Source organism: Urocitellus parryii, chromosome 5 (genome assembly GCF_045843805.1).
Source record: "Urocitellus parryii isolate mUroPar1 chromosome 5, mUroPar1.hap1, whole genome shotgun sequence".
NCBI lineage: Eukaryota > Metazoa > Chordata > Mammalia > Rodentia > Sciuridae > Urocitellus > Urocitellus parryii.
Genome location: NC_135535.1, coordinates 9,603,905 through 9,739,718, shown reverse-complemented (window position 1 = coordinate 9,739,718; position 135,814 = coordinate 9,603,905). Strand labels below are relative to the sequence as shown.

The following is a 135,814-nucleotide window of genomic DNA, read 5'->3' as shown; positions in this document are numbered from 1 at the left end:
TTGGATAATGATGTCCATCACATTCCACCATTCTTGCTAACCCCCGCCCTCTCCCTTCCCCTCCCACCCCTCTGCCCTATTTAGAGTTTGTCTATTCCTCCTGTGCTCCCTCTTCATACCCCACTATAAATCAGCCTCCTTATATCAGAGAAAACGTTTGGCATTTGCTTTTTAGAGATTGGCTGACTTCACTTAGCATTATCTTCTCTAGCGCCATCCATTTACCTGCAAATGCTATGATTTTATTCTCTTTTATTCCAGCCAAAGCACTTAAAGCTTTGAATGCTTATCTCTTGGGTAGTTTAAAGAACAAGCAGAGAAAATTTTTTTTTTTTTTTTTTTTTTTTTTTGTGGTGCTGGGGATGGAACCTCTAGTCCCCAGGGAGATTCTTAAGTGGGTGGCTGTGAGACGGAGCCAGATTGCTGCCGAGGGCCAGTAGAGGGGGCCTGACTGCAGGTCAGAGGACTAAACGGGAAACAGAGCCCTTCCATGGATGAGCTGCAGGACCCTGGACACATCACCTAACTGTAATCCTGAATCCCATTTCCAGGGGCATCAGCAATGATCTCCATAACTGGCCTCTCCTGAGAGTCGGAGCAGCCCCTCAGAAACCTGCTGTGTGGACAGTCCAGCAAGACCCCAAAGGCCTTGTTTCTAAGGAGAAATACATTCTCAGTTCTAAAAATAGCACACACTGCTCTGCAATGCCCCTCCTCGGGGGTTGGGGTCATCTCTGCCCTTTTGAGGGTGTCATGAGAAATTCCAAAGTTGTCAAAGTATTTTAAGATCTTCTTTGAAAAAGAGAACTCTGTGTTTTCCATTCAATCTCCACCCAGTCACCAAATTCCCCTCTCCAGGAGTAAAACCTATTTCTTGCCTAATAGAAACCAATCCAAAACAGACACAGCAATCAGTCCCTTACCTTTTTCACAAAGGAAGACTTGGCACTCTTGAATTCAGAGCCTTGGCATATATACGGTGTTCTTTGCTGTTTCTTGACTGCAGAACGGAGGAAAAGAGATCAGAAATGAGAAGCCACAGGTGGTGTGCACTGCTGAGTGCTCAACATAACTGGGACTCGTCACTCAACCTGCGCTGCCCAATGACGCTCAATCCTGCTGATCTCACTAGGTCCCTTGGGTCTGACGACCAAGATGCCCCTCCCTATCAGATTAGACCAAGAGGGGACAACTATGTGGCCTTAGGCAAGTTGCTCCTCTTTCCCTAGCCCTGTTTCCTCTTCCACAAAATGTTTTTAAAAGGACCCAGAGTGAAAGCACCTAGAGTCCTGTGTCACACAGTTAGCTGGTCCCTAAATGGTACCCTCTTCCCTCTGTCCTTGCCCAACATGAGGAAGTCAGATTTGAGTCTCCTCACCTGCAACTCTGATTTCCTACCCAATTATGTTTCCAAAACTGAAAACTCAGGGGTGAGGCTGGGGCAGGATGGTGCAGTGCTTGCTTCCAGCAAGGCCTTGGGTTCAGTCCCCAGCATGCAGAAAAGCAAACCAAAGCTTAAAATATCCAACTAAAACAATCAAATCCATCAAGGCTATGAGAAGGGATTTTTGCCTCTGTCTCCTGCGCTGACGTGACTGTGGCTTTTCTCTCTTAAAGCCTTCTTCTCCAATTCAAATTTCTCAATTGCCTTTAAAAAAAAAACAGGAAGAAAAAAACGGGGCATTAGGTATTAATGCAAATCCTGGGGACCAAGGCTTCTTCCTTGTTAGTACCCAAAAGGCCTGGAGAAGTCTGTGGCCAACACTTCCTGTCTTCCCCCAGGCGGCACCATCTGTGCCACTCAGTGTCACTGAATCCTCCCCAAGTGTCATCAATCTGTCTTCCACACCATAGTCCTCTCACACTGCCCCTCTGAGGACAGGTTTTGGAACAGGGTTCCAATCACAGCCTCACAGGTTATAAGCTCCAGTTGAATTTCTCTGTAAAAGGGGATAACAATACCCACCTTCAGGTCCTTACAAGGATCAGAGATAAAGTATCTTATGCAATTTAAAACACTCTCACAAAGGCTAGCAGATAGGGCTGCTCACTGAGGGGAAACTACTATTGTTATTAATCATGATACCCTTGACCTCACAAGAGTCGTCTCTTGATCACTCTGACTCTCCACTCCTGCCCCTTAGGAAAGGAAAGAAAGAAAAATGAACGTCAGTGACCCACAAGTTGCACTGATCATCAACCAAAAGCCCAGCACTGCGTTAGGACAGCAGTCATCCCGTGCCAGGTGCTTGCCGTCTACCAGATGGAACAGAGGCTGGGGAAGCCATCTGGCAGCAGGAGCTGAGTCAGCCACTGCCTAGTGCATAAAGGGCATGGCAAACCATGACCCAAAAAGGTGGCCAGGGTGGCCAGGGATGGTTCTGATTCAGCAGCAGTTGTGAGCTGCCTGGGCAGAGCGGCAAGGGGGAGAGGCAAGGGGTCCCTTCCTTCCTCCAGGTCACATGGGCACTCAAAGTTGCTCCTGCAGTCCCACTACCCCGCCTGTAGGTTTTGCCTGCAATCAAGAACACCCAGGAGGGCTGGGGATGTGGCTCAAGTGGTAGCGCGCTCGCCTGGCATGCGTGCGGCCCGGGTTCGATCCTCAGCACCACATACCAACAAAGATGTTGTGTCCGCCGAGAACTAAAAAATAAATATTAAAAATTCTCTCTCTCTCTCTCTCTCTCTCTCTCTCTCTCTCTCTCTCTTTCAAAAAAATAAAATAAAATAAAAGGACTAGAAGATGTAGCTCAGGGGAAAAGTGCCCCTGGGTTCAATCTCCAGGATGGAAAATAAAAGTTCCAAAAGGATACACGCCGCTGGGATTAGCAATCCTTAGGGTGAATGAGGGAAATGGGGGCTGTCTGTGACTTGCCCTGTGACTTTAATTCTTGTATACTTGTAGTTGGTTTGAAAATTTAGAAATAGTTTGCATCACATTGCTATTTAAATTGTTAAAAGTGTGACAAAAAGATTGACCCAAGAGTTTAACTGACCCCCCAAATCAGTACTGGACAAGTTGGGTGAGGAGGAAACTAAAATGGTGGAGGAATTGTGAGGCCAGGATACGGGGCAGAGAACTTGGTGGGAAGCAAGATGCAGGGTGGGAGGGGTGAGAAAGTTAAGGTGGAGAACTGGCAGGAAATGAAGGAGTAGGGTTAAGATGGGCCAGAGCAGCAGAGGGGGGTGATGGAGAGGAGGAGGAAGAAGGCCAGAGGGAGGAGGAGGAGGGGGAGGAGGAGGAGGAGGAAGAAGGCCAGGGGGAAGAGGAGGGGTTGGAGGAGGAGGAAGAAGGCCAGGGGGAGGAGGAGGGGGGAGGAGGAGGAAGAAGGCCAGGGGGAGGAGGAGGGGAGGAGGAGGAGGAAGAAGGCCAGGGGGAGGAGAAGGAAGAAGAAGGCCAGTCGGGGGAGGAGGGCGAGGAGGAGGAGGAAGAAGGCCAGGGGGAGGAGGAGGGGGAGGAGGAGGAGGAAGAAGGCCAGGGGGAGGAGGAAGAAGGCCAGGGGGAGGAGGAGGGGGAGGAGGTGGAAGAAGGCCAGGGGGAGGAGGGGGAGGAGGAGGTGGAAGGCCAGGGACAGCACCGGGTCCCCAGTGAGGACCAGGACACACAGAGCTTCTCCTCTTGAACTACAGAAGGGCACTACCAACAGATGGCCTGGGCTTTCACGTGGAGTCCCTCTCACTGAGCCCGGAGACACTGGAAAGCAGGCCAAATAGACCTGTGTGAAGAATAGGGAGCAGCGGGACACAGGCCACCTGAGAGGGCGCACTCTGCTCGGCCAGCGCAGGACTGACCTTGAGGCCGCTCGGCCCCTGGTGCAGAACAATGAAAACAGGGAAGCCCAGAGCGGGGGCCCAGACTGCAGGTGAGTGACCTCCGTGTGGACGGGAATCCTGCAGTTAGAGCCAGGACTTGCCCGCAGCATCCGCAGCAGCCGGCGCCCCCAGAGTAAGTCTTCATCGTTCCCATCCCCCTCCTCGTCGCCGCAGGTGCCCAGGGAGGCCCGTGAACAATCCGGGCAGCCCCGGAGCCCACTCTGAATAACACACCCGACTCCGCGGAGGGGCAGGTCCTTGGTACAACTCCGACAGGTGACACTGCTTTGTTACTCTCATTTTCAAATATTCTTCATAAGCTCCAGAGTTCTTAAGTTCAGTTGAAAACAAAAGTCAAACACATACTGGTACCAAACAGAAAGACAGCCAAAAGGCACGGGCAGGGGACTCAAGCCTGTGTTCTTCCTCTCACAGGGGCTCAGCCACACCCGGCTGCGCAGCGAACCTTCAGATGCCTGCCTCCCACAAGCTGTGTGAGAGAGAGAGAATGAGAGAGACAGACAGACAGACACACAGAGACAGGGATTATTGGAGGGCTTGTTTTACTTTTTTTTTTTTATAAAAATGCATCAAAATTAACCCTCAGACTTCCAGTTTATGGTCCAACACTTAAGGAGCTCAGAAACTACCACTATATCCTCATAAGTAAAAAGCTGAAAAGTCGACTTTTCTTAGACCTGTCAGAGAATCAAAGTCACAGGGCACCCTCCTCAGTTGGGAGGGTGACAAGCAGATGCAGATAATCATAACCAGGAGCAGAAACTTGCACATGAACCAGCTGAAAAACCTAGCCTACCATTGATGAATTGCTGAAGACTCAGTGTACACAACTCTTGAGTTAAGAACTCCAGATGTCACAAAAATTAACTCCAAGTGAATCACAATCCTAAATGTAAAATGCAAATCTGTAAAGCCCTTAAAGAATAACACAGGAGAAAACCTGACCTTGGTCCTGGTGATGACTTTTTAGATATGATACCAAAGGCACAATCCATGAAAGGAGGAAAGCTGGACTTCATTAAAATCAAAAATTTCTGCTCTGCCAAAGACACTGTTAAGACAATGAAGTGACAAGTCACAGACTGGAAGAAAATATTTGCAAAAGACATGTCTAATAAAGAACTGTTGATCAAAATACACAAAAAGCTCTTAAAACTCAGTGGTTAAGAAAACAAATAACTCCATTAAAAATTGGACCTAAGACCTTAACAGATGCCTCATCAAAGAAGATAAACAGAAGGTTAACAAGCATATGATCCACATCACATGTCATCAAAGAAATGCAAATTAAAACATACCAATTTGAATGGCCAAAATCCAGGACACTGACACCATCAAATGTTGGTGAGTAGATGGAGCAACAAGAACTCTCACTCATCAGTGGTGGGAGGACAAAATAGTACAATCACTTTGGAAGAGAGTTTGGTAGTTTCTAACAAAACTAAACATTCTCTTACCACAAGATCCAGCTATTCTGCTCCTTGGTATTTACCAAAGAAGCTGAAAACTGATATCCACTTCCATAAAACCCTACACAGGGCTGTTTTTAATAGCTTTATTCATAATTGCCAAAGCTTTGAAGCAATTAAGATGCCCCAAGTAAGTGAGTGGATAAATAAACTATGGTATACCCAACCAATTGAATATTACTGAACACTAAAGAAATAAGCTACCAAACCATGAAAAGACAAGAAGAGAAATTCAAATTCATGTTACTAAGTGAGGAAAGCCCATCTGAAAAAGCTATATATTGTATGATCCCAATTCTATGACATTCTGGAAAAAGTAAAACTACAAATCAATAAATGGGCTGAGGAACTGAACAGACATTTCACAGAAGAAGAAATGCAATCAACCAACATGAAAAGATGTTCATTATCTCTAGCAATTAGAGAAAAGCAAATCAAAACTACACTGAGATTTCACCTCACTCCAGTTAGAATGGCAATTATCAAAATTATAAGCAATAATAAGTGTTGGTGAGGATGTGGGGGGAAAGGGTACACTCATAGATTGCTAGTGGGATTAAAAAACTGGTGCAATCACTATGGAAAGCAATATGGAGATTACTCAGAAAACTTGGAATGGGACCACCATTTGACCCAGTCATCCCACTCACCGGTTTATAGCTAAAGGATTTAAAGACAACATACTACAGTGACACAGCCACATCAATGTTTTTGGCAGCTTAATTCACAATAGCTAAACTATGGAACCAACCTAGATGTCTGTCAACAGATGAATGGATAAAGAAAATGTGGTACATATACACAATGGAATATTACTCAGCCTTAAAGAAGAATCAAATTATGGCATTTGCAGGTAAATGGATGGAACTAGAGAATATCATGCTAAGTGAAATAAGCTAATCCCAAAAAAACAAAGCCCAAATGTTTTCTCTGATAAGCGGATGCTGATCCATGGAGGGGAGGGTGTAGGGAAGAAAGAAGGAACCAATGGATTGTGTAGAGGGAAGTGAGGGGAAAGGAAGGGCTAAGGATACATGAAGGATGGTAGAATGAGACAGGCATTATTACCCTATATACATGTATGATTACACTTCTGGAGTGACTCTGTACCATGTACAGCCAGAAGAATGAGAAGTTGTGCTCTGTTGTGTCAATGTGTCAAAAATGCATTCTTCTGTCATAATAACTAATTAGAACAAATTTAAAAAAATTTAAAACCCCAAAAAATTAAAATTAAAAAAAGAAAAAGTACAACTACAAAGACAGTAAAAAACATCAGTGGTAGCCAGAGGTTAAGGGTAGGGAGACATGAACACACAGAGCCCAGAGAAGTTTTAGGCCAGTGAAACTATTCTACAGGTACAATGGGAGATGCAGGTCATATGTGTCCAAACCCACAGAATGTGCAACCCCAGAATGAACCCCGTGTCAACCAGGGATGCTGAGTGGTAACAGTGTGTCAATGCAGGTTCATGGATTGTAACAACTGAGGTGTGGAATCCTCAGGGAGATTGTGTGCTGGGGATTGGGGATATATGGAGAAACTACTTTCCATTCAAATTTTCTGTGAATGTCAAACTTTGTTTAGAAAGTCTATTATCATTATTATTATACCAGGGATTGAACCCAGGGGCACTTAACAACTGAGCCACATCCTCAGACTTTTTTATTTTTTTTATTTCGAGACATGGTCTCATTAGGTTATGTACAACCTCACTAAATTGCTGAGGCTGGCTTTGAACTCTTGATCCTCCTCTGCCTCAGCCTCCTGAGCTGCTGGGATTACAGGAGTGTGCCACCCCATGTCTGGCTCTATTAAATTTAAAAATTTGTGCAAAACAAACTTTCAAATATTCACATATTTTCAAAAATGTGGAGGAGCATGCAGGGCACTGCAACATCTTGATGACCCCCCGCCCCCCCGAATCCTTGCCTCAGCTCTAGGACCTAAAACTCACCAGACTGTCAGTCATCGGGCTGTGCTCTAGGTCCATATTCCCAATCTTCTGATGCACCTGGAGCATGGAGCCAATTAGGCAGGCTGGGAGGTGAGGCAGCTAAGGAAAGTCTCCAAGCAGTAATCACCCACAAGAAGGTGGGGCTTGCCTGGCAAAGAGGGCAGCCCTGTCACTCCAGTTATTTTCTCTGCAAATATGCACACTTTTCCTGGGGGATGGAATCTAGATTTTGCACATACTAGGTAAGTATGAGCTACACCCCAAGCCCCATCACACCTTTTCATCTTAAGGGAATTGCTTTCTGAGTATAAATGAAAGCTGACCATATTGCAGACACCTTGGGAAATACAAAAAAAGAGCAAAGAACCATTTGTAATGCCACCAGGCTAACGATTCTGTTAGACTCAGGGGAGATTTCCTTCCATTATTTTTTACATACATAATTACAATCTCAGTGGATGCCTGTTTTACTGCTCTGACTTTTCCGGCTGTTATTAGGGGCATTTTCTGTACAGTAATCTTCATACTAATTGTGTTCAATAATATACTAATCCTCTTAAAGGTTGCACCTTAATACATTTAAGCTATTGAATATTTAAACTATTTACAACTTATTGCAGTTACAATGAAGCAGACCAGAGACCCCACTCACCCAGAAGAACCTTACCATAATTAAGCAGAAACCCCCATGATATTTGTAACATATAAATTCCTCTTCTTGTTGGAAAGCTTTATAATAGAACATTAGCAAAAATTTCTACCAAAAAAATTCAGTGTGGGACAGGACTTCCTATTTCTTGTGAGGACTAAGTTATTCTGCTTGCAAAAACTAAGTTTGGCCACAGACTCGATGATATCACTTCTGCTTTTGTTGTAAAACTCTCTGACTAATCTAAAAAGTGGGACAAAAGCACTTTCTGTGAACTCAAGAAAAAAATATAATACAGTCATGTAGACTCCTACAAAATTGTAAATCTTCGAGCCCCTCCTCCCACTGGGTATAAAGTTCAAAGACTTTCCAAATCCTTGGTCCAGAGAATGTTTTAGCCTCTCTGGACTCTACAGTCAATAAACCTGCTCCCTGAAAATTCCTCAGGGGTCCAGCCTCTTCTTTCCCACATCAGTAACTAATGCTGCGAGGCCACAGGGCCGTGCAGAGAGCGGTTTCTATATCTTGGAATATTTAAGAGGGATTTTTCAGGTGAGGGATGACTGGGTCAGAGTATCTTGACCTTGTTTATCACAGTTAAAATATGCTCAGTTCTACGGCCCCCTCCTTACGCTCTTAACTCTTGCATTTCTTCCTGTCTGAGCCTCTGCTGGTGTAGGAGATAGCCTTTGGAAAAGTGCCACACTCCTCTCTCTCCTCTCATATAAAGCTCTCTTACCTCCTTTACCCTGAAGTGCTCTTACCAATCGGAGAACAATTGAAAAATGCAGATGCCAAGAAGGGAGAGGACAAACCATAAGTGAAATGGATTGCTCAGGTTGAGATGAGTGTGGGATAAGAAGAAGGAAGGGGAATTTGAAAGAGGCCCAGCAGAGCAAGACCCCGGGGCAGATTCACATGGGCTCCCACCTTGCTGCTGCGTCTTGAGGAGCTTTGGAGAGGGCTGGAAGGGGAGGGGTGCGGGATGACACGCGCAGCACTGGAAGGTGTGAGTGGGAAAGTCTGGGGGTTATTTATAATCTCTGAAGGGTCTAGTTGCTGGATGGGCTCTGTGGTCCTCCAGAAGAGGGGGTTCTGCGATGCCTCAGTTCAGGAGTGAGATGAGGATCAAGGAAGACAGGACCAGGGAAGATGGGTGCTGGCAGACCCTGGAGGATGCCAGAGGGGCAGATGTGGAGCCAAGGCAGAAGGGCTGGTGGGTGAGGAGAGGTGAAGGCAACCTGAGGCAGAAAGCTGGGCCAAAGGTCACTTGTCTGAAGACGGAGGGTTGGCCTACTATTTCTTAGAAGACAGAGGGAAAGGAGACCCTGGGAAAAATTAGACTTTTCCCTCTTCTTCCTTATTCTTTCAACAAATACATCCAGGACCCTTCCTTCTGGGCTTTTTCTGATTAGTTTTTTAAACATTTCAAGTCAAGACAGGTGCAGTGGTGCACAGCTGTAATCCCAGCTATTTGAGAGGCTAAGGTAGGAAGATTGCAAGTTCAAGGCCAGCCTCAGAAATTTAGCAAAACTATGTCTCAAAATGAAAAATAAAAAAGGCTGGGGAGATATCTAGAGCACCCCTGGGTTCAATCCCCACTACCACAAAAGAACAAAAACAAAACAACAACAACAACCACCTCACAGGTCAAACAACCCTTCACAGTCTCACCTTCTTTTAGAGGCTAGGTAGGGCTTAAGAATTAATGAATTGCTGGGTGCGGTGCCCCACCCCTGTAATCCCAGCAGCTTGGGAGGCTGAGGCAGAGGATTGCAAATTTAAAGCCACCCTCAGCATCTTAGTGAGGCCCTAAACAATTTGGCGAAACCCTTTCTCTAAATAAAAACTAAAGGGGCTGGGGACGAGGCTCAGTGGTAAAGCACCCCTGGGTTCAATCCCCAGTACCCCGCCCCCCGAAAAAAGAAAAGAAAAAGAATTAATGACCTAACGGATGTGACTAGCGTGGACTAGCGAGTGATGAATGCCAAGACTGTAACACTGTTCCTCAGTGGTGGCACTCGGGTGCATCTGGTCTGATTGCTGGTGATCCACCAGAGGATACAGGGGCGGTGCTCCTGAATGTCCTTCCTCCCAGCCTTCGCCCTTGCACTCTGCGCACTGAGCGAAACCACCAGCTTCTCATCCACTGGTATCATGGGTAAGGCGATGACATTGATGACCTCCATCTTCTTGGAACAATCCATTGTCCAATTTCTTGTAAATTGGCTATCAAAGAGTTTTCACGTTTAAAAGCTGGTCATTTCCCACTCCAATCTTGCTGTTGGTTCAGTCATCCTCCTGGAAATCACAAATAGCAAATAGCATAGAACCATCTTAGAAACCACAGGAGGAGGAGATGGACCCACTCACCTGCTCAGCAGGGCGGCTGGCCAGGCTCGCCACACAAGTGAACGGGGTGGGGGCGGGGGAGGCCTGTCCAGGAAGCCCCTCTTCAGTGAGGACCTCCAGGTACACCCAATTGTTCTTTCAACCTGCTGAGGCCCGTGCTTCTCTCCACTTAAAATAAAAAGCCTAGAACACTAAAAAGTTTAGTGCTCCAGATCACCAGGCAAGTTGGTTTCCAAACTAGAAATGAAATTGAATCTCTTTGCCTCTCTGAGACTCAACTGAAAAAGGAGGAGATTTGGATTAAGTGGCTCTAACACCCTTTCCAGATCTCAGATGCTGTGATTCTAGGATACTGGGTCCATTTCCTCAGCACCAGACTCTCCATCTACCTGGGGCTTTCTGCTCCCTCTCAGAAAACTAGTCTCCTCACTACTCTTCCAGGCTGCCTGCTCTCCTGAGTCCTTGTTTCTTGGCCAAGGGGCCATCACCACCATTTGTGGGCCCTCCATATCCAGAGCCTAGTGTTACAGACCTGGTTATAATGAAGCCCAAGACTTAGACCCTGTCCTCAAGCAGAACATACAGATGGAACTAGGGAGAAAAGGTCAAGTATGTTGGGAAAATAAACCTGGATGCCCTTCCACACTCTCCTTCCCTCTCTCCTGGTTCAGGCCGTCTGCTTCTCCCCAGCTGTGATGTATCCCATACGCCCAGCCCACTGGCCACCTTTCTGGTCCCTGGCCATGCATGCTGCACCCTCTGTGCCTCTCTGCTTCTGCATATGCTGTTCCATACTGGACTCATCCCAGGTGACACCAGTACCATATCTCCTTTGAGACCCTCAGGTTTCTACTTTCATCCTTTATGACAGCACTTAGAATGTTGGATGGGAATGATTTGCTTCTACATCTTTCTCCGTCAGGCCAATGGTTCAGTTCATGCAGTGTTTGATTTTTTAGACTCATGCCCACACTTCTTTCTGGTGCAAAAAGGCTACCCGTCTTGGCTGCCCCAAGTCACTAGGACTGCTGGAAAGGCCAGCTCAGGCCCTGGACAATATAGTTGCTCCCTTCTGGTCCCAGCCTTTAGCCATACAGGCCAAGAGGAGAGGGGTGAGAGGAGATACCCACATTGTAGGGTTTCTCAGTTGCCTCCCACCCATTCCCCAGCAGGACTGGAAAATGGCAACATCTTCTCAGAGAAGCCAGACTTAGGTGACACTGTCAAAAAGCCTTCTGCTTTGGGGCTGGGGATGTGGCCCAGTGGTACAGTGCTTGCCTAGCCTTTTTAAGGTTCTGGGTTCTATCTCCAGACAATACACACACACACACACACACACACACACACACACACAATACATACATACACAATACACACATACACAGTACGTACATACACAGGCCTCTTGCTTTAGCTTAACCTTATCACTCATGCCTAATGGGAGGATTGAAGAGCATGCTGCTTAGAGAAATGTTTAAGATACACACTCTTTTCCCAGCTTTTCTTGCTTCCTGCTACTTGGGGAGGAGAAGGAGGAACAAATCTAGATTCATTAAGTAGCTGTCCTAGGGCCAGCACTGTCAGGGGCTCTATCCCCAGGCAGCAGTGCATCTTGGCCACTGAGATGTGAATATCCCACTTAAAGTTAACATGTTCTAGCATGTAAAAACAATGCTGACCTTGGACCTGTTCACTTTAACTTTTAGTCATTCAATTACTCAATTCTGCCAAAAGCCAGCAGAGTGCTCCTACTGGGAAGAGAATGGTGAAACTAAAGCAGACTTGAACCCTATCCTAATGGGGGTTATATCTACTGGGGAAGACTTGTAAAAATCAAATGATTACATAATTAATTATAATATATGAAAAATAATTATGAATTAAAATGAATTACTACTGTCACTATTGCTTAGAAAGGCACTGCACAGTGCTAGAGAACTTAAATAGAGTTTTGACCTAATCAAGGAAGTCAAGTTGTCAAAAGAAGAAACTGGAGTTAATTAAATAACAGGGAGAGGAAATTGTCATCCAAACATAGGGCAGCAAGGTTGGAAAGGCTACTCATACAGTAGCCTCTAGTCACATGTGACAATTGAGCCCTTAATTTGGTTGGTGTGACTAAAAAGTTAAATTTTAATTTAATTGGGCTGGAGATGTGGCTCAAGTGGTAGCGCGCTCGCCTGGCATGCGTGTGGCCCGGGTTCGATCCTCAGCACCACATACAAACAAAGGTGTTGTGTCCACCAAGAACTAAAAAAAAAAATAAATATTAAAAAAAAATTCAAAAAAAATTTTTAATTTAATTAATTTTTTTGGTACCACTGAGTTACATCTCCAGCCCTTTTATTTATTTATTTATTTATTTATTTATTTATTTATTTATTTTTGAGACAGAGTCTCACAAAATTTCCAAATCTGGCCTGCAACTTGCCATCCTCCTGCCTCAGCCTTCCAAACCATTAAAATTACAGGCATGCACCATCATGCCTAGTTAAATTTTTTTTGGGAGAGAGAGTGAGAGAGAGAGAGAGGAGAGAGAGAGAGAATTTTTTAATATTTATTTTTTAGTTCTCGGCGGACATAACATCTTTTGTTTTTGTATGTGGTGCTGAGGATTGAACCCCGGCCGCACGCATGCCAGGCGATCGCGCTACCACTTGAGCCACATCCCCAGCCCCTAAATTTTAATTTTACTTAATTTAAATTAAAAAACTAGCTGGGTACAGTGGCAAACACCTGTAACTCCAGTGGCTTGAAAGGCTGAGACAAGAGGATCGCGAGTTCATAGCCAGCCTCAGCAAAAGCGAGGCCCTAAGCAACTCAGTGAGACCATGTCTCTAAATAAAATACAAAAAAGGGCTGGGGGTGTGGCTCAGTGGTTGAGTGACCCAGGGTTCCATCCCTGGACCAAAATGAAAACAAAAATAAAGCAGTGTAAAGTTTAAAATATTGATTATATTTGCAATGAGAATATCATGGACATAAGGGGTTGAAATATTCACATTAATTTTACTTGTTTTTTTGGGGGGGGTCTTTTGACTTTATAAAATGTAATTACTAAAATTTTAAAATTACATATGTGGCCTGCTATGTTTTTAATGAACAGTTCTGGTCTGAACAGTGCAGATTTTGGTGCCAGGGCATAGAACTCTCCGCTCTGTAATGCAGCGTGGCATAATTGGAGAGAACTGCACCTCTGGATCCTGTCCCTAGTTGCATGGATGACCTGGTACATCCACTAAGCAGCCAATAAATATTCCTTGAATGACCAGAGTTTTTTCATTTACCAAATGGTGCCAATAAATAAATGCTGTTAGTTCTCCTGGAGATGAGGAGTTGTCGAATTCTCTGCCCCTTGCTCACTGGGAGACTCCGAGGCGGTCCCTGGGCCTCAGTGCCCTTTACCCGAGGCCGCCCAGGAGAGTCAGGGAGCAGGGAGAGGCTGCCGCAGTGGGGTCATCATGCACCTGTCCATTGTCTTACCTAAAAGCTTCCGCGGAATCCAAGGAACTTGGGGCGGGTTTCCCCGCGGGTCCCTCAAAGGACCCAGCAAAGTTGTGCCTGGCACCAGCACCGCGGCCCTACATCCACCAAGAAGGGGCGCTCTTTGCTTTGTGGCCGTGGGGAGCAGTGGGTGGAAGGGAGTCGGGGAGAGGCCCATTTTGCTACTGTGAGTCTCGGCGTTCTCCAGGCAACACCGGGCGCGGTCCTTACTTTCACCATTTCCACAACAATGGAACCGCCTGGAGCCTCCCGGGAGTCGGCGAGACGCCGTTACCAAGGCGACGCCCGCGGACGACCAGACCAATGTGTTTGTGGGGAGGGTGAGTGCTGTTCCTCTTTGTCGTATGACACAGGCGCCTTACAGCTCCGTAAGACATTTCCTTTCTATCACCCACTTGATAAACCAAAGGGAGACCACCAGAAGTTTCCGGTGCCTCGCGTAGGCACGCGTCGGGTCTCCCCGGCGCCGTTGTCCCCTCTTTCCGCTGTGGTAGAGTCCGGGACAGAGATGCGCATGCGCGCGGCTGAGAGTGGGGCGACCAGCCCCAGCCGCGGCCGCTTGTGACAGGGGCTGGAGAGGGGTCGCCGCGCGAGGCTTCTGGTTTGAACGCCGACTTTGGGGACTCCTCAGGTATGTCTCTGAGCCCCGCGGGCAGCGAGGTCTAGTTCGCCCGAGGCGGGCGGGATACGCGGGCCGCCCCTGAGAGGCCGTCGGGCCGGGAGGCGGTGCGCTGGGGCGTCTCCGCCGGGCCCCAGGGTTTCCCAAACCGGGAACCGACCGGGCGGGGGTTCCTCCCCGTAACTCGGCCTGGAGGTGGTCAGATAAATCGTGCGTCTGAAGGTTTGTTCACAACCGTTACTGGAGTCCAACAGTCCTGGAGGCCCGGGTGTCTGCGAGACCAGTACCTGGCTTTAAGTCTTTGGGGGACACGTTTCCCTTTGAGAAGCCGATGAAAGCCGAAAATTTCTCCATTGCCTTCTTATTAGAATTAAAATAAGATAATATATTTTATGAGCTGTTGGAAACTAAGCTTTGCATTTTGATTAACAGTATTATTATCTATAGATGGGAACACACTTCATCCTATTCCAAGGTCATTGTAGGACCAAATGCTACAATGTCTTACAAATAATACACTCTTAACAGTGTGTGATCTAGATTCTGTTATTATTCCTGATTACAAATAAAGAAGCCAGGCCCAAGGGGGATGAATGCGGGGGTCCCCGCTGAGGGTTAGCAGCAGGGGAATGTTAGAAGCTAAGCGCCCTCTCTTCACTTCCTTTGTGCTGTGCCCTCTCCCCCAAGGAGTTTCACTAGAAGGAAGGAAGGCTGCCCTGGGCCAAGGGACAGCTTATATCCCAGGGCTACTCCACTGGCCCAGAATCCCAGAAACTTTCCAGAGTTGTTTATAGATTATTAGAGCTGACTTAAAAGAAAGACCCTTCCTTTCCCTCATCTGCAATACAGTCATCAGGTTGCTTAATGACAGAGACACATTCTGAGAAATGTGTCATTGGTTGGGGGGGGGGTTCATTGTTGTGCAGACATGAGAAAGTGTTCTTTCATGAACCTGTGTGGTATAGCCTAGCATACACCTAGGCTATGTGCTAGGTATTGTATTATATACCTAGCATATAGATGGCATATTTACATTACAACCTATTACTCCTAGGGCCATAATGAACAAAACAGGGCATTAAATCAAGCAGAAGAGAAAATGATGCAGTCAAGAGACAGGGAAATGAAATGTCTGAGGCTACTATTGGCATAACATGGCATGCTGTTTTACACTATATTTTATAAATGGAAGCACTGTACTCTAATGATAAAATTATAGCAAATACACAAACCAGTAGTTGTTTATTATTATATGCCATACGTAAATGTATGTGCTGTACTGTTATATGACTGGCCACAATGTCATTAAGTCATAGGGATTTTTCATTTCCATTGTATTACGGGACCAATGTTGTATATGTGGTGCATTGTTGACTGAAACATTGTTATGTTGTGCATGACTGTATGGTTGACAGATAATAGGTTAAAGGCTTTGAGAATGAGTGAGGTGCCTTAGTTAAAACCTGAGAAATTAAGCAACATGTTGTGGTTTACCAATCAACTGAGGAGCACAGTTAGGCCTGTAGCTGGTTCTCTTGCACTCAGATGTAGTGCCCTTAGCTTAATTGAGGGGTTTGGCAAGAACAACCTGGCTTGCTTTTCCTTCTTTAAATGTCTCCAGTGGGCATAGACCATTAATTCCCATTTAATGAACTATAATTCCAAATATAAAAAGTAAAAGAATAAAATCTTTTTTTTTTTAAGAGAGAGAGAGAGAGAGAGAGAGAGAATTTTAATATTTATTTATTTTTTAGTTCTCGGTGGACACAACATCTTTGTTGGTATGTGGTGCTGAGGATCGAACCCGGGCCGCACGCATGCCAGGTGAGCGCGCTAACGCTTGAGCCACATCCCCAGCCCAAAAGAATAAAATCTTAGAAGTTTAAAAATTATCACAAAAGGGCTGGGGATGTGGCTCAAGCGGTAGCGCGTTCGCCTGGCATGTGTGCGGCCCGGGTTCGATCTTCAGCACCACATACAAACAAAGATGTTGTGTCCACCGAAAACTAAAAAAATAAATAAATATTAAAATTTAAAAAAATTTTAAAAATTATCATAAAAAATAACAAAAAAGAAAAAGCAAGACAAAGTTTTTAAAAAATTTTTTTAGTTATGGATGGACACAATATCTTTATTTTGTTTACTTATTTTTTTTTTTGTGGTGCTGAGGATCAAACCCAGTGCGTCACATGTGTGAGGCAAGTGTTCAGTCACTGAGCCACAATCCCAGCCCAAGACATAAAGTTTATCTTGACCTTAGGATAACAAAAATTTCTTAAACTGAATTAAAAATTTATTATCATTGAATAATAATTAAAATTAAGAACATTTTTAATCAAAAGAAATCAATAAGAAAGCAAAAAGGCAAGTCACAAATTGAGAAAAGAAATTTTCAGTACTATACAGATACATAACAAAGGACCAGTATCTAGCATATATAAAGCACCTTTGTAACTCAACAAGAAGATGACAACCCAATAGAAAGATTGCAGAAGATTCCAACAGGCATATCACAAGAGAGTGTATCCATATGTCCAAAAAAGATACTCAACTTAATTATTGTGGAAAAACAAATTAAACAATGCAGCATCCCTCCATACTTAGCAAAATGGTTAAAATGAAAGACAGAAAATGTTCATAAGGGTCCCTCATAACACTGCAGTTAGGAGTATAGATTGGTACAGTAACTTTGGAAAACTATTTGGCAGTACCTATTAAAACTAAAGATATATGACTAGGGTTGCTGCTCAGTCATGCATGCACTTGCCTAGCATGCATGAGACCCTGAGTTTGATCCCTAGCACTGAAAAACAACAAAACCCCCACAAACAAAACCCTACAGATATAGCAGGGTGTGATGGCATACATCTGTAATTCCATCTACTTAGGAGGCTGAGGCAGAAGATCACAAGTTCAAGACCAGCCTAGGAAACTTAGTGAGACCTTGTCTCAAAATAGAATTTAAAAAGGATTGGGGGTGGGGCTGGGGTTATAGCTCAGTGGTAGAGTGCTGGCCTAGGATTCATGAGGCCCTAGGTTCAATCCCCAGTACCACCAAAAAAAAAAAAAGACTGTGGATGTAGCTCAGTGCACAGGGCTCTGGGTTCAATCCCCAATACCTATATTCAACAATATTACCCTGAAGTAAAGAAACAGAAAAGTGTTCATAGGTGTATGGAGGTACATATCCAAGTGAGTTCTTTTTTTAAAAAGTATTTTTCTTAGTTGTAGATGGACACAATACCTTTATTTATTTTTATGTGGTACTGAGGATTGACCCCAGTGCCTCACACATGCCAAGCAAGCGCCCTACCACTGAGCCACAACCTCAGCTCCCCAAGTGTGTTCTTAGCAGCACTATTTTTGATAGCCAAATAATGGGAAATGTCCACCATCTATAAAATGGACAAATAACTTTTGATATGCTCTTGCAATAGAATATATACACCCATGCAAGTGAACAAACTAACACGTACAACAATGTAAATAAATCTCATAAACATGATGTTGAGTGTAAGAAGCCAGGTGCTGCTGGGCATGGTGGGACACCCCTGTCTCAGAAGCTCAGGAGGCTGAGGCAGGAGGATTGCAGGTTAGAAGCCAGTCGCAGCAACTTAGTAAGGGTGTAAGCAACCTAATGAGACCATGTCTCAAAATAAAATATAAAAAGGGCTGGGGATGTGTCCTGGTGGTTAAGCACCCTTGGGTTCAGCCCTTGGTACAAAAAAGAAAAAAGACCCCCCCCCCCGCAAAAAAAAAAAAAAAAAGCCAGGTGCAAAAGGAAACTTTCTATAGCAATTTGTGGATATGAAGTTGATGGATGTGTCCTGGGTGCCAAAAGCTGTGTACCCTGATCTGCAAGATGGTCATGTGTGTGTAGTAAAAACTCATGAAACTTTACACTATGATTTTAGACCTATCTATATGTTATACTTAAATAAAAAATTTACCTCTGCTCTCTTCCTCCCCCAAACTTGGGTGACAGTAAATCTACTTCACTGGGCCTGTGTGAATTGTTCTAGGTAGGTCAAAGGCTTCTGAAAGCTGATGTATGGTGGGTGGCAACGTCAGCTCTGCCTGTTGTGTTTTCCTCTTTCCTTCGTCCTCACCTTATATAAGGCACATAGACCTTTTGCCATGTGGACCAAGTGGCTCTCTTATCATCCTGGGGGTGAAATATAAGTATAACCTTGTTTCTTCAAAATGGAGCATATTTTTACTCCCAACACAGTTCTTAACAGTGACCTGAACAGCAGAGATAGCATTCTTTGCTCTTAACTGTGAAGTTGGTGTTTTAGTCAGCTTTTTCACTGTAGTGAGTAAAGGACCCGACCAGAACAATTGTAGAGGAATAACAATTTATTTGGGGGCCAACAGTCTTAGTGGTCTCCATCCATAGATAGTAGCTTCATTCCTTGGGGCTCAAGGTGAAGCAGAACATCATGGCAGAAGAGTGTGGCAGAGGAACACGGCTAACACAAATATCAGGAAGCATAGAGCATGCTCTCCACTTGCCAGATACAGATATATACCCCAAAGCCATGAGGCCAGTGCCCCACCTCCTCCAGCCATACCCCACCCGTTTTCAGTTACCACCAAGTTAATCCCATCAGGTGATTAATCCACTGACTGAGTCAAGGTTCTCACAACCCAATCATTTCTCTGAACCTTCTTGCGTTGTCTTACCCATCCACCTCCCGTCCAAGCCATAATAGTTGGTGATGTCAACTTGTGATGGACCTGCCTGTGGTTAATGTAACTGTAGAGCCACTTACACCACTCACTCCCACTCAAACCTTAGCTTTCTAAATGTCAGCTGTCAATTGGGGCAGATAAGCAGCTTGTCAAATGGAGGTTGTAAGTTAAATATTTCTTGCAGAGATCTTAGCATACTGCGTGGCACATAGAGAACATTCAACACATGGGAACTGTTACCAGGCTGTTAGTAGCTGTGGGAGAAAATATGTTTTTATGACATATGAGAGCAGTGGCGCAAAATCACTGATCCAACTATCTGACTTTTTCTGACCCTAGGAGAAGGGAGAGTAGGCCTTTCCTTTATCAGGCCAGAGATGCCTCTCTTTGGGAATATATTCAGTCCAAAGAAGACACCTCCTCGGAAATCTGCTTCCCTCTCCAACCTACGTTCCGTGAGTGTGGGGGCTGGGGTCAGCCTGGTGTGCAGTGTAACTGGAGTGCCCAGCGTGGTCTCCAAGTGGAGACTATGGACCTCCAGAGGAGGCATCATCATTGGAAGGCATCCTTTTGATTCATATTATTGCTATTGCCAAAATCATTTTTGAACTCCTATTTGGGAATTATTGTCATAGTTTATTCAAGAACCTAAAAAGAGCCAGGTATGGTGGTGCATGCCTGTAGACCCAGCAGCTTGGGAGACTGAGGCAGGAGGATTGCAAGTTCAAAGCCAGCCTCAGCAACTTAGCAAGGCCCTAAGCAACTCAGTGAGACCCTGTCTCTAAATAAAATACAAAAAAAAAAAAAAGGGCTGGGGACGTGACTCAGTGTTGTTAAGTGCCCTTAGTAAAAAAAAAAAAAAAAAAAAAATCAACTCTAGACAATCGCATTATGACATGCTTCAAACAATACTATTCAATTTGGCTTCTACTTTATTCCCAAGACTCAGCTAGAATCAGTCATGTTTAAGAATCAAATTTAATCTCAAGGAAATCATCATATTTAATCTCAAGGATGATGATTTCCTTAGTGATGGTCAAAATGAGATTTTCTAAAATATCTGTGAATATGTCAATAACAGTGTCATTGGAATAAATGATACCTTTCTGAAGTAACATACTACCCATTTGAATGTATAAGCTGAGTTTAAAAAGAATTATATAACAGGAAGTCAGAACATGTGGAAATCTACTTCCATTCCCTACTGTCTCTATTCTGCCCTCAGCACATAAATACACATAGATCCCATGCATACAGTCATTGTCATCTCTCCTGAAGTCTTCTGGTATCCACGACCAGGTACTGAGTTCATCCCCATCAAAATTCTGTCTGCCATAGCTGACATAACACACCAGGAATGATGTATTCTAGTTTCTCTGACTTTTTCCTACAGAACTGATCGTGCAGGGTAGCCAGTCCTTCCCAGGCCAGTAGGGTAGGGCAGCAAGGCTGTTAAGGCTGAGGCTTCGCCCAGCTTTTGGGTCTTTGAATCCATTGCCTCCTTGCCCCAATTAAAATCAGACTAGGGGAGCCCCTCTGTGACCAGGGCTAGGCATTCTGGGATCTGTTCCTGATGCCTACAAGCCATGAGCTTCCCAATCCTCTTTGTCAAAGATGCAGTGCACCTGGGACATCCCACATCCTGGCCACATGGTAAAAGCAGCAGCCTGCTTACATGGCTTCTGCTAATATTAATTGGGTTTTACAATTTTATGCTTTTTCTGTGATGTATGTAGCTCCATATTAGGCAAATGATAATTTATAATACATTTTGAAAAGAATATTTTATTAAAAATTTACAGTGGAATTCGTTTCTGTAGCTGCGGACATAGCTCAGTGGTAGAGTGCTTCCCTGATATATGCAAGACCCTGAGGTCAACCTGCAGCCCTGCAGGAGAAAAAAGAGTATATTCCTTAAGCTGTTAGGTGTAAAATAATTTAATTTACAAATTTCAGCATATGTAGCTTTTTGGGGAAATGTCCCATGTTTAAAGCAGGACATTTCTCTTTTATAGTTAATCTTTTTGTTATACATCATTTGATTTTTGGGCCTTTAAAAAATTATTAAAGGTGGCAGGTAATGATTAGAGGACAGAAACAGATTGTTAGTCTGGAATTAGTGGAAGAACTGGGATGAGGGTGCTGTTTTGCGGCTTCCTGAAGCCCATGTGTGGTCTCTCACCCACAGTTGGATCGTTCAACCAGGGAGGTGGAGCTGGGCCTCGACTATGGAACCCCCACTATGAACCTGACGGGGCAAAGCCTGAAGTTTGAAAATGGCCATTGGATAACAGGTGGGCTGTTTCCTGACATTTTTTTCAAACAAGATTGTAGAAGGAAACCTCCCTTTTAACTGCGGGTTCTGTCCTTCTGCCAGAGACAGGGATCAGTGCAGGTGTGGACCGGAGGGAGGCTCAGCGCCTCCGCAGGCGGAACCAGCAGTTGGAGGAAGAGAACAATCTCTTGCGGCTGAAAGTGGACATCCTCCTGGACATGGTGAGGAAGGTGACGGGGAAGGGATGCCTAGGTTTTCCCATCAGGGAGGCCCCGCCCTCATCGTTGCATCCAGTCTATATCTCACCGCGCCTGTGAGCCCAGGTACATTGCTTGCATCCAAACACACAAATGAGACACGGTCCTACCTTCAAGGTCTGTAATAGGGAGACAGTACACACAATTACACTGCTTTGTGGTATGGGTGACATAGTCTGTGTGTCTGATATTGTCAGCACATGAGAGGAAGTATTCTGTCAAGTCAGGAGAGCTCCATGGAGGAAGGGATATTTGAGCTTAATGCTGAAGGGAGATGGTAGGAATGCAGGCTGGGATGAGGGCATGCCAGGAAGAGAGACCAGTCTGCCCACGGCTTGGAGGGTGTCCTATACTAAGTAGGCATTAACCAGCACCCAAAACAGACCTGCAGAGGGACACACATTGCATTAGCATTGGTTTCCTGTGACTATTAAAACCCACTGACTACTGGATTTGGTGGCACATGCCCATAATCCTAGCAGCTGGGGAGACTGAGACAGGAGGATGGCATGTTCAAAGCCAGCCTCAGCAAAAATGAGGGGCTAAGCAACTCAATGCAACCCTGTTTCAAATACAAAGTAGGGGGCTGGGTTTGGCTCAGTGGTAGAGCACCTGCCTAGCATATGTGAGGCACTAGGTTCAATTCTCAGCACCACGTATGAATAAATGAATAAAGATCCATCAACACCTAAAAAAAAAAATTACAAACTAGGGCTGGGGATGTGGCTCAGTGGTTGAGTGCCCTGAGTTCAATCCCCTGTACCCACCACTACCCCAAAAAAGTGGATTGTGAATATTATTCTTGTGGGTCCTGGGTCATTGGGATTATATCTGCCCGGTTGCCAAGGGCTTCCCATCACAGAGGCCAGCAGTGTTAGAGGAATGCCAGGAAGCCCTTCCTCAGTGCAGAGTGGCCTTTCAGACCCCAAACATGGTCCAGAAACTTGTTTGTAACTGCTGCTGCTTGACTTCCAGCTCTCTGAGACCACTGCTGAATCCCACTTAATGGAGAAAGAATTGGATGAACTGAAGAGTATCAGCGGAAGGAGGAAATGAAGACCCAGAGACATGTGTCAGGAGACCGGGGAGAATCCCACTGACCAGGGGAGAGGATGTGGCTGAGTAGTTTGTTTTTTTAGCCAAACCAATGGGTTTGGTCCTGGATGAGAACATGAGAAGGCACTGGCACTCCTGGGCTGGCAGAAGGTGGTGCATGGAGGAAGCCAAGATGCCAGGCCAGGGCAGATGCTGGGAAGGCCCACCAGGCACATTGCCTAGGGATGCCACACCACAAGCAGACCCGGGGAGCTCTGAGGGCAGGACAAGCCTTTGGGTGCCCTCCACACGTGAGCATACAGCTACCTGCATCCCAGTCATTCTGTTGGACAGACACTTTGGGGAGCAGCAGCTGGATTTCAACATCTCATCCCCTTATACTCACCAGTTCCAACGAGCCCGATATCCAGGGGCCTGGGATGAGCAGCTCACTTGGTTCTCTGGCCTGCAGGCCACCTGCCTTCAAAGAATGCTCATCCCCCAACCCGTGGTCTCCTCTGGCTTCAGCTTCCCATCATCAAAAGCTAGTCCTCATGGCAACACTATTTTTTGTGCTATCTTCCTGTCTACACTACTTCTTTTTATTAAATAGTGTTAAATGTCTCTGTGGCCAAAATGACTGAAAAAAGCAGCCTCTGTTCCTCAAGAAGTACATGAGCCTGGAGTCTAATCTTGTTCCACTGAAAGATGAAATTTTCAGGGTGTGGGGAAACGGCAGCGTTCCAGCTTTCCTAGGCCCGAGTGGAGGCTAACCTGGAGAAATGGTCTCTCTCTGCTCAAACTGCCCTCTTGGCCATTTTGCCTTGGAGAAATGGGACTGGCTGGGACAAGGCAGGGACTGGTGGTTAACACAAGAATTAGTGTGTCGGCCTGAGCTGGACTTGTGGAGGGGAATCAGCTCCTGAAGTGAAGCAGTTGGCAACAGGGGGGGGTGCAGAGCAGGGGCTTACACCTGGGGCTGAGGTCGGCAGATCTGGACCGTCACACTCCTGGCCCTGGGTTCAGCACACTGTCTCATCTCCCCTCAGCCTGTGAAGCAAGAACTGCTGGCACACTCTAGCCAGCAGAGTGAGGTGGGTGGACAGAAGAGGATGGTTTCTAGCTCTAGCCTAATCTCACTTCCTGATACAGGAGAGAAAGTTTATTAGAGATGGATACACACACACACAGGGTGTATGTTTTCAAGGATAGATTATAGGAGGAACTAAGATTGTGTGGGTCCAGTCCTGGATCTTGGGCAGCCTTTCAATGAGCACCCTCCATCACAGACATCTTTTTCTCATTCTTGTGACCATTCATTATTCAAATTTATCAGGTTTTTTTTTTTTTTTTTGCATTTTTTAATGGTGCATTACGGGACTTGTTTTTACATATTTGGACCTGCACACGATAAAACAATATGGTTTTGCTAATATCGCTGCCCAGCACATCTCATTTTTTAGATAAAGAAACCAGCCTAGCAAAGTGACACAGCTAGAAGGGATGGAGCAGAACTGAAAGTTATGGAATCCTGGGGCCTACTTGGTCATCATGGTGCTGTGGGTCCTTCTAGCAGCATCACCTGCAGCACCTTAGGGGCTAATCCAGGGACTCCAGAACTCCCTGTGGTATGTGGGGCATTGAAGGCCTTAGGTTGAGTGAGGAATGCTGTGATCCAACTGGTATCTCTGGCTGTTGTGTGCTAAAAGCATGCTGAAGGGGGCCAGGTTGGGACCAGCAAGGTGGCCATAGAGGAGGCGACACAGTCAGATTCTAGATAGGACCTGCAGTGAAGCCAAGTGTTTGCTGATGGGAGTTAGAGTGTGATGTCAAGGATGATCCTGTTAAAATAAAAAAACCACCCACATCTCATCACCCACAACTGTTTCCTTCAGGAAATTTTTTTTTTCCCCTTTTGAGACAGTATGTTTTTCCAAGATCTTACCTTTTTAGTCAGGTCCTTCAGGTTCTGGCTAAAATTCTTCCCCTTTAGAGCCTTTCTTAACCAAATCTAGCAGTTATGGGGAACCCAAGTAAAACAGTGCTAGCTCCTTGACACTGCCACTTTAATTACTGTAACAATTTTGTGAATTTTTGTGTGAACTGAATTAGGGAAGGACTGTCATTGAAGAGCTAAAATAGAAAGTTCTGTGGTCATGAGCAGTGAGTGCAGTATTAGAGGCAATAATTAGAGGAAATCTTACAGTGTGAGTCCTAGAAGACAGTCCATATGCATCATTATGGAGACACAAGCTAATGTGCTTTTTCTTTTTTTTTTATACTGGGGATTGAACCCAGGGCCTCATGCATGCTAGACAAGCACACGACCATTGAGGTACATCCCAGGCCTAACATGCATATTTATGAGAGGGGCGTACAACTTTTATAAAAATTTCAAAAGGGCCCGGCACCATGGCACACATCTATAATTCCAGTGGCTGGGGAGACTCAGGCTAGAGGATCACAAGTTCAAAGCCAGCCTCAACAAAAACTGAGGCACTAAGCAACTCAGTGAGACCCTGTCTCTAAATAAAATACAAAATAGGGCTGGGGATGTGGCTCGTGGTCCAGTGCCCCTGAGTTCAATCCCCAGTACCCCCAAAAAAATAATAAGAAGAATTTTTCAAAAGGACTGTAAACCCACCCCTTACCCTTACTAAGAACTATCATATCATCAGTTTCAAATTTCAGCAGGACAGAAACAGGAAAGGTGTAAACCATGGGCTTGAGGGTTGGGGGATAGAAGAGCCAGGGAACCCAGGGTTCTAGGACACCCCACCACGGCTGCATTCCCTTGGCTCCAGCATGGGGCATCACCCATTGCTTGCAAGCACCCTTACTGTTCCTTTGTCCATTGACGTGACCTCTAACTGGCAATAGTCTCACCAAATGTGGCATCTGCTGCTGAGCATTTCTCCTGGAAATCTTCAGCAATGTCACATTCCCCGTGTCCTCCCCATGCCAGCCTTTCACTATTCCTTCCACAGCGCTCTGTCCTCTGTATTATGCTGCTTTCTCTCATTTCATGCATCATCTCATTTCCACCCAGAGGGCTAAGCACTGAGCTGCATGATTCCCAATGTCTTCTTATCCCTTGGCAATTTTATAACTGAAAGAGCTCTTTTGGACTTAAAACTACTTATTTGGAAAGACTCTTGTCTCAAAAAGAGATGGAGAATGTAATTCAGTGGTAGAGCACAGCTAGGTCCAATCTCTAGTACTACCTAAAAAAAATCATGTACTGTGGGCTGGGGTTGTGGCTCAGCAGTAGAGCGCTAGCCTAGCACACGTGAGGCACTGGTTGGATCCTCAGCACCACATAAAAATAAAATAAAGTTTATTGTGTCCACTTACAACTAAAAACCAAATATTTTAAAAAATCATGTACTGCTTTTTGTAAATATCAACAAAATTAATTGGTTTTCCTGAAACTTCTTCACATTAGCTTTGTGAATGACTTTGTAATTGAAATCATCCATGTTCTGCCTGCTTTACCTTCAACAGTATTTATCTAGCATTTTCTCTTTTTTTTTCCTTGAAATACTGGGGATCAAACCCACAGCCTCATGCATGCTGAGCTACTCCTAGCGCTAGCATTTCTTAAAAGAATCCATAAAAGAGTTAAAAAACCACGGGCACCGAGCTATTAAGCTGCCCTCAAAATTATATAGCTAGCCTACTTTAAAAAAAAAAAAATTTAACACACATACCAGAGCATAATTCTTAAGTGTACAGCTTAATGAATTACCCAAAATGAACATACCAATGTACCAATCACCCAGTTCAAGAAACGGAAACTTCCCAACTGCCAGAAGCTACACTCCTGCCTTTCCCAAATATTATCCTTTCAACAGGAATCAATATTCTGACTTCTCACCATTGTGACACGAATACCTTATAGTCAGCACATATCTGTAATCCTAGTGGCTTAGGTGTTTCCCGAGGCAGGAGGATCGCAAGTTCAAAGACAGACTCAGCATTTTAGCAAGGCCCTAAGCAACTTAGAGAGACCCTGTTGCTAAACAAAATATAAAGGGCTGGGAATGTGGCTCGATGGTTAAGCCCCTCTGGGTTCAATCCCGGTACCAAAAAAGAAAAGAAAAACCTTACTCAGAAATACCCTTCCAAGGATGAAAAGCCTGAAGATTGTATCAGGAGGTATTGCCAGCCTCCAAGCCCCACCAAAGTATGTAAGCATACAACAAAGACTCATTACTACATTTTCATGGATCAGATAAGGATCTGGGCTATCCAAACTTCAGAGTCTGTGATTTAGGTCAGTTGGCTAAATATATACAAATAATCCTTGTATTAATAATTTGTGGGGGCACATTATAAAAAGAAGCATTTACCTTCATGGTAGAGGCAAAAAATTAAAATATGGTATGCCTGTAATCCCTGCTGCTTAGGAAGCTGAGGCAGGACAATAAATTCAAGGCCAGTTTCAGCAACTAAGTCAGGCTCTAAGCAACTTAGTTAGACCCTGTAGTTCAGTGGTAAAGTGCCTCTGGGTTCCATCCCTAGTATCCACACCCCCCCACTCCCCCCCACAACACAAAAAGAAAACATGGATAATATTTAATGCTAGGGAGGGTGTGGGAAATAGGACACTTCCGTTTACTTTTTGGTTTTGTACCAGGGATTGAATCCAGGGGTGCTTAACCACTGATCCACATCCCCACCCCTTTTTAATTTTTTGTTTTGTTTTGTTTTTTTGAGACAGGTCTCGCTAAACTGCTTAGAGCCTAGCTAAATGCTAAGGCTGGCTTTGAACTTTCTTACCTCCTGCCTCAGCCTCTAAGCTGGAGCCTCCGGGATTACAGGCTTGAGCCCCACCAGCCTCTCCTGTTACTGTTTTGAATGTATAGGATATAGTTCTTTGGAGGGTACTTACTAATATTTAGCAAAACTTCAATATATATACGCTCTGGCCAGCAAGCCCAACTCTAGAAACCCATCCTCTAGAAATCTTTGCAGCACCCCACTACTGCAATCTGCACCTTCTCCCGCCTTCTTTTTTAAAAATTTTCTTTGCAGTGTTGGAGGTTGAGTCCAGGGCCTCATCTATGCTACGGATGCACTCTAATAAGTACTCTAACACTGCCCCAACCCCGAGTTCCTCGGTTTTAAAAACTGAGATTACATCGCCTACCTCAACGGTGGCGAAGATTGTAGAGTACGCATGCGCGCGCAGGACCTGGCGCCTCTACCTTCCCTCTTACCTTTGTTTAGTACCTTGAAACGGTTTAATTGATGGTTTCCCCAAAGACAACAAACCTCCAAGTCGCTTATTCCTATCAAAAAAAGCATACCCCCAAGGAAAATGAAACCGGGCTGGTGTTTCTCGAAGTGTGATCCTAGGGAGGCTTGCTAAACTGGGTCCACTCGCAGGTTTCTGGGTCCACTCCCAATCACTGCGCAAAATTACTGCAGAAGTACCCGGAGCTGCTTTTCTAAAGTTTCCGAGCGTTTTTTTCGGCCCTCTGAAGTCAGAACCCCCAGGATAAGGCAAGAGACAGTTTGGGAACGCCGCCGCTGCAGTACCCGGAGCCGAGTCAGAAAAACGACCGGCCAGGACGTGCCGCTCTCTCCCGACCCCACGCTGCTCGTTCCCGGAAGGGCCGCTCTGTCCATCCCGGGGCCCAGCTCGACTGCTCCCTTCCGCTTCCGGTGTCCCCTACACCATGGCTGCCGCCGCCGCTGCTGCTGCCGGCGCTGGGGAGCCGCTGTCCCCCGATGAATTGCTCCCGAAAGGCGACGCGGAGAAAACTGAGGAAGAGTTGGAAGAGGACGATGACGACGAGGTACTAGGGCCCTGCGGGGTGCGGGGCAAGGAGCGGGCCCGCCCCGGGGAGTGGGATCCGCGTGCTGCGGGATCCCCGCGAAGGCGGCTTCTCGGGAGGCGGGGTTAGGGGCCCTGCTGGGCCGGGAATGCTCCAGCTCTGCCGGCCTCCGCGTCTTCCCACGTCTCAGCGGGCCGCAGGTGCATGCCCTTACTTCGGCCAATACCCGCACCTCCTTCACCACAGCTAGATGAGACCCTGTCTGAGAGACTCTGGGGTCTGACGGAGATGTTCCCGGAGAGGGTCCGGTCCGCGGCCGGAGCCACTTTTGATCTCTCCCTCTTCGTGGCTCAAAAAATGTACAGGTAAGGGACGAGAGGGCAAAGACATTGCGGGGTGTGCATGGGATGTCTGAACCTATGAGAAAAGAGATACCGACTTCGGAAGCAGCAGATCTGGGTTCCAGTGACCTTGGACTGCTTGTACCCTAACCTTTCTGAGTTCTAATTTTCTCTTCTGTAATGGCGGGGTTCTTACTTGACAAGGTTGTTAGTTTATCTGAGATGATTGATGTATAAGTAGCTTTATAAGAACTCAGAAGATTGTTAAGCAGCTATAGCTAACTCCCAGAAAAATCTCCTCCTGCCCCTGGTAGGAGGAGTATGATGCAAGGAGTGGGTAGAATACACATTAAAAGCACTGGAGTATATAGTGAAAGAGGTTTGGTTACTGCTTTGTTCTTAATCTATTGCCTATTTGCATCTCTCTCTGCTTGCCCACCCTCTCTCTGCAGGTTTTCCAGGGCAGCCTTGTGGATTGGGACCACTTCCTTTATGATACTGGTTCTTCCTGTTGTCTTTGAGACTGAGAAATTACAAATGGAGCAACAGCAGCAACTGCAACAGCGGCAGGTGAACCCAAACTCTTGACTTTTTGCCAGGGGGGAGACACTAGTTATTTATTTCTCCAGCACCAACAGATTAGCAGTTACTGTGTGGGTGGGGATTGGGATTAGGCCCAGGCCCTTTTAGATGCCTGTGCTCAGCATTGTTTTTGTCTGCCTCATCAGGTACCATGAAAATGACATCTAGGCCTGTACAATGCCTTACATCTCTCCTTTTCTTTTCCAGATACTTCTAGGGCCTAACACAGGGCTGTCAGGAGGAATGCCAGGGGCTCTGCCTTCACTTCCTGGAAAGATCTAGATTGTTACTGCTATATTTGAGCTGTCTCAATGGGAGAAATTTGAAATTCAATTATGTTTGAACTGCTGATTATTTGGGGCGGGGGGTTAACTGTGGCACACTGATCCAAATCTGGTGGGAAGAATTCTCCCCTCATAGTCTCACAAAGACTCCCAACTTTCAACTGTACCCTCCACGCTGTCCTCAATGTTTCTTCTGCCTCGCTCTGATACCAGAATGCAGCTATGCAGACGGTTATTCCAGCTCTGGCCACCTTACCCCTTCTAGTACATTGCTCCTAACTGGAAGATCTCCTCACTGTCTATCTCATTATGGGGTAGAAATGATGCCCCACAATGGGAGGAAAGGATCCCTGACCATTAATGACTTTTGTTTCTTTCTTCTTTTTTTTTTTTTTTTTAAAGGAGATGTTGGGAAGGAACATGCACATTTTTATTATTAAAACTGACAAAGTGCACTGTGGCTGTCTTGTAAAGCACCAGGAAGCCCCATGTATACTGAAGGGAGGCTGTTTTATAGCTTCAGCCACAAAATAGGGACAGTGAGTATGGAGGACAGAGCAGAGGCTCGTTTCCTCTGCATATTTTGGCTATTAGACCTGTGTGTAAAAAAAAGTCAGTGCTCACTTTTTGTATTTAAATATTAAAAATGATTCCAACTCAAAGTGTCATCCATGTGTCTGTAATAAGTACTTAAAAGTTACTTGTACCATTTTTGAAGGTCAAAGATATACAATGCCTCACATTTCCTCTCATCTAAGCTGGCATCTCCATCTCCACTGATAATTTCAAGGCCTAAAGTTAGTTAAATTTTGAAAAAGAAAATGCACTGTTTGCCAAGAACCTCTTAATGACAACTTTGCACTGAATTAAAATAATCAATTCAGTTCCACCAACCTAAGCAAAGGGTCAGGCCAGTGTTTTCGTAGTCTATAGACATTTCACAGTTATAAACTTATAGGAAGTATTGATTTCTAGTGTTGGGAAAAAGAACATTTTTGTGCCTGCTTTAGTGATTGGAGAAACTGATGATGAAGTCAGTTGTAGCCCCATATTTGAACTTTGCAGTTTTTCCATTTAACAAAAAAATTTTTGAGCATAAAACAGAGTCTTTGATGTGAATCTTTTTCTCAGTACTAGGCAGTTTTGGAGGTAGCAGTATTCCTGTTTTGCAAAGGAGGAAACAGCCATGGAAAGATTAAGTAATATCCACAGGCCTCATAATAAGTGCTGGATCTGGATTCAAATCCAGCCTCCTGACTACTGAATCCTGCTACACACTCTAGACATGTCCTTGGCTTGGATGCATATTTTGCTTCACTAGTGCAAAAGCTGGTCAGTGAGGTACAAGTTGTGTTTTGTATATTGGTTCTTCAAATTGGCAATCCTAACATTAAACTGAAAAATGCTTCAATGGTAACTTTTGAAATAAATCCCACTTAAGAGAATATTTTGTATTTTTTGGTGAAGTTTGATCAAACTATTATATCTCCAAGTGGAGAGATGATGGTAAGGAATTCCTTTTAAAGCTGCATCATACTAAAGTTTTGTTTTTTTTTTCCCTCCCTTCTTATAATTATATTAGACAGACAAGGAGATTCGTGTATGGAGTTTACCATTTTTAATATTTGGTTAAACAAAATACATCTTTTGTAAACAAACCCAGCACAAGGCCAACAGAAAAAAAAAGGGGGGGGGAATAAAAGCAAGAAAAAGCCTAGGGTTGCCCCTTGTGGGGCATCAGGGTCAGGCCTGCTCCCTTCTTTAAAAGTGGGGCTTTTTGCCCTTGGGCATCAGCATGGGTCCCTGTTCCTAAGCACCAGAATTGGATATGAACAGAGAAACCAGCCCTGAAAAGTCGAAGCGTCTTTGCATATCCATTGGCTCATGGACTCCGTGTGCATGGGACTACTTTGAAGTGCCATTTGCACAGGCCCAAGCAGATTTGTGGGAAGTTTTCTCCTCTTCCCAGGAAATGGCTTGCAATCACCAACAGTGCCAATGGACCCAAGGTCCTGCTTGTGACAATTAATCAGCAAGATTGGCTGTAACTTCTGGCTGGTGTTAGCTGGAATGTCATTGTGCAGGGGTAGAGAGCTCCCTGTGGTGCCAAGCAGGTCTGGTGTAGAAAATGGTGCAGAAGAGACCATGGCCAGTTGTTGAGGGCATAATGTGCAGTAGCCGCTTGGGGCCTCTTACTTGGCTTAAAAAACGGCCTTGTTGGATTGAAGATACGTGTGCAGAAAAGTGCTGGTGTAAACATGCACTCCAGTCACAGTGGGGAGAGCGCCTCAGCCTCCCCATTACACTTGCTTAGGATCCACATGCAAGCCCCAGGCTGGCTCTTCTGGTGGAGAGAAGTATGGCCAATGGGGCAGCTCTCAGACCTGCCAAGACCAGTGATCAGTAAGAACTGGCCAGGTTACCCCTGCCTGCCCTCCTGTCTTGAGGCAACCACAGCCACTTTGGTGACACGTGTGGTATTATTTATTTCCCCTCTTGTTTTCCAAAGTTACAAGAGAAAAGTAGCCTACAACTATTTCAAGAGGTAGGAGGCAGGTCAATCCTCTGATTTTTAAGGAAACTACAAGAAGATGACAAACCTAGGTCCTATAACAAAATGCACATGACCACCTAATTTGAGGGCTGTTGCTTGTCACTACAGTGACAGGCTTCAAGCCCAGGCCAGCTACCAATTCCAGCTGCTCTTAAACTCTTCACGTGATTTTGGCTGACCCAACCTGTCAAGGGTAGATGTTTCTTCTGATTTTGCCAGAGTGGGCCAACTGGGGAAACTGCCCCTTTTCCTTATGTTTTGCCCCAGAGCTTCCTAAATCAATGTAGTGAAATGGTGGGGACAAAACTGGAGTGAAGAAAGCCACCCCATGCTTTTCCCAGTTTGGCTTAGCCACATCCTCTTAGATGTCTATCCTACCACTGTCTTGCTAGACTTGGGGGACTCAACCACCTGGCTTGGGATATTCAAGAAGTTTTCATTATAAAACTCCAAGGCTGTCCATAAACCACCCTCAAAAGTGGGGGGAGGGGTGGCATTAGGACTGCAGACAGCACGCAGCACTGCTGCTGGGATTCTGGAGATGGTTTCCTGAGAGACGCTTATGCTCTGGGTTCTTCAGTCAGTCACTGGGCTTTGCGTGTACTACTATGTCTTCAGACACGGGTGCCACAGGAGACGAAAGTGGAGGCAGCATCTCTGGTGAGCCTGGAGCAGCAGTGAAGACTCCAAGAAAACCTGTGTCAGGTCCTCATAGAAAGGGGAAAATAAGCTCGGACCCACCTTTCCTTCTCTTCTCCAAAATAAAACGAAGGCCTTCAGTGGCTTGCCCTAAGCCCTCAGAGCTCCTGCCTGCCTTCCCCAGGCACAGACAATGCCGGGGGTTCATGTAACAGTCCACACATCCGTCCTATTGCACTGGCAAGTCTGAAGGGGAAACCCGATGAGATGTTTGGGGAGGTGGCAGGGCGGACCTACTGCAGAGGCCACAGCGCATCACGAGGGCTCGAGGACCGAGGCAGGGACGGGTTGGACCTAGCGGTGCTACACGTCAGCTCTCCAACTCTGATGGGCCTCCACCTCCTCTGCTACCACCAGCAGGAGCTCACAGTTCTTTCCTCGCAAATGATGTTTTAGAAATTTCCTATGGAAAAAGGAAGAGGTGAGAGAAAACGAAATGCTGGTGAACTGCAAATTCCAGTCTCAGGGCCACAAGTCACCAGACACCTGATCCTTTATGCCCTTGGCAATCCTAACACGTTCTAGTAGGTTCTTCTAGAGTTACCCCTAAGTCTGTCCAGTTCAAATCCCAATCTGAATCTTTGCTCATCCTCACATTACTGCTGAGAGGAACTGGTTCGGCGAGAAACAGAAGCGCAAAGTACTCCGAAGTGCTTCTGTTTAAAAAAAACCAACTACTTTCATCTTAGGGCAATTTAACCCTCTGGCTGAATGTGTATCTTCCTTTCTCTGAACTGGTAACAACACTGTGCCAGTGGTGCAGGCGGAAAGAACATTACCTCACCAGCCCCACCAGACCAGAAGGCCAATACCCCAGGCTGTGGACCCTGCTTACCAAAGGGACAAAATTCCTTGTTAAGGCCTTTCCAGTCTGAGACCCCATGATTCCAAGTAAGGCAGGGAGAGGCTCTGAGCACATAAGAATTTCATTTCCTCTGTCAAATAACCAAAGATGAGCTTGACTTCCCTCAACACAGCAAACCAGAAGCCCAGCAGCTGAGCCACACTGGGACTCACCTGAGCTCGCTCTCGCCTCCAATCCACTCAGGCATCTTGAGCTTGGAGTCGAGGTTGTAGTAGGCCCCGCCCACCTCTCGAACACAGATCCAGTGCTGCCTTTTGAGAGGCAACTTGAGTGGACCCCAGCACAGGCTGGAGGGCAGATTCATGATGAACCCCATGACATTCGTGAGAGCAATAACACCAACATCCCTGCAGAAGAGAAACCATGTCAGGCTCTGAGGCAGCCAGCCTTAAGGTCCCAGGCAGTCCCCTCATGCCAGGAATCCCCGACCAAGGCCTGCACCACAACCTGCTGTTCCCCATCACATTACCTGCGCTTGTCCCACCAAACAGCTTCATAGCCTTTGGTCTGAAGAGCCGCCATAATGACGTTCACATCATAATTCCCATTTCCCAGCATGCTCTTCTTGTGGGGTGTCACCATGGTGTTTGGAGATAACCTATGAATGTGAAAAGATGATGTTGAGACTTGTTGGTCTGCCTAATGCCCCCTGGCCATACCAAAGGAGCAATTTCTACCAGGACACTGGAAGCTGGTTACCCTCCCCCACCCAATCAAGTATAATTTCCCCAATTTCTACTTAAGTATTCTGTTCCCTGGGATCCTGCTGCTCTAGGGATCACCTTTCTTTTTTTTCTTTTTTCTTTTTAATATTTTTTTAGTTGTCAATGGACGTTAATTTTATTTATTGATATGTGGTGCTGAGAATCGAACCCAGTGTCTCACACATGCTGGGCAAGTGCTCTGCCACTAAGCCACAATACCCAGCCCTCACCTTGCTTTTTCTGCAAAACAAGTCAGGTGAGACCTATCTACCTGCCATTTATAAATTGTGTCTACAGACTGTTACAGTGGTGCACACCTGTGATCGCAGTGACCTAGGAGGCTGAGGCAGGAGGATCACAAGTTTGAGGCCAGCCAGTGAGGCCTTGTCTCAAAATAAAAAGGGCTGGGGGTGTAGCTCAGTTGTAGAGGCCTCTGGGCTCTATGTGGGGGAAGTGTGTCTAGTGAAGTCAATGGATACAAAGAATATTCCATGAATGAGTCTCAGTCATGAAATCCCCAGCCTACTGCAGTCTTTCTACAGTCTTCCTCTTGTTTATCTTCCTGCCCTGACACAACTTTTTTATGTTCTTGTGCAGTGCTGGGTATCAAACACAGGGTTTCAGGGCTGGGGATGTGGCTCAAGCGGTAGCGCACTCGCCTGGCATGCGTGCGGACTGGGTTTGATCCTCAGCACCACATACAAAGATGTTGTGTCCGCCAATAACTAAAAAATAAATATTAAAAATTCTCTCTCTCTTTCTCTCCCTCTCTCTCCCTCTCTCTTTAAAAAAAAAAAAAAACCCACAGGGTTTCACACAGGCTAGGCAAGTGCTCTACCACTGAGCCACAACCCCAGCCTGATATAATCTTTTTTTTTTAAAGACAGTAAAAAAAATAGGTGATGTTTTCATTTGCATGGCAGTAATTATCACTCCTGCTTTTTATAACTTAAATACTTTCTACTTAAGGCTTTCACACTTGGCAATCATTAAACACCTAAAGGTATACAGGGACCAAGACAGGGGGATGCACACCTGTAACCCCAACAACTCAGGAAGCTGAGGATCACAAGTTTGAGGCCAGCCTCAGCAACTTAGCAAAACCCTGTTTCAAATTTTTAAAAAGGGCTGAGGATGTCACCCAGCCAGTGGCAGAGTGCCCCTGGGTTCAATCCTCAGTTCTCCCCACCACCAGCACACACAGGCACACAGAGGTCCCTATGCATAAATTCATGAGCTGGAGCCAGATGTGAAGCAATAAAAAGCAGTGAGGCGCATGCTAACCTAGGATGCATGGCCTAAAAGCATTCTGGACCATACACAAATTTTTTTTTTTTTTCCCTGTGCTGGGATAGAACCCATGGGTGCTCTACCATTGAGCCACACCCCAGTTTTTATTTTGAAACAGTTGCCGAGGCTTGAAACTGGCGATCTCCCTGCCTCAGCCTACCAAATTGCTGGTATTACACATGTGTACACCATGCTGGGCTCAGAAAAGGACATTGTGAAGGAGGGTCTGCATTCCCTCAACTTTCCTGAGAAGGGGAAGGAGAGTAATGTGGTGAATTCCTCAGGACAGGGGCAGAGGAGAGGTACCCAGGAGGTTGCCAAGTGCCATCTCCAGAATAGAATCCAGACTTCAGTCAAAAATGTCAACTCTCCTGCATACACAGCAACCACACTGAATCCCACGCCCATCCCACCCCCATTTTTTTGTGTTGCCGGGGATCAAACCCAGGGCCTGACACATGCTGGACAAGCAGTCTCACAGAGCTACACCACTAACCCCTTACTGATACTTTGTCCAAACATCAAACACACTGCTGCCACTAACTTAAACCCCTCCAACCATGCCCACAGCACATAAATACAACCCGAATTACCTTGGCTGGCAAGGCCCTCAGGATCCTGCTGACCTCTGTTCTCACCTCCTGTTACAAGACCTTTTTCTGTTTCTTAAAGACTCAAGGCTCTTCCTCACATGGCACTCACTCGATGTCCCTGCTAATTGCAATGCTCTTCCCTGAGCTCTTCATTGGTTTTGCTCCTTATCACTTGGTCTTAAATGTAACTGTCACAGAAAGGCCTTTCTGACCACCCCACTGTAAGTTTCTCCCAGTTCATTCATCTTCTGGCTGCTCTGGTTCACTTCTAGCCCTCCATCAGTACGGAACACATTGCCTGTTCCTCTGTTCTAGAGTGCAGCGGGAGCCTTGACCGTCCAGTCAACACCGCACACCCAGGACCTACAGGGGACAGGCAACACACTCAAGGAGTTTGTTGAAATGTTCTGCTTATTTCTGTTATTATTTCTTTATCTTCTGCTCTAAATACTAGTAGACTTTAAAATAAAAGGGCTTATTGCTTACTTCCAGAGCTAGCAAAGATGGGGAAATCCAAGAACACCAAACTCCATTCTGTAACCGAACACTTGACCTGTAGAACAATTCCCACGTACTCAATACCCACTCTAAGCACTAAGATAGGTGCTTTAATATGTGTCTCAATCCTCACAGGAAACTATGAGGGGATGAATTATTTATATTTTATAAGTAAATGCATGAAGTCTAAGGCAGGCATGGTGGCATATGCTTGCCCCAACAATTCAGGAGACTGAGGTAGGAGGATGGCAATTTTGAGGCTACTCTGGGCAACTTGCCAAGACAGTGTCTCACAGTAAAAAAATAAAAAGATCTGGGGTCAGGTGTAGTGGCACATGCCTATAATCCCAGAGAATCAGGGGGATTAGGCTGAGGCAGGAGGATCACAAGTTCAAGGCCAGCCTCAGCAACTGAACAATGTCCTGAGCAACTTAGCAAGACGCTGTATTTAAAAAAAAAAAAAAAAAAAGGAATGTAGCTCAGTAGAGCCCCCACAGATTCAATCCTCGGTATTGTAAAAACAAATTCAAAGTCTGATAGTTTTAACTGATTTGACAATGAACACTTACAAGTGATACAATTATTTAAAAATGTGTTCATTAGAAGTTGCAGTTGTAGCTGGGTGTGGTGGCACATGCCTTGTAATCCCAGCAGCTTGGGAGGCTGATTCAGGAAGTGAGTTCAAAGCCAGCTTTAGCAACTTGGTGAGGACCTAAGCAACTCAGCAAGACCCTGTCTCTAATAAAATAAAAAAAGAGGGGTGAGGATGTGGCTCAGTAGATTGGCGTCCCTGGGTTCAATACCCAGTACCAAAAACAAAAAAAGAGAGAGAGAATAATTTGCAGTTGTGCTTGCTGTCTTACAGCAGTGACCCAAGAGTCAGAGTGGGAGGTGGTGCAGGGTTGTGAAAGGAAAGGTCAGCTGAGTCCCCAAAGCCTGGGGCTGCAACACAGCTCAACAGGACAGAGCACCCGTCAGGTCCCAGGTATTGAGCTCCAGCAGGCTCCCTTCCCTCCACCCAGGGATGAAGGTTCCCCCAGGGCTGATGCTGCTGTCTGCTTCTGGCAGGCTCCCAGCAGGGCAGTGAGTTATTGAGCATGCGTCTGGTGATCCTAGTTCTAGACTCATAATTGGAGGATCCTGAAGATATGGGATACTTCTGTACAGTAAATTAATGAACCAAGGGAGTAAACAGGGTTCCTGGGAGTCCCCATATGCCAGTCTTCACCTTGAACCTCCAGAAGAGGATTACATAATATGCTTCAGTTCCCAGAGTTGACCCCCACAGACATTTGTTCTAAGGTACACCTTTCAGATTTCGTGTTCTAAGGATCTCTCTTCCTCAGCCTCCATCTTCTCTCTCTCAGATTTCTTTCCTGTCCACTTCCTCTATCTCTCCCTTCACTATAGACCTGGATTTTTTTCCTCTTCAGTACTAGGATGACCTGCTAATCATAATGCTAGGCAAGCACTCTACCACGGAGCTACATCTTCCTTCCTTTTGTGTAAGACAGGATTTTCACTAAACTGCCCAGGCTGGCCTCACACTTGTGATTCTCCAAGCAGCTGGGACTCCAGGTGTGAGCCACTACAGAGACTAAAACCAGGACTTTTGAAATAGGTTCCCCAAACTCATCTCCTTGCTTATAAACACTACTTCCACTGATTTAGCTTATATATTCCTACCACATTCACCAAGTTGTCATTTCCCTCCCTTACAAATGAACTAGGCTGGCATGGTGACGCACACCTGTAATCCCAGCAACTCTGGTGGCTCAGGCTGAGGGAGGAGTATCCCAAGTTTGAGGCCAGCCTTAGCAACTTAACAAGTCCCTAAGCAATTTAGCAAGACTCTGTCTCAAAATAAAAAATAAAAAGAACTGGGGATGTGGGTCAGTGGTTAAGTGTCCCTGAGTTCAATCCCTGGTACCAAAAAAAAGAAAAAGAAAAAAACCCACAATATTACATACGTACTGACAGTGGAGCCAACTGCCTGAGCGGCCACCTCCAAATCCTCCAGCCCTATTCCACCTGCTGTTCCCTTCTCATGAGGCTTAGTACACTTCCAGTACCATGACTATGTGGCCTCTATTCTTTTCTCCTACTTCTGGTTCTAAGCCAAATCCCATAACTTTTTTTTTTTTTTAAGAGAGAGAGAGAGAGAGAGAGAGAATTTTAATATTTATTTTTTAGTTATCGGCGGACACAACATTTCTTTGTTTGTATGTGGTGCTGAGGATTGAACCTGGGCCGCATGCATGCCAGGCGAGCGTACTACCGCTTGAGCCACATCCCCAACCCCAAATCCCATAACTTCTTCAAGCTCAAGTTCACATCCTCTCTTCCATGGAACCTTTTTTTTTTTTTGGGGGGGGGGGGTAGGGGAGGGGTGGTGAGTGCAGGGAGGTAACCCAGGGAAATTTTACCACTGAGCCACATGCCTACCCCTTTTTATTTTTTGAGACAGAGTCTCACTAAGTTCCTGAGGGTCTCACTAAATTGCTCAGGGCCTCACTAAGTTGCTGAGGCTGGTCTCAAATTTGCAATCCTCCTGCCTTACCTCTTAAGTCACCGGGATTGCAAGTGGGGCCACAGTGCCAGCAACTGCCTCACTTTTAAATGTGGCCCTTTCTACCTGCTCAGGGATCTTCTAATGGAGAAGTTGGAGTGCTCGTCCTTTGTGGTAGAGAATGCTGGTTGTTTACCACTATCCCTATTCTCTTTGTTCCTTCCAACTTTCTTTAGTTTTCCTCCATCAAGCCAGTTTTCATCCAGTTACACTTGAACAGCAATTCTATTTGAAAGAGGAATGTATTGCTAGCTGCAAGAACATTTGATCTCTGAAAAATTGGGATGAATCTAATGAAAATGTCTGAGGTCTGAGCACTTTCTGTTTGACTTCTGTGACCCTGCTTTTTCAAAGCCTGGATACACTATATAAGGTCAAACCCCTCATCTACACAGATACAAATTGATGGACATTTGCCCACTGTCTCTGGGCTTCTCTCTAGGCACAAGCCTCAGTTATACCCAACTTTTCTCTTCCTTGGCCCCTTGTTGCTGACCAGCCATTAGCTCAGTTCCACATTCCTATTCATTTGTATTCCAAGCATGAGTCATTTCATAAAAAGGGGTGGGCATGTGGCTCAACTCTATTCAAACTCCACCCTGCTATTTTTGTATTTCTTCTCTTTTATCTGGCTAAAATTCAACTGTTAGGATAAACCCTCTCAACAAATAGCACTTACTGACATTTTTCTCCCATTTCTACCACTCATCAGTTATATCTTCAAACCAGCAAAGAACTTTAGATCTGAGAACTTAAAGTTACCTAGTTAAACCTGCCAGAATTCCTCTCCTTTGCTTCAAGATATAAGGTGATCACCTTTTCACTTTCAAATTGCTGTGAATTCTATGGTTCTCACTTCAATATGTTCTCAAGGCATGCTCGGTACAGCCCCAAGATGTCCTGTCCAGCTGTGTTCTCCAAGGAGGCTTGCGGTGCCTGGCACACTGCAGCAGCTGGTTAGTGTTTGTTTTAAAAATTCCATCTACTCTCCTTCACCTTTTCTCTCTTTGCTTTTTCTCTGGATTCTTTCCATACTTCTTTTGTTTCTATGTATCCTGATAGAATCTTTCCATTTAAAATGCTCCATACAGAATTCCACTACTGGACTTCTCTTTTATGTACTGATTTGCTTTTACTGAGGTGGATCTTAGGTTGACTTTTTTTTTTTTTTTTAAGGTGGATTTTTATACTGTGCTAATAGAGAACTGAGAAGCACTATATAATTTGCAAAATCTTCAAAAAAAAAAAAAAAAAGAGGACCCTGGTTCCATGAAAGGGTTTAGCAAGCATCCAGCATTCTTCTACTCAGGGAAAACACAGCTGAAAGACTGCTATAGCCACAAACTCTTGTTGATCACAGTCCAGATCCACAGTCCCACTTACTAGCAGGGGGAATAGCTCTGGTGCTAGGACAGCTCTGACAAATCTTGCCAGGATGAAGCAAGCAGCTGAAGCAATTAGGAGGCAAGCCCTGGAGCCACAAAGCTTGGGTCCAAATCCTGCCATTAATATCTTTGTAAACTATCTGTGCCAATTTCCTCATCTAGAAAAATGGAAAATAAAGTCTACCTCCCAAGCTCAGTGTGAGGACTGAACTAGCCCCAGGGAAGCCCTCAGAATAGCACTGTTCACATGTTAGTGATCTCATCATGATTGCGCCTCTTGTCCAACCAGAAGTCAAATTTACAGAAGTAAAATGTTTTCTAACCTAATATGACTACATTCATAGAATTTTTTTAAATTTTTAGTTGTAGATGGACACAATAACTTTATTTATTGATTGATTGATTTTTATGTGGTACTGAGGATCAAACCCAGTGCCTCACATGTGCTAGGCAAGCACTCTATTGCTGAGCCATAACCCCAGCCCACATTCGCAGAATTTTATATCTGATATTTACTAGTGGGTAATACTGGGCAAATTCCTACACTGAGTTCTAGTTTCCTAGGACCACTGCTATTCAGTCGTTTTGGGATTGCCAATACATATCATAAAGCATCAAGCATATTCAGGTAATCACTGTGAATCTTCCTTCTAATTCTGGATTAGAAAACAATTTGCAGATAATCCAAGTAGGAAAATAAGAAATATCAATGGCTGGCCAAAAGAAATCAATTCAGTGAACTGGGTCTTCCTTTATGTCACATGACTTGGTGACACGAGACACATTATCTTACTTCCCAGGTGAAATCTTCTTGCTGCCAGATAATGGTCATGATGCAGACACATCTGGTCTGTTAAGGTAAAGGCACTACTTTGTATATTATTGGAATTGGAAAACAATTACTCTCATTATAGTTCTGTTAGTATACTTGGATTAACATTCTTTTAAGAGAATGCCTATGGTTCTCTCAGAGTAAATGATCCACAAATCACTGCAAACTGGTTGATTTTAGCTATTATTCAGGTTCCAATGCTCAGTAATTTCCTATTTAAGTGAAGGGAATCAAAAAAGGGTCCTCTGGAACTATGCTGAATATACACTGCTGGAAGAATTCTTGAGCTGCCAGGCATGGTGGTACACACCTGTGATTCCAACAACTAAGGAAGCTGAGGTAGAAGGACTGCAAGTTGGACGCCAGCCTCAATAACTCAGCAATACCCTCAGCAACTTAGCAAGACCCTGCCTCAAAATAAAAACAACTTGGGACAAAGCTTAATGGTTCAATGACCCTGGGTTCAATCCCCAGCACAAAAAAGAGAGAGAGAGAGAGAGAGAGAGAGAAAATAGAATTCTTAAGCTTTCCCTGCACTGAGAATTAAGTAAGGCTAACCAACCTTCTCTGAGTGATCAGAGAGAGAGAGAGAGAGAGAGAGAGAGAGAATAGAATAGAATAGAATAGAATAGAATAGAATTCTTAAGCTTTCCCTGCACTGAGAATTAAGTAAGGCTAACCAACCTTCTCTGAGTGATGAGAGAGAGAGAGAGAGAGAGAGAGAGAGAGAGAGAGAGAGAGAATAGAACAGAATTCTTAAGCTTTCCCTGCACTGAGAATTAAGTAAGGCTAACCAACCTCTCTGAGTGATCAGATAGGCTCACCGCCAATGGACTGCAGACGTGCTGCTATCTCTACCTAGACACTGCAGAACTAATTCTCAAACCCTCTGGCAAAATAATTCAGAAAATCAAAGCAAAGAACAACAAGTTGAACTTCTACCCACTCGTGGCATTTGCTTTAGTAGGTAAGAAAGGCCATCTAGGTCCGGTGCAGTGGTGCACACCAGTAATCCCAGTGACTTGGGAGGCTGAGGCAGGAGGACGGCAAGTTCAAAGCCAGCCTCAACAACTTAGCAAGGCCCTAAGCAACTTAGTGAAACCCTGTCTCTAAATAAAAATAAAAGGGCTGGGGATGTGGCTCAGTGGTTAAGTGCTCCTGGGTTCAATAGCTGGTATAGAAAGGAAGGAAGGAAGGGAGGGAGGGAGGGAGGGAGGGAGGGAGGGAAGGAAGGAGGGAAGAAAGGCCAGCCACCTAGAATAAAGTAGAAAGGGGAGGGATCTGGAATCAGCTTCAAATGTTAGCTTTGCTACTTAGAAGCTACTTGGACAAATTACCTGACCTTTCTTCCTGTTTCTCTATCAGTAAAACAAACTGTTCAGAAGTAGCCACACAAAACAATGCATGAAAAGCATCAATGCTGGCACATGGCCTCAAAGAGAAGCTGGAGCACAGTATGCACAACTTTCTTGTGGTACCTGCCACATTCCACCTTTGATGACAGGTGACTGAATGAATGTAGACACATCTTGTCCCCCTTCTACACTGTAAACTCCTTGGTGGCAGGACTTGAGGAGGCGGCATTCTAACCCAGTAGTTAACAGCAGGATAGAAACCTAACTTCAACTTTGGCTCCAGTGCTTGCTACGCTACAGTGGTCACATCATTGAACTTCACTGAGCTGTCTTTATCCGTAAAATGGAAATAACAACAGATATAACATGGATTCCACAGCACTGTTGAGCAGATCACTTGAAATAATACAACTAAGGCTATTCCAGAGTAGGTAGCACATACATGATAGTGATTCTCTTTCTCATTCCTGCATCTCTTATACCCACTGACAGCATCTAGCTAATACCTGTAGGTTTGAAGGCTTAAGCACCTGAGATGCCCTACCCACTCAAATTCAGAAATACCAGTGAGTATCAGGATGCCAAGAAGAGGTGCCCTACCTCTGGAAAATCTCTTGCAGCGTTTCCCGCGTGAAGGCGTTGCTGTCCTGGAAGACATTATTGAGGGCATGGAGGGCACAAAGCTCCCTGCGTTGTTTCTCATGGTAGATTTGTGGGGGTGCTGCCTGGGGCAGCTCCAAGGATTCAGATTTGGCCTTGTCTCCTTTCCATGGCATGCAACTCATGTTTTTCGTTTGAGGTTCCAAAGAGGGTTGAAAACACCCACAATTCCCTCCTGAGGAAGATGTAAACTTCTCAGTCTTTTCAGGATTCCTGAGGTCCACTTTATTCTCTGGTGTCCATGATTTATGCTTTGACACTGGGAGAAAAGGTTGAACTCAAAAGTGGGGAAAAGCCACCTCTTCTCTCTTCTCAATAGAAAAATAGCTTTTGGATTAGTTTATTTCACCATCACTGTCAAAGTGCAGAATTTTTTAAAACTCATATAAAATGTAAGATCCTGTTGCCCTTTTCCCACCCTCCCCTCCCTCCCTGCTCCTAAAAGACACTATTTCCTTGCAGTATTTTCTTTCCTCCCTGAAAATGCCACCAGGCCTCAAAGCAGGAAGACCAAAAACAATCGGTCACATCGTTCCTTTTCTTCCATTTCTTTCGAATCACGACGCCACAGATTCAGGAGACAAGGCCTGGGTGGTGGATAAAACGCACAACCGGAGCAGCTAGCGAGGGCCGGCCAGCGTGGGATCGCGGGTCGCGCTGGGGCCTCGGGGGCAGCCCTCCATCCTCCCGAGCGCGGTGGCGAGGCGGGCACAGCTCCTCGGGAAGCGCGGGCTCTCGTCCTCCCGCCGCGGCCCTGCGGAGGAGACAGCTCTGGTCAGCTCCGCCCGGCGGGCGGGCTGGGGAAGGGGCGCGGCGGGCCTGGCCCCTGCCCGCGGGACGGTCCTGCGCGGCGCCGGGCAGGCCCGGAGGGGTGGGGCCGGACACTCGCCTCGCCCTCCGGGGCCCCGGGCCACCCGGCTCGCCGCCTCGGCCCTGACCTCCCCGCCAGTCACGTGCAAGCCTGGGCGCCCTCCCGCCGCGCCCCCTACCCCGGCTCCCGGCCGCACCGGGACAGCTTGGATTCGCGCCGTGGGTCGCCCCCTCTCCGCCGCGGGTCGCCACCTAGAGCTGCTAGCCGCCACCTGGGCCGCGCGCGGACGAGCGCGCGCACCTGAGCCCGACGTCAGCGCCCCTCTACCGGCGCGCGCTCCGGAAACGCCCTCCCGCGCCGTCCCCGCCCTCCCCGCCGCGGCGTCAGGCCTGACGTCAGCCTGACGTCAGCGGCGCCAGCTGTGGAGCCGCGGCCGCCGCGCCTTGGCGAGAGTCCGGCCGCGCGGAGCTGTCTGGGGATTTGCGAGGCTCGCGTGTCGCCGGGTGCGGGAATGCAGGGCACTGGATGTGTCTGGCTTCGGCGGCCCCGCTCCAGGCGGGGAGTCCGACCTCGACGCCCGTTCCTCCCTCAGGCGGCCGCGGCGCCACGGTTCCGGGGCGGCGACCCAGCCAGCCGCTGCGTGCGGCCCTGCCCACCGCTCCTGTCTCTGGGCAAAGTGCTTTCTCGAACCTGGACTGCGATTCCTGCGCTGACCGTTTTTTTGTTTGTTTGTTTGTTTGCCTAGTGCGCCTTTCACCAGGTGGTTTTAACACACCTTACGGAAGCGGTCGCGCGCAAATCTCTTGGTTAGAGAGCCCGACCGCCTCGAGCTTACCAGGAGCACCGAGGGTGTGCGCCTCACCGGGAGTCACATTTCAAGCGAAAAGTGGGATCCTCTTCCAGCTCCGTGGTGTCGTATTTCGGTTCTCTCCACACTAACGGTGTCCACGGGCTCTTTGGTGCTTTCTCAGGGTCCAGCTGAGCGATTGTGTGTGTCAGAAGCAAACTACTTGCAGACCCAAGTGGGCTTAGCTTTTCCTCCCTTTACTCCTGGGGCTGTGAAAGGCGTCGTTATCCACCTTGGCTGCTCGCCTTTTGAATTTTTTGTTAAGAAAATGGGTAAAACAATAAAAAATAAGTCACACCTCGAATTCAGGTTTTTTTTTTTTTTTGGTTTGTTTGTTTTGTTTTGTTTTTTGACCATGCTTCAATTCGACTCAAGATTTTGAGTGTGGTCCTCTATTCAGACTACTTTTAAGTTATCTTAAACTTTTGTCGTTTGAAAGCGGCCTACGGGATAATGGTGTACTTAAAAGGCTTGTTGTGCAAGGCACTGTCCTAAGTGCTTTACGTATATTAACATATTTACTGCCAATTATCCTATTAGATCCCTCTGACTTAGGAGAAAACTGCCTCACAAAGAAGTTAATTAAGTACTGGAAGTCACCTAAGTCTGTCTTGGATTCAGGATTTGAACGGAGGCTAACCTGTCTTCAGAAAGAGGATAAAAGATGGGTAGGGAATTCCCTCTAAAATGTTACTTTAGACTTTCCCATTCAATTCATGAAGCATCTGCTCTGAGAGTATCTTTTCTAGGCAAAGTCCTATAGTGGGAAAAGCATACTTTTTAGTCTGCTATCATATAGTGGGAAAAGCATACTTTTTAGTCTGCTATCAGGTGTCAGCACATTTCAAACGTGAACTCTTTCTGAAGACCCAATTGTTAAGATGTTAAATGTTGGTCTGAGCAATGGAGTTAATACAACACAGCACTTCTGGTAACCAAAATGTGGAGCACACCCCCCTGCACCCCCTGCCAAGAAACCAATCAGTTCTGCAGTAGACACCAGGTGAATATCCTTTAATTCAGTTGGATTTTCTTTTTTTTTTTTTGTATTGGAGATTGAACCCCCAGGCATTTAACTTCTGAGCCACATTCTCAGCCCTTATTTTTATTTTTATTTAGAGACAGTGTCTTGCTCAGTTGCTTAGAGCCTTGCCAAGTTTCTAAAGTTGGCTTTGAATCCTCCATCCTCCTGCCCCAGCCTCCTGAGTCACTGGGATTATGGGCATGTGCCACTGTACCTGGCAATTCAGTTGGACTCTGACTACCTAGGGAGAGCATCAGATCCACAGGTTAAGGGCGGGGTTCTACAAGACTACCTCTCATTTTCAGATGCTGGATGCAAGTCTGGACCTCTGGAACTTTGGCAGACCAACTCTATTAATCAGGGTTCCCATGAGTCCCTCTTTGGTTTGATTAATCTGCTAGAGCAGCTCAGAGAACTCTGGCAAACTCTTTAAGTTTGACAGTTTATTATAGAGGATACTGCAGAGGATGTAGATGAACAGCTAGATGGAAGAGACTTGCACCAAGGTGTGTGTGAAGGGCATGGAGCTGCCATGCAGAGGGCATGTACAAGCCTTCAGAGACATTCATGTCTCTGGAAGACCCCCAGACTTGGTCCTTTTCTGGTTTCATGGAAACTTAATCATATAGACTTGATTAAATAATTCGCCATTAATGATCAACTTAAACTTCAGTTCTTCTTTGATCCCCAGTAAAATTCTCAACCCTTGATTTTTGTCTTTCTGTAACCAGTCTCTGTCAGTTGATTTACTAGTATACAAGAAAACATTGGTCACTGCCAGTTGCTGTGGTGCACACCTATAATCCCAGAGACTCAGGAAGCTGAGGCAGGAGGATTGCAAGTTTGAGGCCAGTCTTGGCAATTTATTGAGACCATAACTCAAAAATAAAGAGGGCTGGGGTTGTGGCTCAGTGATTAAGTGCACCTGTGTCCAATCCTCAGTATGATAAAGAAAAAAAGCATCAATCACTTGGGAGATGCCAATGATTTAGAAAATTCATAACAGGAATTGCAATGAAGACTGAATAATTGTGCCATTTAACATAGGCACAAATTATTGTAGAATATAGTGTCTTAATATTCAGTTTTTGTATGTCTTGTGGTGCTGGGATTGGCCACTGAGCTATACTACCAATGCTTTTTATTTTTTAATTTGACACAGGGTCAAACTTAAATTACCCAGGCTAGCCTCAAACTTGGGATACTTCTGCCTCACCTCCTGAATCACTGGGAATACAGGCATTCACCACCATGCCTGACAGTATATTTCGCTTTGCTAACTAAGATTTTAGTATTTTGGGACCAGATAGGGTTGTAAGATGCTGGTGAACAATTTGGCCAGGAAGAAGAAAAAAAACATATCAAAGGAACTATTATCACGACCATTGAAGTTTAATGACTTCTTGTTCCAGATTCCCAGCTGCCCAGCTGTGTTTGTACAAACAAGACTTGATGATACCTACTTTCCTACTTTAAAACAGAAACAAGATGAGACTCTTTCAGGTAGATAGATCCCTGCGACTAAAAGGCTAACAAGGCCTTTTTTTTTTTTTTGGTACCAGGGATTAAACTAAGGGGCACTTGACCATTGAGTCACATCCCCAGTCCTATTTTGTTTTAGAGACAAGGGCTCACCAAGTTGCTTAGTGCCTTGCCTTTGCTACGGCCGGCTTTGAACTTGTGATCCTCCTGTCTCAACCCCAGCCTCTGGGATTACAGGCTTGCACCAGCACACTATGCTCAGTTATGTATTTAACCCTGTCTGTTGCTCATTAAATCTTGCAATTCAAACCCTAAAACTGGAGTAACTTCTCAAATGATTGTCCTTTCTCACCTACTGCTTAGGATGAGTGGCCAAGGCCAGCCAGCATTAGGTCTTGGGTTAATCCTTCTTTTCACCTACCAGTAAAATTCTAAGGTTTTTCTGATGTTTGAAATGGAAACTTAAGACATTAAAATTGGTGCATTTTGGATGACATTTTGGATTGGGGCTTTCCACAGCTGATGACAGTAGGAAAAAAAAATCTGAAGGAAACTACCTTAACAGACCCTAGATTTTGGCATAGCTGTTCACCAGAAAAGAGAGAGAGAGAGAGAGAGAGAGAGAGAGTGTGTGTGTGTGTGTGTGTGTGTGTGTGTGTGTGTGCGCGCGGGCTCCCATGCTTTTTGGCTTATCTTTTCGCTACTGGCCTTTGTTTTTGTTTGTATAGTTGCCCTCTCAGCAGAGGCAATGAATGGAAAATTCTCCCTAAGGTCAGCGTTTTATTTATTTATTTCAGTGGTACTGGGGATTGAACCCAGGGACGCTCTGCCACTAAATTGCATCCCCAGTCCTTTTTTATTTATTTATTTTTTAATGAGACAGGGGCTCCTTAAATTAATTGCCAAGGCTGGCCTCGAACTTGCAATTTGCTTTAACAGACCTTAAATCTTGACATAATTATTCACCAGAAATGAAAAGTGGGAGGTGTTTTAACTATATTTTTCTGCTTCCCTTTTGGTTCGTGTAAACTGCTCTCTACGCAGAGGCAGTGAATGCAGAATTTTCCTGAAGGTCTGCGTGTCCTCCCCCCCACCCCGCGCACCCCGCCCTTTGGGTGGTACTAGGAATTGAACTTACAGGCGCTCAACAGCTGGGCCAAATCCCAGGACTTCCCCCCCCCCATCTTTGTTTTGAGACAGGGTCCCGCTAAATTGCTGAGGCTGGCCTCGAACCTGCTTCCGTCTCCCGAATCGCTGAAATGATAAGCGAACGCCGCGGTGCCCAGCAAGGTCAGCGTTGAATTAATTGCCTTACTCCGGCTACTATAGCATTACAACTCTTGGGATATACGGCATCGATTCTACTATTAAATTGCCTGGAGCATGCCAGCACGTCAGACTCCGCGTTCCAGCGACCGCCTCAGTCACTGGATAGAGTGGGAGGCTCGTTTTGCAGTTTACTATCTGTGAGAGGCAGCCGGAGGCGCGGGACCTACGGAGGACTGGATTGGGTCTGGTCCCTGTCTATCACTGGAAAACTCTTTGCGGCGACTGTTTTGCAGTAAGATTTGGGAGCTGAGCCCCGCCTCTGGAAAGCAGGAGTGAAGGGGCGGTGCGCGGGAAATGCTCTTTGAATTTCTCTCCTCATTGGTAGGCTGCGGAATCAGTCATACCCTGTACTGCTTCTGTTGGCGGGAAGGCTCCAGGCAGGTAGTGTGGACACCGTGCTGTTCCCTCCCGGGCGCCTGACGTCCCAGACATTTGTTGTTGGGGTTTTGGTCTCATTAATTATTCATTAGGTACTTGAAAGGGCTGCAGCGATTGGTGGCTGCGAGGCCTGGTCGATTGTGTCTTAGCTAGAGATACGTGTCACTCTCTGCGCGCGGGAGAGGCTTCGCATAAATTATTCCGATAAGGTGGGGGCGGGGCCACGCATAGATTAGTCAAATGAGCCGGGGAGGGAGGGCAGCCGGCTGCGAATTAGCCTAAGTTATTAAAGATGGCGGCGGAGCGGAGTCGCTCCCCGATGGACTCGCCGGTGCCGGCCTCTATGTTTGCCCCGGAGCCCAGCTCCCCGGGGGCGGTCAGGGCCGCGGCGGCCGCCGCCCGCCTCCACAGCGGCTTCGAGTCGGACTGCAGCGAGGACGGCGAGGCGCTCAACGGTGAGCCGGAGCTGGACCTCACCAGCAAGGTAGGCCCGGGCGGCGGCGGCGGGCGCTGAGGGGACCCTGGAGGGCCGAGCCGTCTCCGAGGCGACGACGGGCAGCCGGCCGTCCAGTCGCGGGGCGGCAGGGACGCGGGGAGGGGCCGGAACCCGCCACCTGCCGGTCCCCGGGACGTGCGCGGGCCGGGGCCATTCCCGGTCCCTGGAAGCCGCCTCGGTTCCCCGGCTGCGCGGACCTGGCCTCCCGCGCTCGGGGCTCCCGCCGAGATCGCAGCCCGCGGCTCCGCCACGTGGAACGCGGTGCCCCGATGCCCCGACGCCTGAAGCGCTCTGCGCGACGCGGGTCCCCGTGCGGCGCCGCCAACCCCTCTTCTTGCACCTGTGAGGGGACCCCGAACCCAGGGTGGCCCCCTCCCCGGAACGTCCAGGACGCTGAGGGTCCAGGTGGCTCGGGCAGGGGGCGGGGTGCGCAGACAGGTAGCCCGAGGGGAGACAGGGGTGGCCCCCGCTCCCTTCCTGGTCTCGCTCCTTTGCTGGTCTCGGTGGAGGAAACAGAAAGTAGCCGCTCAGGCAGGGAGAGGAATATCCACTTTCGAGTCCACCCAAAACAAAATGGAAAGATGGGCATGACCCAGAATCTCGCCATCTGGGAGTGGATCCTCATCTTGTATGAGTGGAATAATGGAGGGCGTTTTAAATAGTGTTTTCTGAGTTGTTGAGAAGATAGGCAGGAATTAAGGGCTCACCATCTGCTTAGCATTGTGGAAAATAAAGTGTTAGATGTGACTGTTGTTTCTAAGGTGCTTAGCATCGCTAAAAGAATGCCAACTTGGGAATCAAACGGGGCTGGCTTCCCTTTCCTGCTCTGCCATTGGAAAGGCCCTGTGACCTTGGGAGAATTTCTTAACCTCTCCGTGTTGTGGCTACCTCATCTTAAGAAAGTACGGATACATTGCAAAAATTTAAAGTGTATGTTAAGATGTCTAGTATAGTGTTGGATCCATACTAGAGACTCAGTGATTGTGTCCCATAATTCCCTGTGCAGCTTAAATAGCAGCTGATGGAAGATAGAACACCAACACACTTCCTACTGGTTGTAGGATAGTTACAGTAGAGATTTTTATCAATCTTTGAAAATGTTTGTGACTTTGGCATAGCTTACAGTGACAAAAGTGCTTGAAACTTGGCCCTAAACTAGAGAGAACTTTCCCTTCAGCCCAAAGAAGCAATTTTTTCAACTGTTCCTTCTTCTCCTAGTCTCAGTTGAGCACTTGGAAACCAGCTAGTTTTTGTTTGTTACAGTAGTCCCCTATGGTATCTCTAATGCCATAATGAGGGTGGCCAAGCTCTGGGAGAGATAGAGAGAATGTATCAGGCAGTGTGACCCAGGTACCATTCAGGTTACGAATACAACCTCTGATGAGTCAACTCAGGAAGTTGTAAGATAGGCACCTGACTCAAAGTTGGACAAGTTGGGTGTCATTAGACAGTCAAGATGCTGAAGAAACCTAAAAACACAGTAGGAAGTTGCCAAGAAGATATTACCTTATTTCCTGACCAGCTTATTTAAAGTTCATGGTTAGGGAAGTGTCACTTCATTACTGAAGTAGCTGGGGAAAGTCTCATGATTTTGAAGTTGAAAAGCTATATGTATGTAAATATTGATGATATTGAAAAGAAAAAAACACAATGTGGAGGAGAAAAGGGTTGGGTTGAATAGATTTGAGTCCTGAAAAGATGACACTAGACATCTATTTCATTACTACAATTGACTATGAAGATTTAAGGCTCTAAGAGTTTACAAAGGGAGAAACAATTAGTGAAGAGTGGTGGCTGAGTTTCCTGCAAGTTTTTTTTTTTTTTAGAAATGACCAAGTGGAGAAAACTTTGTTATGACCATTTATTGAGCTGTGAACTAGATGCTTTACATGTTATTATATTTGGACTTTACAGTGGTCTTAAGATACAAGGTAGTATTATTTCTATTTTACAGATTGAAAAAACTGAGATTCAGAGAGGTTAAATCCTTTGTCCAAGGTCACACAGGAATGGTTTCAGAATGAAGTCTGACATGTCTATTGATGAATGGTGTCCCCAAATAAGAGTTGATACTTTAATGTTACTGACAGAAATTTGCACAGTGGTGGTGCTGATACTCACCTTAGTGTTGGGGGTGTTCTGTTGATGAAAATGAGTATTGTAAGCAATTTTCACTGTTGTTTCCCAAATAATCAAGATATCTAAGATACGACAAGGTGGACAGAATTATTTTGCCATTTTGGGAGTCATTGGCCTCTGGGTGGAGGGCATGGCAGTATGAGATCTCTGTCCTTGATTTCCGGATGCAAACTGCAGGTAGGAGGCTGGCATCTAGGTGTAGAGCACTGTATCCAGGATGGGCCTGGATACATTATTAAGGGACCCAACTCTCGGTTGGGTCCTGCCACTCCTGGGGAGCAGCAGGAGGCGGGTGCCATGCCCTCTGTACAGTTTCTGATGATTCCGAGCTGTGGCTCAGAGTCATTGTAGTACATCATCTGGGTCATATAATGCTATCCGAGGAGACAGGGCATGTGGGGAGTGTGTAGCTATTTTCGATTAGGATACTGTGGGGTTCAGTCAGGGTCTTTGGTTAGGCTGTTTGTCGATTGGCTTTGGTTGTGGTGCTCTCTAGCAAGTGTGGTCCTAAGGCTGTTGGTTTCTCTTCTAGCTGGTTCTAGTGAGCCCTACATCAGAGCAGTATGACAGCCTACTTCGGCAGATGTGGGAGAGGATGGACGAGGGATGCGGAGAGACCATATATGTCATTGGGCAGGGATCAGGTGAGCAGTTTTCCTTTCATTTATTTTCAACAATTATTTAGAGCACATTTTCCCTCTTTGTTAACTGCTCATGTGTCTTGGTTGCATTGATGCTTTAGTAGCTGCAAAACTATTAGGAGGGTAATTCCCACTTTAGTGGTCACATCGTACTTGGCTCTAAAGATTCCCTTTCCAAGCGTTCTACAGATGCTTCCTTTGTACCTCAGTACTCCCACTTGCATAAGAGAAAATGAAACACAAAGCAAGGAAACTTCTGGTCTAAGGTAGTGGAGCAAGTCATGGTTAGGTTAGAATTAAGCCTGTCCGGGGCAGCATCTGATCTTCCCCCTCCAAACCCTGTATGTGGATCGCATTGCTATCCATTTCCTGCTAAGCTGAGAACCTCTGTGATTCTTCTTGATGTCAGTGAGGAAATGCCCAATATTTTCTGCCTTGGCCTAGAACACTGACCATTCAGTTTTGATAGCTATAATAACATAGGTCCCTTCTCTCCCCACTAGATCCTGTCAGACAGTAAACTTGTGATTCATTCTGGTTATTGTCCTTCAACGTGCTTATTCATTGAAACGAGGTCTCTGTTTTGGAGGAAGTCAGCCCCCATTATAGAATTCCAGATTGTATTGTGGGTTTTTATTTTCCTGGTCACTCCCAGTTTATACCCTCAATACAAGGCCTTCTTACCTTCATCTTTACTATGACATCTTTCCTGAAATGACAGCTGCTGTTGTTGAGGATTATGAATTCAACCTGTACCAGCACTTGTCTCTGTTATCTGCAGGATGCCCAGAATGGGCCTGGATACATTATTAAGGGAACAGTTCCCTTGACTCAATGTAGGCTTTTAAAGGCAGGTGATAATTTTTTTTATAGTCTGAGTTTAAGATTGAGATCTCAAAATCATTCTTTAACTATTTGACATATCTACCAAATATCTTCTAAGGCTTGATACTGTTACAAAACTCTTTTGGATACTTAAAATCTGTTCCCTGGGTTGGGGATGTAGCTCAGTGCTAGAGTGCTTGCTTAGCTTGTGCAAGTACCTGGGCTTGATCCCCAGAACTGCAGAGGAAAAAAACCAAAAATCTTGTTCCTGCCCCAAGGAGCAAAGATGGTATGTACACAAATACCTTTGGTATAAAGCAGTGTTCTGAAATGCTACAAGAGTGACTAAAAGAAAAATTTGATCTCCAAATACTGCTGTGCCTTATTTTGAAACGTCTCTCCTATCTTTTCTTTCCTTTCCACTTTTTACTGCCACCTCCCCAGTTGTGGGTCTTATCACCTGAAAGGAGGCATGGTCAGAAAGATAGGCAACCGACAGGATGCATATCAAGAGATGGAGGGAGTTGGACAGCGTTGTCTAATTGTACGTAGGCAGCTGATCGTGCCAGGTTCAGAAAAGGCCATTTAACTTGGTGACTAAGAAATCATTGATAGCCTTTTGAAAGCTTGTCAGATGCACATCTGACCTGCTTCAGTAAGATGAACTACTCAAAGATCACTTCATGCTTATGAAATTTTAGAAACCACACAAAGGTCAATTTGACAAGTGTTGGGATTGGTCTTCAAAGACCTAGATTCTTAAGACCCCCTCTTTCCTCTTGTCCTTTAATGTGGACTCTGAATTTCACCAGGCCTTGACAGTTCACAACTAAGTAACCCTTCCATGGCAAAGCGTGAGAAGATGTCAAACAATCATCAGCCCGAGCATCATCCTTGCATGGATCAATTGGATGCTATTAGATTCATAGTGACTCCTTCCTGCTGGAATTCTTTAGAGGCAGAAGGAGTTAGAACTAGTTAAACAAGTTGAACATTAGAGGACTAAGCCAGATGCATGGCCTCCAGGTGTCGGTCGGCTTCATCATTTCTTCTTGGGTGTCCTAGGTGCTTCACCTGTTTATCACATCCGTCATCTGTTAAGTGGGGGTAATGACACCTTCCCTACCCAACCTCCAAGAAATTTTGTATGGATAGATTAGACATTAAAAAATTCTAATGAAGCTGGGCGTGGGTGACGCCTGTAATCCTAACCACTCAGGAGGCCAAGGCACAGGATTGCAAGTTCAAGGCCAGCCTTGGCAATTTAGCAAGACCTTGTGTCAAAATTTAAAAAGGGCTAGGTGGGGTGGCATTCACCTGTAATCCCAATGACTTGGGAGGCTGAGACAGGAGAATCATGAGTTCAAAGCCAGCATTACCAATGACGAGCCGCTAAGTAACTCAGTAAGACCCTGTCTCTAAATAAAATACAGAATAGGGCTGGGGATGTGGCTCAGTGGTAGAGATTCCCCTGGGTTCAATCCAGTACATACCCGCAAAGAAAGAAAAAATTTCTAATCGAGTCTGGGTTCTCTTAAAATATGAATAATAATTTTCCTTCTCTTAAAATATGAATAATAATAAAACCTATCACGTGGTGAAATAGTGAGGATTAAATGAGAATAATTATTAGTAGTAATATTTTCAAGATCCTATGCTATTGATTGACTATGAGATTTCTTTCAAAAACAAATTTGTGGAGCAGGCTTGTAGCTCAGTGGTAGAGAACTCTTCTAGCTTGTGCAAGGCCCTAGGTTCGATTGGCATTGCAAGAAACAAACAAAAAAAAAACTTATTTGCTTATCAGATACTAAGTCTGACAAAAGAGCCTTGTGCTGTATTGAGAATACAAGGGATATAGACGTGTTGTAGGTGTTCGTGGGGAGTCTGGAAAGGCCACACAGAGGAGCTGCCCCTTGAGAATGAGCAGGAATTGTCCAGGTAAAGGGAAGAGTGACAAGTGGGCAAAGGCACCACATGCCCTGAGGCCTGGAGGCACCAGAGACCACTGTTCAGTGGACCAGAAATAATCTAGTGAGGTCGGAATCGATGGTGTGAGGTCAGGAGGGGAGGCCACACAGGTAGGCAGGGCCCAGTCCTGAGGATTCTTGAATGCCATGCTGTAGAGGTTACTCTCCCAAAAGTCTGGAAAGCACTGCAGCACATTGTGCAGAAGAATGCTTATAGGAAAGGTCAATAAGCTGGCAGGACAGAAATCTGATTAGGGTCGGGCATGACTGAATAAGTGGCCTTTAGTAATTGGTCCTCTGTGGCTCTTCTCCTTGGCCTTTGTCTCCACTCCCGGGTGGGGAATGTGATGCATGCTGGAGAGTAGTAATGTGACCTACTGAAAGCCCTGATGGACAAGGTGACATTGGTGGTGGTTCCTGGTATAAAGCAGGACCTGAAAGCACTACTATTAATTATATGGAGGCAAGGAAAGCTGGATAGAATTGGAGTCCAGTGAGAATGGCAGAGTTCAGCAGCCTCCCCTTAGTAACACTTGCTCCAAGCCCTTCTCTAACCCAGAAGGGGTTCTGGGCTCACTTGCCCATGCATTTAGAAACTCTTTGTCACAGCTGTGCTCTCTTGGTTTATTCATTTTACATTTTACAGACATTTGAAGACTTGACAAATGTTTGTAAAATGTAAAATGAATACCGCTTGTGGGGCATCAGAGAATGGTTGAGATGTGATCCCCATCCTTAAGATGCATGGGGAGGGGAAGGTGTGTCTTAAGACAGCACTGCACAGGGCAAATGCTATAGAGAAGACAGCTGTTTGTGGGGCCTCTGAGTAGACTGGTTCAAATCTTGCAGAAGGAGGTGTACTAATTTAACTGTCTGGGAAAGAAAATCCACAAGCAAAGACATAGAGCTGGACACACGGGGACCCATGAGAACTGGTGACTGGGCCACTTGCACTGGGACAGAGCTTGCAGGGTAGACAGAGGAGGGGGTATAAAATAAGTTGGGGAGGCTCTTAGGGAATTAGGATGAAATGCTGCTGGGTCTGGAAAGCCAGAGATTTAAATCTGGAAGTGACAATCTCAGAGCTGTGGTTTATTTAGCTTAAATGTGTGGGTCTATGCAGGATGGACGGAAGGAATAGAGTCCCAATTTGCTAAGATCAGTTGGAGTGTATTGTGGTGATTTGGGTAAAATAAGGGCTGGAATCAGGCTGGTGGCAGTGGATTGGCCAAAGGGTAAGCAGAGGATGAAAGGCAAGATAAAGAACTTGGATCAATTGGCCTGGACCGATGAGTGTTAAACTTGGCTGACTGGAAGGATGATATTGTCATCATTAGAACAGGGAAAGCGGGGGTGGGGGATGGGGTGGGGGGGTGATGTTACAGCCTGTAATCCCAGCAACTCGGGAGGCTGAGGCAGGAGGATCACAAGTTCAAGGACAGCCTCAGCCACTTAACAACTTAGTGAGACCATGTCTCAAAATTTACAAAAATTTAAAAAGGACTGGCAGTGTAGTTTACTGGTTAAAACATTCTTGGGTTCAATCCCAGTAGCAAAAAAAGAAGAAAAAAGGAGCAAAAATACTTACTTCCTGGGTCTATAGTGAAGACCCCGAGCTTTATGAATGCTGATTATTTTATTGTTATTTTTTAAAGTGTGATATTTGGGCTGGGGTTGTAGCCAGTAATAGAGCACTGGCCTAGCATGTATGAGACACCTGGTTCAATTCTCAGCACCACATTAAAATAAAGATATTGTGTCCATCTAAAACTAAAAATATTAAATAAATAAATAATAAAATATGATATTTGCCAGGTATAGTGAGTGGCATATGCCTGTAATTCTTGGGAGGCTAATGCAAGAAGATTGCAAGTTTGAAGCCAACCTGGGCAATTTAGTGAGACCTTATCCTCAAAATGAAAGAGCTGTGGATGTAGTTCAGTGGTAGGCCATCCTGGGTTGAAGCCTCAGTCCTGCAAATAAATAAATAAAAAAGGAGGGTAGCTGGAGCTTGAGTTTGGACTTCAGACTTCTAGGAGTTATCTTCCAGACCATTGGAAATGCAGTATGGAGCTCAGGGAAGCAGCAGTGCTAGAAATGAGTGTTTCAAAGTGATAACTGAAGCCATAGAATGAGAAAAGACTGACATTCAGGGGACGGGAGCAGGGGAGAAAGGGTAGGGAGGACATCAAGAGAGGTCAGGGGATTGGCAGGCAGGGAAAGAGGGACATCCTTCCAGAAGGACAGGCAGTGAGTGCTCTAGGTGTCAAGAGAAGGGCATGGGGTATTGAAGAGCTGGAAAGCCATTGAAGACATTTGAAAACTGCAGTTCTTCAGGAAGGGTTGATTCAGAGAAAGTGGGGACAGTCTGCAAGGGTTGACTACTATTTTCAGCTGTTTGGTGGTCAAAGGAAGAACAGGAGATGGACAAGGGTAAGGGAAACGGGTGATTTTCCTTTTCTTAGTTTAGGGGTCAGAAGCTAGTTTGTAGGGGACAAGGGCACAGGGTGGAGAAGGGAAGGAGACAGGAGCATGCTTGGTGCAGCAAGGGTTTTTTTCAGTGGTGAAAGAGAAGCTGCCCTACTGGAGGGTTCTTAGCCATGCAACACTTGATGTGTTGGCTCTGCCCTCCCTCCTGACCAACTGAGGCAGCGATGGTGGGAATTAAAATCAACTACAGCTGTTGTCACATAGGTGCTCAGTGACAAGTGGTTGATTTGGCCAATCCCTGCTATCTGCCTCCCTTCCTCTCCCTCCCCTGTCTGTTCCAGCTGTTTGCCACACATTAGCTCAGTTAAAAATCTATATCTACAGCGATCCCCAAATCTCTCCTGTTTCCCCATCTTCCTGTCCTCATCACTTGCCTTGATTGTTAGAATTTCTTCCTTACTATGCTCCCCTTTCTGGACCCTCACTTGCTGCCCAGGAGATCTTCTAACCTACCTTGATCTGATCATGTTACTCCCCTGCCTGACCCCCAGGTTCCCTGTGATCTCGTACAAAAGTTATTTTGTGGACGTCTGCTGTATCAGCTTCTTCCTCTCATGTGTTCTGCCATCCTGTGTCCCTGTCCTGTTCCCTAACATGTAGCAACTTCCTGGTCCCTGAGTGTACCATGACATACCATGCTCCATGCTTTGTTCCTCTGGTAGAACATCCTTCCTCTTTTCTGTGTGGGCTCATTTCCCAGCCTTGGAGACCCAGCTTGGGGTTGGCACCTGCAGAGCTGCCCTCTGCTTCCTAGGCTAGGCTTGACTTCCCTCTGTCCAGCTCTTCAGCACAGCACTGAAGTATCTTGCCATTAATTAATTTCCTGTCTGTTTCTCCTACAGGCCTGTGAGCTCACTAAGGGCACATGTATTCCCAGCACCCAGCAGGAGGCTTGGCATAAATCCTAGGAGAGTCTCAGTGATTGTCTTGAATGAGTTACCTACTGCTCTGCTTGGTGGGAGAGCCCTGGGCACTGTCACACCTTAACTCTTTGTGTGCCTGAGTTTTCTCTGGGGTAGGGTACGTGTCCTCCCAGTGCCTGGCGGGGCCTTTGTTAGGTGTGCTAGACTGGCTAGCTGGTTAGCAGGCTGCTTGGTCAGGACTCCCTCTCCTGCTGATGTCTGGGCTCTTGTCTCCAGATGGGTCTGAGTATGGGCTGAGTGAAGCTGACATGGAGGCCTCCTACGCCACTGTGAAGAGCATGGCGGAACAGATAGAAGCTGATGTCATCCTCCTGCGGGAGCGTCAGGAAGCTGGTGGCCGTGTGCGTGATTATCTGGTCCGAAAACGAGTAGGAGACAATGACTTCCTGGAGGTCAGGTGAGGAGGCCTCAATACAGTGCAGAGGTCCACCCTGCAAGACCTTGGGGGCTAGGACTTTGCAGAGAACAGTGATGGAGCCTGGGACACTTGATGTGTTGGCTCTGCCCATTCCCTCCTGTCCTTTCCTGAGGCAAGGAAAGAATGCCCAGGGTCATGAGAGCTCTACCTGATTTCTGTACTTCCCATCCCTAAATATTTCCATATGGGGAGAGTGGGCGGGGCCCAGCCATGCCTCCTGTAGCTGCTCCGTCAGTCTGAGATGCTAGAAGCCCAAGTTGCAGGAGAGCATTTTGTGCCTCTGGTAGCTTTGGGGCTCTTCCCAGTGGTAGAAGTTTGGGGAAATAGCTGTTGAGGGAGCCCAGGACCTTCTGGCAACTTTCTACTCCCTGAATATAGCTCATGCCTATCCAGGAACAGGAAAAGCTCTGAGCCCAAGGGGCATGGGGCAAGTCTGGTCTCAGGGATCAAGTTTCTGGGCTCTGAGTTTTCTCTTCACTGATTCTCACATGCTGTGTGGGTTTGTGTACACAGGGTAGCAGTCGTGGGCAACGTGGATGCCGGTAAAAGCACGCTCCTGGGGGTCCTGACACATGGGGAACTGGACAATGGCCGTGGCTTTGCCCGCCAGAAGCTTTTCCGCCACAAACATGAGATTGAATCTGGTCGCACCAGCAGTGTGGGCAATGACATTCTGGGTTTTGACAGTGAAGGCAATGTGGTGAACAAGCCTGACAGCCACGGTGGCAGCCTGGAGTGGACAAAGATCTGTGAGAAATCCACTAAGGTGATCACCTTCATTGACTTGGCTGGCCATGAGAAGTACCTGAAGACCACTGTGTTTGGCATGACTGGCCACTTGCCTGACTTCTGCATGCTCATGGTAAGTGTGATGTGCTCAGGAGGGGCTTCTGGGGTGCTGGGGGTCATGTGCAAGAATTTAGAAGGCCTGTTGATTTGGGGCTCTGATGCTGGGTAAGGTTGGTAAGTTTGGCAAGCTCTATAGTCTTCTCAAGGGGTGGACCTTGATCTCCTCTATGTTAGATCAGGAGGGATCTTCTTGTTAAGAAATGGTGTCATTTGATGTCTCTTATTTTTTAGAGGGGCCTAGGGGTCTCCTGAGCTTTCTTGATTGCCTTCAGTAATGTTTTCTTCAGAGCATGGGATACTTTGAGTAGGTGTTCCGGGTGGCTCCCTCAGAGAGGGGAGGCTTAGGCAGGGTAGAGGGGAGTGCCTCACATGAGGAGGCAGAGCAGCAGCCGGGAGAGCCTAGAAGGGAGGAGTGTGTGCCTGACACTGTGCCCACCGCCCAGTGACAGGCTATCCTGGGCTCCCAGATAGCTTAGTGTGGCATGATTGATTTTTGAGCAACTCATTATGTAGATTCACTGAAAAGGAGAGGGAGAAGAGGGCCCCAAGTTGAATCTTATCACTGTGCTGTGTGTTTGACTCCTGAGCTTCCTCCCTGGATGGGGTGGAGGTGCTGAGGACTGCAACCTGTGCACAGCTTTGGTCTTCACAGAGGGAGTGGGAGGAATGCGTGTGAGCACATGAGCGAGCAAGGTTCCCTTTGGCAAGTCCTTCCAGAGTCCTTCCCCATTCCCAGTTCCTCAGCTGTGTGTGTTAATAAGTGTGGTAAACACAAGCATCTGCTCCTGGCAAGCTTGCTCAAGTTGCCCCACAAACACAGGTTCTCAGGCCAACTCCACAAACTGGAGAGGAGTAGAGAGGTGGAGCATGTTGTGTGAACACTAGTCGGCTCTGTGCCTGAGGTTCTTGGGATCTCAACGTGATTTCATCTCTCATTTCTTTGAACATTGCAAAGGACCATCACCAACTGTCTTGACTGGGTAAGAAAAGCTGCTAGAGGAAGAGATCCCAGTGGAAGATCCATAGAGCATATTTGAGGCAGCTGCTATTAAGGCGTGTATAAAAACCAGTTTAGAATAAGCATTGGAGCCAGGCATGGTGGTGAATGCCTGTAATCCCAGCTACACAGGAGTTTGAGGGAGGATTGCAAATTCTCAAGGCCAGCGGGGCCATATAGCAAGACCTTGACTCAAAAAATAGAAAGGGCTTGGGGTATAGAGCACCCCTAGGTTCAATGCCTACCCTCACACACACACACACACACACACACAAAAAAAAAATTACTAGGACTGGGATGTTACTCAGAGGTAAGTGCAAGACCCTGGGTTTGATGTCTAGCACCACAAAAAAAACCACATTTTTGTTTTTGTTTAAAAATTTTTTTTTTTTTTTTTTTAAAGAGAGAATTTTTGATATTTATTTTTTAGTTCTCGGCGGACACAACATCTTTGTTGGTATGTGGTGCTGAGGATCGAACCCGGGCCGCACGCATGCCAGGTGAGCGCGCTACTGCTTGAGCCACATCCCCAGCCTAAAAATTTTTTAAAAATAGCTTTTTTTGGGCTGGGGATGTGGCTCAAGCGGTAGCGCGCTCGCCTGGCATGCGTGCGGCCCGGGTTCGATCCTCAGCACCACATACCAACAAAGATGTTGTGTCTGCCGAGAACTAAAAAATAAATATTAAAAATTCTCTCCGTCTCTCTCTCTCTCTCTCTCTCTCTCTCTCTCTCTCTCTCTCTCTCTCTCTCTCTCCTCTCACTCTCTCTAAAAAAAAAAAAAATAGCTTTTTTTAAAAATATATATATATATTCTATTAGGGGCTGGGGATGTGGCTCAAGCAGTAGCCCGCTCGCCTGGCCTGCAGGGGACACTGGGTTTGATCCTCAGCACCACATAAAAATAAAGATGTTGTGTCCACCGAAAACTAAAAAATAAATATTAAAAAATTCTCTCTCTCTCTCTTAAAAAAAATTCTATTAGTTGTTGATGGACCTTTACTTATTTATATGTGGTGCTGAGAATCGAACCCAGTGCCTCACACATGCTAGGCAAGAGCTTTACCACTGAGCCACAACCCTAGCCCCCCCCCTTTTTTTTTTTGAGAGAGAGAGAGAGAATTTTAATATTTATTTTTTAGTTTTCAGTGGACACAACATCTTTGTTTGTATGTGGTGCTGAGGATCAAACCCAGGCCGCACGCATGCCAGGGGAGCGCGCTACCGCTTAAGCCACATCCCCAGCCCCCTAGCCCCTCTTTTTAAAATTTTTGATGACTATGTAATAATTGTACAAATTTATGGAGGTATAGTAGTGTGGTGTTTCTTTTTATAGGGGGGCAGGTATCAGAGATTGAACTCAGGGATACTTGACCACTGAGCCACATCCCCAGCCCTATTTTTATTTAGAGACAGGGACTCACTGAGTTGCTTAGTACCTCGCTGTTGCTGAGGCTGGCTTTGAACTTGTGATTCTCCTGTCTCAGCCTCTTGAGCTGCTGGGATTATAGGCGTACGCCACCATGCCCGTCGTAGTATGGTTATTTCAATACATGTGTAAAATGTGTACCCATGAAATCAGGTAATTAGCATTTCCTTCTCCTTACCATTTCCTCCTCCTCTTTTGTGTGCTAAGGATTAAATGCAGGGCTTTGCAGAGGTGAGGCAAACATTCCACCCCTGAGCTGTATCCCCAGCCCTCATCATTTCTTTGGAGACTTCAACTTCCTCTTTTAATTCTTCATAAAATAAAAATAAGCTTTTCTAACTAAGCTACAGAAAGACAGTGGATGGAGTTATTTTCACCCCAGATGGAATGTTCATGTCTGGCTTTTAGGCCATGTTTCAAATATTAAAACTTCTATAGAGAACAGTGAAATACTTTATAACGGTTCAATGGCAATGGTTTCTTAGGGGAAAGAAAAACACTTAAAATATATCAATAATAGAGTGATAGAATACTTCCTAATCCAGCTTGAGAAGAACAAAGTCTGAGTTGGATTGCAAAGGGGATGGAACAATCAGGAAGAAGACTTGGAAGTGTCCTGATAAAGGGGAAAGGAACAGTCGGGCCCTGTGCAGCAGTGGGTGTCGACGTCCCCTCAAGTAGGGGTATTTTACCAGGGCCTGGTAGAGAGGACACCTGGGAGTGTGCAAAGCACCAAGCAGACACATCATGGCAGCTGCTCTCCTAATTTTGTTTCAGTGAGTAATACGTTCATGTGGTACAAAAGTTAAGGGCACCAAAATGCTTATGGTGACAAGTCTCCAGGCTGGAGGTGCAGCTCAGTGGCAGAGTGCTTGCCCAGTATGTTTGAGGCTGTGAGGGGATGGGAGGAGTCTCTTCCTCCTCTCTCCACTTTCCTACCAGAAGCAACCAGTGTTTCTAGTTCTTTTGTGAACTTGCCAGAGACACTTTATATTTATATCTGCAAATATGTATATATTCTCTCCCTCTAATTTCAAACATTGAGCAAAGTTGAAAGAGCTGTAAAATGAATATTATAAACCCATCATTTAGATTCATTAATAATTAATGTGATAGATACATATGGGTACATGTATTTTTTTTTTCCTTTTTTGACTTAATCATTTGAAAGTATCTTGAAGACAGTGACTCTTTACCCCAAATACTTGAGCATATAACTTATAAAAGTATGGGTAATCTACTGTTACTGTAACCAAGAAAAACAGAGGGCTGGAGATGTTAAGCCAGATCCAATTTGAGGACTGATAGCCTTCTTTGAGCCCCCGTGCCCACCCAGGGCATCTTCTGCCTTCCTTGTCCTGACAGTTTCTTTCTGCGTTGGGGCAGGTGGGCAGCAATGCTGGCATTGTGGGAATGACCAAGGAGCATCTGGGCTTGGCATTGGCACTCAATGTACCCGTCTTTGTAGTAGTCACCAAAATTGACATGTGTCCTGCCAACATCCTACAAGGTAAGTGAAGTCTCCTCCAGCTGGTGGTAGCCTCTCACCAACTGTACCTCTGCTACCAGGACTTCAGCCCAGAATCTTCTGTTTCCTTATATTGTGCTCAGACCTTAACCTGAATTTCTGTCAGCCCAGAACCTTTTGCTTATTCCTCCTCTATTTAGCTCTTGATCTGAGCACAGCCTAGATTTTTCCTCTCTTTGTCACTTTTGGTTCCAGTTGCAGAATTCTTTTTGTGTGTGTGTGTGTGTGGTGCTGGGGATTGAACCCATGGCCTTGTGCATGCGAGGCCAGCACTCTACCAACTAAGCTAAATCCCCAGCCCCAAATTCTTAAGGTCCCTAATCTGGCTCCTTTTTTCATAAGACCCTTGGCAGCAGGTATTGGGCTCTGCCATCAGTGCTGAATATATATGGAGGAATCTGAACAGAGGGCCTGGTGGCTTTTTACCATCAAAGTGTCCAACCAGGCTTGCAGGACGAGTTCTCTGTGCACCTTTTCCTCACATACAAATTTAGAAAGATAAGTAGACTCTGTCTTGTTAGAAAGCCTCTTAATAATGGTCTCTGCAGAATTCTGAATGACCAGGAGATCCTTTGGTCAGATGAGATTTTTATCTAGGAAGCAGAACATTCTGGGGAGAACATTGTCTTTCTTGGGGTTTCCTGAATCACTTGTCTGTGGGATGTGGATCTTCTAAGAGACTGGAGAAATCTGCCAGGTTTTAGACTTAGTCTAGAAGAGACTCCATCTGTGCCCTTTCTACTTAAGTAAAAATGTACCCACCCAAAGTTTTGATCCTTCTTTTTGCATCTTCAGGCATGTGGCACTTAACACTGGTTCATCTGTCTGTCTGTCTCCTTGCATCAGTAATGATGGACCTTTCTGCCCTGGAAGCCTGGCCAAAGAGATGGGTATATCCCTTAATTTTGTTCCATTTTATTCTTTAAGAAACCCTGAAGCTATTGCAGCGCCTGCTGAAGTCACCAGGCTGCCGGAAGATCCCTGTGCTAGTGCAGAGCAAGGATGACGTGATTGTTACTGCCTCCAACTTCAGCTCTGAGAGGTAATGGGTGGGGAGTGTGTGTGTCTGCAGGGCCATGGGGAGCAGCAGGCCTGAAATGGCAGTCTGTCCAGGCATAAGGTCTCATGGACACTTGTTATTCAGAGATGGGAGGAAACAGAAGGTTGCTGTATAGCTCCCATGGCCAGTGTGGCTCAGATTCTGAAATGTTGGCCTCAATTAGGTTGAAATCCCAGCTGAGACTTCATTGTTCTTAGCTGTGAAATGGGAACAATATTAGCTTCCTCACAGAACTCTTTTGAGTGTTGGAAGTGATGTACATGTAAGGCACTTAGCTCTGGGTCTGGCTTGGTGTATGATAGATATACAACCATTTTTATGATTGTTTTGTATCTTATTTTTTGATTATTTATTTATTTTTGCAATACTGGGGATTAGACCCAGTGTTACTCTACCTCTGAGCTATATCCTACCCCTTTTATTTTTTATTTGAGATGGGATCTTACCAGATTGCCACAGCTAGCCTCAAACTTGTGATCCTCCTGCCTTAGCCTCCCAAGTCTCTAGAATTACAGCTCCAGCCCTCCCCTTTTGATGTGGGGTACCAGGGGCTGAACTAAGGGGCACTCGACCACTGAGCCACATCCTCAGCCCTATTTTATAATTTACTTACAGACAGGGTCTCACTGAGTTGCCTAGTGCCTCGCTTTTTGCTAAGGCTGGCTTTGAACTTACAATCTTATCTCAGCTTCCTGAGCCACTGGGATTACAGGCATACGCCACTGCCTCCAGTGTTCCAGCTCTTTTTTAAAAAATTTTATTTTGAGACAGGTTCTCAATAAGTTGCCCAGGCTGGCCTTGAATTTGTTAGCCTCCTGCCTCAGCATCCTGAGGAGTTGGGATTACGCCTGCCCACCATGCCCAGCTTTCTTTTTTATACTGTTTCTCAAAAGCTTTCTAATCACAGATTGGTTTTTGGCAATTCCTCCTTAATGTATCCTTTCATTCCATAAATATTTTTTGGAGCCAGGCACAGTGGTACACATGCCTTTAATCCCATCTACTCGGGAAGCTGAGGTAGGTGGGTCTTAAGCAGCTTAGTAAGAATCTGTTCAAAATAAAAAAAGGGCTGGGGACATAGCTCAATGGTACGGGGCCCCTTGGATTTGATCCCCAGTGCCACAGGGCAAAAAAACAAAACCCTATTTATTAGATGTTTGTTCTCAGGCTCTTCATCCAGACATTAAGGATTCAGAGATGGTTGAGCGTGATCCTCAAGGCGTTCAGCTTCTTGGTTGGAGATACTTTCTTGGTAACAGTGAACTTGGTTAACTCAGTCCAGAGCCTTGGGCCTTCTTGGGAGCTGTCTGTCTCCTGGCTTGGTGTATATAAAGGACCTTGAGCAGCCCGGGTTTTTTCCTTTTCTTCCAGCCTGGTGCTGTCTTCAGTGTCACCAGTTGGCCAGTAGAGGGGGCACGTTTCAGGGAACCCAGCTCCACCCCATTCATTTTGTTTTTTTCTAGTCTGTGTAGACACTATTGCAGGAGCTTTGGGGAATATGTAATTTATGATCTCAGGGAGCTTAATTTTCCCTGAATAGGAGATAGCAGCCATTTAGATGACTACGATGGGAAATCAGATGTCATCATGAATGACAGACACCAAAAGCTCTCTCAGAGCCTCGGGAAGTTGAAGAGTGTCTGTCCAGGAAGGGTTACAAGGAGGAAGTGGTATTTGAAATGAACTCTGGAGGATGTGAAGAGTCTGGTAAATTGATAAGAGGGCAGGAACTCGGGAAGGAGGGTCAGAGTGAGCACATCTGTGGGACCAGGAAGCAGCCAGCTTTAGAAGAAGGGATGGTCCTATGGTCTGGCTGTAATATAGGATCCTGGGTGAAGTGAATCTGCAGAGGTGGCAACAAGCCTGAGCATGAAGGGCTGTGAGTGCTGGGAGAAGGTGCTTGGCTGTGTCCCCTGATGAGGGTTAGGGATTTTAAGCAAGCACATATGCTGGAGGAAGAAGAGGCAGGTGTGAGGTTCCAACATGGGCCAGCAGTGGGCAGGAGGGGATAGGTTTCAGAGACAAAATAAACCAGAAAAGGCCTTGGGGCAGCAGGGGCTAGGAGTTACTAGACTGAGGGTAGAAGGGTTGAGCCTCTGGAGGCAGATGAGGCAGAGGTGGCCATTAGTCGGCAAGGCAGGAGCTGCCACCTGAGCTCTTTGTCCCTTCTTTCTTCTCCTCTCCGTCCACTTAGGATGTGCCCGATATTCCAGATCTCCAACGTTACAGGTGAGAACCTGGATCTCCTGAAGATGTTCCTCAACCTCCTGTCCCCTCGAACCAGCTACAGGGAGGAGGAGCCTGCTGAGTTCCAGATTGATGACACATACTCTGTTCCGGTGAGCGGCCTCAGGTGGACTGGGCAGGAGGGTGGCTGGTGGGCATTTCCTCCAGGGGCATCAGGGAATGGTTTGATGGGGATGAACTCACTAAGCTGGGTCTTTCCTTGGCAGGGTGTGGGGACAGTGGTGTCAGGGACAACACTGAGGGGTCTGATTAAGCTGAATGACACGCTGTTGCTGGGCCCAGATCCCCTGGGCAACTTCCTCTCCATTGCGGTCAAGTCGATTCATCGCAAGCGCATGCCTGTCAAGGAGGTGCGGGGGGGCCAGACAGCCTCCTTTGCACTGAAGAAGGTGAGTGTGGGTAGTTCCAAAATCTCCCCATGGGCTGTGTCACAGATAAGCCAGGTGCTTACCTTCCATTTCTGGTCCTCTGTCTGCTCTGCAAGGTGGGGATTACCAACCTTATTTTCATAGATGAAGAAACTGAGGCTCAGACCCCAATGACTTGCCCAAGACACAAAACCAGTAAAATCCAGAACCAGGACTTGATCCCAGGTCTGCCTGCCTCTTGGTCCTCCTGGTGCCTGAGCAGGTGCCGCAAGCTAATGATGCAGTCAGACAGGAGCGTCCCTAGGCCAGAACCTCTTCCCCTTTGGTGTTCTGACTCCTGGGATTTGGAGTGCCTGCCAGCTCTGGGGTCACCTACTTTTCCCACCAATCAAATTAACCAGAAAGATTGGCCCTTTGCCTTTTCTCTCCAGTGGTCAAGTCATGCTCACTCTCTTCCTTTCACCTAAGTGCTCGCCTGCCCTTTCTCCTCGCCTTCCTCCCAGGCCGCTAACTGAAATCTCGGCTCCTGCATGGAGCCTTTCTTGACCCGACAGAACGATGCTTAGCTTCCCATATGGCAGTAATATGTGCTGTCCCCCCAGAAGGTGATGATGGGCAGGGCTGGGTGGGTGATTCTATACTTAGACTCCTGATTCTCTAAGACTGGGGACTAGAACCTAAGCCCCCATCATCCCTAAGATCTGCGGTTCTTCCTTTCTTTCAGATCAAGCGCTCATCCATCCGGAAGGGCATGGTGATGGTTTCCCCACGCTTGAATCCCCAAGCCTCCTGGGAATTTGAGGCCGAGATTCTTGTACTCCACCATCCTACTACGATTAGCCCACGCTACCAGGCCATGGGTAGGTGTCTAATGCTCTGCCAGCCTCGGAGGCCCCACTCCAGCTCCCCACAAGGGGTGTTCTGCTGACCCAGGCCCCATTATTCCAGCTCTGACAGGTTTCCATTCTGTCCTAAGAAGCCATTCCCTTAGTCCTACCTTTGAGCCACCTACCTCATTTATCAGGTTCTGCAGAGGCTCACTGAAGTCCCCTCCATTTGGACTTGGGGGCTTCCAGACCTGTCTGTGAGGACCTTATGTTCCTCCCTAAATGCATGACTGCTGAGTGCTGCTCCTGTGCCCAGTGGTGTTGCTGAGGTGCTAGGACCACAGAGGCACCAGCGAGGGCCCATCCCTCCAGGCGCTCACAGTCGTAGAATCCCAGGAGCTTGGGGCCCCTGGCTGTGCGGGCCTAGGTGGGGCAGGTGGTCTAACCACAGGGAAGGTGAGAAGAGTGTGGGTGAGGGAAGCGGAGTTGACCTCCAGCCTGCCCTGGTGCACTCAGCTTCCAGGCATCCGATGCCCTTGACTCAGCCCCACCCTGCATGCTGAACTCAGGTGTGTCTCATGCCTTGCTTACTGCCTCCCTGTCCTGAGGCCCCAGGGTGCCTCCAACCTGTCCTGACCTCCTGGCTCCCTTGGCAGTGCACTGTGGGAGCATCAGGCAGACAGCCACCATACTGAGCATGGACAAGGACTGCCTGCGCACTGGGGACAAAGCCACTGTCCACTTCCGCTTCATTAAGACTCCTGAGTACCTACACATAGACCAGCGGCTGGTGTTCCGGGAAGGCCGTACCAAGGCCGTGGGCACCATCACCAAGGTACGCCTGAGGCAGACCTGGCCTGCCACTCCAGCTTAGTGATCATGAGCACCACAAGATCCTTTTTTTTTTTTTTTTTTGGACACAATACTTTTGTTTTTACTTATTTATTTTTATATGGTGCTGAGGATCAAACCCAGGGCCTCGCACGTACTAGGTGAGCGTTCTACAGCTGATTCACAGCCCCAGCCCCCACAAGATCCTTTTAAGAACCCTGGGGGTGCCCAGGGTTCTTGCTCCCATAGGAGGTGTCCCTGGCTTCCCATCCCAGGCTTTGGTGATGACATTGGAGAAGAGGAGCTGGCCTTGGGGCATGATGTTCTCCTGTGGGCAGCAGTGGGCAGAGTATCTCTTGGCCTGGTTGGGGCTATACATGAGGGACAAGGGCAGCAAGTCCTATTGGAGTGAGTGCTGAACAGCTCAGGGTACATGGGTGTGCAGTCCCTTGGGGCAGGAGCTGTTCGTGTGTCTCAGAGCCCACCTTTTGCCCTCTGCAGACCTTACCCATGGCCATGGACATTTGATGAAGAGTTTGACCCCTGTTTATTCAGAGGAAGAAGTGGTCTCCACAAATCCAAGATCTTGGAATCAGCCACAGACTAGCCCTTCCTCCCAAATGGCCTTCCTCAGGCCCTCCATGGGGACTTTGGGGCTTCTTTTCCTTAAAGGCCTGCTTGCCTCTGGGGCTATCTGAGAGTTTGGCAGAGACTACAGCATACACGTAGTACTCTCTGGGACTTAGTAGGCGTCTTCCCTGCTATTTTTGAGATTGAACTTGGCCACAGGGGAAGCTTCTGTGTCAGGATGGTAGCTTTTACGATTTCTGATACGCTGCAAATATTTCCAGCTGATAAGGAATCCACTTGGCCTCTTTGGGAGGCTTGAAGTTAAAACTTGGCCCAGAGCAGACTGACCAGGCTAGATTCCAGCCAAGGAGCTGATTGAGTACAAGGTGGCAAAGAGGTTCAGGAAGTTCTCTGCAGGAATGACAGCTGGACTGGGAGCTTTCTGGGTGCACAGAGGCAGGAGATGACGTGACAGTCCTGAGGTCATAGTAGTCTGTAGTAGAATAAGGATGGGAAGATCTGTCGACTCCACCTCCTGGCGTGGTCCTTCTATCATCTGCCTTGTTTGGGACCAGCCAAGCTAGCCAAGCCATGAGAAGTCCCTTAGAATGGAGCAGGGACAGGGACATGGGGCAGGCTGCTAAACTTATGCTGCCCTTCAGCTCTGGCCTCACCCTCATTCCCACGTCTCTCACAGCTCCTCCAGACCACCAACAACTCGCCAATGAACTCCAAGCCCCAGCAGATTAAAATGCAGTCAACAAAAAAAGGACCTCTGACCAAACGAGAAGAAGGGGGCCCATCTGGTGGGCTGGCAGTAGGGGCAGCCCTGCCTGGAGATGAGGCTTCCTCTCTAGCCATGGGGCAGCCAGCCGCAGCCAGCAGTCTCCAGCCACAGGTGAGCGGGCCTCTTGTGGCCTTGGGCAGGGTGGCAGGAGAGGGTGTGGCTGATTGGGTAGAGGGGGACCACAGGAGAGCCCATGCACGGAGAGGAGCACTTCCACAGCTCCTGGCATGTGGGTAACATCAAAGTTGTTTTCCAAACTGAGAGACATGGCTGGCCCACAGAAAGCCAATTTAATTGGTTCTGACTAGCATTTGGTTTTAATGAAATAGAGTGGACCGGGGGCAGGGTTTAGGTTCATTGTAAGAGTGAATATTACTTGTGTGGGTGATGTGTGTGTACAGCAGTCCAGCAAGTTTGAGGAATGCTGCCTTAGAGGTCCTCCTTTGTCCCTTGCCAGAGTGAGGGGAGGTGGCCTTGGATGTTCTGTGTAGCAGGTGCTGGCACCTGCTTGTGGCTGCCTCTTCAGAAGCTGTGTGTGCCGCCAGGACGGGCACCCTTGTGCACCTCTCTAGTGTCTTTCTCCTCTGACCGGCAGAGGAGGCTTCTCCTGGGTCTGTGTGCCCCCCATGCTTTCACACTCCCCGCTCCTCATTGAGCCTCTCTTATTCCTTCTTTTCTGTCCCTGTCCACCTGTCACCACCTCAGCAGTGGTAAATGTCCACTCGTGTTTGACTGTTTCTCTAAATAGCTCCATTTTACAGACAGGAGGTCCTGTGCATGGTCACCTCATAAACTCCTGGCTAGGCTGGGGCTAGGCTCCCTGGCCTGCCCACTGCCCCTCTGCTGCCCTGTTCCTGAGGGACCAGTGCTTCTCAAATTCTTCTTCTCTCTTTCAGCCCAAGCCCGGCAGTGGGGGTCGGCGACGAGGGGGCCAGCGCCACAAGGTGAAGTCCCAGGGGGCCTGTGTGACTCCTGCCAGCGGCTGTTGAATCTTCCCTGGCTCATTCCTACCACCCAGGGATTCTCACTCTCTGGCCACTGCTCACCAGCTGGGCACAGCAGCTCTGATCGCCACCCGCCCACCCCAGGCCCCAGCCAGAGCCTCCTCGCTGCCCACCCCTGTTTTCCAGGGGGTTGTAATTTATAAGCTGAGGAAGGCGGCCAGGCTTCCCGAGGACTGACCGTCTCCTGCCCCTCCCTGCCTCCTTCCTCACTCATGCGTCTTTTGTACATCTGGCCCTTAGTTTTTATTCTTTTTATTATATCTCTCAGTGATTGTGTGTGTGTGTGTGTGTGTGTGCGTGTGCGTGTGCGTGTGTGTGTTTTGCAGGAGTGAGGCCCACCAGGGCCCTGTCAGTCTCTCCCCTTTTCTCCTCCGTGGCTGGCCACCAGCCTCCAGGAGCTGGCTGCCCGACTAACCATCTGTCCCTCCATCCACGTGTCTGTCTTGGTGAGAGCCTCAGAGCCTTTAGGGGATGGCAGGAGCCACGGAGCCACCGCAGCCTCAGCTCACTGCTCCTCTGGGCACTGGCAGCCTCTCCACCAGACTGACCTCAGGGCAGGGGCTTCTGGGATTTGGTGTCTTCCATTGCCAGAGCAGGGCATCCTCAATCCTGGGGGTTTTAACAGGGAGAAAGTAGTGGTTTCCCTTTTCTGTCCGTCTTTTTCCCCTTAAGCCCTCAAACAGGTAATGACAAAAACTCTTCAGTCATACCTGTGACGTGTGGAAGGAATGGCGACTGGACTGTAGGACTCTCCCCTAACTCTGGCCCTTGCCGTGGATCCAAAGACCTGGTGGCTTCCCCTTGGAGACAATCCTGTGCTTGCCTGGGCTGGCCCGGCTGTTCCTGGCTTTTGCCAGTCTGCCCAGTCTGGAGGGTCTCTTGCCCACGAGCCACCTCCTGCTTGGACTTTGGCCTTTGGGCACTGGTACAAGGCTGGGTCTGGACCTGCTCAGGATCCTATTTTCTAGCGCCGCCTGTTGTTGGGGAAAGGGGCATTGCTGTAAGTGGGACTAGGACTGGAACTCCCCCTTCCCGCCGTGTCTACCCAGCAGGGCAGCTCCTGGAGCACAGCAGTGAAGGGCTTGAGCCCCAGGGTTTGAACCCCAGTTAGGGCACAGGGAGGGCGTGTGGGGCAGTGAGAAGGACTGTCAGGCTCAGCACAGAGCATTTAGCCCTTATGAAGCATTGGGAAGTAAGGCTGCCCAGACCAGACAGTGACATGGCCCCGTCCTGCCAGGACTGAGCTGTTCTATAGCCCTTCATTTAGGGTAAGAGGGACAAGGGGTCTTTTCTAGCCAGGGCAGACACCCGGTGGGCTAGGTCCTTCAGCCTTGCCTCTTTCCTGTCCCCAGCCCTCTCCTGTCCTTTCCTCCCTCCTAGCTGTTTCTAGTTACCACTGCCCCGTGGCCCTGGACTGACCAGACCAGCATTCACAATAAAAGTTTGTTCCAACTTGACAGTGTCCTGTTCCCTGTCTGGCCCTTGTGTGGAGATGCTGCCACAGGGACACTGTGGATCTGCCTGCTCCTCAGTGCCTGGTGGCAGCCCAGCAGGGCTGGCCACCAAGAACCCTGCTTCCCTCCAGGCAGGTGAGGCTCCTTAGCCAACTCTGTCACACGGGACGTTTCTACCCTTGTTTTGTTTCGTCATCTGCAAGCAGCAGATCTTGCATCAGGGGCTGTGGGTTGAGTGCATGCGTGAGGCCCGGCACCTTGGGCAGCTAGAGAGAAGCATGGCACTGGGGTGTCTGCTGAGTGGCCAGGACTGCCAGGTGGGTTCACATGCACATGGCCGTGGACATACACGGCTACCGTCTCTGAGGTAGGCATTGTTAGCTCTGGTTTCCTAGTTGAGGAAACAAGCTGGTGGGGGTGAGCACGGTGGATGTTGAGTACGGCCTGCACCAGCAACTGCCCTGCGGCTCTCCCCACTGGCTGCCTGGCTTGTCCTTGGGCTCTTGCCATCTCTGTGTGTTGCTGTTTCCCATCAGCTTTGCTGGCTCTGGCCTGGTGCCTTCTTGATGAGGCTCTGGGGTGGGCTGGGCAGGGCAGGGCTCTAGCCATGGCCAAACTTTTTTTAACCTCTTTGCCCCTATAAGCAGTGGTGGATGCCAAAGCCATTCTGTGTGCTCAGGAGCTCTAGCTATGACCCTGGCCCCTGCCTTCACTTGGGAGGGTGGCTCTGGTCCCCAGTCCCACACCTGCCAGCAGGGAGTTAACTGAATTCAGTGTTTACTGTCATTAACAGGTCTCTTCAGGTCTTAGCCTTCCCATGTGTCCCTTTGGAACAGAACACCAGCCCATTTGTAGTTGATGAAGAATAAAGTTGTTGATCCATTGATCTCAAATCAGTGGCCTGACCCTTCTGTACTTGAGCAGGTATTTGTGGGATCTTTACCAGGAGCAAGGTCCTAGGATGGCATGTGGATGGAGATGGCTAGATGACCACTTTGTAGATGGGTCCACCTGCCTACTGACACCCTAGAGGTGAAGCAGCAGGAGCCTATCCCAGCGGGATAGACAGGAAAGGCCTCTTCTGCATGACGGCTCCTGAAGCCATTTTTTTTTTCTCCTGACAGCCCTTGAGCCCAAAAACACTGGAGAGGATCTTGCCTTGTGTCCCAACCCCGTCACAACTGGGTTTTGACCAAATGCCCTGGGTTTCCAGATTTCAGGAGTAAGCCTTCGGGGACACTGATGTGACTAAGAATTCATTGCCCCATTTCCCCAAGAGCGGCTGCCTGTGCGGCAGCCAGAGAAGAGCCACGCTCTGCTGATCCTGGCATCCTTTTATTTATTTATTTTTGCATAGCCATAAATTAGAATCTGAAGATAAAAAAATTAAAAACCAACAGTGCAGCATCTGTGACAGGAGAGCGCAGAACGAGACTTGGTTGTCTTGGGGCAGGGGCAGGGCTGTGCAGGGGCCACTACTTCATCGTCACCTCAGCCTCAGAGCCAAGTCAGGTCCTGCCCTCTCCCCACAGGCCAGGACCAAGCCCTGCGGAGAACCACCTAGTGCCCCACAGAACGGGGCTAGGAATCAAGCCCTTAGCTTTGAAGTTAAAAAACAGACCTTGAAAAATATATACATTGTACAGCAGGGCCATCCGTGGGTCTAAAGCCCCTCTCCTCATTGCAGACAGCCCTCCTCCCACCTGACACCCTGAATGGCACTGTTGGGTCATATGGCACTGTCACGGTCATTACCACTGGACAAGGAGATCTCCTGTCCCCTCCCTCCTAGGTAACCCCAAATGCTAATGACCCCAAAGGTAGACCTAGGCCCCTGCAGCTGGAGAATGTGGGAAGCTTGCTCTGGGACACAGGCGGGCCCTAGCAGGAATGGGGGGCAGAGCAAGCTTTGCCCTGGCATCAGGAGAGAAAAAGCCATGGTTGCCCCCAGCACAGGGGACTCCAACAGGCTGGCACAGGCAGCAGCCTTAAGAGGTGCACAGGAGCAGTCCCCACCAGGGTATAAGAAGCCCATGGCCCACCTCTACCTAAGATAAAACAGGCCTCTAAAGAAGCCCCTTGGGATCCCCGCGGGCCAATCCGTGACACTAGCCTCTCGGGCAGAGCACAGCAGTTGGATACTGAGCAACCTCCTCCCCCCGGTCAGGTGGGGCCCACCACCACTTCCCACCTGCTTTACCCCCACCAGGAGCTCTCTGGGTGGTGGCCTGCCTCCCCACCCCCCTGGTATGCTATGTACACCCCATGGTGCCAACCCAGTCTGGAGACGGAAGGGTGCTGGAAGCACTGGAACCTGCTGGCCACCGTGGGCTGCCCGCTGCCTGGCAAAACCCTGCACATTCTTTCTCATCTCCCCAGGGCCAGGGCTCTTCTTTCTTGCTCCTGGAAGTCAGAGCGCTGATCAAGCTTGTGGGGTTGGAGGTGGGGTGCTGCACACGCACTCCTAGAGTAGGGGTGCATGTGGGAGGGGCAAGCCTCCCAGATGGCTGGCAGCAGGCACGAGAAGCTTCACAGGACTAGTGAGCAGGCTCCCCATGCACCCGGAAGCGATAGATGCAGGTGTACTCGGGATGGCCCCAGTTGGTAAGGATCCGCAGCTCCACCACCTGGTAGGTGGCCATTTTAGTAGCCTGGGTAGAGAAGAAGGGTTGATGGTGTCAGAGAGTCCGTTGAGACCTCACTGACAGAGGATAGGTGGGGGACAGGATCACCCTTAGGACCAGAGACCCTCCTCTCCCCTGAGTCTCTGGCTTCTTATGTGCCTGTCTTCAGCCTCCTGGCACAGAGTGCAGCCCAAGGGCCAAGGGCCCTCTGGGACACCAAGATTCTACACTGGCCATCAACTGACCCATGTGAGCTGCACTAAGCCCTGCCCTCAGACCACATATAAGTGGTCTTGGTGCTGAGAAACAGCACAGTTCAGTCAAGAGCTGGACGAGTTCTTCTGCAGTTGCTTTGTCACTGTATCAGCAGCTAGAGCTCCCCTCGTGGGGACCCTGGTGCATGATGGTGTGGGCCTTCTCAAGTGCCCATCAGCCTGTCCTTTGTGCTTCAAAGCCACAATGTTTGAGGCAGCATTTGTAGCATATCTCTCCTGCCTGATGCCACAGGTGTGGTGCCTTCTGCCCATCCTCTCCCCTGGCCTCTCCCGTACCCTGAGAAACCCAACCCCTGCAAAGACCCCATCATCATCCCCAAACTGATGACAACCATCTCACATCTAGTCCTTCAACAGCAACTGGGAAAACAGTAGGCAAACCCATTCCCCACTCTGCATTAGCCCCTCTGGGTACCAGCTCCTAGACCCTTAATGCTGGTAACCTGTAAATTGTCCCCTGCTCTGCCTCTGCCCCCTATTCTCCCCCAGCCTGAGCTCGGGGGCCTTCCCACTGCCTCATCCTCACCCCGACACCCTGTGCAGACCGGATCAGTTCTGGCATGTTCCCCACCACCACTTCCTGAATTAGATCCCTGGCTCCAGGCTGGCCTTCCTTGGAGTCACTATTTAGACCTTAATAAAAATGCACATCATACTGTTACCTACAGCAATGCCATCCTCACCCACCCCCTGGCCCTGAGGGCCTCTCTGAGGCCATTCTTCCTGCCTCTTACCCCTCTCTCCCCTCTCACAATCCCTCACCCACCTAATTCTTCACTTTTCTTGAATTCACTGGATGGTGTGTTTGAACTCGGGTCCCTGGGGCCCATCAGCCCTAAGAAATCAGACTACTGGGGTGGAGGCTGGAGTCTGTTCCTAAGGGTCCTGGGAGATCTGATGCCCACTTGAGTTTAAGACACAGGTCCTGTCTGAGCCTAGCTGGCCATGCCCTGCGCTCTCCTAGAATGCCCTTCAGTTGTCAACCCAATCTTTCTTTCATAAACTTGCCTCATTAGTGCCCCGTTTCAGGAAGCTTCCCTGACGTGCCCTTCCAGAGGGGACCCTCCCCTATGCCATCTACAAAGTTGGTCTTCTCCACTTCTGCTGCCTGATCTGAGGAGGGCAGAACAGGGACTGCATCTCTCTCTCAACCCTATGCCTGGCAGAGTAAGTGCCAGGAAGACATCTGCTGCACCCACTAGTTCATGGGTCTCTACCTGGAAGTAGAAGGTCTGAATGGGCTCCCCATCCTGGTCATAGGTGAACGTGCCCAGAAGTGTCCCCTCTTGCTGCAGATCTTCATCAAACCCCTGCAAGAGGGTGACAGGATGGAGGGGAGAGGCAGGGAGTGAGAGTGTGACTCCCTCCCACTCTGCAGGTCAGACAGGATCCCCCAGGAGCTGCAAAGGGTCTGGGCACTGGAAATGGCTACCACAGGACTTCTCTGTAACCAGTGATGATCACTTAATAGCACATGCCATGGTTTCTTCCTCTAGCCTGAGATAACTGGGACTGATGTGCCGTCCCTGGCTCCACTTCTTCCAAGTCCACTCCCTGCCTCCCAGCCAGTGACCCCAGCTGGAATCTCGGCAGATACCCACAGGACACTCCTACAACCCTTCCAGCCCCACACCGGTCGATACTCACGAAGATGGCAAAGTCCTTGGGGGCACTGGAGATGGTGCTATTGGGTGACAGTGCTTTGGGTACATGCTCTAAGGTAACAGCTGTGGGGCGGATGCGTGCAGAGAGGCGGACCACGGCAAAGCCCTGGGGCCCCTGGAAGGCCCAGCAGTTACCAGGGTGCACATCTGGCTGGAGTGGAGAGAAGATAAATCAGTATGAGGCCCCAAGTCTAATTTGGCTGACTGGAGAAGCGGCCACGTCCCAATGTGCCCTGAGCCCTGTTGCCTACCTGAAGAATGACACGGGGTGACTGGGAGTGGTACCACAGGGGGATGCCGAAGAGGCTGAGGAGAGCTGTCTTGGTCTCATAGGTCTCGGAGCATCGGGTGCTGATGACACTGGCCCCTGAAACAGGAAAGAAGGACAGGGTGGGTGTCTGGAGGGGAAGACCCAGACGACCAGCTCAGGCTGCCAGCCACAGGAACCCTGGCATGAAGGCTGGAGCCGCCAGGAGAGGCTGCCACTGCCTGTCTCCTCACTGAGGACAGGGCAGGTGCCCAGGCCCAGCCTTTGCCCTTGCCCAGACCCAGGGAGCAGCTGAGATACCGCCCCTCTGCTGCCTGGGTACCTCCTGCTTCCCTGGACCATCCCTTCGTTGGTGAAGAGTCTGTGTTGGGTGACATGTACTGATTTGGGGCCCAGCTATTGAGGGTGGGGACCATGACAAGGCACGTGGAGGAGGTGGGGCACACACCTCCTGATTCCAGGGCGTAGTCCACCATCCCAATGCGGTCCTCGCTGTAGCGCTGCAGGGCCTGCTTCACGATCCGGTGCACCTGCTAAATCACGGCCCAGGACACAGTCACCATGGGAAGGAGATGAGCCTGCCCCGTCCTGCTGCCATAGGCTGGGCACTGTGGACTGACCCTCTAGGCTTGTGCCATGCTGGCACCCAGGAAGGTATGGGTGCTATCTCCACCCACCTCCACTGGGCCCAAGGCAAACGTCAGAGCTTCCTCATGCCACTTATGTCCTGGAAGTGAGGAGCTGGGGTCTGAGACCTCCCAGTCCTCCAGCTCCCAGTGAGAACAGCAGTGTGTCTGTGGGGTGCCTGCTCCTCACCTCCTCTGTGACCCCGGCCACGCCTTCCTTCTGCAGCGTCAGTCCCAGGGAGGCCACAGCTTCCTGGGCCGACTTGCCCTGCATCTCCGCCATGTGGGAGAGGATCTTGCTCTCCAGCTCCTGCAGCTGAACTTGAATCTCCTCTCTCTGGAGGAGGCCAGCGCGGGTGCCTCCACCTCGGAGAAGGAACTGACTGACCCAGGCAGGGAACTGAGATTCCACCTAGGGACAAAACATGGTGTTACTAAGAGGCTTGCAGGAGTAGCAGAGGCTGCTGTGGCAAAGCCAGGCCAGGCGGGGTGGTAGTTAGCTGGGGAGCAGGGCTGGGCGGGAGGGAGGCCCTTAGAGGAAAGGCTGATGAACCACAATCCCTGGGCATCCAGGAGAAACAGGCACTTGGGCCAGGCAGGCCCAGGCCTGTGCCGAGTCCAGCTCTGCCGTGGTACCCTGGAGATAACAGGCCGGGACAGGAGGCTCCTGCTGTGCAGACCCCAGGGCAGATGGACTCAGAGCAGAGGGTGCTTGGCAGGGCCCTCAGATGGTTCCAACTCACGTCGTCACGTGCAGCCTGAATCTTCTGGGGCAGCAGGTCCACTTCATCTGCCACAACACTCTGCTTCAGGGACAGAGTGGCCAGCTCCTGCCTCAGGCTGGCTAACTGGGCCTCCAGCCGCCCCAGCTCCTTCATCGCCTTCTCCTGGAAGGCCTCCTGGGTCATCCTAGTCCCAGAGAGAGGAAGAAAGAGCAACCCTTGGTCGGCTTCTATCATACAGTGGTGCCCACTAAGCAGGGCCTGCTCTTAGAGAGTGGCTTGTAGGACACAGCCCAGAAGCCAGAGGGTGGCATCCCTGTCCCAGAGCTAATTCAGATCTGATCCCATGACCCGCTCTGGTGCAGCCTCTCGCCTCACCAACTGTGGACGGTGGGCTGAGGCAGCGGCCTGCACGAGGCAGAAAGGACGCTGGCTGCAGGCAGCCCACACACCTTGGTCCTGCTGCAGAGGCACCTCTCACCATGAGCAGCCCCTACTAAGCACCGCCCCTCAGACAGGCTGCACAAGGGGTCCTGACCTGGGGCTGGGCGGGAGGGGAGCAGATGGCTGGGACTTTACCTTTGCCACTCTGACCTCAGCTGCTGGATGTGAGCCTCCGACTCCTGAGGGACACAAGAAACAGTGAGCTCAGAGAGGAGCGTCGCCTCCACTGGGCACCTACTTGACCACATCTCTGCCCCAGGGTTCCTCACAGCAAAGGTCAAACTGGCCACTTGGCCAGAGTCCTGAGAGTCTCGCCCCACATCTGATGCACCCTCCTATTTCCACGTCCCCATTCCCTCGGCATGGGCACAACCAGGGACAGCCATCCTGGTCCTGAGCATGCTCCCCGTGGAGGGGTGAGTTCCGCTCACACAGGTAAGGCAGGAGACCTCGTGCTTCCCACGCACACCCAGCAGTGTCCCTGCAAGGACCAGGGGTCCCAAGTGTCTCTCAGATCAAGAAGAGCTGTGGAACTGGGTCAGGACCCCAGCAGAGGCCCACGTGCCCCGGCCCACCAACCTGGGAGGCCTGGACAATCTTCTTGAAGAGGTCTTCCGAGTCTTGGTGATGTTCTGCCCTCAGAGTGACCAGTTCTTCCTGTCAGATCAGACACGAGGGGAGGACTGAAGATTGGACAGCAGCGCTGGAGGGGCGCTTGCCACTAGGAGGTGTTCTAACCGGGATTCGAACCAGGGCTCTGGTTCCCGGGCTTCGGCTCTTGGCCATAGGCCACCGTGCTTCTCTGAAACAGGCAAGAGTCCCGCCTGATCTCTACGGCACACCACACCTGTGGCGTCAGGCACCGGGCCACGCTCCACATCACACCCCTCACAGCTTGGGGGAAGAGAAGACAGGCGTCTGCATGTTTCTCTTTAAAGCAATATTTTAAAATATGTTTTGCTGTCCTGGGAATGGAATCCGGGCGCCCCCTCACTGAGCTACACCCCCAGCCTTTTGAACTATTTACTTTGAGACAGGGTCTCCTGAGGGGCTGGTGCTCCAGGTGCCTCCACCAGGACAGTTTCTATTTGTGACTGAGGCTTAGACAGAGAAGCTGCCAAGTGGCAGAGCTGGCTGACCCTATCAGTGCTCATTCTCTCACCCTGCAGGGTCCCCTCCACCCCAAACGCCCAGGGTCCCGAGTTCCCACCCTTGGGCAGCTCTGCTCCCCACCTGGAGGAGAGCGGTGGTATCCCTGCGGATGTCCTCCTTCAGGGCGGCCTCTCGGCGGCTCACCAGCCCCTCCAGGAGTGCCAGGGTGTCCTCATGGCTCAGGCCACTGCTGCCCCCCTGGCCTGTGGTACCCTGCCGCAGCTCCAGGCGCTCCAGCCTTATGGCCTCCTTCTGCCAGTTGGAGGAAAACTCAGCAGCAAGAGCTTCCAGCCGCCGCTCCAGGGAGTGCACCTGGGACAGGATGCGCTGCTCTGCCTGGTGGGGCAGGGCAGGAACAGAGGTGAGGGACCCAGGAGCACCCCACAAGGACACTTCCTGCACACACTACTGTGAGCCAGCAGAGAGGGAAGAGAGCCCCAGGAAGACTGTGACTAAGCTCAGGCTGGGACTGTGGCTGGGGTACATGCCAGGGAGAGGCAGGTGTTCCCAGATAGGAAGGCGGGGGTCCCCAGGGCGGGCCCCAGGGAGAGCTGCAAGAATCAGAGCCCAAGGAGGTGCAGGGGGACAGGGGAGGGGACTGGAGAATAGGGTTGGTCCAAATAAAGGATGGGAAGCTGTAGTAGGTGTCAGTGTGGGTGGGGTGGCCTGAGTGACCTGCTGGGCCCACTGCCCTGTCCCCTCCGCCAGGCAGGCGTGTAGGTGGGAGAGATGAACACTGAAAGCTCCAGCCACAGCGGTGCTCAGCTCCACCCCTCCCCTAGCTACTAGGGAGTGAGCCCTTCTCTTCTCCTCTTTAGCTGGGTGCCCCACTGGGAAGCTGAAGGCGGAGTAATGGTCATTTGGACCAGAGGGTGGCATTTGATAGTGTGTCACAAATTTTGAGAATATAGTTGACAAAACAAAATCTTTGCAAGAGAGATTATGAAATGCAATCTGTCAAACATCAGTTAAATGGTAAGAGGCTCACAGACGGGTGGAAGAGCTTCTGAGTTTTAGAAGTTCCATCTCACATAGCAGCGTGTTCACGGGCCTCAAAAAACCAATAAAAGCAGAGCTCTCCCGGCCTGCCCGGCCTGGCCGCCCCGTCTGGCCCCATCTGCTGTTTTTGTTCAAATATAAGCAAAGGTGAAGCTGTGTTCAAGCTTCACTTCCCCTTTTTGCAGAAAAGGTGATCTTTGATAATTAAAAAGGAAGTCATAGATGACAGAATATGTCATCATTTTATAAATTAATAAATTATGTTGAGGAAAGCAGTGTCCATGGATATATATGATTAAAATGTGATATAAAATAAAGACAGCGAGGTGTAAGCAAAATTTGAGTAACTATAGTGGGGATCGTGTTGTTTTGTTTTGGTACTAGAGACTGAACCCGCAGCTCAACTACTGAGCTACATCTCAGCCCTTGTCTTTTTGGGACAGGGTCTCACTGAGTTGCCCAGGCTGGCCTTAACTTGGGATCCTGGGGCTGGGGGTGTAGCTCAGTTGGTAGTTGTTTGCCTCGCTTGTACAAGGCCCTGGGTTCAATCCCCAGCATCACATTAAAAAAAAAAAAAAAAAAACTTGGGATCCTCCTGCCTCAGCCTCCTATCACTGGGACTGTGGGCAGGTGCCACAGCAACCAATGGGGACAGAGAATCCTAAGCAACCCACGCTCACACTATGTTCTGGCTGCACATCCTCCTGTCCCCGTTGACTGACTGCAGACTGAGGGCACAGCCTGGGCCTGTCCATCTTCATACACTGGCAATTATAAAACTGGCAACAAACCCTCGATTCTCCCTGGGCCTGCCCTCTACAGCGCACCCTGCCACTTCTCCCTTGAGAGGTCTCCCTCTTCTGTCTCCTTGAATCTGGACTGTCCCTGAGCTCTGCATCACCAAAAGAATGGAAGTGACAGTGTGTGGCCTCCAACAGGTCCCTGCAGTCTGGCCAGCATCCTTGGAACCCTGCCCAGCTACTGAGAGAGCAAGCCTGGGACAGCCAGCAAGGTGACCGAAGTGCAGTGGGATGGCCTTCCCCGCAAGGGCCGAGGCCAGCCAGTTGCCGTTGCACACCAGTCTGCTGCCGATCCTTTGAGCAGGCAACACGGTGGCATTGTTTTGAAAAGGAATAAGGCAGGTGGCAATTTGCTGGTTACTTTTCCTTCTGTTTTCTGTCCTTAGGCTGCAACTCCATTTTGGACCCTTTTGAGTCATACTGGTGTGCAGGCCATCCCACCCTAACACCTGTGCCCCAGACAGCAGGGAAAGGGGGGTCAGAACACAGAGGGGCGTGGGGCGAGGTCAAGTGCAGAGGCAGGTGGGGGAGGTCTGCGCAGCCCTGCACTCACCTGGAACTGTGGGGAAGAGCCTCTGGAGTCCCACACCTCAGGCTGCCTCCTGCTGTCCTTCGCTGCCCACCAGGAAACCACAGCGGGGTGGACCGTCTGCAGCCCGTAGGGGTAGAAATACCAAGCACCTGGCAAAGGGCGAAGACGGTCACCCAGGCTGGGGCCAGCAGCAAGAGGCGGCCTCACCTTGGGCATGGTGACCTGTGTTACTCGAGGGAGCCCTGCTCTGCTAGAGGCTGCACTTCCTCCTCGAGCCTCAGCATGAGGCTCATCCTCATCTCCGCGGCCTCCTCAGAGGTCCTTCATCTATTCTGTCGATGGCAAAACTCAAAATGGCTCTGGCCAGTTAGGGAGGATCCAGGGTAGAACCTGACAATGGTTCTGGGTCTGGCCCAACAGCCTCATCACCCAGGAGCCTTCAAACACCCAGCACCTGGCTGCCCCCTCCAGGGGGAGTTAGCTGGCTTTCAGGGCCCCGTGAGGGTATGTTTGAGAAGCTCCCCAGGTGACCAGGCTGTCAGGCTGGGCACCACGACACTAGGAGGACAGGAGGCATCAGCTGCTCACACAGCTGCAGCCACAGAAACACCTGCTGACTTTGGGGGTGGCCTCTCTGTGACGTGTTGACTCCTGAGTAGTGGGGGCTGGGTGGGGAGTGTGAGCCTGAAGATGTCAGTGGCTGAGAAGTCTCCGTCCTGGTCACTCCACGCTGGCAGCTCAGTCATCAGCTGCGAGCAGCTGAGAGGAAGCACATGACCTCTTGGCTTGAAGTCCCAGGTGGACATGTGTCACTCAGACATGCGCCCCTCTCCACCTGCATCTCCACGTGACAGGGAGATGGTGTCTGGGGAAAGGTTCTCCAGGTAAAGTGGTACGCGATTACCAAGGACCATGGTTATTTTTAGGGTAATGCCCAGGCCCCACTGGGTATGCCCAAGCTGTTCTTGCAACAGGAAGCAAAGAGAAAACATGGTGGGAAAATGTTCTGCCTGATATTAATAAAAGAAATACAAGTTGAATAGATGCTAAACCTATCAAACCAACTCTAAAAAATATTTAGAAGTTGACACAGTCATTAAGAGTGAGTCTCGGGGGCTGGGGATGTGGCTCAAGCGGTAGCGCGCTCGCCTGGCATGCGTGCGGCCCGGGTTCGATCCTCAGCACCACATACCAACAAGAATGTTGTGTCTGCCGAGAACTAGAAAATAAATATTGAAAATTCTCTCTCTCTCTCCTCTCTCTCTCTCTCTCTCTCCTCTCTCTTTAAAAAAAAAAAAAAAAAAAAAAAAAGAGTGAGTCTCGGGCTGGGGCTGGGGCTCAGTGGTGGAGAGCTCGCCTCAGTGGAGGGCGCTGGGTTCGATCCTCAGCACCACATAAGAATAAAGGTGTTGTGTCCATCTACAACTAAAAAAAAAGTGAGTCTCAGACCACATAGGTAAGTCCTGTGAAATCAGGAAACTCGGGTAAAATTGCCCACACAAAATGCAACGTGAATGGGACAGTCCCACGGCCAAGACTGGAACCTGCAGAGTCCCAGGTAAGTGACCAAGTGGCTACACCATAGTGTACTGCTTTGTTCTCACCTTCAGGATAGCTAAAGCCCTAGCCTGGTCTTGTGAGAAGGGTCTGCTTGCACAGCTCTGTCCTGCCCGGACAGGAGGAGCAGTGCCTGCTAATAATAATAGCCCCGAGCTCCTGCTGCACCCAAGCACAGCTGTTCTGGGTGTGTTCTGCCAAGGGCGATGTTCTCAAGGCACCCTGAACTGCCATGTGGCTGTCCCAATTTAGCGCAAGATCAGTAGACTGGGCCTCTTCCCTTTGCCTGGGACACCCCACGAAGGGGCAGCACGGGTCAGTGGAGGACATGGTGGAGGCCGGGCGAGAAGGGTCTCAGGCCCAGAGCTCTGCCCAGTCCCTGCCTGGCACACTGGCCGCTAGCCCAGCATCTGCCATGCTCTGCCCCGCCCCCTGGCACTTGCCACCCTGACTCACCATAGGTCAGGCCTGTCAGGAGCAGCAGCAGCAGCAGGAACCAGAGGAAAGTCCTCAGGGAGGAGAAGCGCCTGGGCGGTGGGCAGGCAGACGGAGGGAAGCATGAGGAGCGGGCCTCCGACCCCCAGACAGCCCCGGAGGCTTTCTGAACCCTGAACTAGGGTTGAGGTGAGCAACCCGTGAGCTTCTCATGGGGTCAGGGTCACACTGGACACCAGCCTTGTCCACTGGTCATGAAGTGATGAGGACAATTTTGACTCTAGGAATCTTATGGATGTTACCGACAATAAATAGTGTGGGCTCTGAGACATCTATAAACATTTTTGTAAAGGGAGACCCTGTAAGCAAGCAAATATAGAAAATATGTAACTCCCTATTCAAAAATATTTTCTTCTAGAACAAGGAACCTTTACTGGTGACATGCACCAGTCCTTGGCCCTCTTCTGGCATTGCTGGTTGCCTGCCCTGACCTGATCATGGACAGAAGGATCCTGATTCTGGTCCAATTTTCTTTCCTCTGCCAAGGGGGACAAGTTCCCAAACCGTGGTCCTGCTGGTCTGGCAACTTGAGGGAGGACCCACAGCATCCTCAGGCACCATCTCTTTGTGGCTTCTGAACACACGCAGGCAAACCTGTCTGGACTGTCAGAGGCCCCAAAGGGAAGCTGGACTATCTGGGAACCTCACGGCTGAGCAAGCGCCTCAAGGCATCACCAGCACAAGCCTTCTCAGGACTCACTCGTGCATCTAACAAATATATCAGAAGCGGCTGGAGGGGTGCCACTTAGTAGGACGTGCCCAGGATACAAGAATCTGTGTTTTACAGTTTTGTCCCGAAGGAACAAAGCCTGCCTCTGTGCACCATCCATTTCTGGCAGTCCTGGGCTCTGGGGGACACTTCCTGCTCCCAGATGAAAGCTACAGGTAAACTGGGGGATCGCCACGCCCGGGTTAAGATGGGGCATTGCTCCTTCAGTCCCAGGGCATTCTGATTCACTGTCAAGGCTGGAGACTCGCTCACCTGGTTAAAACGAAGACATCGAGGAGGGACGCAGCTGTCGTCAGGCGGTACCAGGTGGTGCCAACCCACCAGTAGAGAAGTCCGAAGATCCGGCCTAAAAAAGCAGCTACAGAGCCTAAGACTTGAGGCCGTGTGCGGCACTTCACCCTTTCTGTCTGTGGTCCCCTGCCGCCCCCGAACCCCATACTAGTGCACCCTCTTCTGCTTTGCTGCTGCTCCACACCCCCTGTCCCCGGGTCTTTTGGCCCCCAGTAACTATCCTAGAATGACCTGTCTCTGTCGGGTCTGGTGCCCAGCATGAAGTCACTGCCGTGGAGAGCAGGAGGCGCTGAGCACACTCAGCTGGCACCCACCTGGAAAAGTGACCACTGTCCAGACAAAGGAGCCGACCTGAGAGATAGCACTCCTCAACCGAGACCCCGAACTATGCTGGTCTGTGTCCGAGTAGCCTGCAGGGGAACACGGGAGGAAACCAGCTCAGCTCCTGGGCACTTTTTTTCCCCTTGGTGCCAGGGATTGAACCCAGGGGCGCTTAACCACTGAGCCACATCCCCAGCCCTTTTTAAATATTTTATTTAGAGACAGAATCTTGCTAAGTTAGTTGCTCAGGGCCTTGCTAAATTGCTGAGGCTGGCTTTAAACTCACAATTCTCTGGCCTCAGCCTCCCGAGCTGCTGGGATTACAGGAATGCACCATCTTGCCCAGCTCCTGGGCCCTTTTAAGAGCCTCCTCTGGGGCTATGGAGCCTGACCATCTACTTGAGCCATCTCCTTCACATCCCCAGAGCGGCACACAGGCCTGCTCACAGTAGGTGGGGAAATGCTTGTGGGAGGAGTGGCATGGGAGGCTTCTGACATTTCTCTCCCACATGAGCTTTCTGATTGGCGGCCTCTCCTCATCCATAATCCCTCACTCTGTTGTTCAGAACTAGACAAAAGGGACACTCGTGCATCTAACAAATATTATGAAGTACCCACTATGTGCAGGGCTCACACTGAACTGCTGAAACGGGCAAAACAGAGCCGTTGGCCTTGGGTTGCTCACACACCAGTGGGGGTGGGACAAAGTGCATGGCCCAGCGCATGAGGGGCCACCCCAGACAGGTTCAGGGAGTGCTGGGCGCAGGAGGGATGCCCCACACCACACCCTCTCATGCTGTCAGGGTGTCCCCTGCCCAGCTTCCCTTGGAGGCCCCACCTACCCACAAAATCGTCCTCAGAGGAGTAGCCAGAGGAGGAGCCCAGGAAGTCCTCAGAGACCTTGCTCTCTGCCAGCCCGTTGACTTGGCTGCTCTCGGTGCCTCCGGTGCCTCTCCTCCTCCTCACCCTCAGGTCCCCACCTGGCCAGGGAGGAATGGGCTCTTCTAGGCCTTGCAGTGCCTTAGCACGTTGGGCTGCGCAGAGGGTGCTTCAACAAGCGTGTCCCATGTGGGGACACTAGGGGGGAGCTTGGAGGAAGCAAAGCCCCAGGACGAAGGTTTGGGACACTCACTCCAGTAGGGCTCACTGTGCAGGTGGTCATCAAGGAGGGCGCTCCTGGCCAGGGAGGCCGCCCGGGGGCTGCCGATGTAGGACTCCCGGACCACGGACTCGCTGTAGTAGGAGGTGTGGGCGTCAGAGGAGGGTCCCAGCTGTGGTGCTGGGGACAGGCGCTTCATGTTGCTGGATTTCCTCTTCACGGTCCTGGGGACAACCATGAGGGGAAAGCAGGGAGCAGGGTGGTGAGCCCAGCCAGAACTCCAGACGAAGCCACAGCCCTGGCGCCTCCTCTCCCCAGGGTCAGCCTTGTTCTGGGGCAGCCGACTCATGCGGGTGTTGTCTTTTCCTTCTGTCTTTGTCACCTGTTTTTTTTTTGGCAATGGGGCAAGCATGTTGGGCAAGCACTCTACCACCGAGCCAACCCTAGGTACTGTCTTTGCTCCTGTTAGCTCTGAATTTCACAGGAGACAGGCAAGTGCATCAGTGAGAACGGAGCCAGATCTCTAACTTCAAAGTCAAAGTTCTTTCCTGAGCCCGCCCCAAACCGGACAGGCCCCGCCTGGCCTCCTAGAGCAGCCCAGAGCCTCGGGGCCCTAAGGGGCAGGACGAGGCAGGCAGTCATTGCTCCCGAGTTGCCAGGCAGCTGCTGAGGCCCTGCAGGTGGCGAGACGCGTGGGTGTGGGTGCGAGAAGCATGGCCAGCCTGCCACACCCTTCCAGGGTGGAGGGGTGCTGTGAGCCCTGCCTGCACTTTTGGGGTTTCCGGCCTGGCTTATGCTTGAAGCTGCCTCTCCCCACTTCCTGTTACTAGCCAGCGGGGCAGCAGCACCTCTCACATGGGTGGAGAGGGCAGAACCCCTGACACACATGGGCATCTGCCACCCTGAAGGTTGCAGCAGGAAGAGCTGCCTGCTCTGGGGGCCGCGCCCTGGACAGGGCCTTGCAGCCCTTTGCGCCCTACCTGAGAGGACCGTCCCTAAACAGGGCACTCCGGCTCCCTGCCACCGAGCTCCCTCCACTGCTGCTGCTGCCATCGTCATCGCCCTGGGAGTAGCGAGTGAGGCGCTGGCTTCGTCGGGACATGGCGAGGGGGGATGTGCCTGTCCCTTGAAGAAGTCTTGGGAAAGAAAGGATGGCACGTGACACTCAGGGCTGTCCCTGGGGGAAGAGAAACAGGCGCTGTCTCACCACGAAGGACAGAGCCTCCTGCATTCAGGCGAAGGCCCTGCAGTGTGGCCAAGACACAGTGGTCACTGTGCCCTGCCTCGGGGCTCCCTGGGGCGTCCTGGGGCCTCCACCGTAACTTCCACAGGGCTTTATGCCTTTTGTACAGTTTGCCTTGATCCTCCTTGACGCTCGGCAGAACACAGCCAGAACTGGGCCTCCTCAGCCTCCGACATGCAGCAGAGAACTTGGCACAGGGCAGGCACCAGCCAGGTGCTGGGGCTCCCTGGCGCTTCCAGCCCAGCTGCCCCCTCTCCCTAGAGCGGGTCTGGCTTCAGGCTCACTGATTCCCTCCAGAGGGGGCTCCCCCTCAGCCACACTATTGAGTCCCTGGTCATTCCTGACTCCAAAAAGCCCACTCCAGAGAGCCTCCCACATTGCGACTGCTCACGCTCCACCTCTCCAGGCATGACATGCCCCTCTTCCTGATGTGACACGATAAGATTTTTTGAAAAATGCCTCCTTGGCACCAGTCTCCCTTTATGATCCCACAAGGGAGGTGGGTATCATCACTCCCACCTATCAAGGGGGGAACCTGGGACGCTAAGATGATGGGTAACTTGCCCTGGTCACCCAGCTTACAAGTGACAGAGAAGATCTGAGCTCAGACCTGACAGGTCATAGGGCCTGGGTCTTTCTACTCCACCAAAAAGTTTGCAGGTTATTTTAAGAATGTTTTGTGTCTTCCAACTAGAATCTTCTATACCTCCATATACACTCAGAACAGGCTGTAAACTGCATGATTACACAACAAATATTCAAACTAACGACACTGGGGGAAGTGGCACCACAGGATGGCATTACATTCAGTCCCAGTTTTCGGGCCACGTGAGGCTGAAAGCAAGGCTCAGAAGCTGATAATGAGGACAAAAGAGGTCAAAGTGGCAAGGCTGGCCAGAGGGCATTCCACCACATGAGCAAGATTAAGGCTCTCAGCTCTGGACACCCAGATTCCAAATCTTGGATTACTGAAGTGAGGAGTTCCAACATAGCCTCTTGGCAGGCAGGACTACAAAGTAACTGTTAATATCCCAAACCCACTGGACAGCTCATAGTACTTGTGACATTTTGTCACTTCTGATGTTCCTGGTTCACACCAAAATCACTAGTTCTCTGGGCCACATGGTGGGCATATACTAACACACCCCAACTCTGACTATGTAAACCAGAAGATCAGGTCTGTCCAGTTAGGACCTCCTCTTTTGAAAAACAAGCAGCTTCCTGTCTGGGCTAATGGGCATCTTCCCAGATGGGATGCCCATCTGGCACCATCCCTGGCTTTGGCTGGTGTTGGTAAAGTAACGAACTGGTAGTAGCCAAAGCAGGAAGCTGGCCTGGGTCCTGGGCTGTATTCCACTCCTTATAAGGTAGTTCCACCCCACAGTGCCCTCCCCCACCTGACAGCTCACAGGGGCTCCTCCTCTTAACCCCTGCTCTGCTGCAGGGTGAAGCCTCCAGCTCGGGGGCAGACACAAAACCACATGTTTATGGGCTGGGGATGTGGCTCAAGCGGTAGTTCGATCCTCAGCACCACATACCAACAAAGATGTTGTGTCCGCGGAGAACTAAAAAATAAACATTAAAAAAAAATTCTCTCTCTCTCTCTCTCTCTCTCTCTCTCTCTCTCTCTCTCCTCTCTCACTCTCTCTTTAAAAAAAAAAAAAAAAAAAAAAAAAAAAAAAAAAAAACCACATGTTTATATAGTACCCAGACTCTGCTTGGCAAGAATTTTCACATTTTGATGCCAGGCAAGGGGCACGCTTAAAAGCTAAAAACTGCAAGCCTTTCCTGCCATCACAGAACACTCTACCCTTCAGTTTGGATTTCACAAGATAGAAAAGGTTAAGACCCCATCCTCCCAAAGGAGAGGTGAGCCTCTAGGAGTCCAAATCTTTTACCTATCAACGCTCCCCTCTTATACAACCAGTTAAGAAGCCCTCAAATAAAACTCCATTCCACACTTCTGAGCAGAATTACATTCTTTTCTCAGTTCTGCCCCATCACAAATGTAAAAGGCAATATCCATCCGATCTTGAGATTTAACCTAGATCTGGGACATCTTGCACCTGACGTTTTCACTCCTCTGTTTATTCACACTCCATTTACACTGGGACGCAAGGCGCTCGGGGCGCTCACTGTCCTCTCCCTTCACGCCCCACACGCCCAACCCGCACCGGGGAAGAAGGTGGGCTTACTGAAGTCACACCCCGCCCCGCCCCCGCCCCCCACACTGGCTGTTTTGTTTTTGTTTTAGAACCGAGCACTACCGGCCTCCTTCCTATTCCCAGAGTTCTGACAGGCGTCACAGGCCGGGAACTGCCAGTCCCTGGACCTGGCCTCTCTGGCACTGCCCTGGGCCGGTTTGGGGCCGCCGGGTCTCTGCTCTCCTCCTCCCGGGAGGCTGCGCGGGGAAGTCCCGCCCGGAGACACCGCCCTCCCGGCTGACCAGTGGGGCGGCCAGCCCTGGGGGCGGGGGCCGGCGGGCAGGATGAGTCAGGGCGCTGGCCTTGGCTCCACGCCGGCGCTGCCCGACAGCCCAGGGGCGTGCGCCCGGCGGGGTTGGAGCCTGGCCCAGCTCGGCCCCGAGAGGAAGAAGCAGGCCGGGCAGCTCTGCCCGGGCGGGAGCGACCCGGCCGTGGCTCGGCGGTCAGCCCTGCCCAGGGCCGAGGGTAGGCGGACCCACCACCCTGGTTACCTGCTGCCGCGGTTGCTCCGTACCGGGCCGCGGGCGTCCGAGGCCCGTCGCGCCGCCGGGGCGCGCCCCTTTCCTGCGTCGGGATCTCGCGGGCGGCGCCCCGCGCAGGTCCAACACAGCGGCGGGGCCCGGGGCTTCGGCGGGTACGGAGCAGTGTTGCGGGACCGGACGGTGACCGGCAGGCAAGCGGACAATGCGGCCGGCGGAGGCCCGCGCTGCGCGAGTGGGGCCGGGCGGCGCGCGCGTGGCCGAGTGTGTATGTGTGCGCCCGTCAGTCAACGCTGACAGGCCGAAGCTCATTGGCCAGACTCCGCCGGCCGTCTCCGCCCACCGTCGCCACCCATTGGCTGGTTTGAACACAAAGGCCCCGGCTCGCCCCGCCCTCCGCGTGGGCCGGGCCGCTCTGCGCTCTCAGCCCCTCAGTTCGCGCGTGGGAGGCACCGGCAGGTGCAAACCCGGCCTCGGTAGCCCTCGGTGGGAGCCCGCTCTGGGGCTGGGGCTCACCCGGGTGTCTGTGGACGGAAGTCGCGGTCTGGGGGCCCAGAATGCCAGAGATCGCCCCGAGTGCGCCTCACTCCACGAACACCTCCCTGTTTGCGGTGCCAGGGCCCTAGGGACGTTAGGTTTGGAGAGGCACAGGCCCGGGAAGATGGCCCGCGGGAATGGTGGGGGCTGAAGACCCTGGCTCCGGGCCGCCCTGGGAGCTGGCGCTGTTAGCTCAGAGCAGGTTCCGTGTAAAGGTCGTCAGGGAAGGCTTGCTAAACGCCCGGGCACTTGAGTAATTGTCCTCTTCGCCAGCTATTTCTACACCCATTTTAACGCCAGCTGTTTCTACACCCATTTTAAAGACAAGGAAATAGGCTAATAGAAGTATTGAGTTTCTTGCATAAAACCACACAGAAAGAAGCAAATTTGAGACTAGAAGATCCCTCCACGTCCAAGCCCATTTTATTGTTTTGTTTTTCCGTTTCAGCGTTGGCTTTGGGATCCCAGGCCTAGCAGGAGGCTCCCCATCTTTCAGAGCCCCAGAGTTTCACAGCAGCTTTTCTGTTTTAAGGAAGGAGCTTGCCACGGTTGGTGCCCCAGAGGGCAGAGCTGGTACCTGTTCCACCTTTCTCCAACCTGGAATGAGCGCTTGATCCTGAATGAGCAACAGTGCCCTCTGATTCCAGGGGTCTTTCCTCTTGGCTCCCACCTGCCAGCTCTACAGATACCACAAGTGTACAACTGGGGACAGACACTTCCTGTACAAGCTCTTTTTTTTTTTTTTTAGTATATATCTTTATTTTATTTATTTATTTTTATGTGGTGCTGAGGGTGGAACCCAGGGCCTCCCACGTACTGGATGAGCGCTCTGCCACTGAGCCACAACCCCAGCCCCTGTACAAGCTCTTTTAAGATGAAACTGAGTGCTGCTGTTTCACTTTTTTTGAAATGCAGAGAGGAAACAAGACAGATGACCAAATTGTGGACATTGGTGCAGGAAGGTGCTGGGGTAGGGAACAGAGGAAACAGGGTCTCCTGCTGAGTTGGCTCCAGCCCAACTCTGGATAAAAGCAGCCCCCCTTTCTGGGCTTCCATTGTCCCACCTGAAAAGGGTGGTGTCATCTGCCCTTAGGGTACCTTAGGACAATGCCATTGTTGCTCCTGGGCTTAGACCTGGAGCTTGCTGAGGATCAGGGCTGGCTGCTCTCTAATTATGTACTGAACAGCAGATTAAAGGGGGAACTTAATATATTAATATTCTGTAAACTGAAAATGTTATAGTAATTTCATTTCATGTATTGATAGTCTTTCCTCCTTTTAATTATTTTGTATTTAATATTTCTACTATAAATTTTTTGTTTTGTATTTCTGGGTAGTTATTGCTAATCTGGAGGAAAAGCTATTCTTTATTACACTTATCTCATATCAAAGTATTATATTACTTAAGTTTTTACACTTTTAAGTTATATAACAACATTAATAACAGCAAAAGTACAGTTTCACTTCTTTTCTAAGCTTTTCTTGTAATTTTCCTGCTAATTTTTTATCAAATAAAAAATGTTAAGTCAATGATAAGTACTCAGAGTAATAATAGCCATTGTTATTCACTTAATATTATATAATAATGTTATTCACTTAATATTTACTTAATATTCTTTAGTTGTTCATCAGGGCTGGTATGTTATTTCTAGAATTTGGAGTAGCCTTTTATTTCTTTTATGTAATTTCTTTAGACCCCTGATTATTGCAGCATCCTTACTTTTAATCCATGTTAAATGTTATCAAGTGCATTTAAAATTAAAAGTGATTTTTGTTTATTCTGAATGTCTATTTTCATATAGTGGATTATTAAGTTACTGATGTTGAAGTGGACTACATTTCTTAAATTAACTCCACCTGGAACTAATGGATTAAAAAAAATAAAGTGAGAACTCAGATTAGCCACGGCATCCAAGTAGGAGAGGGGCCCTCTCAACTCCCCATCACCAAGGTGCTCCCCAGTGCTTTCCTCACCACATTCCCACCCCTCCACTGCAGAACCTGCTCCCCTCTATACCAATGGCCTGGCCAGAGTGAACTGCTCCCCAGAGGGTCCTGGTTTGTGAATGCCAGGCTCGGGCCACAGGCTGCCTCTGTGAACCTTCAGTATGTGGAATAGTGGTCCCCACAGATTATCAGGTATTAATCCTGGAATCTGTGACTGTCACCTGAATGGAAAGTCTTTGCAGATGAGATTAAGGTTTGAAGGGAGAGATTACCCTGGATGATCAGGGTGGGCCCTAATGCAATTCCAAACATTCTTTTTATAGGGACACAGAGAAGAGGACACATTGTTTATGACCTTATGCTACCTATTTCCAATTCTGGTCTCTAGAACTGTGCGAGAATAAATTTCTGTTGCTTTAAGTCACCAAGTTTGTGGAGATTTGTTACAGCAAATCTCCTACAGAAGACAAATGGCCCTTGGAAAATTCTTGGCCTTGGCATTCAAGGTTCTCATAATTGTGCCAGGACCTTCCCCTTGTCCTGACCATCCTCACTTGACACTCCCATTGGACTTCCTGCAGGACACCACTCTTTGTCTCCTGACCCCTCCCACCTCATGAGTTGAACCAGGAAGCAAAAAAAAAAAGACCACCAACTCCAATTTTAAATCAAATGAAAGCAAGGTTGTACTGTGTACACAAAAGCAGGACAGCGACTGTCTCTCCCAAAGCCGGGCTAGAGATCAGCCCCAGCTCTCCAGGTAAAAGGCTTTGTAGCATGAAAATTTACAAAGGGGGGGTGTCTTGGGAACGTACAGCTAACAGGATTCTGGCAAGCATAATACAAAGGCAGATAGCAGGGTAATGATCTACATGGCGTAACATTTTAAGGTAGGGAGTAAATTGAGATTCCAACTTCAGAATTTTGAGGTGCCGCTGAGGTTTTAGGGAGGGTTGTTATCTGGTCAGGGAGAGCCAGGCATGGGTGAGTTTGGAGCCCCGGCAGGAATTTCAAACAAGTTTAAACATCAGGTTGTCAGGACAAATAGAAATCCTAGTATTTTATAATAAAACAGAAATGAACTTTTCATCACTTTGTGACGAGATGGCTCCCAATCTGAAGATGGAATCAGGCTGGGTTCATCACATGCCTCCCCTCCTCTGCAACTCAGCGTCTCTTCCCTTCCAGGCTCTTCTCTCTGCGGCCCTTTTCCTCTCCCATTTGCTCTGTTCTTGCTCCATTTTCCTCTCATCATGATTCCATAAACCGTGGTGGGGAGGGGACAGCTTTGCCCCAACCAGAGCAGGGAACCAGGGACAACTGTGCTCCTCAGAGCAGAACCACGTGATAACTTGCCTGGTTGCTTGGCATTAGACCTTTCTGGCCCTTTCCTTCATTAAGACAAAACAAAAACCAAAAGAACAAAAGGACAGAATTAGGGACTGGGGGTGTAGCTCAGTAGTAGAGCAGGTGCTCAGCATGCACAGGACCTTGGGTTCCATCTCAGTACCAAAAAATAAATATATAATTTAAAGTTATATTGGTACAAAGATGGCTATACCCTAAACTTGATACTTTAAAAAGTATTTATTTTTTAGTCATAGGTGGACACAATATCTTTATTTCATTTTTATGTGGTGCTGAGAATCAAACACGTGTGCTAGGCGAGCGCACTACCACTGAGCCACAACCCTAGTTCCATTATATTTAATATTTCTCTTTCTTTTTTTTAACTGAGGATTGGACCCAGGGCTCGTGCATACCAAGCCAGTGCTCTACCACTGAGCTACATCCCCAGTCCATTTTTAAAATTTTACTTGGAGCCTGTGGAGCCTGCTGGGAATAGGACTTTCAGAAGGCAACCTGTCAGCAGGCAGGATGCAAGGCCAAGTTAGCTGGCTGTGGGAGAGGTCTCTGGAGCCAAAGGGAACACACACAGCCCCCCTTAAAGTTGAAGGCATTGATGTCAGAGATAAAACTCATTCTACCTGGGCACAGATGTGTCTCACCAGAGACCTGTGCTGACGAGATGAGCTGGGTTCAAAAGAGCTGGCCACAGCATTCAGCTAAGAAAAGAAAACACAGGACATAGAAGTAGTCCTCATATCAAGGGTGGGATGGCTCTGCGACCTTGAGGATCAGCTTCACGCTGGAAGGTGCTGCAAAAGAGTGCATGCACCTGGACTCTATTTTTACAGGGGGGACACACAAAGGAGTTTCGACAGAATGTTCTTCACCAAATAAGGCAGGTGATAAGGTTTCAAAGGGGGTTGTCTAATCCCACTGGGTAACGCCCAAGACCAGAGCTGAAGCATACTTCTTTGCCCAGCGAAGGTGAAGGCCACTGGCTTCGCACAGCGCTGCGGTGCCAGGCGGACAGCCCCTTTACTTAGGGCTGAAGGGGTGCTTAGCTCGTGGGCAGGCGGCCTCCCACAGTTGTGCTTCTGTGTACAAAGCAAAAAACAGCACAGTGACTCCTGGTGGCAAGCCAAACCCTAGTAACCTGGGGGAAGGTGACTCGTGTCCATGGAAACAGTGGACAGTTCAAGCCCCATTCGGAAGCAACTTTCCTGCTAAGGCCATGAGATGCAGAGTCCGTGTCATGCTGTCCCTTCAAGGATTTCAATTAATGCCAAAGAAATTAAAATGGATTTGTGCTCTTGGGAAAAATGGTTTTGAGATGGGGGCTCTCAGCTGCCCGGGCTCATCTTGCACTCCAGCTCATCCCGACTCGGGCTCCCAAGTTGCTTGGGATCACAGGTGTGCGCCATGCTCGGTTCTCCTGGTGTACAAGAAATCAAGATGAAAATATTTCGTGGGCCCCTAAAGCTCAGGTGCCACGCCCAGGAGAAAGGTTGGCAGTGGCCCCAATCGCTCCCTCTCCAGCCACTGCCTGCGAGGGGCCACCCAAGCACCGTGGCTCCTGTTAGGACAGTGCGAAGCAGACTGTAGGGCAGAGAGAAGAGCCTGGGGGAGCAGGTGCCGAGCGTGCGGACCAGGAGGGACGAGGGGCAGGAGGGTGGGAGGTGGGTCTGAGTGTCCAGAGGAAGTCTGATGGGGGTGTCAGTGAGGATGGTCAGGAGAGCGGGAGGGCCCTGGCACAATCATGAGCACAGCAAGGAGGTCCCTCTCCATGGAGGCTGTGAATGCACTTGAGGACAAGGAACCCACAGCCCTGATGTAGGCCAGGTGCACCACTTGCTCACTCTGTGACCGTGGGTGAGTTACTTAACCTCTCTGAGCCGTTTTCCTTATTCATAAAATGCAACTAATAATCACAGCTGTCCTATCTGCCACACCAATTGGCTCTGTGATCTTGGACAAGTCAACCGGATTCTCTGGCCTGCATTTTCTCAGGTGTGAGTTCAAGTGAGGAAAGGGACATAGACGTCCAATTACTGCCCACCTACACGCGTGGTCTTGGGTGTGAGGAGGGAGATGAGGCTCCTGGTGTGTTCTGGACCCATAGTCAAGGTCAAGTGGATTCTCTGTGCTTCTGGAGACAGGGCCTCCCTGTTACCCCCCTGTGGCAGCTCCTCTCTGCCTCCCCCAGGGACACATGGCAGGTCCACAGTCGGTGCCTGGCATGCTGTGAGAGTCTCCAGCCACCTCCTGCAACCAGAGTCACCTCCACTTCCCGGCTCGCTCTCAGCGTCAGTCGGCAGCCAGGACGTTGGCGTCTGTCATTTAGCCATCACAGGCAGGCCCTGGCGGGGGCGGGGGCTTTCATGTCAGGCTCCCTGGCAGCAGCTCTCAGTGGGCGGTAACCTCAGAGGAGCTTGGTGGCCCCAGCTCCCAGGGGCTGTTCCTCTGCCTCCCCACGATTGATGTGGGCTTGCTCCTCTAGCTGCCCGGCCTGCTAGGGGCGTATTTATAGACTCTTTCTTGGAGAGCTCAAGGAGCCCGTCACCAGGAGGCGAGCTGAGCTCAGCTTGTTTTATGGAGGAGGTCCGGCCCAAGGAGGGGCAGCCTCCCTGTCACTGGGTCAGCTGGTGCGCCAGAGACAGTGTGGGTCCGTGACCACAGGGCAGAGATGGCTCCGACTCACGGATGACTATGCCTTAATCACCGCCATCCCCCCCCACGCCAAGTACAGGGCCTGGCTCCTAAGAAATGCTGCATGGTGTGCAGTCCCAGGCTTCAGTTACCTGACCCCAGGTGTGGCCTCCAGGTGGCTTCGGTGCAGACCTCCTGCTGGCCTCCTTCCCTCCTAGCACCTCGCCTATGGCCTCTGCTACTGCAGAGCCCTGGGTCAGGGTGCCTCATGGCCTGCAGAGCCCTTCTCCGTTTCTCTGCCTGATGAAGTCCTGCTAACCATTCGGGGACAGGCTCCGTGTCTCTTCTTCCCTGAGGTTTCCTAGCCCAAGTTCTAGGCTTTGATCCACACGGACATCTGCCTCAGCTCCCCACCATCTGTCCCCTGGGATGGGAAGAGTCCATGTCCACGAGCCAGGTGCTGCTATCCCAGCAACTCAGGAGGCTGAGGTAGGAGGATCGAAAGTTTGAGGCCAGCCCCAGCAACCTAGTGAGATCCTGTCTCAAAATAAAAAACAAAAGAGCTCAGTTGTGGAGCACCAGAGCGGGTAGGGGAAAGGAAAAAGAGTACTTGTCCACAGACCCAGAGGACATCACAGGGATTAAACTGCCTCGTGCTCAGAAAGCAGCTACGATTATCACCTGCCCCTGTGTCACCCCAGACAATGCCTGGCTCTGTGGCCACAGGGAGGAATGGCCTGGGTGGACTGAGCCCTCAAAAGGAAGCGGGGGCAGGGCTGGGCCTCTGCGGGAGCCACAGGTCAGAACTCAGGGGCTGACATGGCCAGCTTGCCTGACGCCCCTGTGGGAGGCCACCCCTCCTGGAAACTGTCACTATCTCTTGACACGTTCACCAGAGACTCCACTTCTCTGGGGACATTTCTGGGCTAGTGGTGCAGACAGGTTTGAGACTCGGACAGTCCTGGTGAACAACTTGGCAGGTGATTAACCTTTCACAGCCTCAATGTCCTCGTCTGTAAAATGGGGACATTAACATGTCTGCCTCATAGGAGCTTGGACCTGGACCCAGGTGAGACACGGGCCCCGGGGGATGCAGAGCCCTAAGGACCCCCTGTGTGACCAGGGATTCCGTATGTTTTCATGCCACAATTTTTTTTTTTTGAAAAAGTTTCCCTCCTACCACAAAGATATTAAAAATTATAATTTGCAGCTGTGTTAGTATAAAGGCAAACATAATTTGGGCCTGATGGTATTCATTTTTTCCTTCTGGTAAGAAATAATAATCACGACATTTCCACTGGTCTCTAAAAGTTCCTGGGCCCTGGCAGAGCTCCTGTGTGTAATGGAGAGCTGAGCTGCCCCAACTGTCCGACCCGCTCAGGGAATCAAAGAAGGGGCCAGAGGAAATGATCCAAGGGCTAGAAGAACAGACGGGAAACAGCAGGGAGTTGCCCAGCTCACGGGCGGCTGCCTGATGGACAGGCCCACTGCAACCTGGAACTGTCTCCTCTGCCTTGGGCAGAGCTGGGCAGCCGGGAGCAATCCAGATACCCCAGTGCCATCCTCCACCCTCCTCCAGCTCCTCCTCTGGGGCTGCAACACGCCCCTTCACTCAGCCATGGCTTCCCGCCTGCAGAAAGGGGAGAGTAATCGTCCCCTCCCCTTCCCCAGCAGGTGGCTGTGGGGTCAGAGGAGGAGGCAAGGCTGAAGTTCTCCAGGGCGGGGGAGAAGGACCCAGGGAGCTGATGATTCCTGCCTCGGGCAGCAGTGAGATTGGGGCGTGGCCGCTTTCCAGGGCAGGCATGGGCATCAAAGGGAGCAGCACTGAGCACCCGGGGGTGTCCTGCTGAGTCCTCACGGAGGCTGACCAGCAGGGGGGCCCTTGACCATGGCTGGGTGCATCCTTTTAAAATGTTTTTTTATGGTACTAAGGATGGAACCCAGGCTCCTTACCACTGAGCTCCATCCCCAGCCCTTTATTATTTTGTATTTTGAGGCAGGGTCTTGCTGAGTCGCCCAGGCTGACCTTGAACCTTCTCCTGCCTCCCTCTGCAGGGTCCCTGGAATTACAGGTGTGCGCTGCTGCACCCGGTTGCAGACAGCATCTTGATCTGGGCCCTGGTTCACTCAGTTCTCCTTTCTTCCTCTCCCACTGCCCATTTTTTTAGGGACATTACGTGTTGCTGGCCACTCTTCAGGTGTGGGGAGGCGGGTGGCCGGCCTTAGTGGCACGCAGTGGGGCGGGGCGGGGCTGCGGAGGCTAAGGTGTCCATCTGCTCGGCTCTGCCAGGCTGTGGCGCCCCTTGGCCAGCAACTGAGGGTCCCGTCTGCACACCTGTGCGTCGTGTCCAGCAGCTCGGGCAGCTGCCGCCCCGGGGTCTCCAGGGCCTGCGGGGCCAGAGGCTCCACCTGACGTGACTCAGGCAGTGGGACTTTGCCAGAGCTGCCCGTTGGAGAAGGCTCAGGGGCATCTGCACACTTGGCAGAGACATTTTATCACTGTTGCAGGGATTCCAGGGTCGAGATGTACCAGGGTTGGGGGATCTCTGCCCTGATTCCTGGGGTCTCTTGGCAGGGATCTCCGGGGGTGGGGACCAGGATGGAGAACTTGTCCCTGTTCTGTCAGCAACCTGCAGAAATCAAAGCCCACGAGAGGGAGGAGGGCTTGGGGGGGCACAAATGGGATGGCGGCTGGGGACCTTTGCGAGTCTGAGCCTGGCCACTGAGCCCACGCAGCTGGGTGCTCACGAGCTGCCCAGGTGGGCTTAGGCCTGGGCTAGTGAGACACGAGAATCCGTGTCACTGGGGCCATTCCTTGGAAGCATCTCCAGAGGAGCTGAGGTCCCCCTGTCTTCTGCAGCCTCTGGGCTTCGAGCCTCTTGAGCGTGCTGTGAACGACCACTTCTCTTTGGCATGATGTGGTGGGAGGCCCCCGTCAACGCAGTGAGGTACACCTGTGTCAGGCTGGTGGCAGCTGGCAGGAGACCTGGTCTGGCCCACGTCTAGGTGACAACACTCCCTGTTGGACAGGGGCCAGGGACACTCCCTCCTACCACACTCTTGTGCTGTTGGCAAAGACACCGACTGGGCAGCCAGGGAGGGGCTGGAACACACCCTGGCTTTGCCTGTTAGAAATGCCCCGGTCCTCCAGCCCTTGGGACAGTCACTGCTGTCCCAACCCAGGAGGGAGGCGGGGTCACCAAGGCTGGAGATGGAGCTACCCTGGGCTCACCCTCAGGACCCCTTATTCTAGTGAGGACCAAAAAGCAACCATCCCTGGGTGAGGTGGTCGCCGAGCCCACGCCGCCAGGCCTCAGGTGCCCCACCTTACTCATTGTGAGACCTTGTCAGACACCTCCCATCTCAGAGGACGATGATATTTTGTATGGTTATTGCAAGGGTCAAATGAAGTGATTTTAATTTCAAATGATTTTTTTAATCATTAAAAATAATCTAATATGAATTAATTAATGAATCTGGGCTGCACATTTTAGATCAGGCAGGACTGGGGCCCTGGGTGCCCAGGTCCAGGCTCGACCTGAAGTCCAGGGAGCCTCACTTGTGCTGGGTCACAGAAGTGACAGGCAAACAGCCTGGGTGGCCTTCACTGCTCTGTCAGCACCTGGAGAGATGAAGCAGGTTCAAGACACTCAGGCATACAGACACATGGGCACACAAGGCCGCAGAGACAGACAGGCACAGAGACACACAAAGTTGCAAGGAAACATGGACAACACAAACTCACCCTGTGGGTCCTGGCCTCCCCCACCTGCTCTCCAGGTGGAGTAGGGAGGTGCCATGGCCAGACTTTTTCTTTTTTCCTTACTGGGGACGGAACCCAGAGGCACTCTACCACTGAGCTACACCCCCACTTTTCGAGACAGGGTCCCACTAAGTTGCTGAGGTTGCCTTGGACGTGCCTTCCTCTTGCCTCAACCTCCTGAGTTGCTGGGATTGCAGGCGAGCACCACCTTCATTACCAGACTTTTGAACATGATACGATGCTGATCCAGGTCCCTGGGGTAAGAAATGGGCAGGGAAGAGATGAAGGATGTGGTAAGGCCCCAAGGGGACCCTGGGGACAAGGTAGGCAGGGTCGGGGGAAGGGGCTCCCCTAGGACACATGGGGTATAAGGGTGTGGGGATGCCCAGGTCCAGGAAAGCCCTCCAAGCCCCAATGAGGGGCCATAAGGAACAATGGTGGGGCCCGTGGGTGCTCAGGAGTGGGGAGGCTGTAGTCTTCAGGGTCCACCACTAAGGAGGGAGTCAGCAGTCTGGCCTTGACCGAGTTCCAGAGCCAGCCCTACACCCCCCCCAAGAGCAGGTGGGCCTGGATGCCACCCAAGCTGAGCAGCTGCTGTGACCTCGGCCCATGCAACAGTTTGCTAGAATGTTCCCAAGATCTGAGGAGAGGCTCCCTGTCCACTGTCCCACTGCGACGACAGCTGCTCCTCTCTATTGGCTTGACCCCGGGGATTCCCTGAGCAAGTATTTGAAGATAAGTATTCTGCTGAGATGACATCGGCGATGACAGTGGTGACGATGAAGAGAACTGACCTGGCCAGTTACCCTGGATCCCAGCCTGGCCGCAGGGCTGGCACCTGAGTCGAGGACTGTCGTGTCAGTGAGGCTGAGCAGGCGGAGCCCTGGACCCAGGCCCCCTAGTCCAGGTGCATCTCCCGGCTAAGAGCCGTGCCAGGCCAGGGAGGGCAAGTTTGGCCCATGCTGCCCCAGCCAGGGGCGATGGCCAGGCCAGGCCGGCCCAGGAAGGAAGGCACTGCCTGACAGGCTTGGGGTGTCAGGGAAAGGGCCGCGGGGGTCCCAGCAGACTTGGTCCCGGGCTCAACCTGCTCCTTTCACTCAGGGAAGGATTGGCTCGGCCTCCTCCTCCGTGGGCCTGGGTTTTCTCCCAGGAAGGGGCGTGACCATTGATGCACTCAAGGAACCTTGGCCAGACTCACCTTTTCCCGGAAAGAATGAGAGGCCTGGGTTCCTGGGCCCCGTTCCCCGGGGACAGGGCTGCTTCCTGGATCTCTCCAGCAACGGGAGGTTCTTCCACCTTGTCTGCCTTGGCCCTCGCTCTTGCCCTCCCTCTGCCTGGAACTGGTCACCCACTTAGGCACATGGCCCATTACCTAGGGGCCCTCCACCCCACGGTCCCGGGAACTGGGGATGCCTGGGGTGGGCCACGCTAGCCCGGAGGCGGCCACTGCTGGTCCTGGTGGAGGGAGCAGCCCCGGCCTCTCTCCCCCACTTGGGAGGGAGCCAGGTGACCAGGGCGTGGCCTCGCCTCCCTGGGCCTTGGTTTCTGCAACTGTTAAAAGTGGGATGATGACGTCTGCCTCGAAGGACTCTGGGAAGGATGGAATTAGAAGGCCTTGAACTTAAAGGAACCCTCCCCTCCTATCTGGCTCCCTTCCAGACAGTCCTGGGCTAGCCATTCCAGAATCAAGGGCAGAGGTCCAGGAAAGTGGGTCTCTCAAGAACACTGCAAGGCACAGCCTCCCTAGGCTGTGTGACCCGGGTCAGGGCACTGAACTTCTCTGGGCTTCAGGTTCCTCACCTTGTCCTCACAGATGTGAGCGGGGGTGGAGGAGGAACGCTCTGGGCCGGGGTTATTTTGGGCGTGCAGAACAGGGCGGGGAGCTGTTCCCAGGGAGACTGTAAGCTGGGGAGGCAGGCCACAGGGTGAGGTGCTCCTAGGGTGTCTGCTGACTTTCGGGAGGACTGAGTTGGCTGAGGGGACTGGCCCTGCCTGCATTTCCTCTGGGGCTGAGGGTGGCCGTCCCAGGTTGCCGGTGGGTGGCTAAAGAGCAGTGTCTGTCCCCTAGGTAGACCAGCAGGCAAACCTCAGAAAAGCCCAGAAGGGCTGAGAAAGGAAATTCTGGGATGGCCCCCGATTGCACAAGGACCCTTATTACAAGCATCTCAACCAGCTGCGTCACCTGGTCCTCTGGGGGGAGTCTGGGTCACTGCACCTCCCACGGAGCTCCAGGGGGGTGCCCAGTGTGGAGGGAGGCGCTGAGGGATTGGGGTTTGGACCCTAGGCAGGAACCTGGGAATGACTCTTTGGAGGAAGTGGCAGTGCGGTGTGGAGGTTGATCTTCGAGGGCCGTTTTGCCCTCCAGCCTGTCCTATCCTCTCCTGCCCCTAGCATGGCCCCCCACCATGCCACCACCAGGGCAGGAGCAGGTGAACCATGCCATACCCACACATGACCACAAGAGGTCGCCCCGCACTGTCAGCAGCAGCGAGACAAGCCTTGCACAGGGATCAGAGGAAGGAGCTCATCCTGTGGAAAAGCAGGATGAACTGGGTAAGGATGGAGAATTGACCCTCTGGAGGTCAGGGCTGCATGAGCCCCGGGTCGGGGATGGTGTCAACTGACCAGCATTTTGAAAACGGGGCCCTTGGAGCACAAAGGAGAGATAGGTCCAGAGAGGGTATGGCTGGCCCCAAGGACACACAGCTACCTTGCGGTGGAGCAGAGAGTGTGTTCCCGCCCAGGTCCTCACCTCCTGCCTTGTACAGGGCCTTCCCATGGTTGGGGCACACACGAGGAGCTTGAGGGGGGTTGCCCTGGATTTTAGGCTGCAGCACGGTGCAGATGAGATTGGAGAGGGCAGGCTGGGGAGGATTGTGGGGTGTGGGCATGGGGGTGAAACTGGCTCTTCCTGAGGTACAACCTGTCCCAGTTGGCTTGGACCTCGCTGACCCTGGGCCTGCAGACCCAATCTCTGGATGTCCAGCACACCGGCCCTAACGAGAGGTGGTGGGACCAGGACAGGTTGGACCCTGAGGACAGGTTCAAGATTTCAGTTGTCATCCAGGGGCAGTGAGGTTGAGCCGAGCTTACAACATGGCGCTCTGCTGACTGCGGGTAAGATGGAGTGGGACTGGGGAGGAGGCCACTGCTTTCCTGTGCCTGTGGTATAGCTTGAGGCCCAGCTCTATCCTGGGCTAGAGGATGCCCTTGGCTCAGAGCTGGGAGAAGAGGCCTGAGTTTCTAAGGCCCTGATCTGTGGCGTGACCATCCCACAGGCCGCCTGCCCGGCTCCTGACACTGGTCCAGTAATATGGGCGAGCCCCCCTTCTCCAGTGAGCCCCTCCCTGCCCTCCCTCACCTTCCCGGGCCACCTTCTGAAATCCTTTTCAGGCCCAGCTCAGACACCTCCTCTCAGAAGTCTGCAGGCCAGTCCTGGCCTTGAGGCCTCCCCTCCTCGGGGCTCCCCGCACCTCCAGCCCACGGGAACCACCACCCCTCTAGCCGGGTTTGTCCAGGACCTTGGCAGTAGGCAGTGCCGCTCAATGGCAGGGCCCACAGCACAGGAAGCTCCTGGTGAGAGGGATGGAGGGGGAGGGAGGACGGGGCCTGGGTCAGAGAGGCCCAGAGGGCCTAGAGAACCAGCCGGGGCCTGTCCTGGAGTCCCGAGGGTCCGAGCTCACTCTGATGGGGAGGCGGAGGGACGGGCCTCTCCCCAGCACACAGCAGCATCCTGCTCCTGACCTGCAGGACCAGGCTGGAGAAGGCAGGGCTGGCTCCAGTTGCTCGGTGACAGAGGCCCATCGGCCCTGGACAAGCCTCACAGATACTGCTGCATCTCCAGGGCGGCACGGACCCCTTCCACAGGCCCCTGAGCCCAGGGTGGGGCGGCGAGAGAGCGGGACCATCCAGGTGTCTCCCGGGCCCTCTCCCCACACCTGGCTTCCAACAGTCAGTGGAGCACACTGTCACCTCCCCCTGTGTGGCAGGCAGACCTGCCAGTGGACACCATCACCCCTTTACTACCACATTTCTACTCACCTCAGCGAATGAGGCCCACAAAATCCACCCCGGCTTCCCCAGAGCCCTCTCACTGTCACCCCCTGGGCCCCCTCACTCTGGCTGTGCCCAGGCCTTGTCCTTGGAGACTGCCCTGCTCTGTCGTCCTCCTTACTGCGCCCGCACTCCTGCTCTGCCTCAGGCCCCCTCTGGCTCAGCTCCGCGTCCTTCCTGAGGAGGCAGTTCACAGTGGGCGCAGTGGTGCAGGACGGAGCACGGGGTTGGGGTCTTTGTCTTGTGAAGAATGAACTCCATAGACACAGGGTGACAGCAAAGTGACAGGATTTATTAGAGTAATAGGAAAAGGCCGGGTGCGGTGGCACAACGACTTGGGAGGCTGAGGCAGGAGGATCACAAGTTCAAGGCCAGCCTCAGCAATTTAGAAAGGCCCTAAGCAACTTAGCGAGATCCAGTATCAAAAATAAAAACTAAAAAGTTCTGGGGACATGGCTCAGTTTTTAAGCATCCTTGGGTTCAATCCCTGGTACCAAAAAAGATAAAAATAAAAAAACAAGAAAAAAAAAAAAAAAAAAAACAAAGTAATAGAAAGCATAGCTCCCAAAGGGGCGGTGGGAGGTCCCAAGACCCCAAGACAGGGATCCCGGAGAGTGGCCTCTCGCTAGGGGCTCATGTGAATCTACAGGGTTAAGGAAGCTAGCCCCCAGCCCAGTGCTGGGTGAGGCACGCAGTGTCTACGAGCTCTTCACACACTTCACACTGAGAAGGTGCTCGATGTCATTAGTCATCGGAGGCGTGCCCTTTGGTCCCATCAGGTTACCTGATCAGTGCCTCTGTTTGGTGGGGGTCTGGGTAGAGGCACAGGTCTACCTGACCTGGATGGCCTGGCTTGTGCCTGTAGTTTCTCAGCCCTGCTACACGGAGACCTGAACCAGAGGGGGCCCAAATTTCCTTTGTGCCTGTTTTAAGCCTTTCTCCTGCCTCATAGGCACATTTGATGTAATCCCAGCAACTTGGGAGGCTGAGGCAGGGGGATTGCAAGTTGGAGGCCAGCTTCAGCTACTTAGCAAGACCCTCGGCAACTTAGTGAGACCCTGTTTTAAGAAAGGCTGGGGATGGATCTCAGCGGCAGAGCATCTCTGAGTTCAATGCCCAGCACCAAAATAAATAAAATAGATGCAGTTCAAAGGTGCCTCTTTGGTGCCTGCCCCCAGGAACACTCGTGATCCTGTTGGCTCCCCCAGAGGCCTGACTGCAGTACCCAGGGTAACTGTCATGTAACCCTGGGTCCTGTGTCCCTGGTCCCAGCAGAATCTGGCAAAAAAAAAAAAAAAAAAAAAAAATTGGCAGGAAGTTCTGATGAATGGATGACAAGGACGTTCACTTAATAACCATTTATTGAGCGCCAGAAGTGTACGCAACCCTGTGCTAAGTGCCACAGAGGATCTTGCCAGGCCCCTCTGCTCCTACAGGCCCCAGACCTCCAGAGCAGTCAAAAGCAGGGAGGTTCTGGGCCCACGTGGTCAGGGGAGGCTCTAGAAAGGGCTTGAAGAGGTTCCTGTTGGGACGGCACCCCCGGCCCTGCCAGCCTTCCTCCAGGAGGTCTCTTTAAAGTCCCCACCCCCAGGCCAGGATGGTCCCTTTGGGCTCAGCACTCCCCCGAGCTCCTGGGATACCTGCTGAGTGACCGCTGGGAGGACCAGGACAGCAGGCCGGCCCCCGCCTGCAAGTGAGGCTGCAAGCTGCTGTCGCGGGCAGCCGAGGCCTAGGGCCACGTCGCCTCTGGCTTGCTGCTGACTAGGCCCCTGGGCGACACCTGGCCATGGAAGCTACCCAGGCTGCACTGTTCTTCCCTTCTCCATGCCTCAGCCTTCCCAGTGGCCCTCTGGGGTGAGGGGCAAGGACCTGTCCCCATTCCATACACACGGAGGACGGGCTCAGGAGACAGAGGGACTCCCAAAAGGCCACATGGCTGGCAAGTGGTGACACCAAGTGCTCCCCGCGCGCTCCCCATGAGCAAAGGGGCTCCCCCGCGGGAATCCACTCACGCTGCTTCTGGGTTTCATCCTAAGAACCAGGTCTAAGCCCAGCCGTGTCGGTACTGTCAGACCCGACACCCGGGGCCTGTTTGGCAGGCCTGGGAGCTCGGCAGAGGGCATCGGAGTCAAAGGAGAGGGATCAGGCACTTTCCTGGTTACAGATGTGCCTTCCACCTTTTCTACCCAGCCACCCACCCACCACCCACCCCACCGCCCACCCGTCACCCACCCACCATCCATTCCACCACCCACCCATCCACTGGTCCATTCATCCTTTCCTTCCTCCCCCACTCGTCAAAATACATTTCTTTTAATTTTTTTTTCTTTTTCTTTTTCTTTTTTTTTTTTGGTACCGGAGATTAAACTCAGGGGCACACCCCCAGCCCTACTTTGCATTTTATTTAGAGACAGGGTCTCACTCAGTTGCTTAGGGCCTCACAGTTGCTGAGGCTGGCTTGGAACTCACGATGCTCCTGCCTCAGCCTCCTGAGCTGCTGGTGTTACGTGCGTCACCGAGACCAGCCACATGCATTTTGGCTGCAGGCAGGCCCTGTGCCAGGCCGTGGGGAAGCACAGGTAGACAGGACACAGTCCCAGCCACTGAGTTACTGAGGGGCAGCAGGGGTGGACACCGGACACAGCCCAGTAGTGACACAAGTGACTGGATGCATGTCTGGGGTGCCATGGGGCTGGTGTCCTGGAGGGGCTGGTGTCACTCCGGCTGCCCTGTGCTGCCGGTGCACCGCGGCCCGGGCCAGCCCCGCTCTGCATGGCCCAAGATCTCTGGGAAGCCATTTCCTCACTGTGAGGTGGGGGACCCTCACGGAACCTCCCTGGCTCACTTCTGGGCCACGTCGAGGCTGGAAGCACACACAGTGGGGCCGCTGCTTGGTCACAGCACGGTCCCCAGGTGCGCTTGCTGTTGGGACTCTGCTGGCTCAGGATGAACATCATCATCTGGTCCCAGTCGTGTGGGTGCTGGTCACTGGGTGTGCCCGTGTGGCCACCGGCTCCCCTGCTGTGGCTCTGGTGGGGGGGCCCAGGGGCCGGGAAGCAGTGCCCTACCTGTCCCTCAGCCCAGCCTTCCAGAGCCCACGCCTCATCCCAGGAGCAGGGGGTGGTTTGCACCCTGGCCCTGACCCCAGTCTTCCACCAGCCCTGGCAACTTCAAGGCACTGGCACATTCATGGCCACCGCCCGTCCCCGGGGCCCCACAGTCAACCCTGGGGGGAGGCAGGCGGAGCTGTGGGTCCTACTGCAGGTGGGACTCTGGGCGCAGAGGAGCAAGGTGGCCTGACCTAGCCAGCGGGCAGCCGACTGAGAGGCTTTGAAGGGGGCTCAGGTGCCGGCCCCCAGTGAACCCGGCTCTGCCACCAAATCCCTTCCACTCACCTGAAGAGGGGACACGAGTGGCATCCTCACCAAAGGGACAGAAGTAAACCCGGTGGTGCCCGCCTGGCGCACTGGGGGCAGCGCCGTCTAGGGACGTTATTAATACTCCCCATCTCCTGCCCCCGCCCCCGCCGCCCCCGCTGCCTTTCCAGGGATTGAAGCGGCAGCTGGCGGTGGGAGGAGGCTGCCTTAAATACACCGAGTAGAACAAAGGAAAATGGGACTGGGTGCTGCTGTGGCCAAGCCACCCTCCCCTCCCAGACCCAGGGCGCAGAGCTAGGAAGGAGTCTGCTCAGCGGAGGACCCTGGGAGCAGGGTGGTGACAGTGGCCAGGCTGGGACCCACAACCCCCAGACACCCCTGCCTGCTGGGCCAGTCCCCTAGAGAGGCTGCAGGGGGGTTGAATGAGGTGCTGGGTTGCTCTGTGCACTTCCACGGCGACATTCCCCACCAGCCCCACGAGCTTCAAAGGTGGCCCCCACCCCCGGGCGGGCAGCAGGCCACCTCTTGGTCCCCAAGTCCCGGCCCTTCGTCTCCTCACGCCAGCGGCCTCTGTCCTGGCCTCAGTGTCCTGGCGCACGTGGCTACTCAAGGGAGGTGTCAGGGCCCTCACGTGGACGGGGCGCACCAGGCGTGGGGACCTGGTGTCAGGCAGACCCAGGACGCCCCTGTGCCCTGAGAGAGGCAGCGGCTGCTGCGAGGTGGACAGCTGTGGAGGTGCCTCCCAGCTGGACCCTGTGCCAGATCGCCCCCCTCCTCCAGCCCCAGGGGAGCCCCTCTCCTCCAGTGGTGGGGACCCCCCCGGCTCACCTGCCCCAGGAAATGCCGAGGCCTCTTTCCACACCACCTCCCTGGGGAAGCCTCCCCAGCCTCTAAAGATCGGCCTCCTCCCTTCCCGGAGCCCAGGACTCCCTGAACCCCACCTGCTCTCTACTAGCAAGTTACTTCAGCGGGCTCCCGACCCCAGGGGCGCTCTGCCTCGGAGTCACCTCCCCACCCCAGCCCTTTCTGTTTATTCTGAGAAGGGTCTCACTAGGTTGCTGAGGCCGGCTTTGAACACGCCATCCTCCTGCCTCACTTTCCTGAGAGGCTGTGCGCTGCCCTTCCGTCCCTAGGTCCCTTCCCTCACTAGACTGTGGGCCATCGGCCAGCAAGATGGCTGCTTCCTTGTGGTCATGTCCCTCCCTCTTCCAGCAGCCTGTGGGGGAGGCCAGGGCAACTGGCTATCATAGGCCTCCATGGGAACACAGCTGCCATGGGCCCTGGTCACTTATGTAACAGTGGCCATGCCGCCCTGGGAGCAGGAGGGTCTGCCGCAGAGGGATGTGATGGGGGGGGGCTTCCCACCAGTGGCACCACTGCTCTGTCGTGAGGGAGGGGCACTGCACAAGCCCCATCTCGTGAGCTCGGCCCAGTCCTGGGGGCTGGCAGGAGTGCCCAGCAGCGACAGCCCACTGCGGGTTAGGGCTTGGGAGCAGGCGCTTCCCGTTCCACTCCACAGGCCACGGGGAGGCGGGAAGCCCTAGGAGCAAGGCTGAGCCCGGCCAGACCTGGGGAGGTTGGGTCTATACTCCTGGGGCCACCGCGCCACCCGCCACCCTGCCAGGCTGAGCCAGCCTCACTTGCGGGCTCCCACATGCAGCAGAACAGATGCAAAGCAGGCGGTGGATCCGCGGCTATTCCAGGCCGCGGCCCCCTCCCACCCCCGGCGCCACCCCCGCCTCACTCCTCTACTGCCATCTGCACACGTGCCCATCTCTCCAGCAGCACCTGGTGAGGCCCAGGGATCCAGCCTGCCAGTGAGCTGCCTGGGTCGAGAAGCTGCCCACCACCAAGTCTGGAGGGCCAGGGCCTGCGGAGGTTAGGTCCTCGAGCCCCCAGGATGGCAAGCCCCTGGCCGGAGGGTTGGCCTTGAGGCAGCGACTCCTGCTCCTCCTTCCTGCTCCGGGCCGTCCCTCTGCACTCAGCTCAGGACCCAGCACAGCCGCAAGGTCCCTCCTCACCCCACTGGTCATCCTTGCGATGCCAGCTGCCAGATCTGGTGACAGATCTTGCTACAACTGGACACATGGCCTGAGAAGGGCAGGACCTGGCCAAGGCCCCAGGCTCCGGGCCTGCATTTGGCTGCACCATCTCGGGGGCACCTGTGGGCAAGGGGAAGACAGGCTGCCATGCCTGGTGTTCTCTGGTCCTGGACTGAAGGGACTTCCCGGCTCTGAAACGTGGCTCCCGTTCCCAACCGCTCCTTGTCCGTGGGTTTACTCCGCTGTCCCCCCACCGCACTGCAGCCCTCACCCTGGCGGAGTCAGGTAGGCTTCAGGCCTCGCCCTGCCAGAGGGTCTCCATCTTTGCAGCCCCAACTCCCGGGGCCTGGCACCCACGGCTTTTGAGCTGAGCGCCATTATGTGGCCTGGAAACGTCCTTACAGAGCTTGGTCTGGCTCCACCCAACAGCCTTCGCCCCTGACCATCCCTGAACACGAAGTATGGGTGAGAAGGGCAGGGCCAGGGTGAGCGGCCGAGCGTGGCACAGGGCTTTGCATTTAGCCAGAACCTTCCCTAGGCCCCCGGGACCTGCCAAGCCTGAAGACACGGATCCCATCTAACCTTAAGAGGCTGCAGACCAGGGTCAGTTTTTGGTCATTTTAATTGCAAAAACCAAAACATTCATATAAATAAGACCGCTGTGTAAAATATGATTCGTCCCTTCTACTAAACCCTTCTCCCCACACTCAGAAAGAATATAGAAAACCCAGCAGAGATACGAAGTACAAATCAGCATGCGGTCCCTGATGAAAGCCACTGCAGGCCAGGTTCCCTGCTGAAGCGGCCTTGCGGTGAGAGCACTCCTGGCCCAGGCGTCTCACCCGAGGCTCAGTGACACCTCGAGGCCCCGCTCTCGACTGCGACTGCGCGGTTGGTGGAGGCAGCAGACAAGGGTCATGCAGCCTGGGGCGGGGAGGGGAGGATGGGAGGACTGCTTGGTCCTCAGCCAAGGCCGGGCCGGGAGAGCAGGTCCAGTGGGATGTGGTGGCTTGTGCACCTGGGGTCCAGCTGGGAAGGGGCTTCTTCAGGGGGGGTGGTCACCACTTCCCCAGAGGACAAGAAGCTGCCAGTGTCCCTTGAGAGGACAGGCTCCTTCTTGGGGCCACTTTCATATGGCCACTAATGACAAGGACAGTGGGCATTTCCCAGCAGCACAGGGATGGCAGGCAGTGGGCTCCAGGGATGCCAGGGGACAGCCACCCTGGAGAAAGGTAGGATGGCGTGTCCTCGGGAGAAACCCACTCCCTACCCTGCCACCGTCACTCCCCCACTCCCTACAGGGAGAGGGCTGCCTCAGCCCCACCCGTAGCTTGGGACCCAGGGGGAGGGCTGAGAGCCGGGAAATTCACACACTGGGCGTGGCTCAAGACACTGGTACACAAGGACAAAAATAAAAGACCCCAAACTCCTTGGAAAAGCCAGGACCTGCCTGGAGCTGCTCCCCATCCCAGAGCAGGGGCAGGACAAAGCCCTGCAGGGGACAGAGTGTCAGGAGCACTTCCAGACACACACGGCCAGCGTGCCCCCGAAGTATAGGTAGAGGAGGTTCTTCACCTCGTGAGTGATCTCAAACCCGAAGCCCTCGCCGATCACCACGTGCCAGGAGGAGCCGAACTTCTTGTCCATGGTCTCTTTGATCATCTTGGCGGCGCTCTGGAAGGGAGAGGGAGCTCGTGAGGGGGCAGCGAGGGGCAGGCATCAGCTGGCACTACGGTCCTGGGGCACCATTTCTGTTGCTCTCCTGCTCCTAGAACCTTCAGGAAGGGCCTCCCCACAGGCCACCTCCTGCCAGGGCCATCACACAGCAAAACCAGACACTCCCTCACCAGCCAGGAGGGAACCAGCGAGGGCAGGCGGGAGGGCTCGGGCTGAGGGCAGCCCCTGGGCTGAGTCGGCCTCTGTGCTCAGTGCTGGCTCCGGGCCAGGCCACCAAGTCCTCGGCTGTGAGCTGACAGGATGGGGCACAAAGCTGATCTTGGGACCACATGAAATGGCAGACATGAGAGCAGTTTGCAGACTGTAAGGGACTGTCATTGTCCCATGGGGCCTGGGTGAAAGGCTTTTCCCTAACGGGGCTCAGGGAGAGGCCAGACTGCTTGTCCTAGTCAGGGTGGCAGCCCACTGCCTTCAGTGCTGGTTCTCTCCGGAAGCTTCCCCAGCAGGAAGAGCAGGTCTGGTGAGGGGCAGAGCACCCGTCTTGCAGGGTGCGGCCCATGCTCTGGCATCGCTGTGTACCAGGATCACCCACCACCGTGACAGGCGCACGCCGAGCCCTCTGTCCCCATAGCTCAGTAAGTAAACCAAGGCTGCCCAATAAGGAGCTGTGGCCACCGTCCTGAACTAACAGACGAGGTCGCTGGGCTCAGAGATGAGAAAGGCAGGCCTGAGAGTAGGGAGCTGGAGGGGCGGAGATGGGACAGGGACTTGGCCTGCTCGGCCAGAGCCAGGTGCCCAGGGTCTGCCTCCCACCACTGTGCGACACGGGCTCCTTCCCACCACCCCTGGAAACAAGCCCACTGGCCACATCCCGGCCACAGTGACAGTCCCTGGCAATGGAGAGGGCCCTCGCTCCTCTGGATGGATGAATGGATGCGTGGATGAACGCCTGGGCGGGCCTCCGCTCGCCACTGAGATGGAGCCCTGGGGACTGCCGGGGCCAGCAGCCCACCTGAGGGTCTGGGACAGGGCTGCAGAGACCCCCCTGGCTTCTCTCCCTCTAGGCTGGGCGTGACCCTCGGTCCCGGGCAGCAGCAGCCTCTTCTCTCCCTGGCCTCCAGACTGACTGAATCCCAGGAAGCCTTGGGCCTAGTCTTAGCAGGACCCTTTGGCGCTGGCTACAGGGGTCGGGGGCCACTCTGTTCACACGCAGGGTCAGCAGAGACACGAGGGGCCGCCTGTGCTGGTGGCAGTACCTCGTTGTTGTTGGAGAATTTCTCACAGGCTGTGACACACAGCTCCATGGTTTCCACTCGCATCTCCTCTGGCATGTCCGAGTGCTAGAGAGGGCAGGGGACAAACAAAGAGAGGCTTCTTAGCCCACGGCCTGGCCTCCCTGGCTGGCCTCTCCATTTCATGCTTAAGGCACGGACACCAGGTGACTTCCCTGGCACAGCCTCCGGCAGGGGACCAACTCCTGACAGGCCTGCCGTTGAGGCCAAGGGGTGTGGCACAGAGTGGAGTCCAGGTGCTCTGGAGCCTAGGTGCCCTGCAAGGTGCCAAGGCCCAGCCAGGACAAGGGGAGAAGGGCAGGCCGGGCTTGGGGACAGCGGTGGTGTGGCTTCCGATTAGACCTCTCAGACCAGAAGGCACAGCCTCGCCACTCCGAGGGCTCCTGGCCTCCCGCGCCTCTCGGGCTGCTCTCTCTTAATTAGCTTGCTGGCCTCCTCCTCCCAGCTGCAGGAAGGCTGGCCGTGCCCACTCTCTCCTCTGGGGGACTTCGTCTGTGTCCTCTATACAGGGAGAGGCTATCCGCACCTTCTTCCCCAGCACTAACCTCTTCCTTGAGCTCTGGATTCCCATGTCAACTGTCCCTTTGACAACCTCATTTAGATGTCTGAAAAGTCACTTTTCCCCACAAACCTACTCTTCCTACATCTTCCCTTCCTTGGTCACTCTGGGAACAGTCCTCAACCCTCCTCCCCTCACTCGGGCCCCTCCCCCATGAGCCCTGCTGCCTCCAGGCCTCCTCCAGGCCCTGCCCAGCCGCTGCTCCGTCTGGGCCTCCCTGCTTTCCCGCTGCCACCTGGCGTCCCAAGCCCACGTTCTTGTGACAGCTCGAGTAATCTTAAAAAGCGATCCCTTCACACCTCAGCTTAGGCCCTCTCCTGCTTCCCTGACCTCAGGACGCACCCGAATGCCTAGCCGCAGTCCTTCCTGCAGCCCCGCCAGGCCTGTCCAGTCTGCTCCTCCGTCACACTGACCCCCATGTCCTGATGTCCTGCCCGCCGGGCCAGCCATGGGGCCTTTTTCTCTGCTGCTCCAGGATGCTGTGCCCATCCCACCTGGGCCTCCTGGGCCTCCTGGGCCTCCTGGGCCTCCTGGGCCTGCTGTTTCTCTGCTGGGAATGTCCTCCCCCGCAACTCTGCGAGGCCTACTCTCTAACTCCATTCTGGTCTCCGATCGAGGAGCTTCTCCAAAAATGCTGGCCTCTGCCTGCTCGCCCCGCACACCGGCTCTGTGTTCCTTTGTAGCACTTACTCTCTGCAACCGTGGCCTTTAAACATTCCTTTCACGTGGGCCAGGGACATCTGTCTCACATACCACCCTCTCCACAGTGCCCAGAACCATGTCCGGCATATAGCAAGAGGCCTAAATATATACTTGGCAAATGAATGAATGAATGAAAGGATGAATCACTGCTGCCCCCTGGATGTTTAGGTTGAGCCAGCAGAGCCTCCTCCTGTTGGCACTGCCATCCTGCAGGGGACGCGCTCCACCCACCCCTCTCCAGGCTGCAAGGGCCCTGGGCTGTGTCTCCCTCCCGCAGGGCTTACCCTGACCAGAGGGAAGGTCTGCAGGCGCTTATAGTCCGCCTCATCCTTCTTCCCTTCTGTTTCTCCCATGATCCTTCCCGGGAGGAGAGAGTGGGGCTCTCAGAAGGTGCTGGCACTGGCAACGAGGACGCCCAGGAGACTCAGGAAGCACGCCCTGCCAACTTGTCTTTCCCCAAGGGGTGCTGTAGAAAACAGGAGAACCAGGAGAGGAGACTTGGCTTTAGAACCACACATCACAAATTAGAAACGTCTCAGTAACAATTTGACACCTCCCCATCTTAACTCCCCCACATCCTTTCCCAAATGGCCAGCAAGTCTGCAGACGGAGGGTGAGTCAACGTGAGATGCTGTAAGAACACACTGTCATTGTCAAGATAGATGCTGACTGCGGGCCAGGCCCAGGATGGAGCCTCAAGCTAGCAATCAACAAACGTGGCTTCTCCTTGTGCCCACGACACACCGGCTTTTCTTTCCAGCAGACGTGGGCAGGAAGTTAAATGTTCAGGTGACAACTGTCAATCTAGGATCACTGCCAAGTGAGGGGTCCTCCCTGCAGGGCCTGATCTGTGAGGACCTGGACAGTGCCACGCAGTACCTTCCCTGGCACACCAGGTCCATTGCCGTCCCTGGCTGTCCATCTCAGGTCACTGAGTCCTCTCTGGCTGGCCTAGAATTGGGCAGACTGGGTGCTGGTGATGGTTTGCACTGACCAGCAGAGTAGCCTGGGCTTCAGATTCCCCATCAGCAACCCAGGGACAGTCACATCTCACTCACAATGAGAAAGGGGCCACCACGAGAACTCAGTGAGACAAGGCACAGAAAGCAACGCCAGGCACATGGCGGTACGTGTCATTCTCTCCACCTGCTTCCCAGGGAGACCAAGGGAGAGACTGGGAATGACAGGAAGTTATAAAACCTAAACCCATGCAGGGCCCCCACCAAATCTAATATCAATAACAGAAGGGGCCTTTCCTAAAGAGATGGGCCTGAGTCCGAAATGACCGGGCGCACTGCTGGATGTCTGGATGTTTTGATTTATCCTTATCAATGTATCAATTCAAAGGGCTTCGTAATCCCAGAAGCGGTACCGACACACGAGCACAGATCACTGAGACAGTGGAACTATTTTAATAATCTATATTGAACAAATGCAGCCAAACAACATTACAGCATGTCTCACTTTCCCAAATAAATTTACTTTTACTGCACCGCTACACAACTCAGAGATGCCTGCCACAGGAACTCACTGGTAGGTGTAAATATTTTATTAAAAAACATTTTTTTAAGTCAGGGCCTCATCTTGCTCAGGTTGGCCCTAGACTCCTGGACTCAAGGGACCTCCTGCCTCAGCCTCCTGAGTAGCTGGGATTGTAGGTGGGTGCTATTATGCCTGGCTAACAGGTAGATAGTCACAGGTGACGTGCTGTGTTCCAGCCACCGTGCCAAGTGCTCCACATGCATTTATGCAGCTCATCACGATGATGACCCGGAAGTCAGGGCCTGGGTGAATGGAGGCAGGAGGCCTCACATGCCGCCGAGGCCAGCCAGCTGGGCAGCAGCAGAGGCAGGATGGCATCCAGGTGCTACCCTGGCACGAGCACTCTGCAGCTTTATTCTTTAGGCCTCCTGGCTTCACACGCCGTGGCATTCACAGCACGCTCGCGCCTGGCCACTAGTGTAGCTCGGGTGTCCCACAGTGATGTGAGTTTCTGATCTTCCCTTTCAGTGTCCAGCCTTCTAAGGTGACTGTGACCCTTGGGTGCCAAGCACAGTTCCCTGGGCATGCTTTCCCGTCTGGGCTGGGCTCTCTGATGCTTCCGAAGCCCATAGCACCTCCCTTGGCTTTCCTGGGCGAGGCTGGCAGCCTGGCACCAGCTCTGCCGCCCCACTACACTGGTATTTTCTGATTTCCCAGGGGACAGATGGCTCCTCTTATCTCATAATTCTGGGCATTTGAGCCACTCTGATATTAGCAGTTTTTGTTTGTCTCTGCATTGCTGGCAGATCACCAGCCCCATCCCGTTGGACTATCTGGTCAGGTTTGCCTTTGCTCATCACGCTAAGGCCCTTCTCCAGTCCCGCCCTGTCCTGGCGGTTTTAGGATGCCATTGTATTGCCCCCTCCTCCACCCTCCTCAAGGGGTGACAGAGCCGGTGCTACCTTGATAATGAAAGTGTCCCAGGGCTCTCTGGGAAGTTCAAGTGGGAATGATTTCAAATGTGGAAGCAGCTGCTGAGGCATCTTCCACCTAAACATTTCAATTCAGTTCAATTCATCCTTGGAGCTAAAGTGCCAGAAGCAGGAGGCCGGAAGGGACTTGAGAGCCACTGTGCGCGCCAACCCAGGTGGGCAGGGTCTGGGCAGCTGCTCACATCCTGTTCTACCTACAGAGTCCTGCGGAAGCCCACGGGACCTCAGGGGCCTACCTGAGCCCACTCTTTAGGAACCAAAGAGGGAAAAGCCCCAGGACAGGTATGGGGCGGGGCCCAGAGGAGAGGACTGCTTTGGCCCACAAGTCAGAACATGGAGGTCCGAAAGCCGGTTCCAGAAGGGAAGTCCAATTCTTTTGTTTTTCCCTGTGGTGCTGGGGATCGAACCCAGGGCCTTGTGCATGTTAGGCAAGCCCTCTACCCACCGAGCCGGATCCCCAGCCCAGGAAGTCCAATTCTTCCCACTTCCTGGCTCTCTGACCTTCGGCAAGTAATTTACCTAGGCCTTGGTCTGCTCTGTGAAACAGGAAACTGATTCCCGTCTTCTCATGTTCAGAAAGCTGATGCAGGTCCACCTCGTGTGCAGGAGATTACAGACGTTCAAGCTCTCTGCGCTGCTCTTGGCCTGTTCTCTGTGATCACCACCTTATTACTGGCCAAGTCTCGCTCAACTTTATTAAGGACTGTGATTTATTATTGTAAATAGCCTTTCCTATACTACATATACTTCTATTGTGTACAAGGGATGGGACTTAGAGGGTTAAAATGTGTGGTTGGAGATCCTGTGTTTTCAAGTACAGAAAGGCACGAGGATTTTTTATGACACTGTATTATTATAGTCCAGCTGCAGTCATTCAGCCATGGTTGGAGAACCCTGCTGAAAGGATGCTACCCAAAATAGCAGGACTAGGCGTTTTAATGACCTTATCAATCTCCCCTGTGAACGAGCACGTGCCTGAGAGAAGTCATGCCAGGCTGGAAAGAGCCTTTTAATAATGTAAGTGTGTCCACGCCATGGGACTCGAGTGTGCTAGGTGCTGAAGCTCGGCCCCTTGCCACCTGGCCCCAAGTGACACACCAAGCCAGGGACAGCCTTGCTCTCCCAGGTTCCTCTCTCGGCCTTGCCTAGAGGCGCAGGCAGGGCTCCCCGGCGTCGCCAAGCCTGTTCTTGTGTGGCACTGACCTCAGTCACCATTTTTTATTTTGCTTGTGAAGCCTTTATGGAGAACACATAGGAGGGCCCGGGTGCGTGGGAGGGGTGGGGAAATGAGTGGGCTCTGGGAAATAGGCCAAATGTATCTGCCGGCTCCATGGGTGGGGGAGCCCAGTCACTCACAGCCTTAATCACAGCTTTCCGCGATCTAAGGCCTACAATGCATCTGAGAGACCGCAGGCCACCAGCTTGTCATGGTGGTTCCGAGAGCAGCCTCCAGGGCAGGTCTGATTCACATCTCGGTTCTGCAGAAAGAAGGTCAGACAACTGCCCACTGCTCCCGGCCTTGGTGCTCTCAGCTGGGACCAAGAGTAAGAGGGGCCTCTCCCTCCCAGAGGGAGCAGCTCCGTCTCTGATGGGAACCTTCCATATCCTTCCTCATAGACTAGCACTCACACTTCGAAACATTCAGCCCAGCAAACCAACATTTCCCAAGTTCCTACTGTGTGCAAACCACCGTGTTAGTGTTGGAGGAGGAAGGTCACAAGGTACAGGCCCAGGTGGCAGGGTGTGGTCACTTTGTGCCTTTACACGCATTTTCTCCCTTCCACCTCGTGAGGCCTGCGAGGGAAGTACGAGCAAAGTATGAGCACCCGACTCTCAGACCAGGCACCTGGGCTCGGAGGCTGTGGCTGGCCCAAGGTACACAGTCAGCAAGGGCCGAGCCAGGACCTGAGCCCAGATCTATTTTCTGACTACTTCCTTCTCTGTTTTCTCCCTTGTCACTCTGGTATCGGCAGCCACGGGTGCTGCCATCTGTGTAGGCCTGCCTCCTGCTCCCAGCCTCGGCCTGGATGCACGCATGTGCACCTTGGTCACGCACATCCTTTTCCTGACTCACCTGTGCTCCGCCTTCTAGCAAACAAACGAACAAAGCTGGGAGGTGAGGAGGAAGGGCCACAGCAGGTCAGGGTGGAAGGCTGAGCTTCCTAGAGGCCTGGGGCTCTCAGACCAGCTGAGTGGGGGCAAACCCAGGGGGCCAGTCTTCATTTTGCTAAGTAAGAGCATTAAGCACGTCACCTGCCGTACAAGAGGGAGATGTGATGGGAAGAAGGAGTCGACTGCAGAAGGAAGGTCAGCTCCTCTCGAGGAAAGACGCCACGTTTCTCACACACACAGGCTGTTCTGTCTTGTTTTGTTAACACTGTCCTTCAATTTTCTCACTTTACTGAGGTCCAGTGAAAACTGCATGTGCCTTAGACATGAGAGGGAGGAGGAAGAGAATAAGGGAAAGAAGCGGGTGAGAGGTGGGGGAGGGAGGGGACATCTGTCGACTAGTAGAGGTTCAGTTCCCACAGCTATCTGTGTCTAACACCATGTGATAAATGACACTGATTGGGGTGGTACCTCCTCGTGGACATACCCAAATTTGGATGAAATCCCAAACACTTTTGTCAAGATACAGAAAGTCACGGCCATGCAGCCACCAGCGCCGAGCGAGAGCAGCTGCGTGCAGGCGGCAGTTCCCCCGCCCCTCGTCCTTCCCACTTGGTGGAACAGATTTGAACGCAAGGGACTAAGAATGACATTATCACAGAAAGAAATTGGACTCAGCCAGCACTGATTTATTTCTTAAAAACTCATTCACAATTGCTAATTGCCGGTGACATCTCACAACCGATCACGACTTGGCCAAGCCTCGTGAGTCCAGACAGTTCCCTGAGGCTGAGGGACTTCATCTGGTCTCTTCTAGATGTCCCAGAGCACAAAGACCACATGGCAGAAGTCCAAGAAATATGAACATTGAAATTACATTATATTTCAGGAGCTGGGGATATAGCTCAGTTGGTAGAGTGCTTGCCTCGCTTGCAAAAGGGCCTGGATTCAATCCCTAGCACCACACACACAAAAATTATATTTCATTAGCCTCTGAGAAGGGAGAGGACCTATCAAAGCTATCCAATCACATTTAAGGAAACTGACCTTAAGCCAGGTACCAGGAGGGGCATTCTACACACAGGATCTCTTATTCCCTCAGGAACTATCTGGCAGGCACCATTATTCCTATTCTACTGAGGAGCACAGAGCCTGAGTAAAGGAGATCCTTTACCCAGCTGATAAATGGAGGAGTTGGGATTCCAACCCAGGTATATATAACTTCAACTACTTTAAGCAAGAGAGCCCCTTCCTTCAAGGAGTTTACAGTCGAACAGACCAACATGCATGCCTCAAGGAGTTATGGCTCACCGTTCCAGAAAGGGCCACCAGACAGATGTAGAGAAGAGGGAAGAAAATTCTGGAGGTGGAGAAGGAGGCTAAGAGAGGACAGCAAGAAAAGCTTGGGGATGGGGGCAGTGGCAGCACTGGAGTCAGGTCTTCAAAGGTAAGTGGGATCCTGACAGGTGGGCAGGTGAGAAGCCTTCCAGGCAGTGAGATGACCGAACAGTGGCACCTAGGCAGAAAGTGCAAAGCATTTTCTGGGGAAATGCAATAGACCAATTTGACTGCAGTATAGAATTTGGCCAAAAAGAAAGAAATAGGCTAGGGTTGGGTTGTGGAAATGTAAAAGACCCTAAAACCCAGGCTTAAGAAGTAGCTTTTTTTTTTTTTTTTTTTTTTGGCGGGGAATGGGAAGCCCTTTAGAGTGTCCTTGGTGGTTGGTGTCAGGGCTGTGTGTTTTGATGTGTTGTGTGTTGCTGTCACCATCTCATCTGTGGAGAGAGGAGATAGTGACAGCAGTCAGGAAGCCCAGGTGACAGACATTAAAGACCTGAGCCAGGGTGGTGGCTTAAGGAATGGAGAGGATGATAGGTTCAGAATAACCTGAGAATTGCCCAAGTGGCATGGGCACAGTAGAATGACTGCGGATGCCCTAGAAGGATGAGTACACTACTGACAGACACCAGGGAAACCAGCAGAGGGGTGGGAGAGCAGGCCAGCTTGATTTTAGAATATTAGGTTTAAGTCGCTGACAAGATGTGCAAATGGCAGAATCTAGTCACGAGTAGGAAATCGCTGAATCGTGGATGACCAGAGGCAGAAGGGAAGCCATTGAGTCCCACCCGGTGCATCACTGTATTAATTGCTTCCTGCCCTCATCCGTATCCCTAACCGCAAAGCACAGGCAAACGATCAAAACTGGAGATGCGGATCTGAGAATCAACTGGAGAAATGACAGCTGATGCTGTTGGAAATTGGTTCATACTTCCCCGAGCGGGGGAAATGTGGGGAGGGAAGAGAAACAAATACTGACTCTACATTGGGTGGGACTCTGTACTTCAATTCATATCCTCAGAATTCCCAAAGGAGATGCGCTGGCTTTATATATGCACAGACTGGTGCCCAGGGAGGTTAGGTAACTTGCAAGGGTCCTGCAAGTAGGAATCTAAAGTAGGTTGGCCAGTTCTCCGCATCACACACACTTCCTCCCGCGGAGAAAGCATCCTCAGGAAAACCTACAGTGGGGGTCTAAGAATAATATCCTTGGACGCCAAGTCCAAGAGGCCTTTCGAGATCATTCAAACCGAGTTCTCATTTACAGATGGGGAGACTGCGTCCCCAAAAGAGTAATGACCAGTCCAGAGTCCCACTAGTTGCCAACTCTCCAAGCCAAGCAGTCTTGGGCCGAGGCGAAGGTGACCATCAGCCCAGACGCGGAAGGTGGATTACTTCGCGAAAGGTTGGGGAATCGCGGTGCTGGGGGAATCGGATCAGAGAGGCTGAGCGAGCCCAAAGCTGGACGGGGCGCCGGGTAGTGGGGAGAGGCGGCCTGCACAGTCGCGACGGCGAATCTGTCGCGACCCAGCACGCAGGTCCCCCTGGTGGGTTTGCGGGGAGGAGGGGGGGAGGTCCTGGGGCTGGGGAACAGCAGGCAGGAGACTGAGGTGGGGCCTCGGCGGTGGGCGAGGCCTCGTCCGCCCCGCGTTGCCTCCCGCCCTCCCTCCAGGCCAGCCCTCCCCGCCTGGCTGCCCGCCGCGCCCCGGGGCCTCACCTGCTCCCGCGGGGGCCGGAGCCGGGGCCGCAGCCAGCGCACCCCCGCCAGGGTTGTCAAGGAGCAAACAAGAGTGTCTTAGCAACCAGCAAGGAAGTCCTGCCCCCTCACCGGACGTTGACAGGAATTTCACTTGTTATTGGCGTATAAAAGTGTCAATCATGTGGAAGGGACCTACGACGCACGGGTTTGCACGGAAGGGGGCGTGACTTACAGGCTAGGGAGGCGGGGCTTCGCTTATAGTCGTCTTTAGTGTGCCCGCGGAGCCAGGGACAGACAGAAGTTCTCGGTTCGGACGAACTTGGAGAAGCGGTATTACCTTGGGGTTTTTTCGATATTTGAAATAACAAATGCAAATTTTGTTGGCGTCGTGACACTGAGCTGCTACTTTATTAGGCTCTCAGAAGCCCACTCAGTTCTCACCTCAGTACTTTTAGGTGGTAGGATCCACCTTCCCTCCCGAACTAAAGTGAAGCTAAGGAACCACTTAAAGGAAACAAGGTAATGACGCTGGAGAAGAACCCAGGTGCTCTTTCCATTGCGCCACACCCTCAAGGTCGCCCAGTCTTAATTAACGAAAATTAGAAGGGGAGGAGGAAGAGCCAGAAGATTACATTGCAGATTACATTGAGTGGATCAAAGGGTGCGTGAGGGACTCCATAATTTTAAACATTTACTTCATGCTTACTTTGGAGTTGAACCCCTATTGTCCCTGGCAGTTACTGGGAGCTCAGCCATGGCCAGGTGTTAGTGATTCAGAGAGGAGCAAGATGAGCACCTTGATTCCACCAAAGGCACAGATCAGTAGGGCAGAACAATTCTTTTGCTAGTGTGGGGCTGGGGATTAAACCCAGGGCCTTGTGCATGTGAGGTGTGCACTCTACCAACTGAGCCATATCCTCAGCCCAAGAGACAGAATAGTTCCATGGGGGACTATTGGAGGCTCCCTTGAAGCTTGGATGTAGAGCAAATGTAGTGCAGGTGGGAGGCCAGGGGAATGAGGATCCAGAAGGAAGTAGGAGTAGACAGAAGGTATTCAGATGCTGGGTTCAGGAACTCCAGTCCTCCCCCAAGTGAGGGGGATATTGGCTGTTGGAGGATTTCAGGCAGGGCAGTAACAAGTCTTATTTAAGATCCAAGAAGAGCACTTAGGTGGTGAGGACAGTGGGCTGAATTTGGAGGGTGTAGACAGAAGGCAGCTACAATGATTTTGGTTTTGAGACTTGGCAGCTTGAAGTGCACTAGGTCCTTGCCGTTCCCAGCTTGCAGCCCTGGCACGTTGTGAGGGTCCATGGAATGTGTCACTCAGCCTCCAGACTTCCTTAGTCCTCTTTGCCAGCTCGCTCTGGGAGATGGAAGGTGGCCTTTGAGTGAGATGATGCTCTCACTTCCGCCTCTCACCCAGACTCCTCCGGCAGGGGGTCCACATCTGCTGTCTTTGTTCTCACCTCCCCTTCAGTCTTCAGCCTGTTGCAATCTGGCTTCCACTCCCACAGCACCACCCAAATTGCCTCTTTCACAGTTGCCAGTGACCTCCTGAGCCGTGGGATCTGAAAGCCCCACTTTCCAGCTTTATGTTCCTGCCTCCATCACCCTGTAAGGCTGGAATCTGCTCTCCATGACCCTCTCAGGCAGCTCTAGCATGGAGGCAGCGCCTGTAGAACTCTACAGTGCAGATTCCAGGCCCCACTGCACCAGAATGGTGAGGGGCAGGAACATGGACCTTCCCAGGCACATGGGTGCACACCCACGGTTGAGAGTTGCTGCTCCATCCTGACACCCTCTCCTGCATCTCCACAGACCTCCCTCCCTTTGGCCCCTTTCTTGGGCTTTTCTTCCTTTGCCCTCTGTGCTTCACCAGCGCTCTCAAATTTCTTGCTACCTTGAATCACCTACTCCTCGGTAGCAGGGTTTCCTTCCATCTCATTCCCCAGTCATCCTGATTTGAATGGACGGATTGAGTGGTACCTGTAAGCAGGTGGGATTTAGCTGGAGGAGGTGAGTCACTAGGGGTGGGCCCTGGAAGTGTGGGTCTTTCCTCTGGTCCTTTCCCCTCCATCCCTGCTTCCTGGCCACCACGTAGTGGGCAGCGCACCTCCGCCACACCCTTCCTCCTTGATGTCCACCTCAGCTGGGCCCAGAGCAATGGAATCAATTGACCATGGATTGAACCTCTGAAACCATGAGCCAAAATGAACTTTTCCTCCTCTAAGCTCTTCTTGTCAGGTATTTTGTCACAGCCCAAAGTTGACGAACATAGCCCACCTCTGGCCAGTCACATCTGCTAGGTCTGACTCCTGTCTCCCAGTACAGGCCCTCCTGGCCACCCTCGGGGCCCTCCCCACATGCACCACACCACGATCCTGGCTGTGTTGCTGCCCAGCTTTCTGGCGGGACTCCCCGACTGCAGTCTTGCTCTGTCTAATCATTCTCCATTACCAGTCCCACCTGTTTAACAACTTCCCCCCTCCACAGAGCCCCAGCGCTTGCCAGGTGACATCCACGTGCCGTGACCTGGTAGTCAAGGCCCCCCGTGTGGGCCGTGGTACCCACATCTCTCTCTTTTTCATTTGTTCTAATTAGTCATACAAGACAGTGGAATGCGTCTTGACACATCATATGAAATGGAGTTTACCTTCTCATTCTCTTAGTTGCTGTATCTCCTCTTGCTGCTCTGTCCTGTGAGCTTTATGCCCCAGACCGCCTCCTCTCCCCACCCTCCAGGCTCTTCTCACCTCCCTGCTTACACCCTGCCCCTACTCCTCCTTCACCCTCCTTTTGTTTGAGGAGTTCATAAGCTTTTGGCCTAAACGTGCCACGTTGGGATCCCATCAGGTGTAACCAGAAGAGCCCTCTGTGTTCCCGTCTGATGTGGTGCATGTTTCTGTCACTGTCCTTCCCCTCTGTTCCCTGTGGTTTAATTCTGCCTCCTCCTCAGGAGAGCAGGACCTGGTCCTCTTCATCTTTCCACCCTGTGTTCCTCACAGGACCCAACAGACAGCAGGCTCTCGAGGCCCCTTTATGCTTCATGGTGGGACGTGTGACTCAGCTCATGGCTTGTGTCCTTTCCCAGAGCAGAGCTGGCTCCATGCTAGCTGTGACAAATCTGTGTCACAACTCCCTGGGGCTCATTCTTGGTGGCTCCTGATCTGGCTCAGCCCCCTAAGTAGCCTACTTCATGGTCCCAGAACTTTCTCCCTGCCTTTTCCTCCTGCCCTGTTCACTGAAATTTAACCATTCTGATTCCTTGTTTCTAAAGAGCCAACTTTTGATGTTATTCTCTTTATAGTATTTTTCATTTTCTATTTTATTAGTTTCTGCTATTATCTTTATTATTTCCTTCTTTTTGTTTGTTTGTTTGTTTGTTTTCCTGTTTCCCAACATACACTTTCTAGGCTAAAAATTTCCCTCTCAGCATAAAAATTTCCCTCTGCTTCTCACACGTTTTGGTATTCCATATTTTCATTATCATCTGGCTCAAATGGTCTAATCAAGGAGGTCCCTTCCTTGATCCACATTCATGGATCCGCGAGTCATTTGTGTTTGGCTTCGTTTGTGAACATCTGGGCGTTATGTAGCTTCTTCTATTATTGATATCTGGCCTCACACCCCGTGTGCTTTCATTCTCTAGAGTTTATTGAAACTTGCTTTCATCCAGCATACAATCAGCTGTGCCTTAGCTTCCTGCTGCTGCCACACAAATTATAGCAGACTTAGTGAGTCCACACAAACTTGTCGTCTGTGATGGTCCTGGAGGTCCGATGTCTGAAATAGGTCCTGTTGAGCCACAATCAGGGTCCCCAGGCCTGCATCCCTCCTAAGAGAGACTCTTGTTTCCTTGCTTTTCCAGCTTCCAGGGCTTCCTTCTTGGGTCATGACCCCATCCATCTCAAAGCCAGCAACCATTGGTTGAGTCTCCAGTTGCCTCTCTCTGACACGGCTCTTCCGCCTTCCTCCTCCGTGTCTCAGCACACGCTGATGACGTTGGGGCCATCTGGACAATCCAGGATCCTGTTTCCTCTGATTAGCCACAGTAATTCCATCTGCAGCCTTAATTTCCTTTGCCATTGCCTGTCACTAAGCTTTCCATTCTGTGACAAAATTTCTGAGAAAAACTATGTAAAGAGAAAGCTTTATTTTGGTTTCAGAAGTTTCAGCCCATGGTCATCTGACTCCATTGCTTTTAGGTCTGTGGTGAGGCAGAAGCAACATGGCGGAACTGCTCACCTCAGGGTGGCCAGGAAACAGAGAGAGCTGCAGAAGGGACTGGGGACAAGAAGCACCCTTCAAGGATGCGCCCCCAATGCCTTCCTTCCTCCACCCCTCCCCCAGCTCCCAATAGTACCCTCAGCTGGAGATCAAGTCTTCAACACATCAGCCTTTCGGGGGACGATTAATATCCAAACCCAGATGCCTTGTGACATAGTGACCGTCTCTGGGGATTAGGGTGTGGTGCTCTTCGGGGAGGAGGTATTATTTTGCCCTGTCATAATCAGTAAATTTTCCCTGTGAAATTGCAAAGGATGTCTACTCTGTAGTTACTTTGTTGGGTCAAAATTGTTGATCATTTTGTTTAAGTTTTCTGTACCCACACTGCTATTTTTGTCTGTTCTACAAGCTATTGAAAGAGGTGTGTTAAACTACCTCACTATGAATTTGGATTTCTAGATTTTTCCTTTTGGTTCTGTCACTTTTTATTTTATATATATGGAGCTTTGTTCATATGTGCATTCAAATTTATAATAGTTATATCTTCTTAAGAGATTGACTGCAGTGTTGGGATCAAATCCAGGGCCTCACATATGCTAGGCAAGTGCTCTGCTGCTGAGCTAGACCCCCAGCCCCCAAACTGACTCTTTATCATCATGAAGTGTCCCTTTTATCCCCAGCAGTGCTTTTTGTATTAAAGTGTACTTTACACTAAGTGTACCAACTTTTACTCAGTATTTTTGCAGTATATATTTTTTATCCTTTTAATTTGAATCTTTCAAATGAAAATTTTAAATTCAGTTTGACATATTGATTTTTCATTGGAATATTTATCTTTTTGTATTTTAAGTAATTACTCATGTACATTACATTTATTTTATTTACTTTGACCTTTTTTGTGCTACTGTCATTAAATGTAGCTTTTACTAAAACCTTGACCCAAATGCCAGCAACTTCAGAGAAGAAATTTGGGTGGAAAGAAGAGTTATTTCACTTAGGAAAAATAACCACTCTATTTTTCCTGATCGTTGACACCCACAATTTAAACATAAACAACTTCTGTAACACTTTAGACATCTCCTATGTACTGGAGCAGTAACAAGTTCTTAATACGATTAGGCTTTTAAACACTAGGTCAAGGCTTTACATAAAAATACCACTTTACTTTTCCCCACTAAGTTTCTAAAATATCACATACTTTATCTGTATCTGCAACCATCTGGGAATTTTTAGGAAACTTTTATGCATAATCTTATTCCTAATACCTGGCTCTTTAAACTCAGTGACAAAAGATTGACACCTCCAAAAACGATGGCCAGGGAGATGTCATCTGAGATGGGCGTTGGAGGCAGTTCCTCACCTTCCAGGGCTAGGGTGTGTGATCTGTGCATTGTCTGAGAGTCTTCTCTAAATTCATGATTAAATCAGCAAATTTGCCATTTGTTTTCTATTGTCCCACCTTTTCTCTCTCACTTTTTGGTCTTCTTTTGAATTTTTATCATTCCATTTTTTTTTGTAATAACTTGTGAGTCCCATGTTAATACACAGTTCTTTTAGTGATGCCATAGGACAAATAACAGTGCTCCTAGGCATGTTAAAGTTTAATGTAAATTCATATTTTTGCTTCTTCCAGGACAAAGGAAGGACATTGAACTACTTTACCTGAGTGTGTCTCCCCCCACCTTTTGTTCCTGTTGGTGTCATGGGTTTGAAACCTCACAAGATGTTAATTGCTTTTGTTTTTTTCCATCAACATTTACTTAGCTTGGTACACAGCCATCCTTTTTGGTGGTCTCCATTGGAATCTCCATGCTCGCCTCAGGGGTTGCTTTCTCTCCCCCTAATGCACTTTCTTTAGTATTTCCTTCAGGGAACTTCTGCTGGTGAGGCCGACCTCGAACTCTCACTCCTCCTCCTTCACTTCCCAAGCTGGTTATGGGAGTGCACCACCATGCCTGGCTCAGAGTCCTCTCTCTTGATTTCTAAAGGATGTTTTCAGTGAATGTAGAATTCTGTGGAGCCAGTTATTTCCTTCCAGCACTTGGGAGATTTCTTCCTTTCTCCCTTCCTTTTATTGAAAAGTTATTGACTTACTCCATTTTGTGCTGAGTTTTAACTGGGACTGAGTTGTTAGTTTTTAGTTTTTTGGTCCTGGGGATTGAACACAGGGACATCTTAGTATTCAGCCACATCCCCAGCCCTTTCATTTTTAAATTTTGAGACAGGGTCTTGCTAAGTTTCTGAGGCTAGTCTCGAACTTGCAATCCTCCTGCCTCAGCCTCCAGAGTAACTGAGATTACAGGCTTGTTGCACTGCACTCTGCAAGACAGAGTGATTTATAAGGAACAGGAGTTTGTTTCTCACAGTTCTAAGGCTGGGGAGGCCAACAGCACGGCACCTGCAGTTGGTGAAGGCGATCTGACTGTGCATCCCACGGCTGAACAGGGAGGGAAGGGGAAGAGCATCAGAACCAGAGGGAGCCACCTTGGCCACCATGACATTAGTGCACCACGGGGCAGAGTCCTGTGACCTCCACTCCCTTGTTGAACCTGCCTGCCTGAGCTGCTGCACTGGGGTTGCATTTCTAACACGTGAGCTTAGGGGACACATTCAAGTCACAGCAGGAAGCTATCCTTGCTGTAGCTTCTTGGAAAGTAGAACATCCATCTCTGGGTGCTTTTAAGATCTTCCTCTTGTCTTTGATTTACGGTTTTTTCACTTTCAGGCCCTCTTTGTGGTGTTCTTTGCATTTCCCATGTTCGGAGTTCCTGAGGTTCTTGAACCTGTGGCTTACTGTATTTCGATGGTTTGAGGAAGATTCCTAGATACATGTGTTCTAGTATCATTTCTGCCCTGATCCCACTTCCCATTTCCTCGGGACTCCCTTCGTGTCAGGCTTTTGCGTGGTGCCTGATGTTTGCTTAACCCTCTCGGCACTCCATGTTCCCTTCGTTTCGTTTGATTTCTTGAATAGAGAAATTCCTCCCTGCATCTGGCCTGTTGTTAAATCTATTCAGTTCTCAGATTTCCATTTGATTCTTTTTTCACAGTCTATAATTCTCTGTTGAAATTCTCCAATTTGTTCTCTAATGTCCCAAATAGAATAGCCTTCCAGGGTTTCAATTATGAAAGTGACTTCATAATTGCTTTCAATGGTCTTATAACTCCACTATTTGGATCTCTTATTTTTGTATTTCTTAATTTTTTATTTTTTACTTTGAGATAATTGTAGATTCCATTCTGGTGTGTGTGTGTGTGTGTGTGTGTGTGTGTGTGTGTGTGTGTATCAAAGTGAGATCTCTTGTGTTCTTACCTGAGTAAAACATCACCAAGGTATGGACACAGGTGTGATCATATCCAGATTCCCTCCACTTTTACCCGTGTGTGTGTTTATTTCTATGCAGTTTTATCAGATGACTTTAAATTTTGTTCCCCCCTGTGGAAATTCAGCCATTCAGTTTGTTTCTGGATATGTGATAATTTTCTGTTGAATGCCAAATCATGTATAGCAAATGTCTTACAAGCCTGGCAATGCTGTAGTTCCAGCTACTCGGGAAGCCAGAGTAGGAGGGTCATTTGAGCCCAGGAATTCCCGACCAGCCTGGGCAATGTAGTGAGACCTCACCTTAGGGGGAAAAAAGTAAAATAATATTTTCTTTCTTCAGAAAGAATTCATCTTGCTTCTAGAAAGCTGCTGGTGAACTGGCTGATTCTATAATTCAGTTGATGAATGGAATGGAAGCTGGTAATCCACAGAAGGGCTGGATGTTTGCAGGATACCTACTGTGAAGCTGTGACCCTGGCTGGGTGCAGTGGCTCATCTATCATCTCAGTGACTCGGGAGGCTGAGGCAGGAGGATTGCAAGTTGGAGACCAGCCTCAACAACTTAACAAGAAAGACTGTGCCTCAACATAAAAAATAGAAAGGACTGTGGATGCAGCTCAGTGGTAAAGTGCCCCCTGGTACGCAAAATAATAATAAACTAACGCTTTGGGGCCCCCTGAAAGTCTGGGTCATTTGCCAGAGGGCCTCCTCCCGAACCTGGAGTTCTCAGCTGGGCGCTCTACACCTCTTTGGTATCTGACTTCTAGGACAGTTGGCCAGCTGCGGGACACAGCCATTTGTGGGAGGTACCTGCAAAGGCGGGCTCTGCCCTGAGGTCAGACTCGCCCCCTGCACTTCTCACCCTCACATTGGTGTCCCTCAAACCGCCTGTGGTTGGCTCCTCCTGGTGCCTTCCTTGGACGCCTTTTTTTTTTTTTTTAATATTTATTTAGTTGTAGATGGACACTCAGTACCACACAGCACCTTTATTTACTTTTATGTGGTGCTGAGGATTGAACCCAGTGCCTCACACATGAGAGGCAACACTTGACCACGGAGCTACAGCCTCGGCGGCCCTTGGACGTCTCGAACATGCCCTTGGTTTTCTCCTGGGCTTCTCGGCAGGGAGTCGGCGTACAGCAGAAAACTCCTCCACCAGCTGCTGTTTTGATACCCTGAAAGGACAGGGGACCCAATCACAGACGCCTAGTGTGGCATCTGTGTGCCACAGCCTGGATGTTGAACAGCCCTGTGTTAAAAGCTCGGTCCCCAGAGGGACTCTACTGGGAGAGGGTGGCAGTGTTGGTGGAGGGGGCTATGGGAGGTCCTTAGGTCATTAGGAGTGTGCTTGAAGGGGACTGTGAGACCCCAGGCTCTTTCTCTTTGCTTTCTGGCCATGAGGTGGGTGGCTTGGCTCTGCCACATGCCCCCCATGACGTGCTGCCCAGCCACAGGCCCAGAACAACAGGGCAGTTGACCACTGACTGCAACCTCCCAAGCTGTGAGCCCAAATAAATATTTTCTTTGTGAACTGACTGTCTCCAGTATTTTGCTACAGTGTCAGAAGCTGGCTCACATAGCAGGCTTTTTCCAGAGTCAGACTGAATTCAAATTCCAGTGTGAGCCAGCATCCCGGCTACTCGGGAGGCTGAGGGAAGGTTGCAAGTTCAAAATCAGCCTGGGCATTTGAGCAAGATCTTTCAAAATAATAAGTAGAAAGGGCTGGGATGTAGCTCGGTGGTAGTGCACTGGCCTCATATGTGTGAGGCCCTGGGTTCCATTCCCAGGCCTGCCATTCGCAAATTCTTGGGAAATCTGTGAACCTTTTTTTTTTTTTTTCATGCAGGCCCCACCTGGTACACATTCATTACACATGTGAAACATTCTAATGAACTAAATAGTCTTTGGGACTTTTTTTTTTTTTTTTTTTTTTTTTTTTTTGAGAGAGAGAGAGAGAGAGAGAGAATTTTTTAATTTTTTTTTTTTTTTTAGTTTTCAGCAGACACAACATCTTTGTTGGTATGTGGTGCTGAGGATCGAACCTGGGCCACACACATGCCAGGCGAGCGCTCTACCGCTTGAGCCACATCCCCAGCCCAAAAATCTGTGAACCTTAAAGCTCCTGTGGGTTCACTCGCTCATGAGAACTGCACAGAGTGAGTTATGAACGCATATTTTTAGAATAGATTTAACAAAAGGACATATGATATTTTAAGAAACCTGTAATACAGGCAGCGTTCCCAGCCTTGTCCACGGATCAAGCAGAGGAGACAACGTCCACCTGGGATCTTGAGAATCCTTAGGCCACCTTAAACTGTCCTGTGGTCACCATGCCGATGCCATCCCCACGCACTTTCCCACCCCACCCCCACCAAATCCTCTTTGACAGAACAACCCAAGACCCTGAAAATGCGGTCCTTCTCCTGGTGCCTGTGCTGCCCTCCCGCGCTGCTCGTCTGAGCCTTGCTGTCTCCTGCAGCTGGTGCGTCAAGGACACAGTCATCCTGAGCGAGGCCCCTCTCCAAGCCCCTCCAGTGACCAAAGCAGGGATTTTGTTTAAGGGAGGAGACACTGGGGGGAAGTACGTGCCCGCTGGGGTGACAAAGCAGTGGGGGATGAGTTGGTCACTTGGGGGACACGTTTTGGAGATGGTCGAGGGGAAGGGCTCTAGCTCACAGCGCCTCTGAGAGAAGCAGGGACAGGTCAGGGTGACAGGAGGAAGCCGAGGAGTGGGCTCGTGCTGGTTCACGGGCACCTGGAGGCCATGAGGAGGGAGGGATTACGTGATGGCCTCTGTCCCCTCCAGGAATGAGGAGGTACAATTGATGTGAGGCGCAGGGCTGGGGTGCGGGGTTGCAGAGTCGAGGACAGGGACAGTATAACGTAGCCTTAGAGAGTGCTTAGGTCGAGGGGCAGGGTGAAGCAGCCCTGGGGACCTCGGGCCTGAAGTTCAATGGGAATCAGGGGGTGCCAGGGCTGGGCCTCCCCACACAGGGCTCAGCTGCGCAGAGCTGGGAAGCAGACGGGGAGGTGGGATGGCACCGGGCTGGGCAGCCAGCCTGGGGGACAGAGGGAGAGGGGGCGTCTGCAGGTGAATCCTGCAGGAGAGGATAAACAGGACGCATCTGTGCAGCTCGGCCTTCAAGGTGTGTCTTCCCGTTGGTGGGAAGTCGCTGAAAACATCCTTGTCCCCAAACAAATCTGGGGCTCTGGCCTGGAGTCAACGCAGCACGTGGGCTTCTCAGCCACCGCAGCCGACTTCCCTCGGGCCTTCCCGTTGGACAGGCCACTTCCAGCAGCCCTACCTGGAATTCACTCTTGGAATTCCTGGAAGGTTGGGAGGCTTTGGGGACAGCCTGTGGAGTCCCTTCTGCTGGTGTGACCCTGCCTAGCCCCTGACTTCACAGGGGTCATTTGTAGACAAAGTCCAGCCCCAACAGTGGTCTCATGGGTAAAGTGCCCCCGCGACGGTGTGCACAGGGAGGTCCCAGGAAAGATGGAGACCCTGCAGGGCTGGGGATGGGTGGTAGAGGGTGGGGTCGGGAACAGACCCTAATGCTGCTCCCAGGACCCAGGCTCCAGGCCGCAGGTGCCAGAGGAGTCCAGCCGCCCTGGGGGAGGGGTTGGAATATGACAGGGTCCTTCCACCTGCCCGACTCTATCTCCAGGACCCCAAGGGTCCAAGCAGGTGACTCAGACTGGGTCCTAGGGAACAAGTCGGGGGCCCGGATCCTGGAACTGGGGCACATGGTGGGGAAGGGGTGTTCGGAACGAGGCCAAAGCCCAGTTCTCAGAACTGGGGCACTTTCCATGAGGGACCCGGTTCCCACAGCTTGCGGCATGAACGCTGGAACAGAGGTGTGACTGAGCGCCGCTGGCAGAACCAGCCAGGTCCAGGGCGGCTCTGGTGGGCGAGGCTCTGGGGCAGTCCAGGTCGGGTGCCCCGGGGACAGCACCCCCCACCCCCAAAGAAGAGCCTTCGAGTAAACCGAAAGTTTATTTTGAACATTCAAATTTACAAAAACGAAAAAGTAACAAAAACCATGACACAGGTCACACACGCGCACACGGTGCATCGCAGGCCACTGTGTACAAACAGGGAGGAGGGACCCCGAGGGCAGCCGCGGAGGGCGGGCAGTGGGGGCACTGACTGCACAGACAACGTGACATGCTTGCCGGCTGCTCAGCCTGGGCCACACGGGCCCCTTCCCAGGGTCAGGGTGTCGGGGTGGGGTCCGGGGTGGCAGGCATCTGAAATAGGGGTGAAGAGTGATCCCATCTCTGGCAGGGCCCCTCCCCAGTCCCCTCAGGCCAGGGTCTGGGACACCTAGGAAAGGGCCTGGGTCCTGGAGAGAATGGGGCGTGGCCTGCCAGCGGGGCTCACAGCGCCCCAGTCTCAGCAGGTGCTTTGGGGGGTCACTCGCCCTCCCCAGGCCTCAGCTTCTTCATCTGTAAAGTGAGGGCTTCGTCCTCCTCCGAGAACTTCCGTGCCCCATCTGTGGTCCCCGGTCATGCACAACTGTGGCAAGGGTGTACGCCCCCTAGGGACTCTGGGAGGGGTGCTGCCACATGCCTTAAGGCATCTGGCAGAGCAGCTGTGGAGCACCTGCCCAGGGCGTGGCTCACAGCAGAGTCTGAAGAGAAGCAGATGCGTCCCCTCCCTGCCTGGTCCCCAGGTCAAGATCCCTCAGGCCTCACCAAAGGGACCTTGGCCCTAGGTAAGGTCCCTCCAGGAACACCTGTCTCTCCGTCCCTCTGAGCCAGGTGGCCATCCCTTCAGGCCAAACCACACCCGCAGCAGTGCACCTG

At 50.6% G+C, this 135,814-nt stretch overlaps 7 protein-coding genes across 13 annotated transcripts in view; 3 read left to right on the top strand and 4 right to left on the bottom strand.

Annotated features, from left to right (window-relative positions):
• The window catches only part of Fam227a (family with sequence similarity 227 member A), a 43,241-nt gene extending 33,124 nt beyond the window's left edge, over positions 1-10,117 (bottom strand). Inside the window, exons 1-4 of the mRNA XM_077798522.1 lie at positions 9,976-10,117; positions 7,262-7,344; positions 1,573-1,648; positions 924-1,000 (exon numbers count right to left, since the gene is read on the bottom strand). Of these exons, the coding sequence (XP_077654648.1) occupies positions 924-1,000; positions 1,573-1,648; positions 7,262-7,344; positions 9,976-10,117 (378 nt within the window). The remainder of the gene's footprint in view (positions 1-923; positions 1,001-1,572; positions 1,649-7,261; positions 7,345-9,975) is intronic.
• Positions 10,118-14,291: 4,174 nt separating this feature from the next.
• Cby1 (chibby 1, beta catenin antagonist) lies at positions 14,292-25,955 on the top strand. Its single transcript, XM_026411511.2, has 5 exons — positions 14,292-14,397; positions 19,420-19,535; positions 21,269-21,374; positions 21,458-21,576; positions 22,588-25,955. The coding sequence occupies exons 2-5, from the start codon at positions 19,458-19,460 to the stop codon at positions 22,666-22,668; spliced, it is 384 nt and encodes a 127-aa protein (XP_026267296.2). The 5' UTR covers positions 14,292-14,397; positions 19,420-19,457; the 3' UTR covers positions 22,669-25,955.
• A 2,362-nt stretch (positions 25,956-28,317) lies between these two features.
• On the top strand, positions 28,318-29,681 carry Tomm22 (translocase of outer mitochondrial membrane 22). Its single transcript, XM_026411469.2, has 4 exons — positions 28,318-28,451; positions 28,677-28,795; positions 29,224-29,341; positions 29,561-29,681. Exons 1-4 carry the CDS (start codon positions 28,332-28,334, stop codon positions 29,633-29,635), a joined length of 432 nt encoding a protein of 143 aa, XP_026267254.1. The 5' UTR covers positions 28,318-28,331; the 3' UTR covers positions 29,636-29,681.
• A 1,607-nt stretch (positions 29,682-31,288) lies between these two features.
• Positions 31,289-44,852, bottom strand: Josd1 (Josephin domain containing 1). 2 transcript variants are annotated; one of them, XM_026411492.2, is made up of 5 exons: positions 44,631-44,852; positions 43,582-44,395; positions 34,225-34,353; positions 33,908-34,102; positions 31,289-33,293 (listed from the first exon to the last, which is right to left on the bottom strand). In XM_026411492.2, exons 2-5 carry the CDS (start codon positions 43,764-43,766, stop codon positions 33,194-33,196), a joined length of 609 nt encoding a protein of 202 aa, XP_026267277.1. In that variant the 5' UTR covers positions 43,767-44,395; positions 44,631-44,852; the 3' UTR covers positions 31,289-33,193. The 2 variants fall into 2 exon arrangements, with proteins under 2 accessions (XP_026267277.1, XP_026267278.1); XM_026411493.2 differs by having other exon boundaries at positions 44,649-44,852.
• Positions 44,853-49,804: 4,952 nt separating this feature from the next.
• Gtpbp1 (GTP binding protein 1) lies at positions 49,805-74,218 on the top strand. 2 transcript variants are annotated; one of them, XM_026411473.2, is made up of 13 exons: positions 49,815-49,996; positions 52,680-52,791; positions 59,213-59,393; positions 59,928-60,276; positions 64,074-64,197; positions 65,143-65,257; positions 67,470-67,614; positions 67,729-67,911; positions 68,615-68,750; positions 69,374-69,552; positions 70,816-71,016; positions 71,802-71,849; positions 73,370-74,218. In XM_026411473.2, exons 1-13 carry the CDS (start codon positions 49,832-49,834, stop codon positions 73,631-73,633), a joined length of 2,202 nt encoding a protein of 733 aa, XP_026267258.2. In that variant the 5' UTR covers positions 49,815-49,831; the 3' UTR covers positions 73,634-74,218. The 2 variants fall into 2 exon arrangements, with proteins under 2 accessions (XP_026267259.2, XP_026267258.2); XM_026411474.2 differs by lacking the exon at positions 73,370-74,218 and having other exon boundaries at positions 49,805-49,996; positions 71,802-73,356.
• Positions 74,219-74,682: 464 nt separating this feature from the next.
• Positions 74,683-92,187, bottom strand: Sun2 (Sad1 and UNC84 domain containing 2). Of its 2 annotated transcripts, none has more exons than XM_026411448.2 (18): positions 91,901-92,187; positions 88,943-89,139; positions 87,996-88,186; positions 87,706-87,843; positions 86,857-86,952; positions 86,504-86,597; positions 85,483-85,553; positions 83,491-83,618; positions 81,220-81,474; positions 80,566-80,643; positions 80,122-80,165; positions 79,564-79,729; positions 79,011-79,232; positions 78,643-78,727; positions 78,178-78,293; positions 77,910-78,077; positions 77,480-77,572; positions 74,683-76,014 (listed from the first exon to the last, which is right to left on the bottom strand). In XM_026411448.2, exons 2-18 carry the CDS (start codon positions 89,062-89,064, stop codon positions 75,901-75,903), a joined length of 2,181 nt encoding a protein of 726 aa, XP_026267233.2. In that variant the 5' UTR covers positions 89,065-89,139; positions 91,901-92,187; the 3' UTR covers positions 74,683-75,900. The 2 variants fall into 2 exon arrangements, with proteins under 2 accessions (XP_026267233.2, XP_026267234.2); XM_026411449.2 differs by having other exon boundaries at positions 88,943-89,098.
• A 20,076-nt stretch (positions 92,188-112,263) lies between these two features.
• On the bottom strand, positions 112,264-123,559 carry Dnal4 (dynein axonemal light chain 4). 4 transcript variants are annotated; one of them, XM_026411481.2, is made up of 5 exons: positions 123,472-123,559; positions 116,118-116,299; positions 114,537-114,620; positions 113,179-113,277; positions 112,264-112,825 (listed from the first exon to the last, which is right to left on the bottom strand). In XM_026411481.2, exons 2-5 carry the CDS (start codon positions 116,184-116,186, stop codon positions 112,733-112,735), a joined length of 345 nt encoding a protein of 114 aa, XP_026267266.2. In that variant the 5' UTR covers positions 116,187-116,299; positions 123,472-123,559; the 3' UTR covers positions 112,264-112,732. The 4 variants fall into 4 exon arrangements, with proteins under 4 accessions (XP_026267266.2, XP_026267268.1, XP_077655016.1 ...); XM_026411483.2 differs by having other exon boundaries at positions 112,264-112,527; XM_077798890.1 differs by lacking the exon at positions 123,472-123,559 and adding an exon at positions 120,561-120,630.
• Positions 123,560-135,814: the final 12,255 nt, after the last annotated feature.

Bases quoted from the DNA above. Each gene is read 5' to 3' on its own strand.
- Cby1 (XM_026411511.2), top strand. From the start codon at position 19,458: ATGCCTCTCTTTGGGAATATATTCAGTCCAAAGAAGACACCTCCTCGG. The intron at 21,375-21,457 runs GTGGGCTGTTTC...TCCTTCTGCCAG, and splicing joins AAATGGCCATTGGATAACAG to AGACAGGGATCAGTGCAGGT. The intron at 21,577-22,587 runs GTGAGGAAGGTG...CTTGACTTCCAG, and splicing joins TGGACATCCTCCTGGACATG to CTCTCTGAGACCACTGCTGA.
- Tomm22 (XM_026411469.2), top strand. From the start codon at position 28,332: ATGGCTGCCGCCGCCGCTGCTGCTGCCGGCGCTGGGGAGCCGCTGTCC. The intron at 28,796-29,223 runs GTAAGGGACGAG...CTCTCTCTGCAG, and splicing joins GTGGCTCAAAAAATGTACAG to GTTTTCCAGGGCAGCCTTGT. The intron at 29,342-29,560 runs GTGAACCCAAAC...TTTCTTTTCCAG, and splicing joins AGCAACTGCAACAGCGGCAG to ATACTTCTAGGGCCTAACAC.
- Josd1 (XM_026411492.2), bottom strand. From the start codon at position 43,766: ATGAGTTGCATGCCATGGAAAGGAGACAAGGCCAAATCTGAATCCTTG. The intron at 34,103-34,224 runs GTAATGTGATGG...TCTCTTCTGCAG, and splicing joins GTTTGGTGGGACAAGCGCAG to GGATGTTGGTGTTATTGCTC. The intron at 33,294-33,907 runs GTGAGTCCCAGT...CTTTTTCCATAG, and splicing joins GGAGGCGAGAGCGAGCTCAG to GAAATTTCTAAAACATCATT.
- Gtpbp1 (XM_026411473.2), top strand. From the start codon at position 49,832: ATGGACTCGCCGGTGCCGGCCTCTATGTTTGCCCCGGAGCCCAGCTCC. The intron at 60,277-64,073 runs GTAAGTGTGATG...GCGTTGGGGCAG, and splicing joins CTGACTTCTGCATGCTCATG to GTGGGCAGCAATGCTGGCAT. The intron at 71,850-73,369 runs GTGAAGTCCCAG...CCAACTTGACAG, and splicing joins GAGGGGGCCAGCGCCACAAG to TGTCCTGTTCCCTGTCTGGC.
- Sun2 (XM_026411448.2), bottom strand. From the start codon at position 89,064: ATGTCCCGACGAAGCCAGCGCCTCACTCGCTACTCCCAGGGCGATGAC. The intron at 80,166-80,565 runs GTTGGTGGGCCG...TGTGTCCCTCAG, and splicing joins AGATTGTCCAGGCCTCCCAG to GAGTCGGAGGCTCACATCCA. The intron at 79,233-79,563 runs GTGAGTTGGAAC...TTTTGTCCCTAG, and splicing joins TTCAGGCTGCACGTGACGAC to GTGGAATCTCAGTTCCCTGC.
- Dnal4 (XM_026411481.2), bottom strand. From the start codon at position 116,186: ATGGGAGAAACAGAAGGGAAGAAGGATGAGGCGGACTATAAGCGCCTG. The intron at 113,278-114,536 runs GTACTGCCACCA...TCTCCCTTCCAG, and splicing joins AATTCTCCAACAACAACGAG to AGCGCCGCCAAGATGATCAA. The intron at 112,826-113,178 runs GTGAAGAACCTC...ACCTTTCTCCAG, and splicing joins GGTTTGAGATCACTCACGAG to GGTGGCTGTCCCCTGGCATC.